General features: G+C 38.5%; 8 protein-coding genes across 12 annotated transcripts; 3 read left to right on the plus strand and 5 right to left on the minus strand.

Annotated features, from left to right (window-relative positions):
• The first annotated feature begins 4,952 nt into the window (after nucleotides 1–4,952).
• spon2b (spondin 2b, extracellular matrix protein) lies at nucleotides 4,953–9,130 on the plus strand. The gene is made up of 6 exons (XM_060884507.1): nucleotides 4,953–5,209; nucleotides 5,756–5,994; nucleotides 6,169–6,392; nucleotides 6,719–6,910; nucleotides 7,001–7,184; nucleotides 8,349–9,130. The coding sequence occupies exons 2-6, from the start codon at nucleotides 5,766–5,768 to the stop codon at nucleotides 8,534–8,536; spliced, it is 1,017 nt and encodes a 338-aa protein (XP_060740490.1). The 5' UTR covers nucleotides 4,953–5,209; nucleotides 5,756–5,765; the 3' UTR covers nucleotides 8,537–9,130.
• Nucleotides 9,131–9,289: 159 nt separating this feature from the next.
• On the plus strand, nucleotides 9,290–12,632 carry si:ch211-255i20.3 (transmembrane emp24 domain-containing protein 11). The gene is made up of 5 exons (XM_060884515.1): nucleotides 9,290–9,575; nucleotides 10,657–10,745; nucleotides 10,840–10,965; nucleotides 11,925–12,071; nucleotides 12,267–12,632. The coding sequence occupies exons 1-5, from the start codon at nucleotides 9,443–9,445 to the stop codon at nucleotides 12,414–12,416; spliced, it is 645 nt and encodes a 214-aa protein (XP_060740498.1). The 5' UTR covers nucleotides 9,290–9,442; the 3' UTR covers nucleotides 12,417–12,632.
• Nucleotides 12,633–14,046: 1,414 nt separating this feature from the next.
• On the plus strand, nucleotides 14,047–23,153 carry LOC132855521 (probable E3 SUMO-protein ligase RNF212). Its single transcript, XM_060884508.1, has 13 exons — nucleotides 14,047–14,267; nucleotides 15,309–15,420; nucleotides 15,729–15,790; nucleotides 15,885–15,959; nucleotides 16,586–16,642; nucleotides 16,732–16,790; nucleotides 16,893–16,952; nucleotides 17,193–17,251; nucleotides 18,063–18,159; nucleotides 18,998–19,040; nucleotides 19,216–19,279; nucleotides 21,824–21,893; nucleotides 22,499–23,153. The coding sequence occupies exons 2-13, from the start codon at nucleotides 15,312–15,314 to the stop codon at nucleotides 22,647–22,649; spliced, it is 906 nt and encodes a 301-aa protein (XP_060740491.1). The 5' UTR covers nucleotides 14,047–14,267; nucleotides 15,309–15,311; the 3' UTR covers nucleotides 22,650–23,153.
• Nucleotides 23,154–30,841: 7,688 nt separating this feature from the next.
• fgfrl1a (fibroblast growth factor receptor like 1a) lies at nucleotides 30,842–74,194 on the minus strand. 4 transcript variants are annotated; one of them, XM_060884496.1, is made up of 8 exons: nucleotides 73,785–74,194; nucleotides 72,521–72,601; nucleotides 71,967–72,064; nucleotides 53,300–53,572; nucleotides 36,172–36,249; nucleotides 34,659–34,943; nucleotides 33,571–33,924; nucleotides 30,842–32,826 (listed from the first exon to the last, which is right to left on the minus strand). In XM_060884496.1, exons 3-8 carry the CDS (start codon nucleotides 72,028–72,030, stop codon nucleotides 32,429–32,431), a joined length of 1,452 nt encoding a protein of 483 aa, XP_060740479.1. In that variant the 5' UTR covers nucleotides 72,031–72,064; nucleotides 72,521–72,601; nucleotides 73,785–74,194; the 3' UTR covers nucleotides 30,842–32,428. The 4 variants fall into 4 exon arrangements, with proteins under 4 accessions (XP_060740479.1, XP_060740480.1, XP_060740477.1 ...); XM_060884497.1 differs by having other exon boundaries at nucleotides 73,778–74,194; XM_060884494.1 differs by lacking the exon at nucleotides 73,785–74,194 and adding an exon at nucleotides 72,764–73,201.
• A 3,768-nt stretch (nucleotides 74,195–77,962) lies between these two features.
• rnf4 (ring finger protein 4) lies at nucleotides 77,963–82,951 on the minus strand. Of its 2 annotated transcripts, none has more exons than XM_060885670.1 (8): nucleotides 82,866–82,951; nucleotides 82,226–82,325; nucleotides 81,949–82,072; nucleotides 80,943–81,019; nucleotides 80,774–80,786; nucleotides 80,469–80,592; nucleotides 79,672–79,723; nucleotides 77,963–78,768 (listed from the first exon to the last, which is right to left on the minus strand). In XM_060885670.1, exons 2-8 carry the CDS (start codon nucleotides 82,235–82,237, stop codon nucleotides 78,619–78,621), a joined length of 552 nt encoding a protein of 183 aa, XP_060741653.1. In that variant the 5' UTR covers nucleotides 82,238–82,325; nucleotides 82,866–82,951; the 3' UTR covers nucleotides 77,963–78,618. The 2 variants fall into 2 exon arrangements, with proteins under 2 accessions (XP_060741653.1, XP_060741654.1); XM_060885671.1 differs by having other exon boundaries at nucleotides 82,776–82,899.
• A 1,019-nt stretch (nucleotides 82,952–83,970) lies between these two features.
• Nucleotides 83,971–89,579, minus strand: selenot2 (selenoprotein T, 2). The gene is made up of 6 exons (XM_060885097.1): nucleotides 89,267–89,579; nucleotides 88,569–88,679; nucleotides 87,416–87,542; nucleotides 87,098–87,185; nucleotides 85,945–86,093; nucleotides 83,971–84,908 (listed from the first exon to the last, which is right to left on the minus strand). The coding sequence occupies exons 1-5, from the start codon at nucleotides 89,476–89,478 to the stop codon at nucleotides 85,972–85,974; spliced, it is 660 nt and encodes a 219-aa protein (XP_060741080.1). The 5' UTR covers nucleotides 89,479–89,579; the 3' UTR covers nucleotides 83,971–84,908; nucleotides 85,945–85,971.
• A 910-nt stretch (nucleotides 89,580–90,489) lies between these two features.
• Nucleotides 90,490–94,641, minus strand: rab33a (RAB33A, member RAS oncogene family). The gene is made up of 2 exons (XM_060885095.1): nucleotides 94,346–94,641; nucleotides 90,490–92,929 (listed from the first exon to the last, which is right to left on the minus strand). Exons 1-2 carry the CDS (start codon nucleotides 94,592–94,594, stop codon nucleotides 92,483–92,485), a joined length of 696 nt encoding a protein of 231 aa, XP_060741078.1. The 5' UTR covers nucleotides 94,595–94,641; the 3' UTR covers nucleotides 90,490–92,482.
• A 2,420-nt stretch (nucleotides 94,642–97,061) lies between these two features.
• Nucleotides 97,062–110,833, minus strand: si:ch211-159i8.4 (matrix-remodeling-associated protein 5). The gene is made up of 7 exons (XM_060885371.1): nucleotides 110,755–110,833; nucleotides 106,244–106,461; nucleotides 105,824–105,953; nucleotides 105,142–105,532; nucleotides 101,648–104,917; nucleotides 100,071–100,974; nucleotides 97,062–99,568 (listed from the first exon to the last, which is right to left on the minus strand). Exons 2-7 carry the CDS (start codon nucleotides 106,435–106,437, stop codon nucleotides 97,660–97,662), a joined length of 6,798 nt encoding a protein of 2,265 aa, XP_060741354.1. The 5' UTR covers nucleotides 106,438–106,461; nucleotides 110,755–110,833; the 3' UTR covers nucleotides 97,062–97,659.
• Between the last annotated feature and the right edge of the window lie 33,346 nt (nucleotides 110,834–144,179).

The raw sequence follows: 144,179 nt of genomic DNA on the forward strand, positions 1-144,179 counted from the left end.
TTAATAACAATTGTTGTTGTTGATACATCATTTTATATTATAGAAATTGTCATTCAAATTGACTCCCATTAACACAAAGCAAGATTTGAAAATTTTGAATCTTTTGTGATGTATGAATTCATATCAGAGCAGAAAATGTTAATGTGATTCATGCCTTTAAAATACTGAAAATTATGGCTAAATTAGAGCACTTTGTCAAATAATTGCATTCTCTCAAATGATTTTAGTGAATAAAAGAAGAAAAAAGAGGTAATTCATGTTACACAGAGCAGATGAATATCACTTTAGGAAAGAGTAAATCTTGTTCTTTATACCTCCGGCCTGTGGGCAGACAGAGTCATGCTGGGTGATGTGAATGGGAATATCATTAGTCTCACTTTTTTGAGGATCAACACAAACCTCCCATGTTCAGTAAAAATATTCTGTCTCAAAGCCACCTGGCAAGGCAAAAGTGTGGTGAGAAGAAAACGTGTGGTGAGAGATGATTTATCGATCTATTACGTATATAAATAAATGATAAAGTAATATGCCATTAATACGCTGATGACAAGAGCTTCACATATGTTTTACAGCTAAACTGGCATGTTATTGATATGGCATTTATACATTTATTAAATTGTACATGTGTAACACTAAACAGTGTCAAATAGATTTACTGCACAGATGTTTAGACTGTTAAGACTTTCTACGAATAATTTTATTTTTGCTGCAAAAGCAGAGTTTTGGCCAACAATAATAAAAGGTTACACAGCACATCTGTAACAGCTGTATAGTTACTTCTTATGGTATATTGTCTGTTTCTGCTTTTGATGATATTTTCAAGACTCTCTATTTGAATGTCTTCTACTCGACAATAAAGAGAAATACAGATTCAGTCATCAATTTGCAAAAATTCATCTATCAAAGGTCATTGGTAAATGTCATTGGTAAATGTAAACACGAAACTAGGAAATGTGTTTGAAAAGAAAAAGCAAACATGTACAGTATTACCATTGGTGCATTAAAAGCCAGAGTCTCGTAATTATTATTAGAACTAAACAGTGAATAGATTACAATTAACTCTATCACTCATTGGTTGAAGGTTTGATGTCAAGTCAAAAATGGTTGAAAGTGGCCTTAAAGAAATAGGTAAAAATTAAGAATTCAAAAATGGTTTCTAGGCCTGTGGAGAGACCTGCACATTCTACAATGTTTATGTACTGAAGCACATTTTTATAAACCCTGAAAAATAGAAACACAGGCCTGGGAGGCTATGAGGAAGATAGGATAGAAACTAGAATTAGTTCCTAGAGAACAAGAAAATGAACTAGCGCCTGAAGAGACCTCAAACACTGGAAAACTACTGTGACCCACATCTTAGATTTGCTGTTTATGCATACACAAATCCTTGGAAACACATGATACAAATAAAGTAATATACAGTATTTAGACTGTTGTGGATTACAATGGAAAAAGGCAGAGGCAAAGCTAACTCCACACAGGTGACAGTAATCAGGAATTGTCTGAGCCAGCACTTTTATAATGAGTCTACTAGCAGCATTATTTGCACTGACGATTTAATCACAATGTAACACAAATACGCAGAGTATCACCAGGTTCAATTGAATTCAAGCTTTATATCTAGCTACAATGAGAGCTATTGCTTCAGGTTAATTTCATTTGACCTCAAACGATCCAAGTGCTTTGGCTTTTATATTACTTACAGAAATAGGAGATTCTGAGTTCCGGGTGTGTATTGTGCCTGGGAGATCTCAAAAAAACTGTTGAAACAGATGGCATTTTGGCTGAAAGCCAAACAAGAAAGTTAAGATCACAAAACATAGCAAAGAATAAAGCCTTAGCTCTGCAATAACAACATATCCATAATACATTTATTATCCACAATATATCCAAAAATGAATCTGAGATGTAAAAGGAATCTGATCAATGATAATGACTTACTTTGGAAAGATCAACATAAAATTAATAACACAACAGAATTCAGGTTTTTACAGTAATTATAAAGAAGAACAGTATTTAAAGTATTTACAGCTTCCACTCATTTACACTCAGGTGGAGGTCCATCTTCCATGTATCCGTTTTCCTATAGTTGGTCTACATGGTACCCTGCAGAACTATTGGAACCCCAGTAATGATGAGGAAACAATTTTATATAAACAAATATTTGACATTTTTATTTAATCATCCGGGAAACCATTTTCTAACAAAGAACTTATGTAAACTAGTAAAACTTGACTCTTTTAGGTCAATGACATCTTGACAGCAGATATCTTTGCAGTCGATAAGTCTAGTCCTTTTTGTCATAAATGTCATGTAGCAGTTACAGATCAGCAGTGGAATGCACAAAATCATGCTGATACAAGATTTGCTGTTCATGAGAACATTAGAATCATGGAAAATGTGAACTGAGTAATTATTTTTGGGTTGAGTATTTCAGAAACTGCTGATTTCTGATTTTATAGACTTGATAAATGAACAGTAGTCTATATTTTTTTACAGAATTGTGCAAAAAAAAAAAATAGCAGTTCAGAAATGGCTTTTTAATAAAGAATTCAGAGGAGAATGGCAGGGGAGTTAAAGCTGACAGGAAAGCTACAATTATTCAAAAAAACCTTGACATGGATGGGATTCAATAGCAGGAGACTACACTGGGTTCCATGCCTGTCAGGTAAGAACAGACTCACCAAAACTGGACAGTTATAACCTGGTTTTCTCCAATCTTCAACTTACAGTTTTGTTGAGCCTGTGCAAACATTTTTGAGTGGATCTCAATGTGGACTTCTACTGTTTTAGCTCTGAATTAGCTTGAAATGGTGAATACCAAATTACACTCACATCAATATAGTTAGATTTGTTAAGTGACGTAGGAACAACTGGGCCCAATTCCCTGAGATATAAATAAATTTCTTGCATACAAGTAAAATCTGTTTTTCACTCATCAGTAAATGTTCAACACAGAAGAGACCTGCACAATTTACAAACGGATGTTATTGTTGTCCTTCAAAACAGCGGATCATCCAATCTACATACTTGGCTCGTCCTTTTTTTAACACGATGCCCTTGATAAAGTACTGTAACCCTCCAATTTTCTTGGGACCAAATTAATTCCCTGGTGGCTGGTTTGGTTTCCTGGCAAAGGTTCGAATCCAGGCCTCAAGATCCTGCTACTGTACCACCAAAGACGGTTATAACACATGTAATCAGTTAAAAACACACTTGAGCCTAATTATACAAAAAGAAACATTGGTGGATATTTGCCAGACGCTGAGGAGGATGGTGAAGAGGGCAAAGAAGATCCAAAGAACACAAAGTTGGCAAGTTTCAAAGCCAGCTATTAACATCACTTAATAACAAGCTGTTTGGAAGCAAAATTAAGCCTCTCTTGAGAGTAACTCACATAGTGCAGCTCTGGAAAGTCACTAAGCATCATTAGAGCTATAATTAGATCACTGTGTTGTGGTCATCTGATACCAAAATCCAACTGTTGTTAAGCCTTGCTGTTTTAAAAATTTTTTGGTTTTAATCCTGCTATGATGATTTCAGCTGGTTTATTTTTGTGGTTCTTACCTCCACGTTCAATGTGCTAGCTGTGTATTCATGCTTAGTCTCACAGGGTGCTTGACATTACTCACTCTCACTCACTCATTCAACCCATCGCAGGGCGCACACACACACTCTCTCATTCACTCACGCAATCACACACTACGGACAATTTTCCAGAGATGCCAATCAACCTACCATGCATGTCTTTGGACCAGGGGAGGAAACCGGAGTACCCGGAGGAAACCCCCGAGACACGGGGAGAACATGCAAACTCCACACACACAAGGCGGAGGCGGGAATCAAACCCCTAACCCTGGAGGTGTGAGGCGAACGTGCTAACCACTAAGCCACCGTGCCCCCTGCTTGACATTACTAATTTTCTGAATTTTCAGCTTTGTTACAGATTAAACACATTGAGTTCATGCTTTTCATGAGGAGAATGAACACATTTTTAATCCACTTTTCTTGAAATTAGACATTTTCAGTACCTTTTCTTGTTTTTGAGGAAATTTAAAGTTTTTTAAAAACATTTTTTATGAATTGCTTTGTTTTTTATTCACTTTTGGAGTAAATAATGAAAAAGTACTTAGGTGTCACTGCTGTATTATATGGTGTTGTATGGGCTGTTTTAATGATTTGAGACTACTAGTCTAGATTTGTTGATCAAAAATTGGAATTCAAAGCAACAGTGAGATTTAGTTCAACGATCCTTCTTCAAGTTTTCAACTTTCTTAAAGCTTGAAGAATCATTGCTGTTCTACAATCCAGGTAAGGTTTCATTCCATATTAATTAAAAGTGTGCTAATATCCCTAGTCACATGTGATATTCTTTTCATGCCTTCATTTTTGTTTCACATCTGAAGGCAGCCAGCCAGTAATTCTGAAGGGCACCATATGTGAGTGTTCATATTATTTGCCAATTTCTGGAGTAGTTCCACATTGACCACATGGAGTGACATTTCACACAGCTTGAATGAATAATCTACTGGTAACAACTGACCTCAGAATGATACAGGCATGAAACCACATGTTCATCTCATTTTTGTTAGAAAATCCATGAAGTAAAAATGACACAAAGCAAATTGCATATTCAAGGCTCTCATATACAATTCCTTCCTCTAAAAAAGAATGATTTGAAGTACAGTGCATATGTGCACATGTCTAACTGGAAATAAAGTGTTAGGAAACTAGAAATAGTTGTTAAAAAGTTGCCAAAACGTGAGCATGTGGAAGCAATTGTGGGTGGCATGCGGGATCAGTTAGCTTAAGGGTGAGTGGCAGTGGCTGCACTGCAGAGGCAGAAACCAAGTCTATTTCCACACTCACATCAGCACACTCCACCCTTCTCACTCTTCGTCTCACTTCAACAAAAGACCTCAAGCATTTTCCCAGCAGGAGGAGTAGAAAATCTCCTGATTCCAACTATGACATGTTTAACCTCAGTTGCGTGCTCGTGAACGAATCCTTCATGGAATTGTTAGATGGAGGATGGAGCGCTCGTTTTTGGGAGGGGTCAGGAGGTTATTGATACGATTAGACTGGGGGGACTGTGGAAATGCATAAATAGCCAAAAGGAGTGATCGAGTCTTGCAGTCTCTCTCAGACAGCCCAGGCATAGGTGACCTCCACTTCTTCTGCAGAAAACTCATCTGTCTCTGCAAAGCCAGTAAGTATTGCTCATGCTCTGTTTAATCAAACTGTGAAAATCCAATTTTTACTTATACATTGAGATCAATTCACACATTTCTTCAAGATGTTGCATGATATTGGTGCATTGCTGTAGACTTACAAAGAAGACTCTTGCACCAAATCATGCTATTAAAAGTGTATGAAAATATATAACAATATTTATATACTATACAGTTTATGCACAACATTTCGTGTTTTCAAATCTCATACAATGTCTGGTTAAATATATACATACATACACATATATATATATATATATATATATATATATATATATATATATATATATATATATATATATATATATATATAACAACCAAACCATTGTTTACTTAATTCAAGCTTAAACTTCAGGACATTTGATTGTAAAGGCACACGCTGTCCTCGGTAGTAAATAAGCTTTTAAAATCCAAACTGACAACTGATATAGATGTTTCATTGTTCCTAGTTTCATAATGTATATGCTTGCCATATGTGACAGGAGCGAATAACATGCCTACGTTTAATTTCAATATTCTTTCAGAGAACCAGCAATGGAAAAGATGAAAACCGTCTGTGTAAGATGCTTGCTCTGGTGCTTCACCTTAATGGTAACCCTGCTTAGTGGAATTGCCACCATGCCTGTGAGTGTAGTGGACTCACTTTGCACTGCAACTTCAACAGCCAGGTACAGACTAACATTTACAGGCAAGTGGAGCCAGACTGCCTTCCCCAAGCAGTACCCTGTTTACAGGCCTCCTGCTCAGTGGTCTCCACTGATTGGTGAGTGAAATATTCTGAATATCAAAGGGATTATTATTATTATTGGACATATTGCAGCAATATGTGTGCAATTACTTTAACATATTTTTTTAAATCGTCTGACTACTGAACACTGGATATTTATAATTGTACTATGTTAAAAAAGGATCTCAGTGCTTCTTATACTGTTTTCAGGAGTAACTCACAGCACAGACTACCACATCTGGCAAAAAAAACAATATGCAAGTAATGGGGTGAGAGAGTTCTCTGAAAAAGGAGAGGCTTGGACTCTGATTAAGGAGGTGGAGGCAGCTGGGGAGCGCATCCAGGGTGTATATGGCCTCTTTTCCACGCCAGCTGTGCTAGGAGGGACGGGCCAGACAAGCGTGGAGTTTGAGGTGTATGCCAGGCACAACTTTGTAAGTTTAATACAAATAATGTACACACACACACACACAAACACACAAACACACACACAATTTCAGACATTTTATTAATTCTAAATAAATTTAAATTGGTTTATAATCTGTAAACTGAGTAAAACCTTAGACCATAGAAACAATTATGTTAAAGGTATAGAAATTCTCACAAATTATTCATTGAATATATTTAAAAATCCACCAAGTGGTTATCCAAGCCTTCATCCCTGTCTTTAACATCTACAACTTGTAAATTGCTAGTTTGCTGTGCTGAGTTCACATGTGCCTAAACCCAACAAAATTCTATCACTGTTCTTGTTTTACAGTTGTCTTTTATTATGCGGATTGTGCCAAGCCCGGACTGGTTTATTGGGATAGACAGTATAAATCTGTGTGATGGAGACCACTGGAAAGAAAACATTAGCCTTGATCTGTTTCCTTATGATGCTGGTACAGACAGTGGCTTTACTTTTTCTTCACCCAAATTTGAGACCATTCCCCAGGACAAAGTCACGCAGGTAAACATGAGAAAACAATCAATATTTCTAGACAATCAATACTCATAATCACTATCAGAGGTCACACTTATTTTTGCTTGTTTTCCTCAGATAACATCATCATTTCCAAGTCACCCTGCTAACTCGTTCTTCTATCCACGACTGAAACATCTTCCACCGATTGCCAAGGTCACACTCACCAAGATCAAAAGCAAACATATTTTCAGTTTGCAGATAGAGCCCACACAATCCAACCAAATTCCAACTGGCAATGAAATAGACGAGTCTCTCATAAGTAAGTTATAAAATATTATAATACATAATATATTTTTTCACAATATTCAATATGCCTCAATCCAGCTAAACAGCACAAAACAAGACATACTCAAACTCAAATACATCTATAGCCATAAAAAGAGCTTTTACTGTATCTCATACTGTCTTATACACCAGCTTAAATGTAAGTCATGTTCTTTGGAGAGAATGTATGGTAATCAAGTGTGGGCTTGTAGCAAATTGTGTCAGCAAAAAAAAAAACAACAAAAAAACCTTTCACCCATCTCCATGGTTACCAAAACAACAAACCCAAACAGGATTATGGGGGTCGGTCCATTTGGAGGTTTTCTGCATCAGTCACGAAGAATTGGTCATGGAAACAAAATCTTATGTCAAGTCCAGTCATGCTTTTATCTTCATGTGCCAACTCTCTGTTTTCCCACTTTTTCAACAACTTCAATATGTCATAGTGATCAATGTTTTACAAGGTTGTAACTTCTGGAAGGATTTTGAAAAAAAAAGGAGATTTCTAGTTTCATTATGAAGGATATCTATAACAGATTTTGTTTTCAAGAAACATTAAGATCATTGTCTATTTATCAATTGAAGGGGGCATATAGTTCATTTCTAATTATATACCTGCTAGATATCCAAACCTAATTCCCAATATACCTTATTATGAGTAGGTAAACTTCATGATCCGCATGAGAAAATCGCATGCTCCTCTATGAAATCTACTTACATTTACATTTACATTTACATTTACAGCATTTGGCAGACGCCCTTATCCAGAGCGACGTACATAAGTGCTTAAATCTCTAACATTGAATACATTAATGCTGGCTCACTAAGTTACATACTTAAGATACCATGAGTTTAAAACATTTGTTCAAATTTAAAACATTTGTTCAAAATAATACTTAATTATAATAATAATAATTAATATTATAATATTATTAATAATTAATAATTATAATAATAATTAATACTTGCGTTAATCGATTGAGTTGTGATTGAGTTACACATAGTAAAACATATAAAAGTTAGACCTTAATGAACACTTCTAAACCACTTATAAAATGCATCACATAAGACTGAAAAAGGCGCCATGTACAATTGTATGTTGTACAAATTTCATTGACTGACTTCATGATTATAATGTTTACATTGTGTTGGTCCTCAGATACTCCTCTTGACTGTGAGGTGTCTGCGTGGTCACCATGGGGTTTATGTAAAGGTCAATGTGGTGAGGACAAAAAGAAAGGCTTGAGATATCGTACCCGCTACATTCACATAAAGCCTGCTAACAACGGCTCTGTCTGTCCACCTCTCGAGGAAGAGAAAACCTGTGTGCCTGACAACTGTAAGTGACGGTCTGTTGCACAACATCCATCAGTCCATTTCATCCTTTTCTTCATTCAAAGCACAATCCTGTTTGGCCTACAGATTCCCAGTGTTTTTAAAATATATAGTGGAATTGCATAAGTTGTTCAGGGTTTTTTAAACGACACTACTGCTTTACTGGCATCATTTTTAAGGAAATATACATTGTGGATTCATGAGTATTGTGATATGGTTTTTTTTTTTTTGTCAAATTGAACACCTCTACATCAGTTATAAAGTCAAAGTGAATGTTTCATGATTAAAAAGTGGGATTTCACTGGAGAGCTAATACGTGTCATGTGAAAACGCAAAAACAGCATTTTAATAACTCTTAAATACTCTAATGTTGCTTATAATTCAATTTAAGGTGCTATAGCTATTAAAAAAATACATAATTAAAAGATTGTTGAATTTATTGTGCGTATCGGACTAATTTGACCTGGTGCCCCCTGGTGGAATGACCGAGCAAGACAAGTACTTTACTTTTGTTAAAAGTGTGGTATGGTCGATGTCTGTATATTCAGTGAAGTACTCTGTACATATCAACTGTAAATATGAAAACAATAAACTGTTTCCATTCAACATGTGTGTCAATGCTTCAGCTACAATACCAGGCCTGATGATTACAGTGATGTAGGTTGATGTATATAGTTCTCCATTAAGCAAAGAAATACAACAAGGTTAACTATTTGGTCTCTTTGTCAACTTTAATCACCAGCTGTGGTCTTATCACTCTTTTTCTTGTAACCTTGTTTGAACAGCACTAAGTCATGCAGGTGGACATTTCACACGTTCGCAGTTGTGTTCACACAAAACTACTACAAAAATCCATACTGTACATTTCTTAGTATTCCTTTAGTTGTATATCTCTTTACTGAAACCAAAAGGATATCCATGATGAATTTCATCCAGACCGGCCTTCTGATATCATGCCTGGTTATTTCGGCTCCAGCAATGTACTTTGAGCTGTCACAGCAGAAGGAAAGGTGTATAATCGAGGAGATTCCTGAGGACACCCTTGTCACAGGTAAAGAACTTTAATATATAATGTTTTTACAATATCCAACAAGATACCTTCAGCTCCAGGGTATGGCACTGTTATACTGATATAAATACATTGCTGCTGTTATGCTTTTAAAAGTATAGATAATATGAATATAAATATTTCTTTGTTATTTCTATATTTTCAGGGTATTTTTAAGCAGACTGTCTGCTTTTTAAAAGAATAAACATTCCACACAGAGATAGCAACAGTGTTAAATAGATTTAAAAGCTAAATAGCATGTTTAGACAGACATTTGGACTAAATATATATTTGTAATACTTTTTACTTTTATTATTAAAATTGCAAGCTTTTACTGTGACAGACTGTGATAAAACTGTATATTATATCTTTACTTTTCATACAATAACATTTGATTAATATAAATGATAATGTGAAAAAAATGTTTAAATTGTTCACAGTCAGTATGACAAATTCCGATAAACAGTGTAAAAAATGTGCTGATGTTTAAGAAAGCCTTGATCTGATGACCCGTTTGGAAATTTTAGGAATACAACATTATAAGGCATGGGATTATATAAAAATAATCAACAATGGGAGGTTGTTTCTGCATTATTACCCTGAAGTTAATCACATTCCTATAACAGCATTCTACTTTATTCCTCTTATTCAACAGCATTTTGCTAACAATTACAATTATTCAGCTACATTTGGTAATTAATTAGTGTTAACTATTTGGTTGAATATCCAGAACAAGGTAGTTCCTATTATCAGTTATTTCATAGCTGTCATCTATTTCTTTTCCTCTTTTGATAAAAATAATACAAAGACAGCTTGTCATGTTACTGAGAAACAGGAAATCATGAGGCACTCTGTCTGGAAACAAAAGGTTGCACTGGAGACTTCTTCTGGAAATGCTAAATCAAAAGATTTGCCATTTCAACAACTAAACACCTTTCTTTATTAAATAACAACAGTTTTTATAATCTGTTTATTATTAGCTTTAGATTGTCAAGGATCAAAATATGCAGTTTTTTCCCGTCAAATTAAACAAAAGAGCATTCTGCAAACAAAAAGTGTTGTCTGGAGTGTTGTCTTCCTCCAGGTTATATCTTATTAGAACACTGGGATAAAAAGCAGGACCATTCTCCACACCTTGGATTGACCATCACAGTTAAAGACCCTAACCTTGAGGTTGGATACTATTTAATACATGGTAAAAATCTAGATTTTTGCTACTTGCCAGCATTATTGAGTTTAACCCTTATCGTTTTCCTAATGTTTGCAGGTATTGTTGATGAAACGTTTTGGCAAATTTGGAAAATTTACCTTTACATCCCATTTCTCTGGTCAGCATTTCATCTGTGTGAAATCAAACACAACAAGATTTTCTGTCTTTGCAAATGAGCGTTTGGTAAGTCAAGGTCAAAACTTATTGTACATTAGACACAAGACACAATATTTCTGCCAGGAAGTATTTACATCTGTAAAATGTTTAGTTCCATCTAAGTTTTATATCAGTCCTTAGTGGGAAAACTTGAGCCAGTTATAACTCAGTTACATCCACTAACTACAGTTTTGGTCACAACAAGGTTAAAACTAAAGTAAATACTTAAACCTTTTTTTCAATTTGACCTTGGTATTAAATGAAATCTTGTTTTTCTAAAACGCAAAAGGTTAGGAAACTAAAGTGATTAGTTTAGTCAGACTAATCAACTTATCAAAGTTTCATTCTCATGATGTCTCAGGATGTTTTTCCCTTCCACTGTTACCTCTTGCTTGCTCATTGTAGATCTTAATATAAATCTACAAACAGATTTCTGTAATTCTGCATTGTAAGTATGTCTATTTTAAAAAAAAGGTACTCTAAAAAAACCATTTGATTTTTATTGAAATAACAAACACACAAAGATCATCTTGGTTTATATATATATATATATATAAACTTATGGACATATATATCATCTTATTCGTGATAATAACACGGATTATGTCATTGAAGATATCACCACCAGATGGCACTGTTACGGATATTTGTGTATCAGTGATAAAGATCCATGATCCCAGTATTCAACTTTAATATCCCAGACAACAAATTAAAAAACATACAACTTAGAACACATCTATGACAATGAAAAGAAAATCATACACATAATATAACAATGGTCCTTTTTTTGTATATGATAATACTGAGTGTGTTGACTACAACATTATATTGTATTACTAGTTAATGAGGGATGCATGTAATCCTATACTGATTTACTGATTTATTGTGCTGTTTTATTGTGCTGATTTATTGCGATGCTTACAATTCTTTACATCAGTTTCGGTGAAAACTCTGTATGACAGAATACTTACTGTGTCCCTGTACAGAAAGTGCATCTAGATGTGCAGATGGTCGAACACACTATCGACCCCAGTGCTGTCCAGACCAAAGACACCATTGAATCAGTGGAGTTCAAAATCCAGCACCTGATAGGCCAAATGCACTACATCAGAAAGCAGCAAGACTTCGAGAGGGTAAGGAGCAAAGTAAAGAATGAAAGAAAGCGAGGTGACTCCTGTAGTCTTAAACACACAATGCATTTGATGCATTTGACTGCTGATTACTGAGATTACTGAAAAAATGTTTTATCTTTATCCAGATTAATGAAATTATACTTCAAATAAAAGCAAGTTGTATTGACTTTTCTTTGTTTATATTGATAATTACAGGAACGTGAGGAAACATTTCGCCAAATGAGTGAAGAAACAAATGGAAATGTTTTGTGGTGGGCAATAATCCAAACCTCAATACTACTCACTGTGGGATTCTGGCAAATGAGAAGCTTGAAGAACTTTTTCATCAAAAAGAAATTGGTCTAGCAGCATTGTAGCTATGGCTAAATTTGAATCTACCTAAGCTGAGAGCTAACATAATCAGCAAAGATTAGATTTGTCATATAAAGTTAGGTAGCTAAATAACTGTTTCTTTACTATTTGACTAACTAGTCTTTGCCTTATTACATTAAGTGATGTTCTCAACTATGTCTTTGACTGTCTACCTGATTAACATAATAAAGTCTGTACTTACTGTACAAATGTTTACCAGTTTTTCTAGATTAATGCTCGATACCTACAGTGGATTCACACTCCTGTAAACTTTTTCATGTTTAATTTTTTTACTTAATGCATGAAGCCAAGATCAATCGTGTCACATATAGCACAACCAACACAAAAAAAAAAAAGAAAAATTTTAGGGAAAAGAAATTCTAATGAAATATTCATTCATTCATTCATTTTCTACCTCTTATCCGAACTACCTCGGGTCACGGGGAGCCTGTGCCTATCTCAGGCGTCATCGGGCATCAAGGCAGGATACACCCTGGACGGAGTGCCAACCCATCGCAGGGCACACACACACACACTCATTCATGAAATGTTTTGCAAAAAATAAAAAATGTAAATGTGTAAATTTACCATATGGTTTGGGGAATTTACACATAACATGCTTAACATTTATAAGATCATAAGATGTTCTATTTCTACTTTATTGTATCTAATCTGTCATATCTTTATTCTTAATTATTTATGTATTATTTATTATATTCATTACCTTATTTTATTCTTTTTTATACTAAGGACAGTTACGTCATGCTGTGTATAAAATATTAGAATTCAATTTTGACATGTAAAATTTGGATTTGATTTGATCAGTTGTGCAAATAGCAAAGAACTCTAAATGGCCTGATTTCACATATAGCCATAGAGTCTGTGTAGACCAAGTCACTGACATAAATATATTCAAAAAGTAAGCACAGAGATAATGGGAAGATTATCACAACACAAAATCAACAACAACATGACAACATTATCTCGCTCACACACACACACACACACATTTGAAAACACATTATAACACAAAGCCAAATCTAACAACATTATGGCAAAATATCTTACAACACAAAATTGCTATTATAATACAGGGGGGCACGGTGGCTTAGTGGTTAGCACGTTCGACTCACACCTCAAGGGGCGGGGTTCGATTCCTGCCTCCGTCTTGTGTGTGTGTGGTGTTTGCATGTTCTCCCTGTGCCTCGGGGGTTTCCTCCGGATTCTCCGGTTTCCTCCCCCGGTGCAAAGACATGCATGGTAGGTTGATTGGCAAATTAAAAAATCTCTGGAAAATTGTCCGTAGTGTGTTATTGCGTGAGTGAATCGAGTGTGTGTGTGCCCTGCGATGGGTTGGCACTCCGTCCAGGGTGTATCCTGCCTTGATGCCCAATGACGCCTGAGATAGGCACAGGCACAGGCTCCCCGTGACCCGAAGTAGTTCGGATAGAAAATGAATGAATGAATTCAAAACCAAATCCTAGACAACATTAACAATAAAAAAACAATCTATCAATACCACTTTATGAAGTACGTTTCAAACGGATCTGGCAACCCAGCTATACATGTTCGCGCGCTTTGATGGTACAAAACATTTCACGCGCGTCGCTCGACTTAACTAGCATAGTTAGCTGGTTTGCTAAAGTATCTGGTGAATTAGCTACTACATACAGAACAAAGCTTACAGCTGTGATATTCTGATATTTTATTTCGGAATAAATTACTGACACATTAATACTTTACTCACTAAATCGAGTCGAACAGATTGTCTTTATAAACAAACTGCTAACCAGCCGAGTCTGTGTGCTCGATTGTTAACTAGTCTTCTAACCTGGATTTATACAGGTACGTTGACGGGTAACTGATTAGCTAACTAAATATTTAGACTGAACAGGTTTTTGATGTGTATTTAGAGGTGTTTACGGATAATTATTGATATTGTTATAGCTATATTCAGTCATTTAGCTTTGTGTAAACAAACAAACGTCTCTAAACATCTCTGTAAACAAACATCTCTGTAAACAAACATCTCTGTAAACAAACATCTCTAAACAAAAAACATTTCTGTAAACATCTCTAAACAAAAAAACATCTTCTGTAAACAAACATCTCTGTAAACATCTATAAACAAACATATCTGTAAACAAACATCTCTGTAAACGTCTCTGTAAACAAACATCTTTGTAAACATCTCTGTAAACAAACAGACATCTCTAAACAAAAAATCTCTAAACAAACATCTCTGTAAACAAACAGAGGGTCACCAGAGCAGATGAAGTCGTTTTTTTTGTTCACTACTGTACAATTTTCACTGCATTACCTGCAGTGCTGTTTGGTTACCAGAGCGAATTAGCCTTTATCTAAAAGGAGCAATGCAGCAGTGCTTTAGTCCTTTATTCTGTCTCACTTTCTCATCTAGCTAAATAGCCAAGGCTTTGTATGACTGTGTTCTATAACTAACTACACTGCATTCAGGAACTTTTGTGCCCAATATTTAATACTTAACTTCAAAATATTTTCCCTCTCAGAGGACAAAGATTACAAATGCATTTATTTCTTTGTTGGAAGAATTTCTCTAAATAGCACAGTCAATATATTAGTGACATATTAGTCATAATTTACATCAACATATTACAACTTTTATATATATATATATATATATACACACACGTATATATATACATATATATATATATATATATATATACATATACGTGTGTGTATATATATATATGTGTATATATATATATATATATATATATAGTATATATATATATATATATATATATATATATATATATATATTTCTTTATATTCAGTCTGGCTATTACATTTAAGAACATTTTATATGTACAGACTATATACTGTGTAACTGTAATCTTGCAGAATATGTCCCAGTGGATATGCTGTAATTCGTGCTTTAAGTCTCCAGGACCGGATATCCACCTGGCTCTGACAAATTGTGGCCATATTGTCTGCAACATATGCTTTCAGAAAGGTAATTTATTTCCGTCAACTTAACCTAGATAGTAGTAGTTATAGTATGCATGGACTATACACTGAGTTGTCATTTTACAAGGTACATAAACCATACCCTGGTGTATAGGTCAGTTTATACGTAGGTGTATATTTACTGATTGTTTTCATTCAGTCGGAATGAGAAAGGAGCACCAATGGAGCAGTGTTGATCAGATGGTATCCAGATGGCAAATATAGAGAAATTTAATAGTGGATGTTCTATAGTTATGGAATATTTTTTTCCTTTTGCCATTAGAATGTGTATCAGTCACAGTGTTGTTACTTTAGGAAAAGAAGGCGAGTGTCTGATCTGCAAAGCAAAATGTCAGCTGTCTCTGCTCTCAGACAAAGTAAGCAGCCTCAAATGTTTATTGATCTCCTGGTGGGATTGTAATTGCTGTGGCTACAAATATTGTTTTAACATCTATGTTGATTTTATTGCAGAGCAGCTCAGAGGTCAGAGCGCTGTTCTCAGATATCAGCAGTACTGTAATCAAATACTTCTCAGAGATAAGCAAGGTGACCGTAACAGCCGTCAGCACCTGTCTGCCTCCTTTTTACCCTGAAATCTTTCCACTCAAAGACTTTGTTAGTTTGCCAATATTGATTATTTTAACAATCGACTCATTTAGTTACCTTTGAAAAATAGTCAATTCTTGTGACATGCGTATAGCATTTAAGTTTTTTTCTTTTACTAGCTAGATTAAAGCTAGCTAACTAAGCATAACTACAAATTTGCCTAGCCACGTTGTTTAAATGATCATTAAATCAATTAAAATTCTTTTCATTTTGTTTTATTCACCCTCTATTATCTTCCATCCTCTACATGCCTGCATACAGGAGCATTTATATACACGCAAATATTGCTGTATATTAAGGCATGCTGTAATACAGTACATTTCACTTTAATAATTTACTTTTTATTTTATGGAAATTTTCTTGCTTAAAATGCCTTTTGCGCTTGGCTTTCTGTCATGAAGATGAGTGGTCTTTTCTTGCTGTTGGTTATTATCGCCACTGTCTGGAGATTTATTTGCTGAAAAGTTGATTATTGGATTTATTTTTTTTAATAATCAAGTAGTAGTCTATAATTGGGTATTCCTGACAGCCGTAGACATTGTTAACACTAAGCTTTTTAACTTTAGGTGTTGCAGTTCCAGGCAAGACACCAGAAAAGGTTACTAGCCCATTATCAACAGAAGGTAGGAGTTATATGAGTTTTTTGGATTTATTCTTGTGATGTGTCAGAAATGTCTCAGAAGATGTGTCAGAAATGTCTGTTTGTTTTTAGAGTGAAAAAATGAAGGAGGCTTTAATCAAAATGCAGCAAGAAATGAAACAAATGTCAACGTAAGAATAACATGGAAGATAACACAGATAACATGGAATATTAATGTATAATGTAAATTGTTTCTATATTCATAGCTAAACATTTCTTATTTCTATTTACAGAAAAATGACAGAGCAGAAAGCCTACATATCAAAGTTAGAATTAGCTCTTCAGCAGCAAGGGTATTGCTTCCAGCTGCTCTTGAATGACATTTAATGCTCTTAAATATGACCGAAAAGAATGTGGGCATAAATAAATATAATAAAATGCCATAATATTTATTATACTTTATTATAATTTATTATATAATTTATAATTTATTTATTATATAATTTATAATATATATTTATTATACTATTGATAAAAGTTTGGTTTATCAGTATGAGAACACTTATTTATATATTTATTTATATTTTTTCCAGCTCCAGAGTGGGATTACAGTCAGTCAGGGATTTACGTGCATCCAATTGTTTCAAATCAGGTAAAGCATGGCATCAGTTCTCTGAAATTCTCTGATAATTCTCAGTTATCAGAAATCTAAAAATTATGGCACATGCAGTATGCTATTTTTGGGGCTTTTTTCTTTTGAATTATTTAACATTTATTTAAACACCTTTTTATGTAGTGCAGTTGAAAAACAAAGGAAATAAAATTCATCAGCCATTCTTAGTTTCAGCTAATTTAGTTACTGATTCAGCTAATTCATTCATTCAGCATGTTTTTTCCTCATATCACCATCGCTGATCACTTCAGTGGAAATAGATATGGCTCAAATCCCAAGATTGAGATAAACATTGTACAACATTGATTGTGTGTTTGGGTTTTTTTAATTTATTTTTGTAATTCTTTTGGTTGAATGACAAGCGTGTGTGCAACATTTATACTCTAAAGAAACAAGTTCTAGATCTAAAACAATTTAAATCTAGAATTTAAATTGTTTCTAATGTCTGTTATTCTATTTTTGTTTGTTTCTAAAGAATATTATTATTTCTGGAGAGCACCATTTTTATGATGTAAACTGGCTTTGTATTATATTGGAACATTTGGACAGGAAAAACAGATTGGTGGTAACTGAGAAGTTAAATATGCAAAAGAAGAAAAGATTGCAAAATTAAGTCACATTGTTTACATCATATTAAAGACAAATGTAAAATATAAATAGGAAAAAATAGAAGCAGGTACTACCTATTCTAATTAGCGACACAATAGAGCACTTCAGAATCACTGCCTGTGCATTTGTTTGTTCTATTGATAATTTTATTTATTCATTCATTTATTTATTTTTCATTAAGGTTACTCGACGTCTCCAACTTCATCTGCACCCATAGTGACAAAAATCCCCTATTCCTCTCCAGTGTGTCTGTCTCGCCATCCATCCAGCACAAGCCTGTGAGTACCACATATGCTTTCCTCATATGATCATGTTTTTTTATTATTTTTTTTTAGGAATAAGAACTTTGTTGATTTGGTTTGTTCCATTTACTTTACCTGGTACAGTGCTTTCCTATTTACTTACTTAAATCATGCATTTAAATGACCCACTAAATATACTTCCCGTCCCATGAAAAACTCTACTCTGAGTTGGTCATTTGTTCTGTACTTTTAGTCATCCAGTTTAATTATATACATTGTAATGCTCTTCCTGACTAGTTCACAATCTTTCCATTCACCCCCCTGTGTAAATGGTTGACACATGGGGAATCAGGGCATAGTGTTAACACAGATGATGGGGGTTGTGTCCAGAACTTTCCTTTGCTCCAAAGTCACAGCATTTTCACACAGCAATTCAGAAAGGTGATCCTCACCACGTAATTTCAGCATATCCTGCCACCGTTCATCTGAGAACCTTATTAATCTATAGTTGTTTGGATAAGCTTAGCTCTTATGAAGCCGTCGACCACCTCAGAGCTGCAGCAGAGCTATTGCTATAATGGTCTAGATGACTCAGTTCTGCTATGTCTGCTGTGGTTTCTTATTTAAACAATTTACTGTAAAGTCATGTGGTACCTATATAGAGATAAATGTACAGGGCAGTGATTTGAGTGGAGGCATGCACAGTCTGATGTTAAAACAGTCTAACTAACAACAACACTAGGGGGCACCCCTGAATAGTCTGATACAAAATGTGAATGCTACGCAAATGCACACAGCAAATGAAATGGTCAAAGTTTGTGCAGTGTAATTAACGTCAACTATTAGTGGTGCTTTTATAATTATTTTCCTTCAGAACTGAAAACATGGACATTGACAGCAGGGCTTTTTCCAGTAAAGTAAGTTGATTTCAAAATATAACTATAATCTACACATATATATATAGATATATATATATATATATATCCTGTTTCATATGCTACAATGTGTACCGCAAGTCAAAAATTATCATTATCTTGATATAACCATAATTTTTCCATAATTCTTTTAAATTCCTGCTTCTTTCCCAAATAGCCCTCAATGTCTGGAAGCGTTTCCAGACTTTGTCTCATCAGCCCACCACAAGATGGTCGGATAGGTTAGTCTGTCAAATACTGTTTTGCTGATAACATGCTTTCCTCTACAGATTTTTTTCACTGGTTTCTGTGAAGTGTTTAAGAGAATGCTAAATAAATGAACAGTGCAAAATAATGAATCTAAATTGAAATGTACACAATATACTGGGTGGATTAGTGCACAGCTAATAAAGCAAACATCAACAGACAATAGTGGGCCTTATTTAATACGATGGATGTGAAAGAATTTAATTGTAAATCATTTGCTAGAGCTTTTATTACAAGAAGGTTTATATTCATGAAAAGCAGGTTAGTTGGGAAAACATTAGTATTCAAGCAGAGCTCTTGAGTTTGTGTAAATTTACATGTAAGAGGACTCATAATGTAAGGAGGATTTATTACTCCAAATGTCTAAACAGATTACATTGACAGATCACTCGACATGTTTAATTCACTTATTTATTTCAGCTACACACATCAATCATTTGATTTATATTAATTACTTGAAAGAAAGTGAGCCAAAAAACATAAATAAAGACCAATTAGTCTAGTCATTCAGGACACGGTGCTTCTGTTTAAAAAGAGTTAGTTTAGTGCGCCCTATGCTTAGAAGGCAATCTTTTACCCTTTACTCATCATTTTGTTATTTTCATCTCTGTGAGTTTTGCCTTTTAAGGAGTCTTGTGGGAATCAGTAAAGCAGCTATGCTGTGAATGCTCATACTCGTGTGAATAAGAAGAAAATTTTGTAAATATGCTTTGTAAACTTGGCAGGAATTTAAGCTTGATTTGGCCTATTTGCAAAAGACATTATTAATAGATTGATAAATGAGGTCCAATGTCTTGGCTAACAGACCTTTTTAGGTAAGTAGAAATGTTCTGTACATCATATTTATTATTATTGTGTGCATTTTATTCAATACTCTTAAAGAATATCTTTGCAGTTTGTTTGAAACTGTACAATATCTACAATGCATGCAATCAATGTACAATTTGAACTGTTTAGTTATAATAATAATAATAATAATAATAATAATAATAATAATAATAATAAGTGTAATTTAATTCTAAGCTTGTGTGTGTACTAAACTGCTAATCCATTGGTTCTCAACTTTTTTCAGTCGAGACCCCCAGCATACACCGACTGATGCCACCTTTCTTTGCAAGGACACTCAAAAGCCTGCCATCCATGGATTCTGTCAGTGTTTTGATCTGTTCACCGTCAACATTGCGTGCAGCAGCAACCACAGCCTCCCAGACACTCTTCAGAGAGGTGTACTGTTTTCCCTCCTTGTAAATCTCACATTTGATGATGGACCACAGGTTCTCTATGGGGTTCAGATCAGGTGAACAAGGAGGCCATGTCATTAGTTTTTCTTCTTTTAGACCCTTTCTTGCCAGCCACGCTGTGGAGTACTTGGACGCGTGTGATGGAGCATTGTCCTGCATGAAAATCATGTTTTTCTTGAAGGATGCAGACTTCTTCCTGTACCACTGCTTGAAGAAGGTGTCTTCCAGAAACTGGCAGTAGGACTGGGAGTTGAGCTTGACCCCATCCTCAACCCGAAAAGGCCCCACAAGCTCATCTTTGATGATACCAGCCCAAACCAGTACTCCACCTCCACCTTGCTGGCGTCTCAGTCGGACTGGAGCTCTCTGCCCTTTACCGATCCAGCCACGAGCCCATCCATCTGGCCCATCAAGACTCACTCTCATTTCATCAGTCCATAAAACCTTAGGAAAATCAGTCTTCAGATATTTCTTGGCCCAGTCTTGACGTTTCAGCTTGTGTGTCTTGTTCAGTGGTGGTCGTTTTTCAGCCTTTCTTACCTTGGCCATGTCTCTGAGTATTGCACACCTTGTGCTTTTGGGCACTCCAGTGATGTTGCAGCTCTGAAATATGGCAAAACTGGTGGCAAGTGGCATCTTGGCAGCTGCACGCTTGACTTTTCTCAGTTCATGGGCAGTTATTTTGCGCCTTGGTTTTTCCACACGCTTCTTGCGACCCTGTTGACTATTTTGAATGAAACGATTGATTGTTCGATGATCACGCTTCAGAAGCTTGGCAATTTTAAGAGTGCTGCATCCCTCTGCAAGATATCTCACTATTTTTGACTTTTCGGAGCCTGTCAAGTCCTTCTTTTGACCCTATACAATGCTATAATATTTGTAATTACACATTAATATGCACAATTCATTTTATCAACTGTCTTGGTGGGAACAGTAAAATTTGTTTATTTAATTATACTTAACATAGATCGAGAGCACTTCAAAATGAGCTGGATAGGTTACTTTAAAAAAACATTTCTGAAATTTAATGGGACTAAAATTTTTATTAAGTTATATTTTAAAATAATAAAAACAAAAAACAAACAAAAAATGTATGTTTAGATATTTTTAGAAACAATCCCACAGACCACATTTGAGTTGAGAAACACAGCCCTAAGCAATTAAAACCAATTATCCAAGCTAAATGTATATACAGTAGCAAGAACAGAAATGGATGAAAGTGAGGAAGCAAGCAACAAGAAATGAAGGTGTTCTAAATCAAAGTATCTTCTTCTTTAGGTACCATTCCCCACAGAACAGCAAGTCAGAGCACTATGGGTAGCCACGCAATACAAAGTGCAAAAGTCAGGTATTTTCACACACACACACACACACACACACACACACACACACACACTTTATATATAAGCTTTCTGTTCTTGGCTTCCTCTGTTGCAGCTCATCAACCTCAAGGCACGATATGTGCATTCTGAGATGCTTTTCTGCTCACCACAATTAAACACAGTTGTTAAGTAATCTGTAGCATTTCTGTGACCTTGAACCAATCTGATCTTTCTCTGATCTCTTGTTGACAAGACATTTTCGTCTGCGAAGCTGCCGTAAACTGTTTTTTCTTTATTCTCATATTTTGAATAAACTCTAGAGACTGTTCTTCATGGAAATACTAGCAGATTGGCAGCTATAGAAATACTTAAACAAGCCTGTCTGACACCAACAATCATGTCACAGTCAAAATCTGTGCGATCACATTTTCCCTGTTCTGGTGGTTAATGTGAACGTGACCTGTAGCTTCTGGCCCGTATCTCATGATTTTATGCATTCCGCTGCTGCCACACGATAGGCTGATTAGATAATTGCATGAATGAGTAGTTGTACAGGTGTTCTTAATAAAATGCTCAGCGTATATTGGATGTAATATAGAATCTTTGAGATGTTTTTTGTTTCTGTTTTCAGTAGAGTACTTTCCGGTAGCCTGAAGGAACCCATGTTGACGTCCTCCAATAACATGCTGTATTGCAGAGAAAAACCGTGGGAAACACCAGTATTCAGAATGCCCCCAACTTACAAATACCCCTCCATGTCCTCTCTGGGACCTCCGCCCTGACATGTTATAGCAACGATCTTAAAATATCACCAGTGGCTAAAGAACAAGGGAGCTATTCTTGTACAGCTTTACTATGATGATACCCTGGAAACACAACAAATTAATTTGAAGAATTGAAGAACTTTTTGTCTTCCAGCATCTGCAAGAGGACAAAAATATACATTTTCATGCCTACGTATAACAACTGTAGCAATTTGTAGCTTCCCCTGTAAAACACAATATTAACTAGGGCTTCAGGGCTTCAGGGTATGATATAATAGCCTTTAAGCGTTATGCTCTTCTTCCCTTAAATGTCTGTGTTTTCTGTAATCAATCACAGATGTGGCATGAGTGGGCTGTGAATGAGGATTTTAATATGCTGTAGAATGATTCATTGCATGTCACCTGCACCTGTGAATCTGCCCAGAGAGAGTGTTTTATTCTCCAGACACATAAATACCATCACTGAATTGTTTGAACCTGGTTGTGCATTGATGACTTGGTATATTAAAATGATTGCTTTGATTCAGACACGTTTTGTTATTCATTGCTATACAAAGTACAGTCTGCATATTTTGTGCTGAACAGCTGAAAATTGGCAAATTGCGAATTTTATAGCTGTCAAATAGGCCAAGAGAAATGTCTTTGATATTGTGCTTAAAATATGAAAACAGGACCGTATGAAGCAAATCTCTGAGCCAGTGTGAGTCACTCAAGTAGTCCAGTCCAACTTCCAGTCCCTGCAAGGCATGTGGTGAATCAGACTGCTGTGTGAAGAGACATGCAAAACATAATTGTGTCATCGCTCTAAATGTCTTGTGTTACATGGCAGACACGACATATTAGCGCAACCTCGGAAGTCTTGGTTTGATCTCTGTACTGCCTCGAGGCATAAAAGTATCTCCTTACAGTGTACAGTTCAGCTTGTCACAATTGCACTTAAGATTTACAGAGTGGGATGGCAAGTGCTCAAGTGCAGCATGTAGCTGTTATTTTATTGAGGTTTTGTAATTACATAGAGACCTTTGACAGTTAAGTTGCTGGAATTGATGTAATTGGAGGGCGTTCTTGATTGGTAGGTGATCGTTTGGGAAAAAAGCACTCGGGCAAACCCTTATTCAGCCAAAGGACAGTGCTCTAAAAAATGTGAAAATCCAGCATTACAACAATTACGTTGTTAGATGAAAGAAAGGCATGCACCCCCCCCCCCCCCCTTTTTTTTTCATTCTAAATCTTAGATCAGTTTCTGAAAGAGTTCACTTACAGGAAACATTTATCTTTGTAAAGTGATGCTGATGCTGCAGAAAGATTGTGATCTTGAAGTGATCTGCTTCTGATTCTTTTCATCACACTGTATTACAAATCACTCTACACTCACTCTGCACTTAACAATGTCTTTCTGTCTTACCTCTGTGCATGTAAGGTTTACTCTGGTAATGGCACATCTGGTAGCTGTTTTCCCCTGACGTGGTGGTTTACTGTGTGTGTGTGTGTGTGTGTGTGTGTGTGCAGGTATGAGCATGTTTTTATGTATTGGTGGGGAAAAATGATAGGGATAGAAAAGAAAACCATTATTATTATTATTATTATTATTATTACTCATTTATTCTTTAAAAAAAAACTAAATGAGCCAATAGGACTCCTTTCTTTGTTCTTGAAGCATTCATTAGCTACATGAATAATTATGTCCTCATGGATGATTTCTGTGTGTATGTATGGGTGAGAGAAAGAGAGAGAATGTATGTACAATAATCACTTCCTACAATTACTACAACAGGGCAAAAAATTTGTAGGCAGTTAAATTTCCAGGCTGCTCACCTCGATGGAATGCAAAGGAAACTCACAAAATCTTGCTGGAACCCAGAGAGCAGGAATCCAGCCTCAGACTGATTCTGCTTATCAAATTGTACCATGAAGACATGAATCATAGTCATGCTGGTAAAATAATAATAATAATAATAATAATAATAATAATAATAATAATAATAAGCTGTTAGAATGTAATGTGTAATGTTAAAGAGTTTCATATGAACTTTCCAGGCCTATAGAGGGAGCTAGAAGAAGCGTTGGGCAGCAGTCATGGTTGTACGTATAGCTGAAGTATGGGCATACATACCCAAACACCCGGTGTTTATTAGCTCCATATGCAGAGGTTTGCATTGGTATGAGCCAACCTGTGTCTGGCTTTGGAGTTCAAACAGCATCTCAGGCAGTCAGTATAACTCTCTAAATATACTAAGAATAAGAGATCCAATCCAAAGACGGGCAGGAACAAAACATCTCTGCAAAAGTTGGCACAGTTCTCGAACGTGTTTTTACGGCGCCGCAACAAATCAATGGTCAAGCATTAAGTTACAAATTTCTAAACGCAGCTTGACGAGCCACTCAAATGACCGTAATTGAACATAAGGTTACATATGTTGGGCTTTTTAAGTCCACTCAGACTGAGACGAGATTGAACAATGGCTTAATTGTATTGTACAGATGGAGAGGCGTGCAATTGAGTAAGGCATAAAGCTCTTCATGACTGAGTCACAGTGAAGCAGACTGGATGTGAGAGGCAGACTCGAATAGGGTGGAACTCAGGAAAGCAGCAGGTCCAAGAATTCTAATAACAAACCCCAACACTTTATCCAAGAGGAATAAAGTAAAGCTAGAATACAACTCATAAAGTATTTCAGTTGTGAAGTAACTGCTTTAATATTGCCTGCTTTATGGAGAGCAGTTATTCTGAACTCAGTAATAAATAATTATAGTACTTGTATGTTATTGGATTTAAAAGCCAAACTTCAAAAACAAACGTAGCTAGTGTGGCTGAACATAAAATTTGTTCCATAGTCCATTTTAAAGCAAACACGACCATGTTCACGATTATTCGATAATTACTGTTTATCTTCAGAATAAAATCTTAATATTACTATATGGTTTGTTATTGAGTGATTGATGCCAAGTCGCAAAGTTCAGCGTAAATATAATAAAATACAATGACATCTGTAAATAAAACAACAACCATAAATAAAGCATCAGACATGACCACATCAGACACAGTGACCACTATAGAAAGGGAGAAAAGGAAAACCTATTCAATACCACACAAGGAAAACTATGTCACAGTAATGTAAAAACAAACATCAGACTCTGTAACCACATCAAACACAGACAATGAATCACTGAAGACAAACACACACACACTCACACACACGGCTTCTTGTGCAGTGCATGAAATCGTCCATATCACGCCGCGTTATGCTACACAGAAGACAAATGTTCAAGCAATTATGTACTTCATCAGAGAGCTCAATTCAAGATGGAAATGAGTGTAATTGTGAGTTATTTGCACCATGGTTGAGCAAACCGAAGGTAATTTAGATGAGCGGAATTGAGATGGAAGTCTGGTTTTGGCTGTCTGCAGGTACAACTTTCAAATGGAGAAAAGAAAGGACTTGCCAACAATAACATTACAAAAGGAAGTGCCAAGCTTCACTGGCACCAAATCCATCAAAGCTTGGCACAGGGATATACAATAAACATCTGATTACATTCACATTTATTCATTTTGGCAGGCACTTTCATTCAGTGTGACGCAGAATACAATCCCAGCATAGAACTGAGCAGTTGATGTTCATGCTCCATCGGTCCACCAGTGGCTCTTGAGTCTCTGAGTCTTGGAATTCTTTTTTTAAACGTTCAGGTCACAAATATGTTTGTGTACGAGAGGTTGCATGACTATTACCTTTACTAGTTGACCACTAGTTCAAATCAGTAATCAGCTAGTTGTATTTGAAGCAAAAAGGTTTTATTTATGCAGCGATGAACACACAAGCAAACCACACTTCACTTGATGCCCCCACGCAACTTTCCTGCTTCGTGCTTTTTAGGCTACGTTGTTAACAAAAGAAATAAATAAATCAGAGTAATAAACATAGTAAAATTGTAAACGTGTGTATCATATTGCAGCATTTATAGCTCTACCAGTTCTTAAAAAGGGCTTGCGTGGACGAGCTGAACGTGAGAGTGCAGCATTATATTATAGCTTAATGATGTAGTGGAGGACACGATGTTTACAGCAGCTTCTGGGAGGTTTTTCTGACATTGTCGACTAAAAACCGATTTCGTCATCCAAAAATGACTCTGGATCAGCCTCCTCGAGCTGATGTGGATGTAGTGAATTGCAACCGTGTGGCTCAAACAGCGTTCTTTCACACCGTGCTAACAATGGAACCAATTCTACACTCTTTCACAAGGAGTTTATTTTCATTTTATTTAGTTTTAACAAAATGAACTTCCTTTGATAGTATGATTTAAAAAAAAAACCTTGTACAATCTTCACTTTGAAACCATAACTTATAAGTTGCTTTAAAGCTCTTGGTTACACAATTGCAATTGACTACTGTATATAGTGTAGAATAAGTGAAAAGCAATGATTTATAATGATTTCCCTTTGAGTCTTTTGGTTCCTTCCTCATAGTCTCAGGTAGTTTTTTCTTGCCTCCGTTGCCTCTGGCCCGTTCATTAGGCATGCGTATACATTTAAATTTTAATCATTATCATTTATTAGGGGGGGCACGGTGGCTTAGAAGTTAGCATGTTTGCCTCACACCTCCAGGGTTGGGGATTCGATTCCCACCTCCGCCTTGTGTGTGTGGAGTTTGCATGTTCTCCCCGTGCCTCGGGGGTTTCCTCCGGGTACTCCGGTTTCCTCCCCCGGTCCAAAGACATGCATGGTAGGTTGATTGGCATCTCTGGAAAATTGTCCGTAGTGTGTGAGTGCATGAGTGAATGAGTGTGTGTGCCCTGCGATGGGTTGGCACTCCGTCCAGGGTGTATCCTGCCTTGATGCCCAATGACGCCTGAGATAGGCACAGGCTCCCCGTGACCCGAGGTAGTTCGGATAAGCGGTAGAAAATGAATGAATGAATGACTATCATTTATTCAGAATTTTTATACTCCTGTAAAGCTGCTTTTGTGTTAACGTTAATAGTGTTACGCACTTCTTTTAGTCTATACTGAAATATACAGACTAACAAATAAGCGTTTATCTGCCTCATTATTCTTTCCACCACCCTGAAAAGTCAACATCCACACAGCATCTACTAGTCAATTTATTAGCTAAAAGAATGTTGGGTTGTAAAAGTGTATCTACATACCTACTACCTCTCTCTCTCTCTCTCTCTCTCTCTCTCTCTCTCTCTTTGTCCCATAGAAGATTTTGTGCTCTTTGCAGTACATGACAGATAATGGATTCATGTGTATAGAAAGTAGTTATCATCACTTCACATGCCGCGATTTGCCCAAACCAGTATCTCATAGTCACATGTGTATGTTTTCATTGTGTTGCCTACAGCAACGAGGGCTGCTCCGGTAGTTCATCGAAATACACAGCACTGTGAAAAGAAACTAGGTAAGAACAGACACTATTGTACACATGAAACATGCATGAACTCTCAGGCTCGGCAGGGATTTGGGGTAATTTCCTGCACCGGGCCTATCGAGAGTGAGCGTCAGGCCCTCGGGCCAGCTGTCATTGTGTCTTTGTGGAAAAAAATCGAAATCAGACCTTTGCTTTTGTACTGCCTCGGGCTGTACAAATGAGACGTGCCACCTAGGAGAGATAAAGCAAGCACCTCCGAAAGCTATTATTCCAAAACCTTGGCTTGGGTTTTATACAACAGAGAGCCTTTGTGCAATGCTAATGTAATGATTTACACACCAAAGTTCTGACCACAACATCTTGAATCACTTATTCACATGCAGGTAGAGGTTTTTGGTTTTTTTTTTTGGGTTCCATGCAGTACTGCACTGATGATGTTGTTTTTGCTGTCAGAGAAGGGAGAAGGGTAACATTTTCTCACACGGGGTACTTTCACACTTTCATAATAAAGTACAGCAAGACCTAATCGCTCACAGGAACCTACAGTGTCAGGAAATCAGTGACAATTACACTCAGATAGATAGACAGACAGAGACAGACTGAAAGAAGTAGATAGATAGATAGATAGATAGATAGATAGATAGATAGATAGATAGATAGATAGATAGATAGCGCAAACATTTGGACTTCACACTAGATACAATATTCTGATTTTTTATCTATGTCACAGGAGTGGAAATTTCCAATATCTCAATCCTCCATGTTTTACGACAACACTGTGATATTTTCTGAAGCGTTTTTGGCGAGGACGTGCAGACGTGTAAAAGTGCAGGCAGCGCTCTGCATGTGCTCGCTCAGTGTTTCCTCGCTGCCTCTTCTGTAACCTCCGGACTGTTTTATCTCCAGCGTTGGCCTTCTAACAAAGCCTGTCAACAGATGTAATAATTTCTCCCATATCATTCACGGTACTGTACACATGACTTTCACTGCACCTGAGATCAATTAACAAAGTGCAATTACGCAAGCGAAAGACAATATACGTGGCCTTGACCTGCACTCCTATGAGTAATTACAGGAAATAAGCTAAACTAAAAGGACACTCTCGGAAGGCTGCGGTTTTAATGTGAGCAACGTGTTCTACCACCTGTTGACTAGGATACGAGCGGTTTCTCTGTGTTCCTCCAGCGCTCTGCTTTCTTTCAACACATCAATGAGTGACATTCATGAGAGGCAGAAGAAATCCAGCTCATCATCATCATCATCATCATCATCATCATCATCAACCTCACCCTGCACCTTCGAAGCACTAACACGTGACTCCAGACTTTTACGAGTCTCTAACATCATCTGGGGTGGTCTGAAGGATGGAAGGGGGAGGATGAAGGGAACAGGTATGGACACGGATAAGCAGAGGACTTGCATGCTCTCACATTTGTGCAGACGCAGATGTCCCGCATGTCCATGCCTGTGATGACCCTGTGCCTGAGTGATGTCAGTGTGGCCGCCGAGAGATTCCTTTCCTCTCAGGCAGCCTTGGCAGGATGTGTAAAGAAAGGGCCGAAAGACAACACCGAGATTAGGCTGCTTTTGTCACGGTTCTGTGGTAGACTTTAAAGGCCTTGGCTCCACTCCCATCTTGCAGATCCTCCCCCTCTCGATTCCTCTCTCTCTCTCTCTCTCTCTCTCTCTCTCTCGCACTTCCTCTGTTTCTGCATTACTCCCTTTTATACAAGCAAGGTAAACATTTAAGGGGAACTGCTTGTGCACATTATTACAAAGGGGGGGTGTTTTTATTTTTCAGCCTTTCAAACAGCCGCTTTGTTGCAGAACCATTCTGACCGTTTGAAAGAAGAGAGAAACGCAAACAGAGAGCTCATTCTTTGAAAGGATCGAGCAGGTATTCCCAGGTGTTGCCTTCACAGACGCATAGAGTTTCCGTTTCTGCGTGAATCAACGAAGGCGCTCGCTCGCACTACATGAACAGCTGTTCAATTAAAAAACAAACAAAAAGTATACTGAGGAATGTAAAGTGCCAGAGATAGTGGAACAAAAATGAACAGCTATATAACAGTTTGATGAACTGTTTTTCCATCATTTTGTGATCAACACTGTTAAAAATCAAATATCACTGAATCATTACTTCTTCCGTTTATACCCTGATTAAGCACAGGACAATACAGTGAGCATGCAGGGTGGATATATAAGGAATAAAACCAGACAGGGTGTGCTGTTCTGGGACAATAATAAATGACAGGGTTTGTTTGTGATACAGTTAGCAACCGGAAGTTCTTTTTCTATCGCAGTACATTTCCCTTTTATTCTACGTATACAACAAAAACGTACCAATGATTTCAGTGCTTTTACTTAGAAAGATTTGACGTCATGCCTTTTAACCGTGTATTTTTTTTTTACCTCTGATATTGTGGAATATTTGTGAAACAGACATTAGGAAGTTATCAGTTTCAGTAAACAAAAAACTGAAAAACGCAACGTAATCTATCCCAAAGGCTTTCTCATGTCAGAAACCACTTTATAACAATTCCAGCTGTTAGATCTTGCGTACAGATGTAATACATGCTGTTTAAACCCACTAAAGTCAAAAGGTTACTTATTAGTGGTTAGAATTAAATAATCATCTACACAATTAAATGTAATTTGTAAGATTCAGACGCAGTCTTTGTGGAAGGATGATTTGTTTCTGGAAAAAAAAGGATAAAGTGAAAAAAAGATGAATTCTCTCCGTCCTTCATCTTCTGCCCCTAAACAGTGCGCTACACAGACACCTACATAATTAACCAAGACCACATTTATACCCAAAACAAGACGATTTGAGCCACAGATAAAGATTTATCATTTTATTTGCAATGATAAAATGATTTTAAATGTTTCAATGTGACATAACATTTTTACCACATAAAAAGAGGCCTGACTGTACAAGATTGTCCATACAATGCTAACTAATTACTAACTTTTTTTAAACTGCACATATAAATATTTTACACTTTATAATATGCTACATAGCTTACACTGGAGCTATAAAAAAAATAAAAATAAAAAATAAAACCATAAACTATCTTGTTTTATTTGGTTCGAATGAAATGCCCAATTTAAGGTCACAAATATAATGCTAGCAAATAAATTAACTACACCTGTTCACTTTTCGACAGGGTTTGCATTTTTGAACGATTCCTAACATATAACATCATCCTAAACTCTCGCTAATGAACTAATGAAACTGTGGAATAAGTGCATTCATGTGGGTTTGAAACTCGGCAGTGTGTTCTGCACTTCCACGTTTTGGGGGATTTACCGAAAGAAAAAAAAAAAGCAGGGAAGATGATCTGGGATCGGGTCGTCTTTCTCAGCGGGGAAAGATATTTGAATTTGCAGTCTGATTTTAAAGCCCTAGAACCAAAAACTCAAAGGGCTGCTATTACTTAAGCAGTCAAAGGCATTTTACACAGTTTTCATATAGTGGTCAAGATGAGGAAAAATATGAACAAAAGCAAACTAGTTGAAAGGGGACACCTGAGAGAAAGGAATTTGTATCATCATCATCATCATCATCATCATCATCATCATCCCGTACCTGAACCTTTATTACGGAGATCAATAAAATCTGAAAAAACAGGCACTTGGGTTTTTTATCCATTAAGTGAAGATAACACTTAAAAGAGATATGCATTTAAATATCTATCTAAAGACTGATAACGTAACGTTCATGTACCAAAGTCTAACCGATAAAACTGTGAAAGCTCACAAAATCAGAGCAACATGTACATATACACTCTCATGCAGTCAGTTAGAAGTAAAGGGCTTATGAGCGTCCACAAATCCAAATTCGGCATATGCAGAATGAATAAAAAAAATAGCGTATAACTGCAAACTTCTACACCTTCGTGTGATTCTGTTTAGATTGCAGCAGTACAAATAGTTCTTACTGTAATTTGGTGCTAACGGAAAAACGTTCCTTTTGGCCATATCCACAAACTGCGCCTGTGAAAGAGCATTAAAGCTGACTGATAAAAGAGGTGACGGTTTACCGAGCTGAAAAAGTACATTCACTTTTTGTTTATGCTTTGTTTTCATTTACCGTGTGCATTGTCCAGAACTGACCTGAACATGTGTTTTATCTGTTTGTCTTTTTTATTTTTACTCCATTGTCATATTCTGTCATCAGGATGTTTACTCCTTAGCCGTGCCGCATGGTGAGCTTGTGGAAGTATGCTCTTGATATCCCATAAAAAAATACAGTTTCGTCTGAAGGAGTCTGGCTCATGTGTTTGTACGGTTCGTGTTCTCCAACATCAGTGATGCAGCTTGGCCCGAGCATTCGTTTTAGTTGAAGTTGCTTAAAAGTTCTGCAAGACCCAAACAATGCAAAGAGAAACTGCCACTGGTGAGGTCACTATTGCAGGACGTCAGGAGGCTAACATTGGTAGTGGATGTGCTGGTGCTGGTGCACTTTCCCGTCCACGTGCGAGTGTGTGTGTGTGTGGATGTCTGTGAAGATCTTTGGGTAGACCTTGGGGCCGAGCAGGAGCTGCTGCTGCTGCGGCTGCTGCTGACTCAGGTAGTCCTCGTAGCTCACGGAGCCCATGCAGTCCTTTTCAGCTCCTGGCAGGGGCCGCTCTCGCGGAGGCTGACGATGACCGTTGGCCGCGGCGGAGACGATGGCTCCTGAGGAACAGTGCTTTTTAGACTGGCAGAACCACAGGAGGATGGTGCCCAGGATGAAGACCACACCAGCTGGAATGCCAATGATAACGGGCCACGGTAGCCCAGGAGGCGAGACGGGAGGGGCATGAGGGAAGTGGGGCTTGGTGTCTAAAGCACAAAGAGAACATAAAACTTTACAAAAAACAACAACAACAAAAAACACGACTCAAATCTAAATTCCAATATTTAACATTACTGAGAACTTTCTGCAGTCCGTTCCACAAAAATCTTGCAATTTTAGATTAGATTAGATTAGATTCAACTTTATTGTCATTGTGCAAGGTACATGTACAGAGCCAATGAAATGCAGTTAGCATCTAACCAGAAGTGCATAGATAGCTTATTTACAGGTGGCAGTGTAATAAATAAGGGTATGAGGTTATACAGAAGGTGTAGTAATATGTACATATAACTGAATAAGGGTATATATAGTGTGGTTTTTATATAAGTATGATACAGTATGAAGTGGTATGACAGATATAGCTGTACAAAAGGAATGTCATTATGAATATATGAATATATATATATATATATATATATATATATATATATATATATATACACACACACACACACACACACAGAATAAACAGAATAAATATGGATGGACATACAGAAGTGTAATGATAGTTTTTGGGTGGAGCAAGGATGCATGGTTTTAAAGTGGTGCCAAATAGTGCAAAACAGAAGAAAAGTGACAGTGACTGGACTGACTGACTGACTGTATGTTCTAGAAAGCAAGGACTCAAAACCTCTTTACTTTACATAATGTGAGTATGAAGTTCCACTAATATTTCCTTTCTTTATTTATTTATCTTTAATTTGAGATAACAGAACAGTAGTGATACAGACCAGGCAGGACAGTGAGGAAGGCACTGCGGAAGCTGTAGCCCATAGTGTTGGCGCCCAGGCAGATGTACATGCCGGCGTCTTCTTCCTTGGCACGGGTAATGAGCAGCTTGTTGAGGTAGGAGCCGTCGGGCCGTGACCACACCTCCCCGGTGGGCAGCACTACGAAGTGGTGCTCTCCAACCTCGATGGTTGAATTGTACTTGCTCTCATCACCAGGTTCCACTCTCTTGAGCCACTGGATAACAGGTTTAACATCACTACGTACTTTGCACTGGAAGGATGTGGTGCCGCCGTAGTCTACTGTAGTGTTCACAGGATGAGTTCCAGTCAGGATGGGCTTAGAGTTGGTGCGCTCTGGAGATAAAATGAAAAATGTTAATCATAACCAAATCTAAGCAAATTTATAACCTATATTAGGTAGAATAAAGTGTGTATTTTTTTTTGTTTTTCTTCTAAAGTTCATCCATTAAGGTGGAGATGCCACGTTTTGCACAGGCAAGAGCGACTTTCGCCTCCCCCTTGCTCGGAGAAGGGCTGTGTGGAAACGTGTTTGTAAAGTCAGCAGGCACAGCTGGGATTTAATCTAGAACAGATGGTAAATGAGATGGATAGAATCTTTCGAGCTCTCTGGATTTACCACCAAACAGCAACCATGTCATAGTTCTGTACACTAAACCAGTCTAATCACTCAATGGTACCAAAGCTGTTAATAAAGCCTTAAAAGTCTCTACTAAACAGCGGCCAAATCCCAATAATTACTCAACATCTATTATTCAGCATAAACCACTACACAACAATCTAAATTCATCACACATTTATCACAAACCCCATTACACCATTCATATTCCACTCGGGCCACTTCATACTGAGCTCATTTTTATGTTCTCAATTTAGATGACAGAAAACATCAATCTGTTGTGAACTCAAACAGGCCTTTAAAAGCTCCTTTGTTTCATGGCCAAACAAACAAATGGAAAGCAGATACTGCACATTAACCAGACACCTTTTCCGTGCCAGATCTATTAAACTGACACATCATGTCCGACACGTTCAAAGACAAGCACAGACGAGAGAAGCAGACGACTTACGGATGACTTCCACTTTGTAGGTGGCGTTGATTTCTCCGGCACGATTCGAGACATGGCAAGTGTATTTACCGCTGTGCTCAGGCGTGAGGTTTTTCAGGCTTAGCGTCCATTTCTTCTTGCGGCTCTCACCGACCTCCTCCGGTGTGAGTGGCCTGCTGTCCTTCAGCCACACAATATCAGGTCTAGGGTTTCCGCTAGCCGTGCACTTCAGTCTCACCGAGCTGCCCACCGGTCGAGCGATCACACGCTTTCTCATCTTAGCCGGCTGGGTGAACCGGGGCCGCACTGTAACAGAAGAGACTAAAATTTTGAACATCAGGAAAACCAGATATCATCCATTTTTTGAGCTGCATGCATGTTAGAAATAACGGAACATAATACATGATGGGAAAAGGCTAGGGCTGCCTCTAGCAAATTACTAATCCACTCACTGAACTGAAGCTGTAATACGAGTAATATTAAACTCAACATTGGAAATGAGCTGCTTGACTATCAAAGACCAATTTAATATTCCTATAATGTGCTTTGAAAACAATGCCCATTGCCAATTCAGCACAAAAAATATCAGCTTATCCCAAGTAAGTGTTTTTGCAGGGTTTAGGGTCTGGGGTTATAGACTTTCTGTAGGCACCATGTAATTTTTCACAACACTGATAATGTTACAATCAAAATATCTCACACAAGGGCTGAAGTGAAGCTCTTGTGGAGGCCAATATTATTGAGCAAAGCGCCACCACATGAGGGCAATTTGACAAAGCAAACAGCAGCTGCTCAGAGGTTTTACCAGGCCGTTCGTCGCTGGCTGTTTATACTCACAGCAGAGTCCGAACAAACAGCAGGAAAGAACACACAATAGTGAACTCAGCCTGTCTCCCCATTGAGTGCAGCAGTGCTCAGTGGGTGCTAACAGCTCGGACTTGATATCGAATTGGACGGTGGCCGTCAAAGAGGAATGGAATGCTTCCCCCCTTGCAGGATACTTAAATAGCCTGCTCTTTGGTTTGTCAAATGCAATTGCTGAAGCAAAACCTGAGTCCATAGTTGGATAAGAGTGTGAGACCAGTATAGGGTAGGACATGAATGGCTTTGTCTTAATTGTCTTAATCAATCTATTTAGATCGGGAAGATTTGATTAAACATGAAGAAACAATTGCATCCTATCCTATTTTTTTTTTTTTTAAGCCATTCGTTTTCATATGGTTGGTGATGGATATCCTTATAATTGCTTGCATGAGAAAATGGCCTCTTGTAGTTATAATAAAATTAGAGCTCATAAGGAAAAGTATATACAAAATTTATGCTTACTTATTTCCAACAAACCACATTCTCTTTTACAATTGAAAACTGATGCGCAACCGCAAGTCATGGCGTAGGAATATAAGCCCAAAAGGGTTGCTTATGAAACTCTTTGGCAAATAGAAAAAAAAATTCCTTCTTCATCTTGGCAAGCAATTACAGCTAATACGACTAAAAAGGAGTTCAAAGGGAGGATCAGAGAGCTCTAGCACCTTACCCAGTTTTCCCGACAAATCAGTGGTGAACTCTGCGTCTCCTGCTGCTCTGGCACCGTCCTTCCCCTTGCTTGTGTCATCTGCGCGGAGAGAAGACAGTGTCTTTGAAGCTTACATATCAAAGCGCATCTCTGCATTTCAATCATTGCTGTATACACCGGTGTTTCTGCACTCGTTGGATTTCATCTTGAACAGAAACGTAAATCTGGCTCCAGATAAGTCAGCGAAGTGACAAACATGATACAGTAGCTGAGGAGCATTGCTGTGGCTGACTTGTGATTAATTTGCCTACGGCTGCCAAATGAAACTAAAATTCCATGTTAGCAAAAAACTATCCGAGATTTATTGTTCCGCAAGATGATTTATGCACCGAGCCTGAGATACTGTTTGGAGAAACATAGTACAATCTGGATTAAATGTTGCATGCTGCTGTAGGGAAGAAAACGCTAGAAAAGACAGAGAAATGATTCAAATCAACGCAATGAAAACAAAGAACATAAAGACTGTGATTAGTGTGCAGGCAATTCAGAGACCTCTGTTCTGTGGGGTACTTGCTCAATTGCTAAGAGTAAGCTTCAAGAGGCAAATGGGGAGGGATGAAGAGTGAAAAGTTCGATTGGAAAAAAAATCGAGGCCTTTCTGCTCCGGTTACATCCCCTCCTGCCAGCTCATCCATTCAACACATGACTGGCATTTTCAGAGCTGTCAGCTCTTTGAACCTGTCGGCAGGCTGGTTTGATCTGAGAGTGTATGCAGTTTAATGCTCCAAGGCTCCAACCTGGGCAGAAAAAAAGACTTGGCCCATTAAGCTTACAGCTTCATTATTGCTCTCCAAAACCCACTCTTCCCCTTTGCTGCACCTCATCAGTACATAGCTCTTTTGTTCGGGTTTTATACTCATCGGAACAATTATGCAGACATTTTGGTTGGATCGATAACAATGGATTCCGGTCTTGGCTGCGGATCCGCTCGATGCTTGTAGTATATATGTTTAATATCATTCATAAAACTTCTCCTTAAGGCCAAAACAGCAGTTTAAGGCCTTGGGTCAGAACGTGCGCCAGTTTTCAAAGTTGCAATAACATACATTCTTGCAAGAAGCCTGTAACCGCTGCCGTGCTGTAGCGGTGAAGTCGCATCTCTGAACAAAATCGAAATTTGATTCACGGAAACTCAAGAAAGAGCAGGGGTCTTCAAGTTTCTAAACAAACTTCTGTTTCCCTTTAATTAACTACAATTGACACTGTGGTGAGCTACATTTCACACGTCCACCAGCCTGCAGTTCTAACGGTTCTTAGCCGAGTGACAGAGCTGTTTGGATAACCCCTCCGTGTGTTTGCTTTTACATCTGCTGTAGAGACGACTGCAGAAAACAGGCCTTGTTCTACGGGAAACCTGAGTACACCGAGTTCTGTTTTTCTCCAAGATTATGTCTGTCAGATGTTTTAATGTTCAGGGGCCCTCAAGGTGGGGAGCAAAAGAGCTAGCTGCTAGTTAGCTAGATCGTAAACTATGCCAGTAAACTATGTCCCTCTTGAACAATCAAACAACCTGATTGGCTGTGTAGAGTTCCTGGGCTAGCAAAAACAGCCCAATATTTACGGTTCTTGCTAGATCCAGAAATCCAGTGCTGTTATGTATTACCCAAATCATTACACAACAGTGTCCTAAGATCCACCTATTATTTTTTTTTAGCGACCTACAATTAAAGTTCTATCTGAATACAGTGTGATAATTATTCTGTCTTTATGCATGTCCTGGTCAAGTCATCAATAATAAATAAGTGTTTTTTTTAGCTGAGGCCTCAAAAGGAGCGTCACTATAGTGGTCTTGTGTTAGCTGTTAGTTTGGCTTTGATTTACTGGATTACAGCATGGAGCTTATGGAAACCATTACTGATTTTGGTGCTACACAGCTTCATATTAACAGCCAGCTCCAAATGGTGAAAATTTATGAGGCACGGTCACAGTGGAGACATTGCTACATTACAGACTACAGTCATACTCCAAAATGAATAACAACTGACAAGTTGACAGATTAACTACCTGTCAAGCATATTTATGTTCAACCAGAGGAGTGGATCTGTAAATGGCTTTTTTTTATTTGAGACTAGTGAAATAATGTTGTGTTGTACCAGAAAGACAAACTGAAGTAGCCCAAATATCACATCGATCCTTTTCTGAAGCCAATGCACCTTTCATAATTCGGTTTCCCAAATACTGACAAGGTCATGACCCTTTTCTCTTCAACTTCAAAAATCTGTTAGATCCATCCTAATCCAACTATATGCTCTGCTGGTAATTCTGAAAACCGCTATTTCCTTTTTAATATTCTTTTCAATTTGACTTTAATTCCTTCAGACTGAGTCCACAACCACTCGCAAATGTAGATACAGATGTATAACATAGTACCTGGAGAGTTTCGAAAAAGTTACAAAGAGCTATTGAAATCATTCTCCAAGTCCCTACAAAGGCTCTGACTATGACTTCTTCCATAACGTCACCTTCCTACTGACGCAGAGGCGGCATGATTAGCTACAGTCCTACTCGCTTTGGCGCAATCCCTGACAGTCTGTCTCGATCTTTGCTATGCCGAGGAGCATGAGAGAGCTTTGCAGAGGCCTTACTCCGGCAAATAAGGACTGACCTTGCATTAAGCATTTCCTTTCCTATTTTAAGGATTACCGGCGCAGAGGGAGAAGATAATGACTGTAGTCTATGCAGTTTTCCGCCTCAGGCTTTTAGGAATCAAGATTGAATCTGGGGAATGGGGAAAGTCAAAAAGGCTTGGGATTTATCTCCCAAAGGTATTACAGTACACTGTTATCGTGGGGCATTGAAGAAAGAACAAAAACAGAAAGCTTTTAAGGTTCATGCAACCTCATTTCAGCCACAAATTCAGAAATCCACCATGACCGAAGATAAAAGTTTTTCTGTCAAATTTCCATCAGCAAAAAAAGTGTGCACCAATGAACGTGGTGTTCTGTCAAAAATATCAGCAAATCTTAATTTTTTTTTTAAATATCATGGTTCACATCAGAGTTCCTAAATTCAGTGGTGGGCCAAAACCACATCACTGACTGGATGCTGTCTTGACTGTCTTGCAATCCACACTTCAACTTAAAACGTCATCCACAAGATCTGCAGTGGACTGAGGCAACACAGGCTCTACTTACTGTAGTACACCCGAAGCTTTAGAAACACATATTCTTGTGATTACTTTGCAAGGAAGTAATGCTGTCTGTATGTACGGCTTTGTTCAGTGTTTGTCTCATGCTGGTAGTGGTTTGATCGCAGGCCATCAGTGGTAATTATGGCCACCTGTAAGGGAATTAAAGAGAAACCTGCATTAGGCGTTAAGGCTTGTTTCTTTGCACACAGCAGATTTGGGCACCGATTTGTCCTTGTATGACAGCACAAGTGTGCTTGTTTGTAACTCATCTGCAATATTTTGTCAAAAGGAACATGACACGGAAAATCTTTCAGATCTGACAAAAGCTTCTGGCTTTAGAAGGCAAACTGTTGTGACACTGTGCTGAGCGGTTGCGAAACTGCCCTGTCAATTACAGCAATGTCCAATTTACTGCCTCATGCATGAGGACGAGACAACAGCAACAGCTCGAAAAGATGAATTTTCACATACAGTGCACTAGGATTAAAACAAAACCTCAAAACTTCTCCTTAAAACCCTATCAAGGGAAATGCAGGACCACATGCTGATGTTCTCACAGCAGAGTTTAAGAAAGCAACATGTTATCATTAGCGGTCCACGCTGTCTGGGGCTTCGGCAAAATCCACGGCGGGATCAAATGCTAGTGAGGCACGTAACAGAGACGGCATTTTATGTTTATACCCGTCTTCCCTTGATTTCTTTAACACCATGACATCCAGTTATCTTTACCCATCAAGAATATTCTCTTTTATATGCATCTATTATTACAGAATACAGTTTTTAACAGTGTAGTCAGCGAGCATGTGGAAATCGGGTAGTAAATGTCGACTTTGATATATTTCAGAGGTTTACACTCCATGAGTTAAGTATCATGTTCTACACATATTAGTAGTAAAAGTTCTCCATTGGCTCACCTTTTGCAAAGCTCAGCACGCAGCAAGCGGTTCAGTAAGCACATTTTCTTCATGCCTTTGTTTGGCGGCTGCTTTATATCGTGTTCGCGGTTCAGTTTTACGTGGCGGGATAGTAAAGCGGAGAGATTACTAAAGATGTGTATATATGAGATATTAAACAGAAGAAAAAGCCTGGAGGCTTCAGGAGGAGTTTAGGAGAAGTGTTGTGTTAATGGTGTTTCTCCATACCAACACTTGGAGGGATTATTGAGCTTATTGCACTATTCCTTAACATAAATGTCCAATTCAAAAAATTCCATGAACTAATCTGAAGCATATTGACTTCTAAGCGGTTGGCAGAATAACACAAAAGACAAATTGGACTAATTGAGTTAAATATCAGGTGCATCACAAACACATTTGGCATGAGGCAGGAGGAGATTGGTGGCATTTCTGGGCACTGGACGCTGCCCACCTGCTTTCACTGACCCCCTCCCCTTTCACTCGCTCACCCCAGCTGCCTGCCTGTAACTCTAGCAAACATCAAGGACAGGACGGAGCTTTACCGAATTAACATATCTCAGATATTGATTGCACCAAACGTCCTTTGAAACGGACACCTCTGCTTCAGCACGCTGAACCCACGCTCCTTCTGACCAAACTGTTCAGGAATTAAATCATGTCTTAAAAGGTTTAAGACTGGAGGTGCCAGTTACTTGCCTAAAGTTCATTTCATGAAACTTAACTACATGATAAATTGTAGCCATTGTACAGTACATGCAACACACAATCCCACATAATGCTTCTTTAAGGAAATGACTCCTCCAGTCAGGTAAAAAGCAAAGAAAAGAAGTAAATCCAGTGGCTATTTTTTAAATAATGTTTATGCTATACTTTGACAAATTGAACTACTTTGCAATTTTCTATAGTTGTTTAGAGAACCTTTACTAAAACCACTAATTTCAGATCATTTCATTTCATTTCAGTTCTTGGCAAACACAAGATTGTGATTCATGGGTTATGGCCACAAAACCGTTGTAGAAATCTGTAAGGAATTTGAGCTACTCCGACAGTTTAATCAACAATACAAACACAATGCATAAAAAATTTGATTTTGCATATCAAGGTCATGCCAATGAAAACAGCTTTGCAGAAGAATCGAGAGTGTACGAGTAGTTTACTGCCCCAGGACCAGGACATTATAAAGAAGTCTGAAGCTGGTAATAACCGATACATTCCATCAACACATATTTTCATCAGTGCTGTGTGGAGTTCACCCTGTTCACGTTTGAAGATGACAGGAGGAGTTGAGAGAAGGAGAGCTGGTGCCAATTCACCGCGAGACACTTTTTGTCTGACAATCAGCAACACATGTCCAAAGACTTACTCACACTCCTGAATCATGTGCTCCTATTCCCGCGTTGTGCGCGAGATGAAATAAAGTTTGAGGTTTAAGACCACATCAAAGAAAAAAAAAAAAGAAAAACGGAAATATCTACTATGCCGGTCTCACCACAGTGCTATAACTTAATCTATCTGTTGCAATGCATCATGGAGTTGTGATGGTTATGGACTTACTACAATCCCAAAATGTGCGGAAAAATATTTTCTACCCAGTCTTGATTAAACAATTCTCACAGACGCAAAAAAACAGCAGGGTTCATTTTCAAAGTTCAGACCTTGTACCATTCATTAGATGAATATGAGATTATAATATAATTAAGATTGACCCTAATCAAAATAAAAAAGGTTTATAAAAAGTGATTTTTTTCACAATATATTTAGAAACAATGCCTCACAGCTCCGGGGTCTCAATCAACAGTGGTTCGACCTTGAGCTCGGTATAATGTACAGCCTGATGAAGATGGATGCGAGTGCATTAACTCAGCGTATTGTTTATTAACAGCAAACTGATTAGTGATGCAATCAAAAGGCAAAAATAAAACAGACAATATATCATTTAAAATCTGTTATCTGAATCAGGAGGCAGGCCAAGTCGAAAACCAGGAAAGGAGACGAGGCTCAGAATTGCATGAGTAAACGGTACGAGACTTTGTGACAGCGTAAAAGAAAAGAAGGGTATAAAAAGATGCTAAAGTAAGAACAGGTGTACACGTTAGGGAACGGACCAATTACCAGATAGAGGCGGAGAACATTAAGCAAAATAAAAATATGAAGCAAAATAAATCCCATGTTAAATCTTTCACACTCAAGCATCAATAAGGAGTCATGAGACCTGGGTTACTGTCTGTCTTCATGTTCTCACCACGATGGTGAAGGAAACCTCACACTGTCCAAAAAAACTAGAAGGTGGATTAGCAACTGTAAGTGTGAATGAGCCTTACAAGCGTGCAAGCGTGCGTATGTCCCATCCTGGGTGTAAGGTGGGTATAGGCTCCAGATCCAACACAGCCCTGACCAGGATAAACCGGTTACAGTGAATGAATGAACGAATGCTATATATTTAATATTTGCATCTGAAAAGCTTACCAAAAAAAGAAACAGTCTGTACTGCAGAGTAGCAGAGTTTCTCCCTCTGCTACCCTAACTGAAGGCACAAAACGCTAATAAAACATCGCATCTGTGTTATAGAGTTTATAATAACTGTTTTTGATTATTCTACATTAGGATCAAAGTGACTGTGCCGTTTCAGAGTTTTCAAATGGAACAAACACAGCAACAAATCAGCCAACCCCCCCAAACCAAAAAAAAAAAGTAGTGCACTCCAAAAACAGAGAAGGTCACGCTAAACAAAGCGCTGTGAGACTTCAAAGGCAGCCCTGCGATGAGGCACTGTCTTCTCCTCAAACACATCTGAACTAATTGGTGCATCTATTCTCTCTGACCACACTTCACTTGTTTCCTTTTATAAAGGTTGCACCACTGTGCCGTTAGGGCTCGATAATCAGCAGCCGGTCATAGGAAGAATAGCGAGGGAGCTGAACAAAGACCACCTCTAATGAGAGAGGATTCCTCTGCTGTACCAGTCACCCAGCACCACAGAGAAAAAGCTATTATATGTCGTTAAAAGGGTGGAAACTCGGGGTAGGTGTGTAGATGTGGGGCTCAAAAGGATATAGGCGCCACCCTCTGTGTCGGCCCCCTCGTACCTCCTTAGAGAACAATAGAGGAACAAGCTTAATCCTGGCCAGCTTATAATGAGCTATAAGCTTTCCTTTCAGAGCAAAAATGCTCTCCCTTCTTCGGCCGCTAATCAGGGACAAAATGCCCCTATGCTTTTCAGCATTGCAAATCCTCGTTCCTTTGCAGGTTCCCTCTTCTCTTGTTTTGCATTTTCAAGTGTCCAAGGTTGAAGAGGAGAAGAGCTTAAGGTCCATGAGAATGGTCTGGCATCTGAATGCATGGAAGCTTTATGTTCCAAGTGGGTCTTTTGAGGCTGTACGGAGATACACAAGTTGTTGCACCGATGCATATGGGACAAAGAAAAACAAGAAGGAAGTAGAGAGCTTTTTCTACATTTTATATATATATCTATATATATATAAACCCCCACCCCATTAGAGAGCAAACTAAAGGCACTGTCTCATCTTTCTGTGATAAACAAGCTGATGTTCAGGACTTGAATTTGTCCTACGAACAACAAACACCTTCTACCTAGATGTCCTCAGGAATCCGTTGTGCACGCTTCGGCAGCAAAATACCTCAAGTGAGCCAAAGACCAAATGGGAGAAACAACAAAGAGCTGTGAATCCATGTTGATGCATGCAATACTTTTTTCCTTCTTGTCATAGTAATCTGTTAAAGTAAAATGACATTTAACTGGCATAAAGGAGAATGTTTTGTGGCCTGGCAAAATGAAACATTTTTACAAACCAAACCCCATTTTACAGTTATGCTCCCACTGGCATGTCTAAACATCTTACAGATGAAACAAATGACTTCCCAATTTATCGTGAAGAGGCAATTAGGTGTTACAAATTAACAAAGCATTCCAAGCAGTGGGGAAGATTTTCAGCAAGCAACAGGCAATATGAAACAGGCCTTGGTGTGTGAGGAACATGTGAAGTGCATTAATAAAACTTTGAAAACCACTGTTTGTTTTTTGTCTATGCCAGATGACTAACATCTTGCACGTCGTGAACCTTTGCGTCCTTCCATTGTACCCGAGTCATCTTTAGTCAATACATTTGCAATCACTGACTCAAAGGAAACCTGACGATATTCGTATTCATCTCTGCCTTTTGAACATGAATCGTATCTGACACACCTAGTCGAGATGCATTTTGCAAATTCCTGGAATGTAGATTAGACTGCACCTCCTGTCTCCTCCATCTCTCTTACTATGATGAAGCCAAGCAGAACTGTGATATGGGTTGTGTTGAGACTCTGCCTCCCCCTATTAGAGCCTTCGTAAACAGGCAGGCGTGAAATGTAATCCTGGGCATTCTACCTTCGGCTGGTCCTAGCAGCTTGAGTGCTTTGTTTGTGCTTTCCCCCTTTTCCGGATGTTTGACTGATTCCCTTTGCCAGTGCCTTTGAAACTCAAGCTTGTCCCCACCTGTAGAGGGACGAACACCATGTTTACATTATTGTGTGCTTAAAATGGCATCTTCATTTCCTCTGCCTTGCTTCCGGATGAGTAGGTCAGTAACAATACAAAAGAGGGAGGATCTGTTTGGCTTGTGGTAATGGTGCTTTGATGAAAAAAAAAAAGAAGCCTGGATCATACCCAAGCTCATCCTGACTCACAAATGAAATGTTGATTCACCGGTGATGAATATAAGGATCAGAATACATGAAGTGTTTGGATGAACACGTTTGGCGCACATGAACGTGTTAATCCTTTTCCTGAGTTTTGTCTGTTGCATATTTTGGAGGAGTGAAAGGTCATGCAAGTTTATTTATGATAAAGTCTGTCTGGTGAGCCAGTATCAAAGAAAAAAGGATTGAGTATTACACTGTAATACTGTAACTCAATAGCCTTTGAAATCTTTATTGTAAAGTCATACATTTTTACATTTGAAGGTCAGCCAGTTCTTTCCTTGTTTTCTGTTTTCATAAGCTACTATTTCTCGCTAAGTTCCTATCCGGTAAAGTGGAGTGGAGCAAAGCCATAGTTTGCACATAAACTTGTACTTGAACAAACAGAGTTGGCGAAACAATGGGTAAAAAGTAAAAAGGGCATTCTCTGTTCTCTTCCTTTCCTGCTTTTTATTCTAAATTCCTGATCCATCTTGGCCTTGCTTTGCCAAGCGTGTCATTCAGTCTCTGACAGGCCCTGAAGCCTGGCAAGCCAGTGGACACATGACCATTGAAGCTGAGCGAGATACAAACGAAGACAAATCTACTGAGAAGCCTGCCATAACAGGTTGGTTAGCACATGAAAGGAAGGCAATAGGAGGGTTTTGTATTCTTCTTTACACCCATTTCCTCTGTTCTTCCCAATTCCGTGACTATACTTATTCTCCACTTAAACCAACAAAGCTAGCTTTCTTTCTCTAAAGTAGAACCTCGTTCTCTGCCTTGTACTGAAGCTATGTAATGGCAAAGGAACAGCAGCATAAAAGAGATACTCGAATTTTATGGCAATTAAGCCAAGTTTATTGCGTAACTCAACACTGGATATCTCACTTCTGTCTTCCGTGAATTAAATTTCTCTGATCGGCTTTGAAATTCGTTTAATATCTAATCAGAAATTTCTAAGGGGGCCTGCGAAGGTCACCAGATTGGGCTGCCATGCGATCTGTTTTCTTAGGTTCTGCCCCAAGACAGCTGTGGAATCTGACACTTGTGTCAAGGAGTGCGTGGAGAAAAGAGATTAGGGAGAGCGCAGGCGGACTTTCTCATTCTCGTCACGTTCATCGACCCAACAGTGCAGAAGGACAACTTTCTTTTAAGTTCTCCTCAAAAGATTCCAGTGATGAATGCCGTGAAACATGATCTTTCGGCATGTTTCGACTTTGTTGAGCATTCCGTGCAGAACAAGAAAAAAAAAACAGCTCTGGTGAACGTTCTCACAAAATCGCTTCCAAAGATATCATGTTTGAAATTTTGGGGTTTCCGGCAGCCCAGCACATTCAGCCTTAACAGCCAGAAGGGAAGGAGAGTGTCAGGTCTGAAAATGTCAGGTCTGTTTTTACAGTTCGTGTAAATCTCTCATTTTGTTTTGGAAGACTTGAAATAATTACATTCCAGGAAAAATATTTCCCAAACCCACTCCATTTTAAGTGAGCCAGACAAATAGATAAGGATATCCACCAAGTATAGAAGTATTGATAAAGCCCTTTGTCACAAGGTTGATAAGATCAGAATGCAGACCTTATAATATCTTATCATTTTGTGCAAGAGTCTGGCCCAAAAAAATCCATAATGAGAGAAAAAACCCTTTTAGCCAATAAGCAGACAAAATGCACAAACGCCTGCAATTTTCTAGTAAAAAAAATATAAATAAATAAATAAATAAAATATATAAATAAAAAAGAAATCTTTGGTGAGGTGCCTAGAATTTCGAAACCAGCGAACTTGCTCTGCCAACTGACCACCTCAGGGCATCTTAAAGTCTTAAGGGAAACCCTGCATACAGATCACTAGATATCTCAAGCTTCAGTTTTCCTGGATTAAGATCACTACCAGATGTTGGCTGAGCAGCAGGTTTTAAGTCCCAAACTATCTCCACAAATCACTTTAAATCACCAGGGACTTCTCTGTAGCTTCCTACATGTCTTAATTTTGCAATTACTTCAAGTCACATCTGCACAGAGTTCATAAACAAAGAGAAAAAATCTAATTTATCTTGGTTGAATTATTCTGTATTTAGTATCCAGTTTATATTAGCAGGAGCCAACAAAAGCAACATGAACCATTACTGTAACAGTGTTTTCTCAAATGCTATCATATGCTGACCCTCTCTGCTGGCCACTCTTGAGGCTACCTTTTCCCATATTAGTTTAGCCAGTGATGCAGTTTCCTGCTCTGGCATAATAACCTGAACCTTATCTCCAGTTATCCTGAACAACCAGACTATAAAAATATATGATCGGCGGACACAGGGATCAGTAAACAAACAGGGATACTTTGGTGGTGTGGGGAAAAATAAATCTGTCATCATATGTGGATAACATGAATGAGTGGGTGTAGGGAGTGAAATGGAAAAAGAAACAGATCACGCTTGGAGGACATGGAGCAGTGTATGGCTGGGACCTATAAGAGGAACGAGTCATTCCCAGAGCCAGCACTGCCACTGACGGATGGATGTTAATGTCTTTCCCATCTGGCTCGAAAGAAGGGCAAGGCTACTAATGAGTCCTATCAACACTGGTCTCCAGTCCTCACTGGGACATTTGATCACTAAGCCATAAAACCCAGGGTGAACTACACAAGCAGTCCCAGTACTTCAAAAACACAATTTTTTTTTCAAGGTAACGCTAAAGCCCTGTCCACACCTATATAGATATTTTAGAAAACACTTTTTTTCTCCTAAAACAAGTTTTAGTCTCCTGTCCATACCAAAAAAGCAAAAACACTGAAAAAAAAATTTTTTTTTCCTTCAACATAACTGTGAGAACATTCATTCATTCATTCATTTTCTACTGCTTATCCGAACTACCTCGGGTCACAGGGAGCCTGTGCCTATCTCAGGCATCATTGGGCATCAAGGCAGGATACACCCTGGACGGAGTGCCAACCCATCGCAGGGCACACACACACACACACACTCTCATTCACTCACGCAATCACACACTACGGACAATTTTCCAGAGATGCCAATCAACCTACCATGCATGTCTTTGGACCGGGGGAGGAAACCGGAGTACCCGGAGGAAACCCCCGAGGCACGGGGAGAACATGCAAACTCCACACACACAAGGCGGAGGCGGGAATCAAACCCCCAACCCTGGAGGTGTGAGGCGAACGTGCTAACCACTGTAAGCCACCGTGCCTCCACTGTGAGAACATAATTGCAATAATTTTATTTTAACCTATTTTTTTAGTACCAGCCTACAACATGCAAGTATACTCATTTCCAGTCCACATGAGTCCATCTGTTTGACATATTTGATGTTGCTGTTTATCCACATTTCAATTCAATTCAATTAAAATGTATTTGTATAGCAAACTTAACAATGGACATTGTCTCAAAGAAGCTTTACAGAACATGAGAAACATGATACAAAAGTTTAATATTATGCAAAGATTAATATAAAACAAAAATTCAAGATTAGTATTAGACTTATATTTAAATGTGTTTGTATTTATCCCCAATGAACAAACCTGAGGTGACTGAAGTGACTGTGATGAGGAAAAACTCCCTTAGATGGAAGAGGAAGAAACCTTGAGAGGAACCAGACTCAAAAGGGAACCGTGTCCTCATTTGGGTGACACATTTACCTCAACATTACTAACATTTCTCCTTAACATTAACATTAACATTACACATTAACGTTTCTCTGTTATATAATACAAACATTTGTACTATGTTTCTACTTACGTTTCATATTTGCACGATTTTTCTTTGTGGAATAAATAATAAATATAATAAATGTACCCACTGTGGAATAAAGGTATATCTTATCTTATTATTCTTGAGTTCTTGTTTTACATGACAGTTTACTTAGTATTATTGGTTCGTGTTTGGCTGGGCTTCTCATGTGAGCATTTTCAAAACATTTTTACATTCGGCAGAAATATTTGGAATAATGTACTTTTGAAAATGAAGGAAGGGTAAAGTGTTTTCAAAAAATATCCAAGAACATGTGGACAAGGTTTAAGAAAAGCCGGGGGGAAGGAAAGCTTTGGAAGCTGGGGATTATTCGATGTTGCGATGTTAGGATTTAGGTCAATATTTAAAATCTTAAATCAAGATTATCTGGTGCAGTGCTTGACTTTGTGGTTCTGAAAGGTGTCCTCCATCTGGTGGTTTGAAAAGTGGTGAGAAAGAGGTGAACACTAAAACAAACGTACTTCCCTAATAAAACAAATGAAAAAGACCACAAAATGTTGGTTGAAGAAATACAGGATTCCTTCAATATTCTTCCAGTTATGTGCAAGTGTCACTGGCTGACTTCAAAGCCTGGGCCTGATTTCAGTGCAGACGTAAACAGAGGAGCTTTTGTGTGGTAAAATATAATGAAAAGGGAAAGAAAAACGTAACAATATTTATCTGAATGAGATGAAATTTAAGAGCAGGGAGAGACAGGCAAGTCGTAATTAAAAAAAAGGTGGCAATGAGTGAAAACGTGAAAATATCAAAAGAACAAACACTTGAGGTTCAGGTGCAGTCTGAACTAATTACTGAGACCACCCACAGACCTGGAGAAAGACACGGATCAACTTCCACTGCCACATTCACGGTTTATTGCTCAAATATGGTCCAATAGTTGAAAATGTGGCAGCACTTTACTTTAAATGCCTTACTTGTAACCAAATGCAAACCTTCCATAACTGCCAAAGCGGATGTGTCACGCTAGAACAATATTATTACAAGTTGGTAAGAGCATTTCTGGAGACTGTGGAATGATCTGGATTGTTATGACTGACTCCTGAAATGTTACGCAAATCCTAATAATAAATCCTGCCTTTAATTATCTGAACAAAAGAATTATTAAGAAAATGACACCTGATAAAATGCTAACATTTGCTACCTGGTAAAAACCTCTTTTTTATTGCTTTGTGTGGCTACTAATCATGTGAGCATATGACTGATGAGGACATAATGTGACTCCTTCCTCCAAGAAAAGCTTTTTCAATTCATATCAATTTAATAAGTTGTCTCTTTTGAATGTGTTTCAGCCAAGTACTAAAATACTGAAGATTTTTTTTCCTGATAGAGTCAACTGATTTGATTAGCCCCGCTTGGCTCTTAGTCATGTTGCATAACTTCAAGTTTTAGATAACCCTGAATTTTTTGTTTCCTGAGACAACTTGGAATTTATTAGTGCCTCGGTTATTGCAGGTCCTCCAGGTCATGTTTCTGCAAATCAAACTCACATCATTATTCTTAAAACTGTACATGCATCAAAAAGATGTAGTAGTGCAACCTTGATATCTTTTTTCTTATTGTAGATGCAACACAGATGTCAACAAGAGAAAGAAATGCCTGTAGACTGAGGCTTTTACTATCTGACATTGTAAAGTGATGGACACCCAAATCTTTCCAAATCATTCTGTAATGCTTTTCGGTGTAATCAACAAATCATCTAGAACAGAATGCTGCTGTGAACCACATCTTAAACCACATCTGTTTCCTTAGTGTCAGGGCAGGTTTCTAACCAGAATGCTTTTTCTAATTGGAATTCTTCTTCGTCAGATGAAAATGACTTAATGCAAAGTATTCACAAACTTTACAGAAGATACTAAAGTTCATTAAGAACACTTGTACCCCTAAGCAATTCAACAGAATTCACCAATTGGCTTCATGCTAGAATATACACTCACTGTACACCTGCACATTCAAACAATTATCCAACAGCCAATGCGTATGTCAGCAAATCAGCGCATAACATCACACAGACACGATCAAGAACTTCAATTAGTCTTAACATCATATATCAGAATGGGGGGAGAAATGATCCCAGGTAGAGTGGATGTTGGTGACAATTATGACCGGTTTGAGTGTTCAGCGTGTGATTTTCATGCACTGTCTATCACAGAATGGTGCGGAAAACAATAAACATCTTGTGAGAGTCAGTTCTATGCATGGAAATGCTTTACTGATGAGAAAGCTCAGAGGAGTATGACCAGACTGATCTGACAGGCAACTACAGTAACTCAAATAGCCGCACAATTGTGTTTAGCAGCACAGCATAAAACGCACAACATATCAAAGCTTGAGGTGGATGGGGTACCACAGCTTCCGATAGTTTCCGATAGTTAACGAAGATTCCGATAGTTGACAGAGACATCAACTGAAGCGCTTGGCCTATATTTGCATGATTAAATGCATTGTCCTTTTTGTCTGACTCAAAAACTGCACAAATGAGCAAGTGTTTGTTCATATGTTCCTAGCAAAGTGGCCAGTGATAGTATATTCTAGCATTAAAAAATGCCTCTACCCCAACCTCGACCTGGGTGATTTTCTTTCTTCCTTTTGTTCTTTCTTTCGTTCTTTCTTTCATTCTTTCTTTCATAAAGCTGCACTTTTTTGTACAGAAGTAGTCTTCCTCATGGGATCCAGACAAATGTACCTACAAGGTCAAAACTGTCACGTATTACTATCATTATGGGACATTTGTTGCCCATAATGAGATGCCCCATCCTTCTCACACACACACACACGTACGCACGCACACACACACACAAACACACACACACACATAAAATGGAGCAACAAAGACATTATGATACAAGATGGAGTTCAAGGGCCCTGACTAACCAGCATGGCGGAGACAATAATGGTGCATCAAAGCCGCCCTGGTGCAACTTGGGCGCCCAGGCACAGCAGGTGCAGCTGCTCAGCTGAAGTCATCGTGGCAGCTGCCCCCAAAACCTCTGATACATTAGGGGCTCCTGAGGGGGGATTAAAAGCCTCAAACTTCGCAACTCATTCTATACAAGAGTTTTAGCCAGAGACTCCTTGAAATTTTCTCAGCTGATAGCTGAGGTTTCTATTACCTTCACACAGCCTTTAATTTGACTCTAATTTGTCTTTCTCCCATTTTTCTTTCTGTATAACTCTATATAAAACTGCTTCTTGTTATAATGGATACTTGTGGGAACTATTAAGCATTTTAAGTGTCTACCTGAAATAGCGTCACATATGAAAACTATTTTCTCCTGGACAACAAGCAAGACTTTTAGAAGATGAGTCAGAACGTGGGCTGCACTGCATTACACATTACCACAGACAACACTAAAAGATTGCTAATGATCTACTGTATGGAGCAATACAAGCAGGCTATTCACTAGTGAGGATGTGCTCAATACCCACAATTCAGCCCCTTTTGTCTTACATTACACGAGACTTAATTGAGAACAAAATAAAAGGATAATTAACTCAGCATGGCTAATAGAAAACTGACCCTGATAGAGGCCCTCAGCAAGGCTCTCCATTTAGACTTGGCACTGCTTTCGAAAGACATTTTCCGACCCTCAAATTAGACGTTATTCGGTCCAGGAGATAGCACAGATCACTGTAAACCCACAAAACCATAGTCCTTTTTTAAAATACTGACTGTATTCTTTGTTTTTGTGATTATTTTAAAAGGCTGAGATAGCTGTTCATTTTACTCATGTTTTGAATAAAATGGCAAGTTTCAAATCTCTCAACAGGGATCAGGGTTCATGTACTCAAGAGTTCTGAGAGAAGGCTTATAGGATCACAAGACTTTCCCTGGTTCTCTACAGGGAGCCGGGCCATATAAGGCAGGGGCATTAATTGGGCAGGGGGCCAGTTTACTCATGCAATGCTCTCTGTTTTCCAGAACAGAAAACATCATCCAGTGGATGTCACACCTGAGCGACAACAATCAAACTGCCCGTAATGATAAACAGAGAGGAGGATCAAGTAATAATAATTGTGCCGGTTAACTGGATTAAGTTAGTTCTGGTTGGCTGGAACAGTGAGCTTGTGATGAGAAATTAGAGCTCTACAAGTCTGCTGAATAATTATTGATATTGATTTTCAGCTTGGGGGCACGGTGGCTTAGTGGTTAGCACGTTCGCCTCACACCTCCAGGGTCGGGGTTCGATTCCCGCCTCCACCTTGTGTGTGTGGAGTTTGCATGTTCTCCCCGTGCTTCGGGGGTTTCCTCCGGGTACTCCGGTTTCCTCCCCCGGTCCAAAGACATGCATGGTAGGTTGATTGGCATCTCTGGAAAAAATTGTCCCTAGTGCGTGAGTGAATGAGAGTGTGTGTGTGCCCTGCGATGGGTTGGCACTCCGTCCAGGGTGTATCCTGCCTTGATGCCCAATGACACCTGAGATAGGCACAGGCTCCCCGTGACCCGAGGTAGTTCAGATAAGCGGTAGAAGATGAATGAATGAATGAATGAATGAAAGATTTTTAGCTTAAATATTCAAAATACTTCTAATCTGGTGTTAAGAAGCTCTTGTGTTATACTTTTTATACTTTTATGTCTTCGTACTGGATTTTCATCAATAGACTCACCAATCACAATGAGGGTGTAGTTGATGTTGACGCTGCCAAAGCCATTGGTGGCTTTACAGTTGAATGTACCAGCATCCTCAGCCTCCACCTCTTTTATTCGCAGTGCATGATGTGTGACCCTGAAGCGCAGCCATCCACTGTGGATATTGCGGCCATCTTTGCTCCACATGATGAGGGGCGGTGGGTCGCCCTCAACGGGACACTGGAGCTTCATGGTGCGTCCGAGCCGCACCGTCTGTCTGTGCACAACCTTCTCTGAAACACGAGGAGGACCTGAGAACAGATTTCAAAACAAATGTAATTAATCATCATAGGAGTTTCACAAAATGTCTTCTTACATTGACTGGAATCATAAGCTTGTTTTTACAGGAACACAGATAAGTCTGTAGGTACATTTATAAAGATATCAGTATTCGTTTATTAGCCGTATACTAAATATATTTCATTTAACATAAGCGTAGGAGCCAGAGTACATTACCTTGTGCATTTTATCAGCAGTAGTTAAACAGAGGAAGCATAAACAGAACAGAAATGTACTCATACTCAGGCCGAAATAAATAGTCTTTGTGCCTCACTATATAGAGAGAGGCCCGGTTTGTGTCCTTCTTAACAACTCCTAGATGTGATGCCTCTGACACATGGCATCATCTAATTTGTTGCTCTGCTGGAAACTGTACCTTCTTTTAAATCCTAACATACTGTCGAGAGATTGATGCAACATGAGAACGTCAGTGATGTGGTTAACATAAATATTCAGGACTACATCTTTTCATCTGCCTGTTTTCATCTTTAAATGCATTACATCCAGCCGTATACACCAATTGGCGTAGCAGGTCTTACGAGTGTTGAGCCAGGCTTAGATTTAAGTAGCATTGGCTCGGCTCAGTGAAAGAGGTTTCCCCTGTCCCACTCACAGCCTTGCTTACTCCCTGTTAAGAGACTCAAGGCAGGAAATTGATAGTGTCACTGTTTATGTCTGCAGGGAAATTGTAACCACAGTCCCTTGTCAGCCAGCCATGTCTCCCTGGCTTGCCGCACTATGGAGGCAGCGCTGTTTGCACACTCCTTAGCTGGTGGCTCCTTCGTGGCTATAAAGGTCAAAACCTGTAAATATCGTCTACAGACGTTGCTCTTAAGGTGGGGGAGTCACCCTCAGTGATTGTTTACACAAGGCTAATGCCTTACTCTATCTGATACAGCTGAATGTTTGACAGGAAAAGCGATTTGCACAGGCACGTTTTTTCACATAAGGCGCGATTTGGAGATTTTTTTAAAAAATGATTTGAATTCAAGACAAAACTGGGATTAATAAGCAGCATTTATATTGCATCTCAATAAAATATATTCAAAATAAACGCTTGCCAAATTACTGTTAACACACCCTAAAAAGATCTGTGCTGTGCTGAGAAAGCAATAATTTATTGATTCCATCATTCACAATCATTTCAATTCATGTCTGTTGTCAACATTAAAAAAAAAAAAAAAACAGACTGTAAGACCCACAGCAAGGTGAGTGAGGCACCGCTAAAGTTAATAAGCGTAACTGACCACATTACACTCCTGTTTCTCATAGGAGGAAGTGGGTAGCTGACATTTTGACAAATGGACGAAGTGTGAAAAAGAAATTAGTTACAGGCAGGAATCTGAGGTAACCCTCCTCTCCTCTTCTCTCTTTCACTTGGCAAATGGCTTTCTCATCAGACACAAACCTCAAGTAAACCTTCCTGGTGCGCCGTTCCCCCAGATTGAATTCTCATTCTCCTTGGAAGGCTGCACGCCCACTCTTCAGGCAGATTTACGAGCGTTTTGCTCTCGGCCTTCTGTTCGGGAACGGCCTGTGGGTCAGACCCAAGGCTTCTCCTCCGTATTGGAACCTAGGGGCTGACAGCGTGGCGCGTTTCACAGATCAGAGGTGCGCCGATGAAAACAAAAGGCCCCACACTTTCACGAGCTGCTCTCAATTCTCTTCTCCTGCCTCTGTCCCAGCACAGCAACGATTAATGGACAAACCAGTGTACAGCTGTCTGGAGCTACCCGTGGCCTTTTTTTCCCCTCGCAAATGGAATGTGAGACAGAAATATCAGGAGTGCATGACAGGATGAAGATTTTTATGGTGAGAGAGTAAATCAAGCAAATCAATGAGTCTATTGGGGATAAACAAATAAGGTTTATATATTGATAGCAGTCAAATGATGCATTGTGTGTATGTGTATGTGTGTGTGGAGAAGGAATTAAGGCTGAACAGGAAGGGGAAGAACTGAAGGACTAAGTCTTTAAAGGCAGAATCTGTTTTGTCCATTTAACCTAAACACATTCCCTTCTGCTGCAGCTGACTGCGCCACAGCCTGCAGCACAATACATTAGCAGGCGTCTCTTTCCATTCAGCCCTCTGTGCTGGGGGATCTGTCTTAAAGATGCAGCCTCCCATATCTCCTTTAGCCTTTTATGGCCTGCTGGCTTAAAGGTAGCCAAACATGCATGTCTGGAATGTCCACTAATGACAGCAAAAAAGGAAAGGCCAGGATTCAGCTAGAGGCCAATATAAGTAGCATTTCACCCTTTTAACTCGGCAAAAGGAATCAAACTGAAAGATCCTTGCCAGAAATTTCTTATATACAGTATCTGCTTTAATGAGTGTTTGTTCTCAAAAGTCTGAATGAAACATTGAGCCAGAGTGATAGAGCTATTTGTTCTTAAAGAAACCTAATGCAAAATATTTTTGTTGGCAACATCATGATCACCGGAGACACTCCGGAGCTCAAAAGTACATTTGATTAAACTTTCCGTAAAGTGCCAGTTTTTTTTTTTTTTTTTTACCTCCATGAAAAGGCCTGTGACAAAAGAGGAGATCGAGATCCTTCATCCTGGCTCAACTTCCTATGTCTTGTTTCAAAATTGCTGTTGCGATGCCAATCCAAACTTTATTATTCACCAAAATGGAAGAACAACGATATTAATAGCCACTTATTCGCACATTTATTAGTAATAGGCGCTTCAAGATTGTTCTGATTCAGGTCCAAAAAAAAAAAAAACAGTACATAAGTTCCTCAGCTAAAATCATACATAATCTTACATTAATCAGCAAATACTGAAGAAGTTCCATTGCTTGACGTTTTGCCTAAATTCTGAACCAATTAGAAAAATTTGTTAGATTTTTGTTTAGTTATTATTATTATTATTATTATTATTATTATTTATTTTTAGGGATGGTATGTGGCCACGGGAGTGTAAATGAATTCCAATGAATGATTTACATTATGCTTTCAAACCATCTGGATATAAATGCCATGATTTCCCAGACTGACACAATAGGGCTGAGATTACATGAGCACTCTCGCATATTTGAGCAACCTTGCATAAAATGAAACCCAAGCTGAAATGCGCGAGTCAGTAGGGACAAATCGCCTTTATGTTTCCTGCTATGATCGAAATTAAAGAGCGTTAAGGAAACAATGTCTGGAGAATTTGCAACCCATAAATACACTTCAGGCCCTGGTGAGTTTGAGGATCTAACTATGTCTTAAACACCCTGTTCCACAAGCTTCAACTATTCCAAATGGTTTACCGACGTGGGACAAAAATGGTGAGAAGCCAAAATTGAGTTGTTTGTAAGTATGAAAGATTGAGTAAGGGTCTCCCTCCAATAAGTGTTGGAATGAGGGGGTTTTGGGATGAGGTTTTGTGGGCCAACAATTACATGGCAAATCCCAAATAGACCACCGTGGAGAGCACAGAGCGTTTAGACTCCTCTCTTCGGAAGACTGATGGAGCCTTTCATACACACTCCATTTCAAATAAATACAATGCGCTAGAGAACAAAACTGGTCATTATAAAGAGTGGGACTAGCTATCATTTATAAAAGGATTAAGACATCTATTAATCTGACATTTGAAAAATGCACAAGTAGAACACAAAAAAAATGAAAATGATCATGTCAAGAAAGTACAAAAATAAACTAACAAGATTCAAATGGTATTTTGTGGTTTTCTCTGTTGAGTCTATATTTCCTGCCCTACTGTTATAGAGTGTTAAGAATCGTTTCCAAAATGAATTCTATGGAGCATCAGTGCAGACGGTATTCTATTAGTCATATATCTGGTCAGTGTTAACTTGTAAAATGTGGGTCAATAACATGTCAAGGAAGGTGTGTGCTCCGTCTCCAGCTCCACCAGAGTGGTCCCTTGCTCTCATTCCTTCTGTCCTGTATTGCCTTTGTTGCTGTCGTTGCCTCGGGTGACAAGTGAGAATGATAACAATAACCCATTTACACATGCCACACTCAATTCACCCAGACAGGTAAAGAGCACCCATTTCCCCAGCTGTCAATAGGTCAATTGCTACCAATTGCTAAGCATGACAGTTAACACTACCCTGAGGCTCATGGTTGCATATGTTTACACTAGTCTCGGTTCTTCAGACACCTTCCATTGTATTACTGGGCTTAATGACATGCATTATGAAATGTATATACATAATCTAACAGGTAAGTATCTCCGGCTGACCAAAACAATATGTGATTAATGATCTGATGCGAGAAAGATACAGAAGCAGCCACAGAATTACAATACATCTTCATTCAGTCAAACAAGTGAAGAGGCCACACCTCCACTGCTGATACCAACCATCATAGGCCACACCTCCAACGCTGACACCAATCATCATAGGCCACACCTCCACCGCTGACACCAACCATCATAGGCCACACCTCCACTGCTGACACCAATCATCATAGGCCACACCTCCACTGCTGACACCAAACATCATAGGCCACACCTCCACTACTGACACCAAACATCATAGGCCACACCTCCAATACTGACACCAACCATCATAGGCCACACCTCCACTGCTGACACCAACCATCATAGGCCACACCTCCACTGCTGACACCAATCATCATAGGCCACACCTCCACTGCTGACACCAAACATCATAGGCCACACCTCCACTACTGACAAAAACCATCATAGGCCAAACCTCCACTGCTGACACCAACCATCATAGGCCAAACCTCCACTACTGACACCAACCACCATAATGTTTTTTTTTAAGGCGGTTGAGTGGTGGGAAAAGTGTGGTTTTGCTTGTGGCTCTCTCTGCCACTGCTCCTCAGAGGCACACACACAAACTGTTCTGGGAACCTCGGGACCAGAAGCCAGTAGGGTGTTGGGCGCTGAGCGGATCAAGTTGCCACGCTGGCCAGTCAGCAAATTCTGCAAAGCTTTTAAAGTTCCAGTTACTTTTTTGCCTTTCAGAACGGCAGTGAAATCTACTTATATTGAGAACACAGGAGTTACCCTACAACACAACTCGTTCAATTATTATGAAAACTATAAGGGTGATGACTGAGCCAGATGTTATTGTGTTAACAGATGAAGAGGATGATTTAGTTCTAAACATCTGGCTCTGGATCTCACTTATTCCATTACAAATTTCTTAAATTTAATTATCACTAATTCAATGCCTTCCAAGAGGGTCAGTAGTAACCCAAGTTTCCCTGTAGACGTGCAAAGACAAACAATACCTCATACATGCCTGAAGGAGGCTGTTAAGTCATACATACTGGTTTCATGAAGAGACACACACTCATGATTGCATCACCCTAATCAACAGTGGGAAAGAGAAACTAGGCCACTTTTCTCAACATGATTATCATTTCTTAAACTCCAGGTTACAGATCACCTGCTCAGAAGCCTGAATCTCACCTTTCTCAGAAAATCTAATTGGACAAATACAGCTGTCTGAGATCTCAATAAGTAACATATTGTCTGTCCAAGCCAAGAAAATCCCCCTGCCCTATCAGCACTAGGGACGTAACCAAGTACAAGAACATTATTCGAAAAGAACCGACACTGTGATGGTACGGACATGAACGGGAGCATTTTTTTAAGAAAGCATACCAGAAAGATTCACCAGGCAATAAACTGATGATTCTAGAGAGGGCTAGCTTACATATAGTATACAGCATAACTATATACTCATATATCTATATACTACATGATTTATCATATAGAGAATAATTTACATCTCTGCTACAGTGAACAATATTGCAATTATTTTAAATAAGATAAAAAATCCTGATTCAAAATGGTCTTTGATGATATAATGGAACTGATTAGAAATCACTCCTACAGTATATAAGCTCTGAAATGAAAACATCATGCTAGAGGGAAAAAAAAGATCTGCTATGCCTTAGAGTAATAGGACATGTCAAGAAAATGAAAGACTAGTCCTAACATCATTAAAGCTACCAACCTGACTGAGTCCAGATTTCCTTTATCCTAAAAGACATAAACTTTTGTACTACCTTGTATAATAACCACAGGTTCACTGGAAACAAAGGGTCATCTGTCCTTCCAAATTAACCCTGGATTGCACCTGTCTTTTTCGGTACGAGTGTGAATTAAAAAAAAAAAAAAAGAGACATTGCAATAAAGTCTGAAAAGCAATGAAAAATAGTTTTAAAGGCATTGATTTTTTTTTTTTAGCTGACAAGCCAAAAACCTGAAGGAGTTTTTAATGGACAACATACTTGCAGAGGTTATAAAGATTTTATGGGAACTCAATGGATGAAAACTTGGGCCTGGATGACAATCATCCAGATGTATTGGAATTAAAATGAGAGCCTGAAAAAATATAGAGAATTCCCAGATCCATAGTCAGTGCTGGAAAATCGCTGGGAAGACGAGCTTCTTGTTGCATACGTGCAAAAAAAAGTGTTAAAGTACACATCTTGGTTTACTCATGGCTGCTGCAGGGGTTTTATGTTTCACAAAAGGGAGATAAAAATGATCTAGTCCAGGAGCAACGTTCACCTTGAGTGGACTCCGTGATAGTGGCGTCAGAGATGAAGATTTTGACTCATGATAGTAGAAATTCTGGCGTTCCTGCCTAGACGATTTGTGTATACAACCATTTACGTTCTATCTCTGGTTTGTACAAGTGAGAAAAAAAATGGACAAAGGAACTTTGTTCAGGCAGTATGTGCAAATTGCAAACTAAACGGCTTTATATCAGGCAAATATACTGTCAGTGAAACACGCATGCATGTAAGCCCTTTGGCAGTCCGGATGCTAATTCCACTCGGCCGCTCAGACAAACAGCTCACACAGGCACAGAATATCTAAGTATCTAAGAGTATCTAAGACACACACACACATGTTTGTCTTTCTATCCTTGTGAGGGCCTGTGTTTTCCTCATTGGGTTCCAAAAAATTCAGTCAAAACTATGAGATATTTCTATTCTTATGAAGATATTTGGTTCCAAATGCATATACATACATATATATATAAAACAAAGTAAGAAAAACAGAGGGCTATAAATGGTCACCAACTGCACCGCAGACTGCACACTCATCTTCAGCATCGTTGCTCTGGACCCTTTTACAATACTGCTCGTGAACCTTTTCCGTATTGTTACCGAAAACTCCGTCTGGAATCAGGAAGACGACGAATAGCATGGCTTGTGTGCTGTATAGTTGCGAAATATGTGCCTTTGGTTTAAATGATGGCTCGAGGTTAGGACAAAGGTCAAGGTGAGGATTAGGATAAATGGCAGAAAAACTGCAGCGATGACAAGAGTTTGAAGGAGCCAGAAATTGTCTTTAAGTAGATGCCATGTGCTAATGGAAAAAGAAAAGCTAAGAGTAGATGCCATGTGCTAGTGCGGTCAAATTTCAAAACGAGTACATGTCAGAGAGTAAGTGAGTGAGACAGAGAGAAAGAGAGAGAGAGAGAGAGAGAGAGAGAGAGAAAGAATGTGTGTGAGAGAGAGAGAGAGAGAGAGAGAGAGAAAGCAAGAGAGAGTGTGTGTGTGAGAGAAAGAATGTGAGACAGAGAGAGAGAGCGAGAGAGAGAGAGAGAAAGCAAGAATGTGAGACAGAGAGAGCGAGAGAGAGCGAGAGAGAAAGAGAGAGAGAGAGAAACGCTCAGACAAAATGTGTAATGAAAATTAAAATAAGATGAAGAACAAACAGTCTGCCATGCTGAATGCAGGTCATATCTCCACAGCTAATGTTTAACTACAGCTGCCTCCGGTGTGCTGATAAAAACCGATGTGCGTTCGGCTGCTCACACTCCTCCATGGCCTTATCCAGCACACAGGCCACTACCTCTCGCCCTCGTAGGTGGCCAGCACCTGCAATAGCTCTCTCTGGTAATCAACTGTCAATATTTGATTATTCGACCCCCTGCATTTGCCCTGCAGAAATTAAACACAGGTTAAGTGGAAGGCATCAGCTGCTTATACAGCTCTGCTTTACCTTTGCTTAAGAAACAACCTTGAGATAAACAGCAGTTTGTTTTTTGGCAAAGTTTGGCAAAATTAGCCTTTGCGACACTCAGGGTCTTAGGAACGGTCCTTATTTCTAAAAATTAGGAAAACAAGGTGGCTATTAAGATAATGATAAAGGTTCTATAAAATTATCCCTACTAGATTTGCCTTTGCCAGTCCAAACTCTGTTGTAAGCAAAGCATTTGCATGCATCAGCCTTTGTAGGTCTTCAATTTTACGTCAGCAAGAAGAATTGGCACAACAAGAACTTAGAAAGCTTATCGGATATCAGTTTAAATATGCAGCTAATCCTCTGCAATGGGATACTGAAGGAAAACAACTTTCTAGTAATACCTAACAATTACATTACGTTTTGTTTCATCTAATAATTACATACTTAATTAATTAATCAATGAATTAACTAATAAAACATGAATTAATATTCTTCTTATTTTCAGGGAGTGCAGTAATTGTACTCCATGACTACGCTTATGTATTATGCAAATATATTTACTTCAATATTACTGAATACTTACTTATACAGTTTGTATAACCCTGAAGTACTTCACAGACTTGCTCATGCTACATAAAGGATTGGTCTGAAGATGGAGAAGCCAATTGATTGTGGTGTTAAACTTGAAAATACCTTCAAGTTTGGGGGTTTTGCTCATTTGCTAATTTCACATAACTGACTATTTCTTTTTTCAAACTATTAATTAAAAAATATATATAAATAATTGCATTTCAGTAGCTAATGTAAATTGTCTAGGCATGTCTACAGTAAATATGAAATATTAACATGATAAATGACTTCTGATTAATTTATCAGCAAACTACAAAACAGGAGTCATTTCTATGACCAGCAAAATCTACCCGAAACGGAATAATGTTTTCAGGCAAAACGTCATAGTTGCTTATGACATCTTTTAAAAAATAATACAAGCTAATTTTCACATGAAAAAATGAACTTTTTCATACTTTTACCTACTTTTTTTTTTTTTACTTTGGCTTCCACTTTTAACTAACTCACATTTGGACACATTATCTGTACTATCACTTGTAGAATTTCTCAGTATTTTTTCCCACCTTACTCCATGCTTACTCCATGGTTCTTGAAGCAGGGTATGTGAAGCAAAGCCAGAGGCGTTTGCTATTTTCTAATTTTGTTACAGCGGTGGAACTTATGGCCCACTTTAAATAATGTGAAACTGGAATGTAATGACATTAATAAATGTGGGTGAAAAGTTCAATGGAAAACAAAAAGCACTCTTTTCCCAAATAGCCGCTAATTTAAATAACAAGCCTAATTGATCAAAATAGTTTGTTTGTATACTAAACTAGTCCTGTGAGAGTTTGGGAATATTTTTTTTTCGGTGAACGGTGTCTCTTACTGTAGAAAAGTTTGAGAAACTTTGCCGTAGTTTAATCTTGGAAAACAGTTGGGGCTAAATCTGTTGCACTGCAAACCCTGATGACTGTGGGGCATCTATTAAAAACACATTCACTCTTCACAATAGGCAGCTACTCATGACCTGACAACTTAATCCAGTACAATTAGCCTTAGCCTACAATGCTACCTCAGGATAGACTAGAGAAAGCCATTTGCTGCTGCACTCAGAACCTTCGGCTGCCATTCATGCCCTCTGTCGAAATCTTTCTTCTTTCTTTATCCTCCTCCTTTACTCCTTTTCTCTGCAGCCTCCCACATTCCATGCCGTGCCTCAGCCATGACTAACTCAATTTGCTCCTGCAGATCTCTGTCAGAAACGGTTTCGTCCACACGTTCCGCAGGCAACTGCTGGAGGCTAAAGACACGCTGTGCCGCGCTGGCCAGTGGAAACAATCTGACATCTAATACTGAGGTATAATGTTGACTGGGACATTTGGTCATACAGACTTGATGTTGTAAGTAAAGCTATTAGCCTGGTCATGGGGAGGGCCGGAGAACATTCCAGCCTAAGCGTTTGAAATCAGAAATTGGCAGCTGTGGATAGAGCAATGATGTTTTGACACTTGGATTGTGTGCAAGGTACAGGTACAGGGCTTGCATATATGTTCTGGATATATAAAACTGGAAAGGAAACAGGAAATGGCAAGATGATGCAATACGGTTTTTGAGGAAGGCATTTACAGCTCTAAGTTTTTGTAAAGGGGCCCTGGATACCTGAAGTACCTGGATAAAATTACACATGTAGCACTTCCATCAGAGCTTTGCCAGGCTCCCATCCCCCGGTTTCGCCTCATATTCATTGTGGCGCCACGGGAGAAGAATACCCTGACCCGAGAGTCGAGGCCAGGCCCTACAAAGTGTCCATTGAAAGTCGCGCCACTCACGTGGCCAGCAATCCTGGAAGATTGTCTCTAATGAATCAGTCGTCATAGCACTTGTACCTGTCAGTACATGCTGAAATGTTGCCCCTTTGCACTGCACAGATCTGCTGTCTGCCTTTACAGCTATTTCCCTTTCTGTAGCAGTCACGCCAAGGGTCACTCTTTCACCTTTCCTTCACTTTTCTGCCGCTACAAGCCGTCGTTTCACGTGTCCCTTTCTGCTCTAAGCGTGGCGATCATGAGTGAGCCAGGATACAGCTAAGCCGTTATATTTCAGTAGTGGCCTAGTAAGAAAATGGAACATGGCCATGAATCACACTTTGATGAAACTAAGAACAGCATTCTGGACTATTATAAATATTTAAATAAACAGGTAAAATTCAAGTAATTATTAGCAGTCTTATGGTTAATTGACATTTCAGAGAATATAGTTATAACATTAACCAACTACCTAAATAATATCCTTATATTTTCTTACATTTATATTTTTTATTTTTTCAAAAAAAAAAAAAAAACAACATTTGTGTTCTATGGACTCCTGGATCTTAGGTTGAATCCCCAAATCCCTTTTACTGTCTTAATTTCAAGCAAATTGGTTGATTTTGTAAGGCTAATTTACTCTGCAAGAGAGAGAAAGTTGTGTAGTGCAAGTCAATACAGTTTAGTGCACAATGAATTTGAGGTTGCATAATTGACACCGGCACGTGTTAGCAGAGAACTCATCTCATCTCAGGCCAGATCTTTCATGGGTATGAGAGACAAACTAGAGCCAACAGCAATTGAGGACTCCCACAGGTGCAAGCGCATTCATTCCAGAACTCTCTTTCCCGGGAATGGAGGAGAGAAATAGAGAAAGAGAGAAAGAAAGAGTGAGAGATAGAGAGAGAGAGAGAGAGAGAAGACTACACAATTCTGCAGATGCCATTTATGTGGTGTGTGCTTCCCATGGCCAAAGTATAAGCTCCATGTTTGTGGACTGGCAAAGCTTATCCCGTGCCAGAACTATGCGGCTCTCACACTCATGCTTGCCATCCCGTCGGATTCCCAGGGGCCCGAGCCACTCCCACAACTCTCACACACTTTACACATTCCAACTGCTGGGCTCTGACCTCAACAGCTGGCTATGCTTTTCAGTGGAGCGACAGAAGAAAAACTGAGAAGCCACTGACATTCGATGTTCGCTGTGCTCCACCGTTAATAAGTTAAATAAATAAATAAACAAATACACCTGATTCAGAACTATTACACAAACAGAAAAGGATTACAACAAAAGACACCATTAAAACAATTACAAACAGGTGGCTCGACATAATGTTACCACATGTGTACGTGCAAGGATGCAAGAAAATCACCTGCCGTGTTAAAAGCGCTTTTAATCCTTTGTTTTGAGATGCTCTGGAAATTAAAGCCAATCACAGCATCGCATGCATGCATGTACATATGAGCATGTATGGCCTTGAAAAGGAGATGCTTGGAATGGATGAATATATCATGATGCCTGTAGAACAAAAAGACAACACGCTATTAACGTGGCAGCAGGTTACGTCCCCTATAGGCTTAAAAACATTGTGCAAACAGCTGAGCGGGCATAGCACAAGCTCTCCATCTACAGTGTAACACTTTGGGGTAAATATCTCTGGTTTATGGTTCCAACTGACAGGCATTCCTATGTAGCTCCTGAGTAAGTGACTGAGGCTCCTACAAAATGCTGAAATTTCTCTTGAAGAAATGAAGCACGAGTGGGATTAAAATATAAAATGGGCTTTAATAATTTGTTCAAATTATTTGAGTATAGATTTGATGACTTTCCATTCAAAAGCTTAACTTTTGTAGTTACATTTACTACCAGAGGCCACAAAATGGATTTTGTGAAGTTTTAGGGGTGTGATTTTAAATTTCATTGTCAAGTTTCACACCAGTTACTTACAAAAGTTACTAAAAATGAATACATGTTTATATCTTTAAAGTAAATGGAGATACAGAACCTGTTTCTCCTCCCTGAGATGCTGAAGTGGTTGTTCAAAAGTACTGTATATAAAATGGAAGGGTGTCATCTTCAACAACTAAAATTTGATGAACACAGGTAAAAACATTGCACAATGAAAGCCAAAAGTGTCAGATTTATTTTAGAAACATAATCCAACTACTCAAATATTCGAGATATTATTTTAAATGTGTATAGTGACATTCTGGATGTTTACTAGACCAAAGGACCTTTTTTTTTATTAGATTTTTAAAATTATTTTATTAAATTCAAGCTTTATTTATACTTTGATTTGTTTTTGAGTTAAAGAGATTCAGATTTAATTCACTGAATTTAATTCAGATGAAGTTAATAATAAATAGTATACCTTTGATAACACAAGGTTGGGATTACCACCACTTTATCACAAACATAAATATAATAAAATTACACAGGTGCTCCTTTGCTTCGAGGACCCCTAGCTGCCAGCATCCGGCTTTGAGAAGCTCAGCTTTAAAGAAGTTATAAAGACAATAACAAAGCGCAAAGCGGTACCAAGCACCTGTGCTTAGTTTAACATACCTTTGACCCTCAGGCTTATGTAGAAGCTAGTCCAGGTATACTGCTTTGTTTAATTTGTTAATTGACTCATTTCTGACTGCATTAATCCATAAGAACACAAACAATCGTGTTTTTGATGTCATTAGTTGACTTCCTTTCCCAGAATTGTACGGCACTTGTTAAGTAAGTTATTAATATGAAACTGAAAAAGTTGATAATGTGTGAACATGTGAAAATACTCGTACGGACTGCAGCACAGACCGCAAACGCAGAGAACATTTTTCTTATAATGGCAACTCACAGCTGTGTTTGAGTCGCAAATACATGCAACCACAAGTGAAATTCTCATATAATGAACTGACATGATTTCATGATAAGTTAAAAATGTGTCAAAGTCCTTTGGGATTGTGGGAGAGTGTATAACAGTTGATGCATATATTTTGCATCAGAGGCCTGGAAGTTGTCTGGTTAAGAGTCCGAAGCCAGTAGAATTCAAAAAGTCCCCAGCGCCCTGCGTTAGAGTTTGTAGGAAACTCTTACACTGATAACTCTCCTGTCTAACCTTCAACATTTGCAACTTTTTACAAATGCCGATCTGTGTTAACTGCTGAGATGTGTAGACTGATGTGCAAAGCCCCCCCCCCCCCCCAAAAAAAAAAAAAAAAAAAAAAAAAACCTTGTGTGTCAACAGCGAGTGCATTAGGGGGGGAAGCAAGCGTAAGAGGTATAAGAGGTAAAGGCCATCAATCATGTGCGTGCCTTGTTTTGTTTGAGACTGGTGTGGCATTCACTCTCTTGCTGCTGAGAACCCCACCAACATGTGACATATACACAGCTGCTGGAAGCGAGCAGGCCCTGACACAAACTGACATGCCAAATCCCAAAGAAAACAAGAAAAGCTGTCTCCAGTTGGATGATGCCTTTTCAACAACTCATTTGTATCTCACCCAAAAGAACAGCTGGGGAAAGCGGGGGTGGGAGGGGTGTGTGAAAGAGCGAGAGAATGGCGGAAGGAACATGTCGATATATATCGAAAACCAGGACACACAGGCGTACGCCAAGGGAGATCTGACATGTTATTGTAAGACCTCTGGTGAAGGGTCAAGCATGTGACCTAACCTGGCCCATTCCCTGGTTGTCTGCTCTGACCTATGACCTCTTCTGCAGAGGACTGGCCAAACACAGACCACCAGCCCACAACAATGAGCCATTGACGCATCAGGGTTTAACAGCAATTCCTGTACACTGAACAGGAGGGAGGGCAAATAAGGGAGGAAGTGAAAGGTTTGTGAATAAGAGCTGAGAAATTGCTGTATGATTCTCAGCAGCTCAAATCTTAAATCTTTTCTTCACACTAAACGCTCCGATCTATAGAGATTTGTTTTCATTGTTTGTGGATTTATCTATTCTTTAACTTTTATTTATTCTAGTTATTTTTACTTTCATTTGCCTGTTTTTTTTTTTTTTTTTTTTAGGAATAACAGAATCTCCGTTATGGTGTGTTGCACTCATGCTCCAAAAAAAACCCCAACTAAATAGTTAAAAAAAAAAAAAAACACTAAATATTCCATAGAGTGGTCTGTCTTCCTTCTTAGAACCTCCCCCATAGAGCAACATGATCCTGTACCAGCATCATGCTTTCACAAAGCAACAAGGCCAATGGAGGAAGCCTTCATCCGTTCAAAAGAACTGACGGATCTCCGTTCGGCCATCAAAAGAGCCACCATATGTCTCTCCTCCTATTACTTCCACTCAGACTCTCTTTTAATGGTTCCTTAAAGCCCACGCCCCACATGGCCTATAATTACATTTATTCCGAATGACTTCCCAAACTCATAACCTTTAAGATTTATCTGGTTCATCTGCAGTGGTTTGGTCTTTCAGAGCGCTTCACGGGAAATGTCTGTAACTCAGTGTGAGCGAGATTTCAATCTGTTAATGTTTTTTCCGCTTCATTACTGGAGAATGTCCCTTGCAGTCTATTGCTAATGAGAGTAGGTGCCACAAACGTAGCTCTTATGTAAACAGCATTTGGCTTCTCTAATAACTGCTTTATTGGCTCCACTTAACGACAGTTCTTCCTATTGCCTTTCTTAGCGGAAGTGACTTTCACGGTTTTCTCTCAACATTCTAGTCACCGCGGGGGATCTTGACACGCTCTACTTTCACTCGCTCATTTACATTATATAGTGGTGATTTCCTTAATGCTTAGTGTTGCAAGACCGGTGAGAGCAACACAGTACTGCTATTAACACTTTTCCTTGAAAACAAAAAAAAAGAACATTTATTAAAACCTGTAGTTAACACAATGTTATTTCTAGGCCGTGTTTTCTTTGGATTTTTTAATTCATTACTAGCAAATAGGTAGTGATTTATAGTGACAAATCTCTCCTTTAATCATTACTGGTGTGTGAGGTTCTTCAGTGTATAAAGTTAACAGACTGGAATAAGTCACTACTGCATCAGAGAAGACGTGAAAAATGTTGAGCACAATCCATAACGGCCGGCTTTCTAGATCAGCTTGTTTTGACAAACCTAAGACCTTAAAGTAAAGCTCTGGAGATAAATGAGGGCTGCCAACTGTGACACAATGTTTCTTAAACACCTTTAAATGAACTTCCCCCCGGCTTTTCACTGGTGATAAACAGTCGAGGAGAGAGAAAGAGGGGAGAGGAAGAAGGAGGGAAAGCGAGAGGTTGGGTGAACAAATGCCTTGCTCTCTGTCAAGCTTTTACTTTTTTACTCTATTTATTTATTCATTTCTATTCTTTGTCTTTTGTTGTCTGTTGCGTGCTTTACATGACTGAATGTTTATTTATTTGATTGAGTGCTCTGCTAAGCCTGAGATTTGTATGTCCTTAAAATATTTGCTTCAAGGGTGGTCGAGATAAACAAAACAACTGGCGCCTTCGAACATGCTAAAATTTCTATTTCTCACCTCCGCCCTCTGCTCTTACTGTTCGGAGAGGTGAATTACTCCGTGTCAAGCCTCATATTCTGGAATGAAGCTAGGCTTTAAATGATTAAATACACACCGTGTGAGATGTCAAAACAAAAGCAAACTTAGCTTGATAAAAATTCCAAAGAAACAAACATTTCTAATCTTCTCTTGCCTTACAAACTTCAACTCAAAATGATGCTCAGTTTATTACTGTGTGAACAAATTGCTCAAATTCCATGTGGGGCTTTTAAACATGCTTTAGGCATGTTTGGCCAAAATGTGACTCAGTTGGGATTTGGATACGCACACGGCACGCATAAACTCACGCTAGCAGGAATAGCGGGTGGATGGAGTCAGAGTCTAATTTGTCTTGCTTGAAGATGCTCGAGTCCTGAGGCATTGCGTAAGCTGACCTTTTCCGTGAGGCTCTACGGAAGCTGCGAGCAAACCGCACTTCCGCAAGCGAATGGAAAATGTTAGTCATCTGAAATGATGTGTATCAATGTTCATGAAGCAGCAACAAAAATAAAATGATTTCGTAGAAAACCTTGGCAACAGCGCTTAACGGTACAAGCCTTTATTTTCACTACATCACCATGCCACCTAGTTAGTTGTTTTCTTCGATCAATTCCATATCAATGCAATTAACTAGCTAAAAAGCACTGCATGTCTTAAGGCATTATGTTAACAACCACTTTTTAGCCTAGTGAATGAGATTTTTGGGCACCCAGCCCACATGACTGGGCAGAACATTGGAGTTTTCACTTGCCTGTTGGGCTAATAAATGTAATATAAAAATAAATTTCCACTATTGCATTTTATTATGTTCTAAACAGAATTCATAATATGAGAATTATCTAGCATGCTGACATGATTAAAAAGTGGTAGATAATGTCATGTAATAACCTATGGTGAGCTAGTTGTGTATTGTGTATTAATTCAACCTGGTGTTTGAACTCAACTTCCAATCAGGATTGATGTGTGTAGTGCAACAAGTGGTGGGACTCGGAAAAAGCATCTCATGCTATAATTACAACACTGAGGTGAAGCCATATTCAGCATAACTACATACCAAATGAAGAAGCAGCATTTATTTCTATATCTTGTTGATGAACCTAAAATTAAAAAACGAATGGCCCAGACACTAAATTTGCTTAGGCTCGGTGCCCGAAGCTAGCGCTTTGTCCATGGCTACACAGATTCTATACAGGTCAAATAAAACTTCTTCACAGCGAACACACATAAAAACACCTCCTTCTGAATTCTACTGTTTGACAATGTGGGAATTTGTGCAAATTATGAAACTGAAGTATCAAATGACACCAGATTAGAAGAACATCCAGTTTCTCACAGCATCAGGGCCACCATTTTAAGGGGCTTTAAGTGATAAACAGACAGACTTTTGTCTGTTTAGTTCTTTTCCCTGGTCCATATCAAGTGCAACATATCAAATGTGCCCACAGGTACGTGCTCTGATACGATCAAATCAACAAGTCACTGCTGATTTACAAGACTATCCGTCTAAAACTTGTGGTAAACAAACAGAACTGCTTAATCTAATCGCATTGCTTGTGACATTTTTGTTTACTTTAGGAGACGCATCTCTGTGAAGACTGCGGCCCGGTGACCGTGAATGCCACATTGTTCTGGGACGCAGATGCGATCTACTCAGATTCTCTCTCTCTCTCCCCTCTGGCCTACCCCTCCTTCTTCACCCCTCCATCGCTTCTCTTCGAGTCTCGGTGACAGGCTGTTGAGACTGAGACGTATGTTAAGGGCAAAAAGAGAGAGACATGGCTGCTCACGCTTCACCTGCAGCCCTGATGGAGTGGAGTCACTGAGCTGTGCTATCTCCCCATCTGCAGCCTAGGCCTGCATTCAGCCACCACTGAATGGAAACGATGGCTCGTTCCAGGCAGGAGAGAAGAAAAAAGGAAGGCCGGAGACTGGCTAATATGAGAGGATCGCATTCTATAAAGCAAAGCCAGTGACGACCTTTGAAGGCCTCACGGCTCCAAACCTGGTCTTGAACTCAAGAGACAGGTTCAAGGAAACCTTTCAATGTAGTGAACTCAGGAAAGTAGAGGAAAGACAGGACATAAATTGCCGAGCTGGGCTGGAGCCGCTTTTTCCCTTTTCATGAAAGCCAGTTAAGACTATTAGTGACAGAATGGAGTTAAAAACAACTTTAAAAAATTACAAATTGAATCTTGCCTTTTACGAATCTTTGCCTTTTAAGAATGAAAAAATGTGAATTCTACTGAAACTACCTTCTCATATTTAAGCTGCGTGATTAGCATTTTAGTAAAATTTAGTATCAGACTTTCCAGAATTCTCAACAGTCATATTTTATAGTTGCACTGTATTATCTCTGAAACTTTAGAAACTAGAATACACAGATATTTAAATGCTGTAAGTGTGTAATTATTTATGGTGAATTACATTAACATAATCTTGGTTTGATATTTAAGAATTTGAAAAAGTTATGAAGTGTTTTATAGACAGTCGTGCTGTCAGGCTGTAAAAAAAAATCGGGACTTCTATTTCCAGATTCCTATTAATTGTTTAATGATTTAGACAAAAATGCCTTTTACTCACCTCGAGCACAATTTGTCATGTAAACGATATCAAAAAGAGCAAGAACAATCCACAGAAGCTCCATGATGTCTGCAAGAAAGACTTTGGTTTTCTCGAATCTGTGTGAAAAAAGCATGAACATATTTTTTCAGTGAGTAAAGAAAATCATGTTGTTAATACGGGTGCAAAATTAAGACCAGTTACACTTGGAGGAAATGATTTGTAACAGACTAAAAAAGTCAAAAAGACTTCTAACTACATTATAGTGTTGTTATAACAAGCTTTCAATGGATTTAAGCAACAAGGTATTAAATAATAGGGGGTGAGGGGTATCCTAGTGCTTAAGGTGCTGGGCTACTGACCAGAAGGTCATGAGTTCGAATCCCAGGCCCTTAACCTTTAATTGCTCAGTTGTATACAATTGAAATGAATTGTAAGTAACTCTGGATAAAGGTGTCTGCTGTGAATGTAAATAACAAATGGAGATTAGTCACTAGCAACACCAGTGTGAAGACTAAGCCCTAGGATAGTTTCAAGTAAGGGTTTCTAACAAAAACAATCAAAAATAGACTCACCACAATTTAATCCTCAGTGCTGATAAAATCTCAGGCTCACATTTTTCCAGGCAAATGAAGTTTGGTTTATTCAGTGTTTTACTGCCAGAAGTATCCAAAAATCCATGAAACAGAATAATCCAAAGTTACAGAGTCTTCTTTTCGCGTTAGAGCACAAAGATTATTAAAGCTTTAAGCTCTTTTTAATTGGTGATATATATATGTAAATATGTATATATATATATATGTAAATAAAGCACGCACTGATTTTGGCTGTCAGTCTCGCGCGCACGGTAACCGGAGGCTACAAGCGTGCAAATATAACGTAGAGATTCAGAGATCTGTTCTACTTTCGCTCTGCTCCAGAGAAATCTTATAACTGAGATAACCGCACTCCTGCTAACCCAAAACCCAAGCCAAATAAACAGTAAAAGTTAGCACTCGACTCCTCGAGCTGAAGTTACCGTTAACTGGTTATTTAGCCCCGCAGCAGCAGCACGAGCTCCCGTCACACTGCATTGTAAAGTCCCCACGACGCCCCGCCCCCGCTGGAACTTTTAACCAATCAGAGCGCTGTGAGTTATAAACACGTTATTTATAGTCGATAGTAGAGTATGGCCGAATCCCAAATCACTTCCTATTGGAAATATGATGCACTGCCTGGTCCAGAAGAAAAAGTTCCTCTTTATATCAAATTTTGTGCATTGTATAACCTCTTTCTTTCTATTGCATAACTTACAATCTAAAAACTGTATATAGTTTTGGTTTGTTTTCTAGCACTTCATGACGGTTGAACACTTACTGCTCATAAATAAAATAAATAAATAAATTGTACCACATAAAAATTGTGCTATAATTCAACTAAAATTCAATCATATGTTTTTGGGCACACGGAAAAAAGAAAACAAGAAAAGAAAACCACAACAAGGGAAACACGACGTTTGCTAATTGTAATCAATATAGACAGACTATTATAAGTTTCTTTCTCCTTTTCATTCCTGATAGATTTGTACAATATTAAGGTCAGGACCTGACTGGTATTAGGACTGTAATAGGTTAAAAGCAGAGGCATTGACAGAAAAAAACAGGTACAGCTAGTTTTGTACCATTATAGTTGAAGTCTAGCAGAGCAACCAGCTTAACTGTTTACTTTCTCACGGCACACAGCGCCATCTTGTGGTGCTTCCAAGCAGACAGACAGCACACACACACACACACACACACACACACACACACACACACTCACTCACTCACACACACGCACACACACACACACACCTGGTACCTGGGTGTTCACATCACACCGGACCTGTCTTTGTCCTGTCACATCAACACCCTGGTGAAGAAGGCCCGGCACCTCTGAGAGCGTCCTGACGGGTAGCATCACCTCCTGGATCGGGAACAGCACCATGCAAGACTCTCGAGCCCTCTAGAGGGTGGTGCGGTCAGCTGAACGTACCATCCACACCGAGCTCCCTGACCTGCAGGACATCTACAGCACGCGGTGCCGGACCAGAGCCAGGAAGATTGTAAAGGATCTCAGCCATCACAACAACGGACTCTTTTCTTTGTTGCGTTCAGGGAAACGCTTCCGCTCCCTGAAAGCAAACAGAGAGAATGAGGAGAAGCTTCTTCCCGCAGGCCATTCGGAGTCTAAACCAGGAAACACCCAGGATCTAGTACTGGACCTCTCTCTCCATCGTCACTGTTTTTATGCACACCTTTTTTTGCACTGACACTTTAACTCTAGACTTTCACTTTAACTCTGAACTTTGGACTGCCATTGTCACTTTAACTCTGGACTTGCACAGCACAGTGCCACTTTATACACTATATACACCATTTACACACCATACTGCACCTGGGCACTTTAAGGACAATCTTTAAAAACCATACACATTTATGTATATACATTATTTTTGCACTTATATTTTCATATTTTATATAGTTTTTTATATAGTTTATATACTTTTTATTTATCTATCTCCTTTTTTTTTTTTTTATCCTAAATTAATTCATTCATCTTCTACCGCTTATCCTTATCGGGTCACGGGGAGCCTGTGCCTATCTCAGGCGTCATTGGGCATCAAGGCAGGATACACCCTAGACGGAGTGCCAACCCATCGCAGGGCACACACACACTCTCATTCACGCAATCACACACTAGGGACAATTTTCCAGAGATGCCAATCAACCTACCATGCATGTCTTTGGACCGGAGGAAGAAACCGGAGTACCCGGAGGAAACCCCCAAGGCACGGGGAGAACATGCAAACTCCACACACACAAGGTGGAGGCGGGAATCGAACCCCGACCCTGGAGGTGTGAGGCGAACGTGCTAACCACTAAGGTTTCCTCCGGGTACTCCGGTTTCTTCCCCCGGTCCAAAGACATGCATGGTAGGTTGATTGGCATCTCTGGAAAATTGTCCCTAGTGTGTGATTGCGTGAATGAGAGTGTGTGTGTGCCCTGCGATGGGTTGGCACCCCCTTATCCTAAATTGCATTCCTTTTTTTTCTTTTTTTTTTTTTTTTAATGCTTATATACCGGAGAGATGTAAAAAGCATTTCACTGCATGTTGTACACTGCATGTATGTGTATGTGACAAATAAAATTTGATTTGATTTGATTTGACACAGACATACACACACTCACTCTCTCACACACACACACACACACACAGACATCAGAACCAGAAAGAGCTTTATTGCCAGGTATGTTTTCACATGCGAGGAATTTGTTTTAGTGACAGAAGCTCCACAGTGTAACAGAATGACATATACAATATACTGTATATACAATTTGTATGTACAAATGTGAAATGTGCAATTGAAATATAAATAGCATGTGCTTTAAGTAAATAATGTGTAAGAATAGTGTTGCGTGTTCCGCGTATGTTAAGTGTTCATCAGATGGATTGCCTGAGGGAAGAAACTGTTCCTATATCCGGTCGTTCTGGTGCTCAGGGCCCTGTAGCGTCGACCAGATGGCAACAGTGTGTGTGTGATTTGGTAGCTGAGCTGAACCAAACAGTAATTGAGGTGCAGAGGATGGATTCAATGATGGCAGTGTAGAACTGTTTCAGCAGATCCTGTGGCAGGTTGAACTTCCTCAGCTGGCGAATGAAGTACAACCTCTGCTGGGCCTTTTTCACAATGGAGTCTATGTGAATGTTCCACTTCAGGTCCTGGGAGATTGTGGTTCCCAGGAATCTGAATGACTCCACTGCTGTCACCAAGCTGTCCATGATGGTAAGTGGGGTTAGAGCAGGGGGTTTCTCCTGAAGTCCACTATCATCTCCACTGTCTTGGGCGTGTTCGGCTCCAGGTTGTTAAGACTGCACCAGACAGCCAGTTGTTCAACCTCCAGTCTGTAGGCAAACTCGTCACCGTCCTGGATGAGGCCAATCAGTGTGGTGTCGTCTGCAAACTTCAGGAGCTTGACAGAGGGGTCATTAGAGGTGCAGACATTTGTATACAGGGAGAAGAGCAGTGGGGATAGGACACAACCCTGCTGGACTTGAGTTTTCCCAGTCGCATTAGCTGCTGCCTGTCTGTCAGAAAGCTGGTGATCCACTGACAGACAGAGGAGGGCATGGAGAGCTGGGTTAATTTGGGCTGGAGGAGTCATGGGATGATACATACACACACAGCTTTCTGCAGATTTTGGTATAGGAAAAGTTCTCCCTGAAATGTACTAAATGTGTTTACTCTAAAAAAAAAAGAGGTGCCCTTTACTATTCTGGTACTATAATGTTACTTAATGCTGTGGCTTTGTTCTTGGTGTGAAAATTCTGTTATTCGTTACTGGGTGCCACAGTGACGCCACAGGAGGACATTGCTAGTGCAGTGCTAACATTTTACAGAAATACAATATATTGCCAAATGTTTTGAGACGTCTGCCTTTACACACACATTAACTTTAGGGCCCAAACTTTGTAGCTATAACAGTTTCGACTCTTATGGTAAGGCATAAAAGGTTCTACAAGGTTTAAGACTTTGTTTTTTGGAGATATTTGACCACTCACTAGAAACCCATTTGTGATGTCTGGCACTGATGTTGGACGAGAAGGCCTGGCTTAAGTCTCCTCCCTAATTCATCCCAAAGGTGTTCTAGCAGGTTGAAATCAGGGCTCTGACCAGGCCAGTCAAGTCGCTTAACCATGTCTTTATGTACCTTGCTTTGTACACTAGTGTGTGGTCATGTTGGAGAAGACCATCCCCAAACTGTTTCCATGAAGTTGGGAGCATGAAGTTATCCAAAATATCTTGGTATGCTGAAGCATTAAGAGTTCCTTTTACTGGAACAAAGGCACCAAACCCAACCCCTAAAAAACAACCCCACAGCATATTCCCCCCTCCACTAAACATTAAATGTGGCACAATGCATTCAGGCAAGTACCGTTCTTCTAGCAAGTACCGTTCTTCTCGCCAAACTCGTCCAACAGATTGCCAGACAGAGAAGCGTGGTTCTTCACTCCAGAGAGCATGTTCTAGTGTCCAGTGGTGGCATGCTTCACACCACTTGGTGATGTAAGGCTGGGATGCAGTTGCTTGGCCATGTAAACCCATTCTGTTAAGCTCTCTACACTGTTCTTGAGCTAATCTGAAGGCCACATGAAGTTTGATGGTCTGTAGCTATTGCCTGCAGAAAGTTGGTGACTTCTACACACTGTGCACCTCAGCATCATCTGACCTCACACTGTGATTTTACATGGCCTACCACTTTGTGGCCAAGTTATTGTTATTCCTAATGGCTTGAATTCACTTTTTTGAATCGGAGTTCCTAAAAGTGACCCATTCTTTCTAAAATCTTTGTAGAAGGAGTCTGTACACACAGGTGCTTGATTTTATACACCGGTTTCCATTAAAAAACAACAAAAAAAAAACAACAACCCAAAAGTTTCTCATGCATCATTTTCTACCTAATTTGTGGTCCAACATGAAAAAGATAGATATCGAACAGCTACACACTCACATTACAGCAATTTTTGTGTTCATTTAATTAGCAATCGATAACACAATAAGCAAAGTCAAGAATGATGGATGAAAACGACAGTATTTTTAAACTTTGGGGCCTAGAACACTTGAGTTAACAGTACAGATAAGAAGAGCTAAACAGACTAAAGTACTGCTGCATTGCTCTTGTTTAAACAGACATGAAGTCAAGTGGTGCCACCTTCAGAAGCTAGTGGAGTGGTGTGAGCAATGTAGAAAACCATTAACAAAAGCAAAATAGAAATTGGTATGCAAGTCAGGCAGAGAGAATTGTTCCTTCAGAAAGGTGAAATCAGATCACCTGCTAGTTGTAGTCATTCTTATCCTTAAATCACATTCATGGAAATGATTGTACAACATGCTGAATTTTTCTTTTCCCCAACACAGAAACACATTAATAAAACATAAAGCTGCAAGTTGTATCATTTCACATATTAAATTACCATAAGGAACACAGAAACAAAGCTTGTGATCTCTCCTCAGCTCACCAGTAATTTTTCTAAACAAGTGAACTGACGGCATTACGACCATTTATTGGAATAAGCTTAGAATCTACACATTCCTTACTGTTAACTTACTAGATCTTTGTACAGTCATACATACAAATATTTACAGTGAATGGATTCATGGAACAAAAAAAAAATAAAAAAAATCAATTGCACACAGCTTTTACAATAAATTGCAATCACATAACCTAAAAGCAGTTGGCAAAGTCATTCGGTCTGAAGGTGAAACTGTTGAGCTGTTACACGTCATAGGGACAATGATCTGGGCAGTAAGCAGCAGAGTGCACCGAATATTTCATTAAGCATTAATTTTACTTTGTCCTAAGAACTATACACAAGATGCACTCTGTCTAGAGATTCCTGTAAAATACAGTTAAAGCACATCACGCCACCAATATTTTAGTGTGAATGTACCATTAAAAGCAATACTTTACAAAAGGACTTAACTGCTTTCAGGTCCATGGTCAGATTTGATCTTTGTGGACATAAGCCCACAAATGCATGATGCGTAGAAGCTCAGGTGATGTACCATGCCAGCTTTAAGGAAAGAATTTGTCAGAGACGGATAAACCGTCTGGTTATGCAGGACAAAGAAACCGTGACATCCCTTTCTGTCTCAGATATAGATAGGGTGATACTGTTTATAAGTAAGTTTCTTCCTGCACGTGGGGCAGTTGTGCGCCCGGGCGAGGGAGTCACGGATGCACTGGCTGCAGAACAGGTGGCCACACTTGGTAGAGACCATAAGCCGTCCACTCTCGATGATCTGGAAAAGATTAAGACAGAGGCTCAGGTTAGAAGCACGGTTACTCTGAATCACTTGTACTTTTAATATTTCACCACAGTTGTGTGTAAATATTTGAGCTAACCAAAATCTTTCTGCCTCATTTACTAATGTTTCATATGCTGATCACCATAAAATGCAAAGCATGTTCCAGACACAGCTTATTTGCAATTTTGGTCACACACACAAAAATCCATGAGCTCAAGTGCACAGAAAGACCTTGACGAGAGAACAATTAGGTTGAAGCGGAAGGCATTTTGACACTTCTGTGCCAATAAAAAAAAAAAAAATTTAATATATAAAATACAAAATAACAGGCTAGTACCAAATCAGGCATGAAATAAATGAGGCATTTATCAATAGTCTAAGCCGTACTGCTTCTTTAGACATTAATTGGGATTTAAAATCTTGGTTAAATTAGTCACTGAACAAGGGAACTAGTATGAGGATTTTTGCTCAGGATAAAGGCATCTGCTAAATGATGTAAACTTAATAAAAACAGGCATATTAAACACATTAAAAAAGTAAATCTGACAGACAACCATAATACATCACATGACAACCAGAACAAATGCTACTGCAAGGAACACAATGTATAAGGCTGCAGTCATGAAGCATGCTTTTTAAATGCAAGCCTTAGTCCCAAACCCCTTAAGAAAATAACAGCGGATTATTTTCTCCTAGTAGTGCAAGTGATTAATGTTTACTTATATTTACTGTCATCATTTACTCAAAAAATAAAAATAACTTTACTCAGAAAGTAGTAGACAAACAACAATTATACAAATAAATAAATAAAAATAGGATAAAACAATGGCTTAAATAAAAAAAAAATAAAAATCAATCATGTGTAGTTAACATTACTGAATTTGGAATCATTTTTACCTCTGCATAAGCATCCATGCACACAGGGCAGCTAACTGCTCCAGGTGTAGACCTGCACAAGGGCACACAGAGTTTCCTTGTTGGACTTCAACTGATTAAGTGATGACCGTACATATAACAGTTTTTTGCATAACATGATTGAGTAATTTGATCTCTCCAACAAACCAAAAAAGTAGAATATACTGTGGAGGTGTGGGAGAAGCAGAGCAGTTTCTGTAACTGACAAACTATGGCGCATTAGTGGGGGTTACTAGCTTCAAGCAGTCTATCCTTCATTTATATTTCAAACATTTACTGTAGAATTAGGAGACAGTACTTAAATAAAAAAAAATAAATAAAAAACTGATCTTAAGGGTGTTAGTCTTGAGACTCATTCGTGTGAGATGGAAAATATCAGTTAATTAAATGCAGTATGCAAATCTTTGTTTCAATAATATTTACACACAAACCAAAATATAGTAAAGTATATTTATTACTTTAAAGTAATAAAGTAAAGCCCAAAAAGGGAAAAACAAACAAACAAACAAACACAGATGCACTTATTTGCATATGCTTATTTTAATGGATTCAACTCATCTTTGCTTATGTAGCAGAACAGAGGAAGAGCTACGAGGGCTACTCTTTGACATGAACTGGGAAATATGGAAAACATAGTGTGTGATGCATGTCATTTGAGATGTAGCTAGAAGCGCTAACAATTTAAATAAATAAATAAATAAAAATAAATAAAGGAGAGAAAAGGGAAAAGAACAAACACAAGAGTTCTTAAAGCCCTACCCTGATGTAACGAGGTTTACCTGGCTCTTGCACTTGCATGTAACGATGACAGAAGAGCTGGATTGAGACTCTGACTCGGCTCTTCCTCATCATCGCTACTCAGCACATAACTCTCTGTGCCCTGCATACGTCTGCTCTGTGTACCTTCCAAAGCAAGAACACTGACTAAATTTTAAAATAACATAACTGATTGAATATGCCACAAACAACAAAAATCATGGTATACTAATTAATAAATAAATGTTACATAAAAGTCAATATGAAAAAAAAAAAGCCCATGTTTCACATGTACAGGGCAAACGGTCTGAACAAGGAGGTTTATTACCATCATCCACAACCTGGGTGTCACACGGTGATCAGCATGATTAAACAGGAGAAATGGGGAGAAGACAAAAAAACAAAAAACAAATACAAGCATTCAATAAAATGAGCCATACTGGCATGTTGATGGACATCACAAAAGTAAAGCCATGAATTAGTAAGGACAAACTCACCACCACGGAATCATTGTTTGTGAGATCAACCACAGCTGGCTCAGATCCTTCACAGGTTAAGTCTACTACCTCTTCACCTAGAACAAGAAGGGAAATAAAGTGGATAAGTGAGAAGGGGCAGTTAAAATGGACACAATTCCCAATCAAGTTTAGTCCTTCTTGTTTCTAATTTGTATGCTAGAAAATGACCTTTAATGACTATTCAAGAAGTACACACACAAGAAACATCTTGATGACAAGCTTAAAGAAAGCTATTGATAAAATATATATTTCAGACATTTGACCTTGCCTGGATCAATTTCAACATGTAATCAGTTAATCTGCAATCATCACCAAGCTGAGAGGCTAAAAATGGAGAACTTCCTTTAGCTGGGTAACAACATGGAGTACACCTTTTTGTATGTAACTTGACATTTCTGACAGGATAGAGAACAAACTGAGGCAGTAGTTTGCTCAGTGGTTAGGGGATTGGATAACGGATTTAAAAAGGTACCTCCAAAAGTTCCCTTTTAGACCCCTGAGCAGAACCCTCATACTTGGTTAAAAACATATGCCATGTGAGTAAATATACAGTTTAGATAATAGATCACAATTCCTGATTAGTTAGAACCAAGCATCCTTTTGTTATCCATGTTATACTACAGTATTTATGAGCTAATGCTCTCCATCAGCTCTTGAGATCATGGTACATTTTATTTACATTTCTGTCATTTAGCAGATACCTTTATCCAGAGTGACTTACAATTTATACAACTGAGCAATTAAGGGCCTTGTTCAGGGGCCCAGCAGTGGCAGCTTGGTGGACCTGGGATTTGAACTCATGACCTTCTGGTCAGTAGGCCAACACCTTATCTATTAGTCTGTGACATCTTATGTGAAGTTTGCAGCTCAAAAAGCAGTAAGATGAAACCTAGTCACCATTTCTTTTCTAGATCTGGAAAGAATTGCTGCTTAACCCTACACCTACAAACCAGTACATGTGTACACCTGAAGAGACTCCACTTACTGCTTAATCTATCGCTTTCTAGAACGTCAATGGTCTCTACCGAGGCTTGAGACATTTGTGTCCTGCTTCTTTTGCTCTTGCGTCGTGAACCTGAAGTGGAAGTCGTCCGTCTCTTCCTCTGAGTCTACAAGGGAAGGAGGAAAAACAAAGTGTTTGAATACGTTTAGAAGACACAACAGGTAAGCAAAGTCAAACCTCAGGCCACAAACATGGCTTAAATGTAATCAGTGAGTCACGTGGTTGTCATCAGATCACTTGGGGCAAAGAAATCACTCACCGAGCTGCTCATGATAGATTTGGGAGGTTCTTAGCAGGTAGAGAGGAAATAAATGGTCATTGACGCTACTAAAGATGTCCAAAGGTTTCCAATACACCAACTATAAGGAAAACAAATGACTTACAAGTGAGATTCACAAGGTACAATCTAGTCGTGATTATTAGCCATGACATTTCTAATAGTGTTGATTTATGCATGGCTATATGAACAGATGTACTATAATAAAGCTTACTTTAGCACTGAGTTTTAGATTAGATTATAGAAAGGTTAGCTTCATGTTAGCAGGGTAGCTGAATGTGTTAGCCGAGAAAATACCCAGAATGCTAACTTTAGCAGTCGACATAACCTGGTAAGATAGATAACGTCGTATATCTTAAGATTATATTGCATTAGACATTAAATTGAATTTAAACTGAGGGGTAAAATTGACTTCCTGTTCGATAGCTAACAATAACTGACTTCCAGCAAAGCCAAATCTAAGCTAATATGTTAGCCTGCAGAGCTATGTGTTGTTTCCTGGTTTATTTTCAATCCGCAAAATTAAACTTACATTTAAAAAAAATGTTGGTGAAATCTAGCCTAAAATAATAATATGGATGAAATGAGAAAGAAGAAATTACAAGTTCTCTCGTCTACATACTTTAAAATCATCGACAAAACGAACCAGCTTCTCTAACAAAAATCAATGGTCGTGTAAATTTACTAACGCACCCTTGTCACTATGCCTTATTTTGGGGAGAATACAAGAGACTCCACACCCTATATAGTGCACTTTATCATCAATTCGGCCGCCATTTAGGACAAAACCCATATATTGAAGGCTCCATGCTGTCACCTATCGGTGTGGAGGATTATTATTTTTACTATTATTTTCTGTTGTCTTCTAATTAGAATCAGAATTTGATAATATATAATACAAGATTTCGACAATAAAGCTATAAAATTGCAAATTATTATTGATATGAGAGAATTTCAAGGATAAAGTCATAACATGTCAAGAAAAAGTGCATAATATCCGCTATTACAAGAAAAACTGAAATGTTTAAAGAAAATCATTTTTTGAAAAAAAAAAAAAAGTTAAGAAAAATGGTGTAATATCTGATACGATGGGAAAAAGTTCCAATATTTGACAAATATTTGATATTTTAAGAAAAAACACTGAAATATTTGAAGAATAAAATCATAATAACTATCGCAGAACGAGCCACGTAAACAAATAAATGGGTTACAAATAATGAAGCTCCTATTTTAGAACTTTGAAAACTACTGTGCAAGAAATTGAGTTTATTTAGATTAAAGAACCACGTGAACTTGAAGAAAGGTTCAGAAGAGTTAACAAAAGGGCAGGTACAATGATCATGTGTTGAGGATTTGTCTCTTTTGTTAAAAAGGTGAAATCACAGGCAGTGGTCACCTTCAATGTAACCTAACTATAATTCCAAATTTACTCAATCCAACAATTGAGCCCCAGACACTTTCCCATTAGGCACAAACTATACACTCACTTTACATTTTCATAGGAGCTTCTGTGCACCTGTTCATTTGTGCATCCATCTCACAGGAGGTTTTTTTCTACTACCACATGATTGAATATTTAAATTCAGGCATGAATGTGCAGGCGCAAGAATTCATATTAAGTAAGTACATAAATAAGTACATTTTTCATGTTTTTGATCTGTGAGCAACCTGAATTTAGATTTTTGGTATAGGATTGCGTCCAAGAAATTTAGAAACCAACCCACAAGTGGTGTAAATTTTTGTCCTCTTTATTCTTTTGAAACAATGGTAAAATTTCTGATCGCTCAAGATAAATTTCAATGTCACCGACATTGCAATTTCAAGAACAAGGTTGATTAAAAGAAAAGTTTCTTAGTATTTCACCTATTAAGAGAAAAATGGAAAAATATAGAGAGAGCTTTTGAAAATGATGAGTACCATTTATCTGATATGCAATGTACTGTGTTCTCATTAAGAGAGTGGTTAGTCCAACAGCCTTTTTATACAGGCAGCTAAACATTGCTAAAAAAAAAAGCCTGAAGAAATAAGAGGAAAAAGGATAAATCTGCAGACCCCAATAGATATCATGTTTCCCATCTAACAACATATCTTCCCATCTCAACTCTCAGCTAAAAGTACATGAAATTACACATTAACCAAAGTGTGGAAAAAATGAATTGCACATTACCAGTAATATTTTCCTTACCCCCGAAAAAAAACAAGCCAAAAAAAAAAAAAAAAAAAAAACAGCTGTTCAGTGCAAGTGAAATGTATATATGGGAAAGATCCTGTATACATAATTACAGTTTTACAGCAGCGCCCCACACACACACACACAAAACATATCCTTGATCAAACGTTTGCAGACAAACGTGAGACACTTTATGACACTTTCCTTATTAAGATGGGCTCTTATTTGGTCTCACATGCTCATGTATCTCTAGATTCACCATTCGAAAAATAAAGTTTAGAGTGTCCGGCTCATGAATGACTTTTACACAATGGATGCATATAGCACGCTGCCCGGTCAAGATTGAGTCAGTCTGGAGGAGTGTGTCGCTGGTCAGAGGAAGCGTGTGTGGTGACAGGAACATCCAGTCTACACCCACAGCAAGCTGTTTGCAGTGCAGGCCTTCATTAAGCCACAGTCCACGGTCTCTCTGTCCAGAGAAACAGCTCCAGAAACCTGCACAGTGAAGAAAAGAGTTAAGGCTTAGAGAACTTCTGTAATGAGGTTAACATCCACCTGTTTTATTTATATTTTTTTCCATTTTTAACACTTAAAAATAAAGCCATTAGAAAAACTGTTACTCTTGTTGAACAAACTAAAAACCTACAAAAATCAAAACACAATATTCGAGACTACATGACAAGCTATTGTTTATTGCCATTGTGCAACATTCTGACTATTTGGATGGATGCATCATTTCAAAAAATGGATTAAAATGAAGAAATAGAATGAATAAAAAAATGGAATTATTGAAAAAGGAGAAAACTTGTGTAAAAGAAAATTTTTTTAAACTGATGTGTATTTTAAAATATTGGCAAGATGTTTGCCTGTGACACTGCCCAAGTTTTTCCACATATTGGCTACTAAATACAATCCCTTTATAGCAGATTCTTTAGAATATCAAACTGTTGAGTTCTAAAGAATCGGAAGTGCGCTGAAACATGTGGTAGCCTGCAGTTTACACCCTTAGTTTTTAAGCTGTGCTTCAAGTTCAAAAAACATAGGCACCTCATCTGTACAGAGTCTATGGCACTAATGAAAAGTGGCAACATGAAGCATTTAATTGGGTTATTTACAGTCATGAACTAATCATAAACAGTTATGAAATAAATTGCAGCAAATAAACTATTTCTGAGGACATTATTTGTGCAAATAATATGCAACTTTATAGAATTTCCTTTAGTTTTTGGATAAAAAAAAAAAAAATAAAATAATAATAATAATAATAATAATAATAATAAAGTGTATAATTCTACATAACAGTGCATTCTAAATACTAAGTTTCCAGATCTTCTAGATATACAGTGTAAAAAGTTTAAAGCATGCAGTTTAAAATAGAATGTCTGGTGTTCTATGAATTAAGTAAACAATGCGAGCACATGTAGTTCAGTGTCATTTATGACGTCAGTCTATCATGATATCAGGAAAAACATTTTCAGTGGTTGCTGAGAAACAGGAAGCAGGTCTCAGTAATAATGACTTGACCACTTACCTCTCTCTCTCAGCTCAAACAGCAGCGCTACGGCGAGGGGAATTTGAGGTTGTTTGCCTGATTCATCTTGAGGTGGTTGTCCAGAATGTGAAAGAGCTCCTGAATGTTCGGTACATACCCTGACTGTAGCTTCGACCAAATGGGAACATCTACAACAAAGGCAGAGCGTACAAAGAGAAGTACAGAAACAATTGTACAGTGAGTCCTGCAGCACGAGACAAAAAAGGCATTCAAAGTACAATCTATAAGACAGAACTTTAAAAATTCAATTCTCATGAGGCATCATTTGCTGCTGAAATGATGAAGTGGCTGTTGACTTTTTTTTTATACATTTATACCAAAGCGCTGATTAATTCTCACCCTGATTGCTCTGGTGGTGTTGCGTTCTCTAGAACAGCAGCTCTAATATTAACATTGACTGCAGGTTATACATGAATGTTAAATATGTTAGAATTTCTATAGTAACAACAAATTCCCCGGGACTTATACATATAAATCACTGATGTGGCGATGATATATGTAAGAAAATATTTAGCAGTTTTGTCTAATGGGCACACGATAAGGCTCTTAGAAAGTTCAAAAAGAAACTGTAACTATAGTTTCAATAATGAGAGCGATAACAGAAACCTTCCATAAAATTACACGGAAATCCAAACATAAAAAGCATGAGGTGCGCTTTATTTAATAGAAAGCTAGAAAGGTGAGAGAGCAAGAAAACATGTTGGGATGTGTCATTACTGGAAAATAATCAACTTTAGGCTGGTAAAAGCTTTGAGTCAGTGCCTGTGGTTTATTTTCCTGTAACAGCATGTTATGGCCTTGTTTATGTAATAAATAAAGCACAAGACATCATTAGGATGCAATTAATCTAATATTTATGTCAGTTTAAAGTGCAGCAAGAGTCTATAAATATAAGTATAAACAGTGAAATTGACAAAGTTTCTTAAAAAAAAAGGCCCCCCTTACTCAATGTTCACAGAGTTTCGATGTTTAAAAAGATTAGCTCGTTTGTTAGTTAGTCCTTTTTTTAAAACTGCAAACTATTACTATTTCTGTCCACTAATGTACTTAATGGATTAGACTAATGTTCAGAGCTAGAGCATAATTTAGCATAAAACCCTTTTAAAAACATGAAAAGATACCAAAGAAATACCATTTAATGTTATCTCAAACGCTCCAGTAGACAGGAACTGTGTCTCCAGCATGTTACTGAGAAAGAACATCATGAGACATGAGAATATCTGAAAGAGAAAGAAAATGATATAATGTCTTAAAGCAGTCCAACACATTTCCTGTGGAGGAGTGTTTTACATGGCACACAAACAGGCATATCATCTCTCGGCTCACACACAGCTGCCAGTTTTGACCTCGACATTCTACACATTTCTCAGAACAGGCTTCAAGTTCAAAAACAAACATGAAAGTAGTTCCACAGATCTGGCACTCATGCTTCAACTGCTGCATTTCGTACCTTATTTTCTTGTCCCCAAGACCAAACTCTTGGTGTGTTTGTTCCAAGCATTTGGAAAGGATTTTGTCCAGTAACAATCAGAGCAATGGCAAGCAGTTTAAAGTAGGAGATGAAATTTGCAAGGTATCTGCGTAATAAAACACAAAAGGTCACTGATTTAACATTTACCTGCTTGCATGTAGAGCAAGTTCAAGGAAAAATCCACCATGAGCCTCTTACTTTTTAACATTTACAAATAACATGTAACAAAATTCCTAGATGAATAATGAAATGTCTTTCGTTGACGTGTTATACTTCAGCATAAACACGTTTAATGCTTTTTACAGGGTGGACGTTTCCTTTAACACACATGCAAAATAGAGATGTATATAGAGGATTTTTGTAGAAATTATAAAATAACATTGGTTTAAGAACAAGTATATTATAAAATGGAAAAAACCCAACAAGAAAAACACAGTCATATAGTCCAGAGTGTGTTTTTGGATTGGCATTTGTCATTTATAGGCACACGCTCAACACCCCTTCACATCTTCTTTAATCATTTTGAGGAGAATTTGCATGTTTATAACCACAGACCTTGCTTATAGAGTTTTATATATATAAAATCAAACCAAATACAACTCCACCCATTTAAACGTTAGAGACGTATCCTTCCTCAAATCTTACCTAATGCATGCTTTTTATGTTGGCATGAAAGAGTCAACATGCTGTTTAAGGTTTTTTTTTTTAAAGGTCAGTTGGGTTCGATATTTGCATTGTACCTGCCCACAAATCTGTTCACAAAGCTCCGCCTCCAGGATCTTTACTGGCTTGCACATTGTCTATAAAATGACTGAAAGGAGGTGGATCCAAACACAAACAAGCATTCAGGACAAGAGACCTGTTTCCACGTGGGGTTTCTCAGCGACTTAATTATCTTTTCCTAAGTCTGTATAGTCATAGTCTTAACCCACAGCTTTTTGTTTTTAAATCATGTTCTAAATATGTTACAGGTTATTTGTAAACAAAATAAATAAATAAATAAATTGTGTGTGTGTGTATGCATACACACACACATATATACACACACACACACACACACACATATATATATATATATATATCGTAGGACAAATTTAATTCAACAAAGTGAGCTATGAGCTAATGAACTGACTTGTTGATGAGTTTGGGAGGATAATTTTCTCCCTCGATTTTGATGTCAGGATACAGCTGGCTGATAGACCTGGAGTATTCCTGGAACACCTTACTGTACCCTCAGGAAATACTGACAAACAAACAAACATTAAGATGTCAACATTACCTTATTTACAAAGCACCTTTAAAAACATTACATTCACTAGTTTGTGTCTTTTTTATTGCATTACATTTTAGGACACGCCTGACACATATGATTAGCGTGCTAATTTAGCATTAGCATAGCAGTTAGCATAGTTAGCATACTAATACAGAATCATACAATAATATAGAAAACACAATCTAAAGACTAAATGACACGAGACTGTTGGTCCAACTTATAAGACAATATTTACAAATTAAAATATTTCTAACATATTACTTTAGGACACAAAATCGAACAGGGTCAACGAGCTAGCTAGCCTGTGCGCGAGCCGTATCTATGGCTCGGTCCCAAATGCATCCCTACTTGCTCTAATAGCGCACTACAAAGGGTAGAAAACAACGGCGTCTTATAGACTACGAAGGGCGTTATAGTGTCATTAGGGACACAACCTCGATTCCTGCTGACAAATAGAGCACGATAGCTAGCTTAGCCTTATAAGACTACGTTTATATTGATAATATTTAGCTATTTAAAAAGAACGGGCTAATATTAGTATGTTAAAATGCTCTCACCAGTACTGAAACTTCAGCACCGGTCCTGTGTAGAATTTCGGCTTGTTCTGCCTCTGTGTGCTGCTCTGCGCCTCCGGGAAGCCGCCGGAGGCCACGCTGCTCTGAGCGTCCTGCTGCTCTGTCGCAGTGCGGCCCAGGTAAATATCTCTCACCGTCACGGCCGTAAACAACAACAAAGCCGTTAATATACCCGTGTGGCTATATTCGGCCATTTCTATGTAGAAAACGCGAGGGGACCTGCATGAACTGCAACGCCCCGGTCACTAACAAGAGTGACAGGTTCACTGCACACTCTGCAGACTCTCACAGGGTTGCCAGATATGCAGAACCAAACTCAACGGTACTACCTATAATAATAGTTATAAAATAAGGATGAAATATATTATCTAAGGAATAACACACCATGAAGTGCATTATTTTTCACTTACTACAGCATGGCCTGGAGTGTGGTGTTATTCTGCTTAAACCAGTGTCTGGCCAACGTTAATATTTAACTTATTAATGTTTAAAACACCTCACAGTTGAATGGTTTATTATTATATTTAATGATATGTAAGTCTTAGACTATGTGGAGCATCCGCTGTTTTATATATATATATAGCTGTATGTATATATATATGGATGAAGACATCAGTTTAATATTTATAGATGCATGAATGGTTTTCAATTCTCATTTTGCATGGAAATGGCGGAAACGGCAACCCTGCTCCTTAACATCAGGCGAAAGTTCCGGATAAAGTAGTTTCAAAATAAGAGCCATGTTACAGCGCCCCCTGCTGGTGACAAGGTAATAGCTGCCTGGGATTAATACCCAAGTTTTATTCCTGAATTGTATCCTTTCATATAACTGATTTAGCGTTCAGATCTAAAGCTTGCATCTTTACCTGCAGTGGAAATATTGGTAAACTGTGGCAATGAAGAGATCCATATCAGCAACCACAAGTGTTTTAAATAAAATGGTATTGTAACAAGTTTGTTGGATTGTATTTTAACAAAGTGTAATACCACCACCTGGTGGTCAATAGCTCTTACTGCACTATTCGCTCCTCTTCCTTCTAGATGACTACTAAAGGAAAAATGTAATTGTTTTTACATTGATTTAAATCTAATTTTAAAAAATGTAATCTTTAATAACAGTGTATTCACTCTTGAATAAATCTTTCGATCCATATATTTTCTCTCAGCTCTGTCAAAAGAATTCAACAGCACATCATACATTTGTTTGGAGGTTTAATTTTGAGCTCAGAACCTGACAGAGGAACACAAACACATCTCTTTGCAAATGCTTTTGTCTGAAAAATAGACAAATCATAAAGACAAACACACTGCCTCATAGAGGACGCAAAAGAAACACTTCAACTCAAGGTACGGACAAGTTCATGAAGGGGAATACGGTAAAACTGGAACTGTGCTTGTGAACTTACATAATCATTAGTGCAACACTTTTTTAGCGTCTATGCTAACAGTACCTTCATCCAGGACCATTTATTTCACCAAGAAACACTCAATCTTTGTTTAAGAAACTTCTAATTTGTTTAATATAGAGATGTGGTAGCCTATTGGTTAAGGTGTTGGACTACTGACCGGAAGGTCATGAGTTCAAATCCCAGGTCCACCAAGCTACCACTGCTGGGCCCCTGAGTAAGGCCCTTAACCCTCAGTTGTATACATTAAAATAAAAATTGTAAGTCACTCTGGATAAGGGTGTCTGCTAAATGCGGTAAATTATGTAAATGTAATATTGATAGGTTAAAGAGAATAATATTCAGTAAAAGCATGGCTTGGAAAGTCTATCTGGTTGCAATGTTTATATGAATGTGATTCTTTTAATATCATCGACTACATGGTGGAAGCTCCATATAAATGTCCTTAACTTTGGTGTGGTAACATATCACACCACCCCTTAATGTTTTAATCCTTACACACCACCAAGAATTTTATAACACTGTATATCCCAAAAACTAGTGTTTTACAAGTAATGGCCACTGAGTTGCTTGGTCAGCAGGCATAAATGATGCATCACAAATAGATGCTGGAAGAGAGATTCTGCTTATTGGTCCACGAATAACACACACAGCTATGCAGAAGGCACAATAACTATGACCTCAAGCTGTATGTTACACATAACACATTTAACTTTACTTTCAGTGAACAATTAGTTTAACACACAACACATTTGTACACAATTGTTTCATGTGTAAAGAAAAATATTTTTCAGCCTTAAAACTGACGAATGCTGACAATTACACACGGTCACTTTAAAGGTTTTCTTGAAAAAAATAAATAAGTAAATTATATAACTGTCTTGTTAGCATGGATTCAATGAGTGCCTGCATCTGGGATGTTTTCTAAAATGACTGCTGTTCTAGTAATTAACTGGATGCATTTGAGCATTTGGATAGATTGAGTTATTTTTTTAGGCCTTTCATAAAAGGTTGAATGTTGGACTTAATTTTGCAAAATGTTAATAGGATGTGACATAACACACTGATGGTTAGCTTGTATCTTGCTCATATTGCTCATATCTCCACATATTATCCAGTCACAGCGCTGATGTGCTATGGCAGCTTCTCATTCCTTAGCATTAGCTATCCTATCACTAGCTTTTACTCTCCTAATTTACTTTCAGCATGCAGGATAATCATCCGTTAACACAACATGCAACTATCAAGGATGACTACTATTCCACTATTGTGTGGCGTGAACGCAAAGACTTTTTAGACTTTATCAGTAAGAGTCCTAGAACTGCAATCAAATACACAGCTTACAATCTGTTTATATGCAACTCTTGTCTTCAAACAGATAAATAAACAATCAAATGGTACGTACTCCTTATTGCACTCAATCTTTCAAGCTGATTGTACGCTGGGAGATGAATCCATATGAATTATACAACACATTACTACAACAGGATTATTTGGCTGACTGGATATATGAACTGAAATATCTATTTCCGTATATTAGCTGAAATGTTACAGTTAAAAATGCATGTACAACAAATCAAACACCAAATGATGCTGTGGCCTGTGGATAACAATGATTTCTAGGTGACAATGTGACTGGCAAGATAAAACAGAGAAGGTGCACAGAGACAAACAAGCAAACCAAAGCCTCAATGTGAATCATTTGTTGCAGGCACGTTTTTTTTGCAGTCATCAACGTCAGTCACAGTTGGTGTGGAAAACAAGATAAGATTATTCTAGGCTGCAAAGGTCTTCAGCATGGACAGCTAGTCTTAGGATTAGGTTCTTGGTTAAGCCTCACTCTCCCATCCTCCCTCTCCACATTCCTATAGATGAGGGATTTTTGGGCCTTCAAACGACATGCCAGGCACATAAAAATGGAGTCCACATTCTGGCTCTCCTTGGGGTCTTTGGCAGACGTCTCAAACAGCAGCATGTTGTGTGCATCAGCAAACTTGAGTGCCATGTTGGACGGAACTTGGATTTGGTTCACTAGGTCGCACTTGTTACCGACCAGGACACGGGGCACTGAGGCTGACACACGGTGCCCGTTGCACTCCTGGATCCATGTCTTCAGGTTCTCAAATGAGGCCATTTTGGTGACATCATAGACAAAAACAACAGCATGGACGTTGCGGTAGTAGTGCTCCACCATGCTTTTGCGGAAGCGTTCCTGGCCGGCCGTATCCCATACCTGTACCTGTGCACACAAATATGATGAAAGAAAGCAAAACAGAGTAGATTCAGCTGTGAGGAGGGTTGGTCATAAGAATTCATGCATTCATCCATCTTTATTAACTGCTTCATCACAGAAAATTTAGCAGTTGAGCTAAAGCCTATCTCAGTGGACTTGAAGTGAGAATACATCCTAGATGTATCCAAAATCACTCTCTTTACATGAATATCACCAAAGCACCTCACAGCCGTGATCAAAAAGCATTTTAATGTTCACAAAATAATGTACATATTTTATATTACCTTATATTATGAAACTACACTTTTTCCATATTTAATGTCAGTTCTCAAGCTGACTCCAACTCTGACACACCAAGTCAATTGCAAATATCTAGCACTTAACAAAATGAATGGGTGTCATCTGTGAAATATTGCACTAGACCTAGTATGATGAAAAGAGAGAATTTTACAAATTAAAGCATAGAATATACAAATTACTGAGGTGGGGGAATAGTGATACAGCAGGTAGTGTTGGCTCCAGGGTTCCTGGTTTGTTCCGTAGCTTGAGTTACCATTTTTTTCAGGACTTCTATTATTCTCCCAGTTTCAGTGTGGGTTTTCTCTGGGTTCTCTGGTTTTCTCTAAGCTCCCAATACCTGCTGGGTAAACTGGCTACTCTATTACCACAAGAGGTGAATAAGTGTGTGTGTGTGTGTTGGAGTCCAGTCCCTTCCGTGGTGTATTAGCTCATTACACCTACGGATTGACTCTGGATCCATCACATCCATGAATGTTTACTGAAGATACTGTAAGTGAATGAATCGATGAAGGTTATTTCCCAAGATGACTCAAACCATGACACTGCTGATGATCTGAAAGCAACAACACCACGTGTTCTGTGAAATGTCCCAGTGCACCAGCATCAGTGCCTACAGCGGCTTAAGGAAAGTATTTTGATGTACAGTTTAGTTAGATATGCGGTTTGTAACATAAGAAAGATGACCATTGTGTGGCAAAAAAAAAAATGTCCTTTAATTCAGCAGAGTAACAGAAATTCTCCTTGGCTGTAATATAGAAGTAAAACTCCATATTCTGAATACATTACTATCTACTGTGTTTGTGATAACAATAGTGACTCCCTCCATACTGTGGAGTGGCTTAAGGTATATATTTACATGTGTGTGTATATATATATATATTTATTGTGTGCACTCAAAAAACCGCTTTCAATCCGAATGCATTATGAAAGCGGTTTTTTGAGTGCACACAACAATGAATTATTCAACAGTGCGACATGAATCTCAGTGTAAACACGAAGGGAAGAAAATCTCGAGACATTTACTAGAAAAACACTTTCAGTTCATTGCGTTCATATGAAAACATGACACGGTTTAAACTGTGTGTTTGGCTTATTGTTGTATGTGTATAATTACAGACCCACCTTTATCCTTTCGCCCTCGATTTCGACCGCCTTCTCCCTGAAATCCACTCCGATCGTGGCCTCCGTCTTGGCCGGAAAAGCGCCGCCGGTGAAGCGGAACGTAAGGCACGTTTTACCCACGTTCGAGTCGCCGATTACGATAATTTTAAAAATGCGCGTTTGCACGCTGCGCTCGAGAGACGTGCTCAGCTCCAAGGAGCTAGACGCGAAACCGGCTCCTTCTCCGCGCCCTTGCGCTTCGTTCGCCATCGCGGCGAAGTGATGCTCGCACACACACGCGCGCACGCGCACACTGCCGTGCTCGTGCACGGCTGTTCAGCCGGTAGACATGAGTGTAATGCTACAAAGCTGACAATGTTCAGTGGCGTGTCTCCTATGTATAGGACACAGGTTCCCAACCCTGCTTCTGGAGGAATTAGGGAGCAGGGATAACATTTTGAACAGTAGGGATAACATTATTGACAGTAGGATAACACTACAGTATGGACAGTAGGGATAACATTATGGACAGTAGAATAACATTATGGACAGTAGGATTACACTATGGACAGTAGGGATAACACTATGGACAGTAGGATAACATTATGGACAGTAAGAGAACACTATGGACAGTAGGGATAACACTATGGACAGTAGGATAACACTATGGACAGTAGGGATAACACTATGGACAGTAGGATTACACTATGGACAGTAGGGATAACACTATGGACAGTAGGATAACACTATGGACAGTAGGGATAACACTATGGACAGTAGGATAACATTATGGACAGTAGGATAACACTATGGACAGTAGGATAACATTATGGACAGTAGGAGAACACTATGGACAGTAGGGATAACATTATGGACAGTAGGGATAACAATAAGGACAGTATGGACAGCACTATGGACAGTAGGGATAACATTATGGACAGTAGGGATAACATTATGGACAGTAGGGATAACATTATGGACAGTAGGATAAGACTATGGACAGTAGGGATAACATTATGGACAGTAGGATAACATTATGGACAGTAGGATAACACTATGGACAGTAGGGATAACATTTTGGACAGTAGGGATAACACTATGGACAGTAGGATAACATTATGGACAGTAGGATAACATTATGGACAGTAGGGATAACACTAAGGACAGCATGGATAACACTATGGACAGTAGGGATAACATTATGGACAGTAGGATAACATTATGGACAGTAAGAGAACACTATGGACAGTAGGGATAACACTATGGACAGTAGGATAACACTATGGACAGTAGGGATAACACTATGGACAGTAGGATTACACTATGGACAGTAGGGATAACACTATGGACAGTAGGATAACACTATGGACAGTAGGGATAACACTATGGACAGTAGAATAACATTATGGACAGTAGGATTACACTATGGACAGTAGGATAACACTATGGACAGTAGGATAACACTATGGACAGTAGGGATAACACTATGGACAGTAGGGATAACACTAAGGACAGCATGGATAACACTATGGACAGTAGGGATAACATTATGGACAGTAGGGATAACACTAAGGACAGCATGGACAGAACTATGGACAGTAGGGATAACACTCTGGACAGTAGGATAACATTATGGACAGTAGGATTACACTATGGACAGTAGGGATAACACTATGGACAGTAGGATAACATTATGGACAGTAGGAGAACACTATGGACAGCAGGGATAACATTGTGGACAGTAGGGATAACAATAAGGACAGCATGGACAGCACTATGGACAGTAGGGATAACATTATGGACAGTAGGGATAACATTATGGACAGTAGGGATAACATTATGGACAGTAGGATAACATTATGGACAGTAGGATAACATTATGGACAGTAGGATAACACTATGGACAGTAGGATAACATTATGGACAGTAGGATAACACTATGGACAGTAGGATAACATTATGGACAGTAGGGATAACACTAAGGACAGCATGGATAACACTATGGACAGTAGGGATAACATTATGGACAGTAGGATAACATTATGGACAGTAGGGATAACACTAAGGACAGCATGGATAACACTATGGACAGTAGGGATAACATTATGGACAGTAGGGATAACACTAAGGACAGTAGGGATAACACTCTGGACAGTAGGATAACATTATGGACAGTAGGATAAAACTATGGACAGTAGGGATAACATTATGGACAGTAGGATAACACTATGGTCAGTAGGATAACATTATGAACAGTAGGGATAACACCAAGGACAGCATGGACAGCACTATGGACAGTAGGGATAACACTATGGACAGTAGGATAACACTAAGGACAGTAGGGATAACACTAAGGACAGTAGGGATAACACTATGGACAGTAGGGAAATTTCAATTTCATAGGAATAAGTCACATTTGAAGAGGCCTCTGGTTATGATCAATTATTCCTGCATCACTTTATATATTTTATATAAATCAAATAGGCAATGTCTGACACAAACTGTGAAAGTTCATTTTTGTTTCTTCTTGGAAACAGAAAAAAATATTACTCGTGCTCTCAATGATGATCAATTAAATAGGCAGTTTAGGTTTATCTAACAAAATTGTACAACGTTTAAATCACAATAAGAGTAGCAATAAAACGTAAAGTTTCACAAAAAGTGGAACATCAACACAATTTCTGGATTTAAGCTACACTTCAATTTATTACTTAATAGTTTTTCAAAAATGTGCCTGTGCAAAAACATTTCTCAGATAGTACCAGTAATTCTTGTACAATTGCAGAATTGACTGCTTGTATGTCATTGTTGGTAAAACTGTAGGAACAATGCTAACATTTGTGCTTACAAGGCTGCCTTTCTACTCCAACAGTGAATGGCTTTGTTGTTGTAGATGATTTACATCTTGGGGCTGTTTGTTAGACATATATTTACACTGCATATAAACATCAGAAAAGATTAAAATGAAATGTATTGTGGTATATAAAAATATACATTTATATATATTTTTGTAATTTTCAAAAAATTGATGAATAAGTATCTAAGAGGTGGATGTATAATTTTATGTACAAACCAATTTTCCATAAATTAAGTACAAAAACATTTTAAAAAATGCAATGGGTTCTATAAAACATTACTGTATTGGTTCCAAACCCAAGGCTGCAACAATACTTGTTAGTCTTTTGAAGAAGAAAGAAAGATAATGCCCGTTTGTATATTGCTGAAAAATTTCCATGAACATTAAATTCTGCTTTCTATTTACACTGGTTTACAAGAATATAGCGTCCATGTTAAAAAAAATAGCTTCGGTTTAACACAGTTTTTCCTTCACATTTTCAGTTCACTTGAAGGTATGTTGCTTTGAAGTCCATTCCCAAAGCATTCTTGGCATTACACTTATAAATACCAGAGTTCATAAGGCTGGGATCCTGTATGACCAAACTACCCTCCTCTGTCATGTAAATTCCACCCAGTGAGGTGAAGCGATTATTGGGCACAAGTGTGGTTCGTCCAGGCAGTGTCCATGAAATATCTGGTTTAGGAGTGCCAGTAGCAATGCATTTTAGTGTCACTGGAGACCCCTTAGTAACCCTTATTATAGATGGGGGTGCATTAGTTATCTGTGGTGGTAGTACCATAATAGTCACAGGATAAGACAGTGTTGATGATCCAAATGTGTTTGTGGCTTTGCAAATGTAAGTACCTCTATCAGATTTTGCAGCTTCTCTAAGCTGAAGGGTTCCATTTGATACAAAGGCGACTCGCCCAATAACCTGAGGCCTGTCCAGTACCATACCATTTGGAAGAGTCCATGTTATGGTTGCTTGCGGCCAGCCTTCCACTGTGCATGGCATGTTTAGTGTCTGCCCAAATGAAATCTTCATAGTTGTAGGTGTACCCCGGATTTGAGGCTTCCTTCCAGGTTCTAAAGCATAGCGTTTTTCTGCTTGTCCTGCAATATTTTTAGCCAAGCAACGATAAACACCTTTGTCGCTGGGCACTGGCTGAATAATATGCAAACTGCCATTTTCTAAGGAGTGAATAAATCTTTTTAGTTTCATACCTGGAACCAGCATTGTGCTGTTGGGCAGAATCCAGACAAACTCTGGCTTCGGTTTTCCCATAGCCTGACACTGTAAAATGATGTCATCTCCATCAGGTTTGAGGGATAACACCTCAATATTCGGAACAAGGAAACTTGGTTTTTCAGCAAGTGATGCAACTTCAAGGTCAATTGCTAGGCTGGCCTCTCCCAGGTAATTTCTTGCCAAACATAGAAACTTACCCTCATCAGTTTTCCGGGTTCCTCGCAATTCAAGAGTCCCATTCTTATGGACTTGGAATCTGCCTCCAACATAAGGTGTAGGCAGGGACATGCCAAAAGATGTCTTCCATATTATCTGGGGTTCAGGCATGCCCTCAGCTTTGCAGTGCATCAGCACTGTCTGATAGGACACTGCTAAAACTTTACTGTCAGATTGCCCATTTTTCCCATTTATATATGGCTCACTGACCTCTATTTGGAGCTTCACATTCTTAATGTCATCACCAGCTGAGTTCCTTGCGACACAAGTGTACTTTCCCTGGTCTGCCAACGTGACCTTATTAATGATCAGTGTTCCATCTTTGAGAATTTGATATTTGACTGAAGATAAATTTATCATTTCATTGTTTGGTGAAATCCAGATAATTGTAGGTGGAGGTTCACCAGCAGCATCACACTTTAGCTGGGCTGATTGGCCAAGTGGAAAATGGAGAGACACTTGGTCTTTGGATGAAATTCGGGGTGAATTTTGAACAACTTGTACGTTCACTTTCATTGCATCTTCTCCTAGTGTATTCTTTGCATAGCATGTGTAATCGCCCTCATCACTTTTTCCCATTTGCGGCATCAAGAGTGTACCATTGTCAAATATGATATAGCGACGACTCCGAGTTCCACTGTCATCTGATTGGAGAGCATTGTTTATCATTGTGCCATCAGGGAGACTCCAAGTCACTTCAGGATCTGGAAGACCTGAAGCTACACAATCCACAAGGAAGTTCTCTCCATTTGTAACTCTCTTTTGTTGACTGCCCATGTTCTCTATTTTAGGCGGCTTCATCAGGACCTCAAGTTCAAATAGTTCCATATCCTCTCCATTGGGCCGTTGATACATGCACAAGTAGCTTCCTTGTTCTTTTTCAGTCAGTTGCAGTATCCTGAGTGTCCCATTAGGGAAAGCATTGATGTGTCTGTGAGGACTAGAGACAAACCAGAAATCAGAACATTAACTGTGTTAAATGTCTGTTATTATTTCTATGACCATTGTTATTTTATTAATCTATTATTTTAATAACATGATGTAAATCTGAAGCATGGATTGTTACAAATTATGTAATGTGAAGTGTAACTGAAGTTCAGTAAATACGGAAATTTCTGTATGCCACATCATTATTGTTTTGTCTGGATCAGCAAAAATATTTGGGCTTTCTGTCTGACACCACAGATTGTTTAACGGTTTTCAGACGCTGTTTGAATTACAATAATGATTAATATATTGTTCAGTATAGAAAAGTCAGATGTTTATAATTATCTCACACCAGCTGTTTTGTACAGAGCTGTGTCTCCTTCACATTTGTGGGCCTGTGGCTTTTAAAGTGTTTATGTATAAAATCATCTATTCTTTTTGCTGAAGAATCACAGAATAATTTAAATTTAATGCCATCCTAAACTTGTTTACTTATGTTTACAACGCATTCATACCTGTAATGATGTTCCAACAGTGTTCTTGATGGCAGCCTCCAAACTGTACCTTTGTGGTAGTCAGCTGACTCAGGGCAGTGTAGGAACACTGTGGAGCCATACAAGGCTGAAACTCTATGCTGGTGAGATGGACCTTTCCAAGGACCTGGGGACTCTTGCTTGATATCCAGCTTTACCACTCTCTGAGCAAACCCAACCATGTTTGTGGCTGAACACTCATATCTTCCAGCATCAGCTGGAATGATACTCTTGATGTAGAGTGTGCCATTGGGGAAAACAAAGAGACGCCTCCCAATATACTGTGTAGGTTTCAGTTGTGAACCATCAGGCAGAACCCACTTAAGAAAAGGCTCAGGCTCTCCTTTAGCTGTGCAGTGTACATAGATACTTTTTCCAGTGTTAATATTTATACCCTCAAAGGGCTCTTCTTTGATTGTTGGTGGCAATGCAGCAACGTGTAGCTGATAGGTCAGAGTGTCAGCACCTGCTGCATTACTAGCAATACACTTGTAGTTGCCCTTAATGGAAAAGTTTGCCGAATGAATGCTGAGTGTTCCATTAGAAAAAAGTGACATAGGTCTATCAAGGGGCATCAGCTCCCGTACAATGGTTCTGTCTGGAAGAATCCAGGAGATCTGAGCTTGAGGTTTGCCTGATGCGATGCAGTCCAAGCTGATTGGTTTTCCCAAATAGACAGAAACATCTCTGTATTTGGGGCCCTCTATTTTTGGAGATTCTGTCTGTATAGTTAGAGTGACCACCATGCGATCTGAGCCGAACATGTTCTGTGCAGTACAAAGGTACTGACCCCTGTCCTGTAGCTGTACATTCTTTATAATAAAGGAACCATTTGGAAGAACCTCAAACCGTTGTCCATGTTTGGTGCTGGCTTGAATTGTAGCACCTGTATGGGAAATATAAAAAGGGTATATCTTTTGCTGTATTTGCTGAACCAAGCAGACACAAAAAATTCATTTTGTTTGTCTCAAGCATCTAAATTTTAGTTTGTTTCTTAGTCAGTCAAAAGTGTAGGTGTTTCTGGCTGTATATCATGTATTGTTTTAAAGTATGCACAGCTCGCAACATGGAGCTTATGAGTTTATTATGTCAGCAGTGACATAGGTAATCTGTATGAATATATACAGTATAATGACTCTATACATTCACACAATATATAAACACTTTATTGTGTATAAGCCAAATATTGTGAATATACATTTTCTTAATTTTGTATAAAAAAAATGTCTAATATATACAAAAAATATGTCATATACAAATAAATTTTTGTATGGTGTATATACGTTATATGGCCAAAGGTGTATGGATATCTGACCATCACACACATATGTGGGCCTTCCTTATGGTTTTCCAATGTTGGTGTAGAATATATTTCATGGCATGAACAAGGCCTATACTTCAACCCCACCTTTGTGCTTGTGCTTTAGCTTGTAGCTAAATGGGCAAATCCCACAGTCACATTCCAAAATTCAATAGAGAGCATTCTGAGAAGAATGGAGGTGTCCACAAACCTTTGGTCATATAATGTACTGTATAAAATATTCATGCTGGTCACCTACCTGTTGAGACTTTTGTCCAGGAAATAACAGGCTTGGGGTCTCCTGATGCCTGACAACGCAGAAGAACATTAGTCTCTGCCAGTGCAGACACAGTAGCTGAGTCAAGTGTCATTATTCTTGGTTTCATTCCACTCCCCATCAAGTTTGGAAAGGGCAGAGCAGTGCTTAGTATCTTTGGTCCAAAATTACTGTAGTGCCAGCGACTGCCATATAGTATGCTGGCTGTGGTGTGTGGCTTGCTAGTAGCTGCTACAATAGAAGGGGATGTTTCAGGCTTGTAGATGCTTGGAAATGGATGTAGTTTTGGGGTGGGCTGGTAAATTCTTGGTTTGGGAGTAACTAGCTTTCCTGGCTGGGCTAAGCGATGGGAATTAAGCTGGGATTGACGGTATCTGTTTCGAAGTCTGTTGAAGAGCAAGTAGTCCCTTACTTGGGATGAGCTATCATGTGGTGCTACTAATTTGGGAAAGGGGGTTGCTGCTGACCACCGGATGTAAGGTGTGGGGTTTGCTGTTTCTGCTGTGATTTCAGGTCGATTAGTCAACCCTGCATTCCTTCCGCTTGTGTGCAATAATTGCAAGGTTTTGTCAAGTGAAGAGTGGTGCTTTGATCCAAGAACTTTGGGCCAGACTGGGATGCGATCGGTATATGTCCCTAATGTAGAAGTGATATAAGGCCTTGGTGTAACTGAAATTTGTTTATTTCTATGAACTAACCAGGGGTGTACAGGCAAACCAGGACTTTCATGTCTGTTTACTGAGTTATCCACCTTGTGTTTAATGTTATTAGATAGGGCTGGTTTCTCTGTGGTCAGTGGTTCTTGGTGAAGTATGGGAGGATTCATGTTAATGATTTGAATTGTAGGAGAAATTGTAGTTGTAGTCTTATGTCTATCATTTTCTGTGTCACTTCTCCACTTAATAACCTCAATATTTTTGTGTCCATGCCATGTATCGGGTGCTAGAATGACTGGAGCACGAGGAGTCGTAACTGTAAGTTTTCCATCTTTTGCAGATGTAGCTTTTTTGTTAGCTTGAGATTTCTCTGTTATGTGTACATTTAAAGTATCTTTGATTTTAGGGTCATGTTCACTCAAAATATCTGAACCTGTGAGTGGCTTTCTTAATCTCTTATTTAGAGTTTCTAAGCCAGAGTCTGTGGTGATGAAAGTTTCAGATACTTTTGTAGTTAATAATGTTGTGAATGCTACTTCTGTTGTGGGTTGTGGGGGATGTGTAGGCCTCTGTGTACGTAACCTTCTTGATTGAGGTTTTCTTCTGTATGGTGGTTTTCTTCTTGGCTTGGCGATGTGATTATTTACCCTTCTTTTCTCTTCTAACATTTGCCTTTCAGTCTGATTCTCAGTTTGTGTCACAGGTTGCAAGTTTGAGCGAATAGGAGATAATGTGGTTATGAAAAGATTTATGGAAGCCATTTTTGTAATGTTTGAATCATCATACTTTTGATGCAGATGTTGTGTTCTCCGCTGTGAACTGTGGTCTATGGGCTTTCTATTATGGCTATGTACCAGCTGCTTAGAATTGAAATCATTTATAAGCCTACTAGTAGTAGTGCTGGTAGTAAAAGCGAAAGTGACAGGAGCAGAAGTGGTGGTAGTCGTAGTGATTGTAGTTGTGGTGGCTGTACTTGTAGTGGTTGTAGTTGTTTTCCCTTCTGTTGTGGGTACAACTGTTGTCAAAATTTTTACTGGCTGCATAGTTGACAATTTAGCATTTGCTTTTGCTAACATTCGTGCCCAGTGGCCTGGATCAACTTGTTTGACAGATTTATTTAGTTTCCTCCCTTTCTCGTTGATCTTTTTTCCTCTAAAGCCATGTCGATAAAGTCCACCTTTACTTCTATCTTTTCCAAGCACCATGTGTGGTGTTTGAGTAACAGCCAACGGTTTGATTTCTTGGTATCCTGAACCTTCTGCATCCTCCTTGTCATACATTGATTCACCCTTGATCACACTATCGTCTTCCTCTTTTTCACCTGTTACAACTACCAAATGAGACAACATATCTGCCCCATGAAGGTTAGCTGCTAAGCAACTGTATTCCCCAGCATCTTCATTCTTCACTTGTTTTATGATCAGTGTGTTATTTTCTGACACATAGATCCGTCCCAATGCACTTGATGTCTTTAGAAACTGATAATTTGGTAGAAGCCATCTCATTTCAATTGGCTTTGGTGAAGTAACTGAACAGGGAAGACTGAGGGATTCTCCATTCTCCAAAGACATTTTCTTTCCATTTAAGTCACTAGGACTGAAGAGACGCTCCCTAACTATAAGCCTATATGAAACCATATCTACTTCTGTCTCAGTACGCACAAAGCAGTGATAGAGCCCAGTGTCTGACAGGCTTGAGTTTTTGATGACTAATCTGTTATTATCTGATGTAATTCTTTGGGAATCGGTTTTGTCTAAAGTAGTTAGGTCTGGAAGCATCCACTCAACAGAGAGTTGACCTGAACTAAGTACAATACAGTTAAGAATGGCCTCAGAATGCTCCAACACTATTTGTATCCTCCCTGGTGTTCCTCTTGGAATCAAAGCCCATGAAGAGACTATATTTTCTTGTTCTCCTCTTCCACTAATTTGCTTTGATATAAATGTTGAGAAGTTCATTACCAGTTTTTTTGTTGTTGTTTTGCGTCTGTTCAACTGAATAGTAACCTTGGGCTGCAGCAACCAGGCTGGCTCAGCCATTAAATGTCCTTTGAGTTCAGTAAAGTAAGGGGAATTCTCACTTGTGACCTGCGAATACTGAAAGGTCATCTTTGAAGTATTCTCATGCCTTGCTCCTCTCTCCAAGATGGCTGGGCTTTCATAGTAGTATGCAACAAGTCTCCACAGGTTCTGGAGAGCATCCCTGTCAATCTCACACTCAAGCAGGGTTAGTAAGGTCACATTAACTGCCACCTCGTCTGACCCTTTTATCTTTTCCCATACAATGGAGGATTCATCAACAGGACGGTTTACATCACATGCCACATGGGCCCTGTTACCATGGCTGTCAGACAACATGAAGGCCAAATGACCCAGTGGATGCTCCAAGTCCTTGGTGTAGGGGACGTCTGGCTCCTGGTTCTCCAATGCACCATACTCACCCACCTTCAGTGGGGATTGTAGGGAAGGCCTGTCACAGGACAGCTGCTGCACTGAGAGCTGGAAAATCTGGCTGTTGTTGAGAGGTGGCGGTGAGGCACAAACAGCACAGTTCTCACTGGATACAGAGTCTCTGTCCTTCTTGCACTTTATCACTCCTGTAGAGAGACAAGGTACTGTTAAAATTAGTCATTATGCTTGTTAAGCTGTTGATTATGCTTGTTAAGCTGTGGAATTATTATTAGTACAACTGTCCAAGTATTTGTTTTAAAACGTTTTGTGCTTTGATCAAATTACTTCAAAATTAAATTATTATATAATAATTCAATTATTAAAACTACTTTATCAGGTAGGTGTAGGGTAGGTGTCACAAAAATCTCACCCTCATGTTTCTTGTCCCATTCTAACAGCCAGTGGAGTTGACAGTCACAAGTCCAAGGATTATTATGCAGAGAGAGGACTTCTAGTCTGTTCAGGTGCCTAAAAGTACCAGGCAGCAAGTACTCTAGCTGGTTGTCTGCTAGGTGAAGATGTCGAAGGCCTGATCCCCAGAATGTCCCCAGAATAGAGAGGGTGGTGAATGTGTGTGGGTGAAGGTCCTGCAACTTGTTGCTCTCCAGCTGAAGTAGCTTCAGGGATGTTAATCCATTAAACGAGAAAGGCTCAATAAAATGTATTAAGTTGTGGTCTAGGTGAAGGCGGACCAGGCTCGACAGGCCCTCAAACATACTGGGATCTACTCTTGTTAGCTTGTTGTAGCTCAGCTTCAATATCTGTGAGAGAAAAAATACACCTTATATGACCTTTTCTGTGGTACTACCTTAGGCAGAGGCATCCAATCTTATTCACAAAGGGCTGGTGTGGGTACAGGCTTTCATTCCAAACAAGCAGAAACCACACCTGAAGAGGTTTGTGGTTTAGATTGAACACCACTAACCTAAGGCATTATAAATTATGTATCTTACTGCACATTAACACATATTAATGACAAAGTTGTGTATCACGTCTGCATGCATAGACATATACATAACTGCTTACATGTACACACACACACCCACACACACCTGGAGGGAACGTAATTGGTAAAAAGATCCTGAAGCCACAGTGTTGATCTCATTCCCATGCAACATAAGCATCTCAAGATGGCGCAGATGTCCAAAATTTGAAGTCCCCACAGCCGCAATGCTATTATAGCTTCATGAGAAATTAAGATTAATTAATGAATAAATTAAGATTCCTTTCTAAGCAAATAATTCTGATCTGTTAAAATAAGATGGCTTATTGTGCAAATGCAATATTAAAGAACTATCACTTATATAAACAGATAAAGCAGAAAGCAATCACTTTTAACATTAACTAGAACTACAGTAATCTCTCTCTCTCTCTCTCTCTCTCTCTCTCTCTCTCTCTCTCTCTTTCTCTATCTCACTCTCTCTCTGTCTTTCTCTCGCTCATAGATTGTGTATGCAAGCAAAGCTGCCTACCCCAGATTGAATCTCTCTGTGTCCTTGGGCACATTGCGTGGGGGAGATTGGAGATGGCGAAAGGTACAGTGCACCTCTTTGGAATTGGGGCAACTGCAAAACCTCGGGCACACACACACACAAGCAGGCAAAATGAGGAGCAGCAGATACAATGCTGCCTTCAGCCAGGGAGGAAAGACACCCAAAGGAGCCATGTCTCTTTCATGCCATCCTCCAAACTGTGGACGAGAAATCTATGTAAGTATACATCCAAGCACAGTTTCAAAGATCTAGTGGTAACAGTGCTTTTATGATGCTAACTTGGTTAGACAAAATTTTTTTTCTTTGTTTTTGTTTTTGCTAGCACCGTGGCCAGAAATTAACATGTGCTAATGAGAGTGAAGAATCATAACAGTAAGGGTGTCATTCGAAATGTCAATATCACACAACATAGATAGGGTATTTCATCCAATTACTAAGCAAATACAGAAGACAAAAAATGGAAATTGACATGTTACTACAAAATGCAAAGTCTTCTGTCCTGAAAACTATTGTGTTGACACTACGGCTTAACATCTAATAACTAAAAATTTCTGACAGTGGATATTCTTTCCACAAATGCTAAATAAACTTTACTACAGGGAGTGCAGAATTATTAGGGAAGTTGTATTTTTGAGGATTAATTTTATTATTGAACAACAACCATGTTCTCAATGAACCCAAAAAACTCATTAATAGCAAAGCTGAATATTTTTGGAAGTAGTTTTTAGTTTGTTTGTAGTTTTAGCTATTTTAGGAGGATATCTGTGTGTGCAGGTGACTAATACTGTGCATAATTATTAGGCAACTTAACAAAAAACAAATATATACCCATTTCAATTATTTATTTTCACCAGTGAAACCAATATTACATCTCAACATTCACTAATATACATTTCTGACATTCAAAAACAAAACAAAAACAAATCAGTGACCAATATAGCCACCTTTCTTTGCAAGGACACTCAAAAGCCTGCCATCCATGGATTCTGTCAGTGTTTTGATCTGTTCACCGTCAACATTGCGTGCAGCAGCAACCACAGCCTCCCAGACACTCTTCAGAGAGGTGTACTGTTTTCCCTCCTTGTAAATCTCACATTTGATGATGGACCACAGGTTCTCTATGGGGTTCAGATCAGGTGAACAAGGAGGCCATGTCATTAGTTTTTCTTCTTTTAGACCCTTTCTTGCCAGCCACGCTGTGGAGTACTTGGACGCGTGTGATGGAGCATTGTCCTGCATGAAAATCATGTTTTTCTTGAAGGATGCAGACTTCTTCCTGTACCACTGCTTGAAGAAGGTGTCTTCCAGAAACTGGCAGTAGGACTGGGAGTTGAGCTTGACCCCATCCTCAACCCGAAAAGGCCCCACAAGCTCATCTTTGATGATACCAGCCCAAACCAGTACTCCACCTCCACCTTGCTGGCGTCTCAGTCGGACTGGAGCTCTCTGCCCTTTACCGATCCAGCCACGAGCCCATCCATCTGGCCCATCAAGACTCACTCTCATTTCATCAGTCCATAAAACCTTAGAAAAATCAGTCTTCAGATATTTCTTGGCCCAGTCTTGACGTTTCAGCTTGTGTGTCTTGTTCAGTGGTGGTCGTTTTTCAGCCTTTCTTACCTTGGCCATGTCTCTGAGTATTGCACACCTTGTGCTTTTGGGCACTCCAGTGATGTTGCAGCTCTGAAATATGGCAAAACTGGTGGCAAGTGGCATCTTGGCAGCTGCACGCTTGACTTTTCTCAGTTCATGGGCAGTTATTTTGCGCCTTGGTTTTTCCACACGCTTCTTGCGACCCTGTTGACTATTTTGAATGAAACGCTTGATTGTTCGATGATCACGCTTCAGAAGCTTGGCAATTTTAAGAGTGCTGCATCCCTCTGCAAGATATCTCACTATTTTTGACTTTTCGGAGCCTGTCAAGTCCTTCTTTTGACCCATTTTGCCAAAGGAAAGGAAGTTGCCTAATAATTATGCACACCTGATATAGGGTGTAGATGTCATTAGACCACACCCCTTCTCATTACAGAGATGCACATCACCTAATATGCTTAATTGGTTGTAGGCTTTCGAGCCTATACAGCTTGGAGTAAGACAACATGCATAAAGAGGATGATGTGGTCAAAATACTCATTTGCCTAATAATTCTGCACTCCCTGTATTTCAAGGACTACATATTTTTAAAATCTGGTTTTTTTTTTTGTGCAGCATCTGCCAAACAGGTTCATTTATAAGTTGTTGCTACAGAAAAGATAACATATTACAACAAGCAAATTAATATAAAACTTTGTGAATAACAGCCAGCACTGCTGTCAGTGTTGTCGCCATATAAAAATTATTCAGAATTGAACAATCAGAACTGAACATTCAACATGGTATAAATATATTTAATAGAGTCATTAAAATGTCTAACAAACAATTCCAGACTTGACAAATTTATTGACATCGTAAAGACACGGAATTATTGTCTTAGAGTGTGCAAGAAGCCAACAAAAGCATTTGTTTTAATTTATCTTCTTTGTGGCTGTAGGCCTTATTTTAGACCCTGCAGTTTAAATCAGAAAAATTGGCAATACTAACAATACGTCTGGTGTCTTTGCCTACTGTTTTGTGCAAGAGCTAGTAACATCCTTATTACAACATGACTCACTAACCACAAACCTCTCATGACACGGTTGGCTAATTTCCATGGTGTCACACTCCAAAGTCCTGATTATTTACATTTCAAAATAAAGTGCTTAGAAGTCTTTAAAAGGTTTGCTTTATTTAACCATGCTAATAATTGGTAATCAAGTCAGCAAGTTCAAGTAAAGTAATACCCCTTTCAATCTCCTTCACATTTAGCCTGTGCATTACACAATTACAGCGAATGAGGGGGGTGTATTACATCTTTCCACCCCCACAGAACTGCTGAGTCCTTAAGAAATAAGTCATTGCTCAAGTGTTTTCCTCTGCAAGCAAACTCTCGACAGCCCAATTACACCATCAATTTCTTGAAGGATATTTTAAGGCAAGATATTTAGACTGCAGGGCAAAGACTGCCAGTTAGGTCTATGTTCTCTGCTTTTATTGCTTATTCACCAGCTTTTAGTTACTCCAGATTCTTCTTGTTTCATGTTGTGCGGGAAAATAGCCAAATATGAGGCATGATTTATATGTCTGTCAGTAATATGATAATAACCCATGACGGGTTTTAATGAAAAGGGATCCTGCAGCTATCCTGGTCAGATGGTAATGGGATTACCTTGTGTAACCACAAGACAGGAACAGTTCCTTGAGTTTGTTAAATCACTCTAACATTTTTTCCCCCAACATCTGGAGTGAATAATTTCATCAGTACTTCTTACAAAATACGGCAGTGGTATATCATTTCTATTATCTTGCAACTACTGTTTTATACTGTGCTTGACCCTGTTAGATAAAATGGGCTAAAAGTCAAAGTTCACATAACACATTAAATATTTGATTGATTTGTAAGATATATCAAATATGCAGATATATCAAATATGCAGTTGCTTTAAGTTATGACAGAGACTTGACTTCACTACTTAGCAATCTATGGGATGACAAGCATGAATATGGTATTAAGTGACGTGACATACAGCTAAGTATGGTGACCTAAGTATGGGGGGCCTTGCTCAAGGGCATCTTAGTCGTGGTGTTGCCGACCCGAGACTCGAACCCACAACCTTAGGGTTAGGAGTCAAACTCTCTAACCATTAGGCCACGACTTCCCGTGGCCTTATTAGCATAAAGTTTTGGAAGCTGATCTGTTTGAAAAGAGTGTACACATAAAGGGCTGAGAGAACTGAAAATACTTAAAGACTAAAGTGCTGCTGCACTGCTCACTTTAGCTAGAGTTGAAAGCACTGAAGATTAATATGCAAGTTGTTTGAGCTGGATTTTAATTTAAAAAGAATTCTTTACAATCAAGATGAAACAGGGAACTGATGAAATATTGCTGCTTTCTTTTAGATGAGGTTTATGGTCAGCATATGTAATAGAATTCAGTCATATGCTTCTAATATTTAGCACATGTAATGGTCTAATATTATACAAATATTCCACACAAACTCCATTGAACTTTTTGGTGTTGATGAAGTCAGAAGTTCAACTTTTTCATCTTTGCATAATATAGAATGCTGTCCATAATTTAAGAATGAATCATCACCACTTCATTTCACACAAACCAATTCCATATGAATTCATAGCAGTGACATTAAATAGATAAACCAAGAAGTGCTTAAGAAGTGATGAAAGGTTTATATAACACTCATATTCTTATTAAATAGTCTTATTATATATTTTATGAAAAAAATACTTCAATGTGCAAACCGAATTAACATTTTATCTCAAGATAGAGTTACAAAAGCAACTCTCACATAAAATGACATAAGTACTAATCTCAGTACAGTAAAGTATGAAGTAAGTTTAAACAAATCAGAGCATAAATTAAAAAGATAATCAAATCTGTGCCAAATATGACTTACCCTGAGATTTGTGGTTGAGAATACAATTGACTGCTAGCGTGTACAAAGTGAGAGGCCACGTTGTTCTCCTTGTTTCTCCTTGTTCTTAACCAAGCAGGACGTGCTTTCTGTATCTGTCTGTGTGTGCATGTGTGTGCATGTGTGTGTGTAAGTGTGTGTGTTTGATGTGATGTGTTAGCTGAAGACTTTCGGACCCTGCCTCCTGAAGTCCAAGCCTTCCACATCTGGATAAATGCTTAACTCCCCCCCACTCTCGCTTTGAGTCGGCCTGCGCAGAGGAGGAATGTGGTGCTGACTTGGCTTCTTTCCACCTCTTTTCTGTTTTTCAGTCTCTCTTTTTCCCTCTTCTTTTCCCCTTTCTCCTTTTTTCATCCTCTCTCTCAGGCGCTCTCACTCTCCCACTATTACCTGTGGCTCCGGAACAGTCACGCTGTTTTTTTTTTTCTTCTCCCTCCTTCGAACATACACACAAATGTCTTAAAGTTTGCATGTTCTCTCATCTCTTCCAGCACCTGGTTTTCTCTTTCTATGGAAGGAGTACTTTGCTCAAGTTCAGGGCATAACTGAAAGCCCACCATGGCATTTGTAGTATATTATTATTCATAGTGCATGGATTAAAGATGGAATAATTATTAATAACAAAAGCACTAAAATTAAATATTTCTACAAAATAGCAATGAAAGTAATGACAAATGATGCAAAGTTCACTTAGATGAATCTGCCATGGTAATTTCAGCTCAGTCTCTTCAAATGCAAAAAACATGCACAGATTTAAACTGCTTTGTGAATATCACCATTGTCTCGAATGGAATTTTAAAATGGACATTTATAATGTACCAGGAAGACAAATAACATGTCTTTACAATCTAAAATGTCAAGATGTGGCCCACTGCTTACAAGTTTTAAACACCTCCTCCTTATATGGCTCTGAATCCACATTTCATAGGAAGTCTGCAAATTAAATTTGCTTTCAGTGCTGTTTCCTCTTTTTTCACCTTTTTGTTATATCTTCATTCATTTTGGTGCTTAGACTCTCCACTCTTCTCATTTTTCATGCTTGGGACTTGCGTGTCTTCTGGCAGGGCAGGAAATGCACACTTTAACATTCCAGCCTGGTGTTTTGGCCGCAGCTGGCAAATTAATTTGAGCACTTTCTGCCCTGTTGTTCAGTGCTGTGAGTTTGAGTCCAAACCCTGGGGCCAAAAAAAGTCATACACCTTAGGAAGACTTGAAGAAACCTTAAGGTACCTTTGGATATTTTATAAATCCCTCATTCCTCAATAGAAAAGCAGACCAATGTGTAAAATAAAATGGAGTGCAAACAAAGAATTTTTTTTCTTTTCTACATTAAGTTGAAAAAAAACAAACAAAAAAACCCCCAAAGAATGCTATTCAGTTGGTTAGGCTTTTGTAGTCCATGCTTCTATATAGCATTTTAACAATGTCATTTACTTTTCCTACTTCATTCACATACAGTAATGGGCTCTGTGTTTTGTCTCGGTTGTTAAACATGTTAAACACACACAAAAAAGGAGAGTGCATATGGAGACAGGAGCTCACAAATACTTCCATGCCTGAAGCACTGCTGTCATCACTGGCAAATAAATCCCAGATTGCAATAGTAACACTGTACGCTGATACAGAGACAGTCTGAGAAACTTTCTGTATCTATACCCAGTATACATTTATGAGAATTCCTCTGGTGCTTTGGCTGTTTGTGGGAAGCCGAGAACAGGCTAATTTCAGTGATTACAAATTCATCGCTAGTTTTAGATATTTTTTCCCAAAGCGAGGCAGTGTTTATGTAGTGTAATCTGTTGATAATGCATAAAGAGATGTAGCATAAGCTTTGCAATCCTAATATACTCTAAGGGGGTTTTCTCACTGGCAGTTTATTTTGAAACAGTGTAGCGTTTGCATGGGAAATGGTCATGTGGCTCATGAAGTGCACCGTGGTACCAAACCAAATACTACCTGTATGAGGTGGCCTGCACTCGGTTGCACTGGAACTGTGATGACATTCCAGTGAGTGTGAACAACCAGTCTGGCTTTAAAGCAGCTCATTCCACAGACACAGCCCTTTTGGATGTCTCTGAGAAACTACATGTTGCTAGATCAACCAAACTGTCATCCTCCTTGACCTTTCAGCAGCATTTGATGCGGTAAAACACAAGACTCTCTTGTCCAAAGCCTTCGGATTTGCAGATTAGCATGGGCAGCGTTAGCATTTGCTTCCTACCTGGAAAGACGCTCATATCAGGTAACATGGAGGGGAGTGACATCTGCTCCATGCAGACTCTCCACTGGTGTCCTTCAGGGCTCAGTACATGGTCCTCATCTTTTCTCCCTGTATACTCACGCTCTTGGTGAAGTTATTTCCTCACATGGGTTCTCTTACCACTGCTATGCTGATGATACACAAATTATCTTCTCTTTCCCACCCTCAGATACCACAGCTTCTGATCGGATCTCAGCATGTCTAGTAGACATATAATCGTTATAATGTCTTATTAGTTGAAGATCAATCCTAGCAAAACTGAACTGCTGATCATACCAGGTGATTCATCCCCAGGTCATGATCTTGCAATATCCCTGCATAACGATCTGATCTCCCCTTCAGTAACAGCTTGCAACCTTGGGGTAACCATGGACAATCAACTGTTGTTTTTCTCTCATGTTGCTAATGGGACACGCTCCTGTGTTCCTTCTCTACAACATTAGAAGGATTCGGCCAATTTTGCCCACACAGGCTGCTCAGGTACTGGATCAATCTCTTGTCATTTTAAGACTGGATTACTGTAACGCACTGCTGGCAGGTCTACCTATGAACGGAATTCGTCCTCTGCAAATTATCCAAAATGCAGCTGCACTGCTTGTTTTCAACCTGCCTAAGTTCTCACATACCACCCCACTGCTGCAATCCCTTCACTGGCTTCCGGTAGCTGAACGCATCAGATTCAAAACACTGATGCTTGCCTACAAAGCCAAAAATGGACCAGCTTCCTCTTACCTCAAAGCCCTCATCACTCATCGCACTTCACCTTGCACCCTCAGATCTACCAGCACTGCTTGACTGGTTCCACCATATCTCAGGGTAAGAGGTAAGCTTGATACAAGACTCTTTTCTGTTCTGGCACTGAAGTGGTGGAATGAACTTCTTTCCCACTTTTTAGAAAGTATAGTAACCTGTGCATGTTAGCCCATGACTTCAGTAATTTCCATAACACACGTGTACCATGAGTGGATGATCCAAATGTAGAAAGATGTATTACTGTACATAATAGCAATAAAACAAATCTTAATAAATATATATATATATATATATATATATATATATATATATATATATATATATATATATATATATATATATATATATAGACACACACACTGTACATGATGAGTCACATTGTGTTCTTTATATACATTTGTGATGAGGTAGGATGTATACTGGGGTTTGAGAGACTCAATCGAGTCTGAAACCTGACCAATCTGGAAACAATCACACTCGGATTTGGGATTTGGACCACAGCAAACGTGCCCACTTTGAAAACCACCTAAAATTCATTAGTCACTGTGGCAAAAATAGTTCTGGAGAGACTTAATTTTATAATTCATTACTTCTAGGAAAGCAATTTATACCTATATTAGTTGTAATAATCCAATTAAATTCTCAGCAATGGTGTGTCTTGCTCTGCAGTGGCAGCTTATTATCAGCAAAAGTATTGGTTATATTAGAAGCGCTTTTTACAGCAGTGCTTTACCAACATAAAACATTAGTTCAATGCTAGAATTGAATATGAGCCTACAACTCAAATGCATCCCTGTCAGCACTGTTGATTTTCGACCTTGGCTCAAACCTGTATGTGGCATCTGATTCTCTGGATATCGTCCTTCTTAAAATGGACAGGAGTGGTGTTAGTGCGTTAGTGAAAGCCAACTGCTTAAGATGATTCATACACATGTGTGTCAGTGACTTAAGAGAGAATAACTCTGACCATGCTGTATGAAATATGAATGTGATTCTGGCTCTTGGATGCACTGCATGTTCTATGCATCTAAAATGGATGTTCATGAGTGGGAAAACATGAAGGGCAAAGGCAATGGGACACAATTGAATTTTGTATTAAAAAGATTTCTTGACAGTTGGAATTTCAATACATTTATATTTTCTAGCAAAGGTGATCTTTCGATCCTGCAAAATGTAAACAGATCATTGGTAACAAAATGTACTTAGATACACATTTCTTTAACATAAGCCAACACTGGCAGCATTCTGACAGTTCCTCAACCTCAGCTCACATCATTTAGTTACTAATTAATCTCAATGTTTCTTTAATCTCATCTTCACTGGTATTTTTTTCTGGACCTGCCCACAATATATTTTTTAAATACTTCCCGTGGTGACCAGGCAATTAATAAAGATGAATGAATAAAAGCTAATTGTTTGTCCATATCTGACTGTCTACAGTACATTACAGTGAAAACCTCTCATCTGCTCACACATTTTGGTTGTGTTCCCATGGATCCCAGGATTGATGCAAATCTCAACCAGATGCCCTGTGAACATATCTGTTGTGGCAAAACCAGTTTAAATCCCTATTAGCTGCATACCACCTGTGTACACAAAAAAGCCATCAAAAGCCCCATAAGATTAGACTTTTCAAGAAATCAGTGCTTAGTTCTTTCTACAAAATAAACATGTATATGCAGTTGAAAAAAATGCTAGTAAGCAGATAAAAACCAAAACAATGACAAAATCAGAATTTAACATGAACTAGCCGTGAATAATTTGGTCAATGCCAACAGCATCTCCAAGCAGAGACCATAGCCCTGCCCTCATCTTTTTTGTTGGCTCTAAGAACCAACGCTTATTATTTCACTGTCAAAGTGTTTTTCACGTCCCACAAACATTCCCTTTCAGACACTTGGAATTTCCATTTGGTTTCACTGCTGCTTTAGCTGGAAAAAGCAAAAAAATATCTTGTCTCACTGTAGAGATAAATTAAATGCCGGAGAAGATTAGCTGTTGAAGTCGCTTTATGAAATTAATGAAATAACTCTGAACTTAATTTGCACTAAATCTTTACCTTTACTAAATCTAAGTCTTTACCATAGTCTTCATCTTCTCTACTGCTTAAAAAGTACTCATCAAATCTGTGGATATTGAATTTTTAATGTAATCTCAGGATTGTTCTTCCTTACGTCACGGTCAAAAAAGAAAAATCAGATAAAAAACGGATGCACCATCTTACGGTCCTTCCACATTTTAGCCCGAGCAGCAACACTACAAAATGAATATGGGTTTTAGACTTTAGTAATTTCATCAAATGGCCAGTTGATCACTGGAACGGTTTTAAACATTCACTTTTGTCTATCCCATTCATTCATTCATTCATTCATCTTCTACCGCTTATCCGAACTACCTCGGGTCACGGGGAGCCTGTGCCTATCTCAGGCGTCATGGCAGGATACACCCTGGACGGAATGCCAACCCATCGCAGGGCACACACACTCATTCACTAACACAATCACACACTAGGGACAATTTTCCAGAGATGCCAATCAACCTACCACGCATGCCTTTGGAGGAAACCGGAGTACCCAGAGGAAACCCTCGAGGCATGGGGAGAACATGCAAACTCCACACACACAAGGTGGAGGCGGGAATCGAACCCCGACCCTGGAAGTGTGAGGCGAACGTGCTAACCACTAAGCCACCGTGCCCCCTTTGTCTATCCCATCTCTGGCGAAATTGTATATAAGCTTTTTTTTTTCTCCTGGAAATGATTTGTGGATCATAATGGAAAAATTATCTTGTTTTCTCCTTGCTTGCCAAGCTACAGGACATCTTAGATGTATATAAGTGCTGTGCTATACTTCCTACCATGACTGAATCTTGTACAATGATTATTTAACATGGAGATCCCTACTGCTTCTCCCTGGAGCACACTTTGTCTTTTATTCTCATTTCCTACGGTCTAATTACTGCCGATCATTACAAATTCGATTAGTGTATATGAGGGCAGCATGTTGCCTTTGCCACCAACATCCCCCCAGACTGCACTTTGTAACTAGTGAGGAGTGTGTTGAGGTTGAAGACTGTTGAAACTTTCTTAGAGCATATTTAAGCATGTGAGACACGCAGGGGGCAGATGGTGTGGGCTTGTGGGCTGCCTGCCAAGCCTCCTCTGACTGTCACCATGCACTGAGAACCCTCGGTGCTCATTAGGCCTGATTGTTGGTGCTGATCTTCACCAGCATCCTCTCCTGCACCGCTGAGCTGAATTCTAATATCACAGGAAGTTCAGCTGATCGGGGGCCAGATGGGCGAACCAGAATAACACCCTGATCGCAAACCAGATGGGCAAATCAGAATAACATCTGGCCAAAGATGCTCTCTGTGTCTGGGTTGTGCTAAGCTTATTCCGTGGTGTCGTTATGGATATGCATGTTTGTTCTGCATGGGTACTTTTGGACACAGATTCAATTTTGGCATCAGTGGTATCATTGAGATTTTCTTCCATTTTGCCCTTTAGATTATGTGCTGAAAACAGGGCTTTAGGGCAATGGAATGGAGCTCTGTGTTACGGTTAATGACATTAATGTGCCGCAGACCTCATGTCCTCATGTCAAGATAACCATGAGTTTGAAAGACTGAAAGCATTAAAGAGAAGCCATTTTAAAGATTAGCGAATAGCAGGGTTCCTCAATGGTTTCATTCTGATCATCATTAGAAAATGGCTCTTGGCAGAACCAGGCTGTTTTGCTTGCCTTGGAACGTCTGGTATTGCTGGGAGGCGAATTCTTCTGAAAAATAACATTTAAATGCATGCATCTGAGATTGTACATGTAGGATTTGATGAAAGTATTATTCTCCAGCCCTTTTCAGCCCATAGCATTGACTAGGCTTTAGTTCATGTTATTTCACCCTAATACTCTTATTGCAGCAACAAAAGGAATTGATCATATCATATAATGTTTGGGTCTTATTTATTAACCGGAATATGTATGAATTTATTCATAAATAATTTGCAGGAGCATTAACCCAAGAAATATAATATAATTTAAATTGACGTATAAGGAATCTTGTTAATATAAATGTCCACTGATGGTACACTTAAATTACAATTCATTAATTTTATGAATTAATCTCATGAATTAGGTGACAATATTGTCAAACGCATACTAATATCCTGAAAACAAACAATCTAAAACAAATACACAAAAATAAGACATTCATTTATGGCCAAAAGATTTCACACCATCAAAAGAATGAAGAATTTGTGTATCTGTGGTAGATGATGTGCTGCGATGGCTGAGCTGCTTTATTGGAAGATTTAGCACACACCACACTTTCATTGTTAAGAGGTTCAGTTCTTCCAGTCTTTTCTTCATTAACACATTTTAGTTTCTTCATATTACATAAGCAGGATGAAGGTCAATATAAATGTTTCAGGATTATTTTAGTTTGGTTTTACGTTGTTTACAAGGTACAATTACACAAAGCTTTTCTTCAAGGGTTGATAAATAGCATCTATTGTAAAAGAGTTAACACACCCACAGCGTATAAGCCTTTAAATGGTTTTGCTTTCCATTGTTAAGGCTGAGCACCTAGAGTTATTTTTCATATTATAAAAACATCAATGTATACGAAGCATCTATTAGTCACAGCGATAAAACAATAGTAAACGTTTATGAGATGATTTTACTTTTATGAAGGTCCTCTGCTGTTTTACATTACATCCTGAATTCTCACCTATCTCCAGTCACAGTGACTAAAGAGTTTAATTAGCCTTTTAGACACGAGGCACATAGTCGGTTAAGCTGGAGGAAACAAATTCAGAGCCCAAGCAGGAGTGCTACACTTGACAGCTACAGAGTGACTTAGAAACTGTGATAATTCATGACTTACCTATCAAAGTACATCTATTATACACTTACCAGGCTCTTCATTTGTTTCCAAAGACTGTAGGCTTCATCAGTTTCCTATTCTTTCAAGTGTGTGGCATGTTGATTTATAACCTGTAGGAGCATGCAGTGGGCCACAAAGTTCTGACTAGTTTTCACTCTTTTTTATTCCATGATTAATGTTTGCACTGTTTGTGATCTTTTGTAAGAAAAAAAGTATGGACAGGAGTGAGAATAGTTCAGGGGCTCAGGATTTACAATGTTTATAAAGACACATTAATGAATTGGTTTCTTTGTCTTGCTTTGTCTAGCAGATTTCCTGTGCAAAAGAACATACGTTTTCTTTTACACAGCATATCCAGTGTAAAGTAGTACTGTTTTCCAGAATAACTTTCTCATTATTCTCTTATTCTGTATTCATGGCTCAATTCAAAATTCTAATTCATTAGATTAAATAGTTTCAGGTGAGAATTATTTGGTTGATTCTGCAGTAAAAGGCTGATGGTGGTATGGAGAAGAATGCATCTATTCATTTATATATATATATATATATATATATATATATATATATATATATATATATATATATATATATTAAATTCAAATATGCTGACTTTAACTGACTTTATGCTGACTTTATGCTGACAAATAAACTCTTTATGCACTGGTCCAATTCAAGTCACAAAAATCCACTTAAAATGATATGTTTTTATGATGATTTCATAGTCACACATAACTAAATATCATAGTATGATAAGTCCTACATTTTCCAACATTTTCAATTACATTATATGACGTTAAAAGATGTCAGAAGCAGATTTTTTAAGCAAATTATGATATAGGACAATAAAAGATGAAGTTCCCTCTAAGACTCATTTATATTTTAATTAAGTTACAATATTCAAATAACAGATTTCTTTGAAATAAGTACAACACTTATTTCCTTATTTACATAGGGATATATAGCTGCTTAAGTGGATATTCTGAGTAACCCATTCTGAATTTTACTCCTCTGTGGTTGCCTGATTTTTCTTCAGTAGAATCATCTGAGACTGGGTTTTCAATAGCATTAGACCACAACCATGACTTCAAGACTAAAAAGACAGAAAGTAAATCCAAACTAAAGAAATAGTTTTTTTTATTTGTTCTCAAATATATTATGTAACGTAGAAGCAAGAGTCAGTTTAGAAGCAAGTAACATTTTTAATACAAGAAACTTTATTTCTTTATTGAATATTCTCCTTATATAAGTTACTACTTTGTCAAAACCACTCTTTTATAGAATTGGGAGGGTTGAAATGTGCTTCACAGATGCCAGTTGCTTTTGATGACTTATGGAGCCCAGGCAAGCTGTATATATCTGGACAAATCATCAACCTGGAGAGTCTGACAGGCTGTTCCAGGCTTTCCACACTAACTAAACTGATCTCAGACCCTTGAGCCATTGAATGTGAATGCATCTCCTGTGCTGCTTTAGTGTAAAAGAGTCTTCATCCATATCTACATCTAAAAAACTTGCCAAGTTTACTCCATTCCATGCATTTTCTGGAAATTGACCATATGCTGATTTCATAGCTCATACATCTAGGAAGTTGACTTCAATAGCTGTATTGAACTGGAGAAAGAGATTAGGAAAATGTGGGGTTAGTTGTACATGATTAGTACATGGTCCAGGTCATGATGTTCTTGGTAAATTATTGACAATTGACCTAGGGATGAAAAAAACAGAAGAAAAACAGGGCAACAAGATTAGGATTCTTATGTAGAATTTCATGCCATCTAAAGAAAAGGTGTTCTTGAGGGGATAATTCTGCTCTCAGGGCATAGTGTCTGTGCTAGCAGGTATTAGCTGCATGGCTTTTCATCATTCACAAATAAAAACTGTGAAGATGTTTGGCACCATACAGAATACATTTTCAAAATCTCTCAACTGCCAGTCAGGGTCACAGCTCTTTTCTCAACCCCTTCAATTTTAGCCACCGTTTAGAGCCGAGTTTCGATCAAGTCCTATAGTGTGTCATGCAAGGCAGAAGAAGCAAACCTGAAGATGAGTTGCTGAGAAAGTGGGAGGCATGTACTCTGGCAACTCTCTAGATCTGGGCATCCCATGAGTCTCGAAATTGAATATGATTCTCATTGAGTTGGACAACTCAGAGAATGGCCTCGTGCTGTTTTATGGCCAGTGATGCTGTGTTATGAACAACAGCACTAGGCAGGGCCCTCGTATTTCACACAGCAGATTATGGGATTTAGCATAATGGTCCCATGATGGGATGTGGACTAAATAAAATAACATTGCCTTAGGTGGAGCTGCATAATAGGTGCTGTCAGGGGGTCACTGCAGCAGAATAATGTTTTGTAGATTTTTTTTAGAAATCTAGAGATCATATCTATAGAATAATACAATATTATGTGTAAGAACCAGACCATATTTGAAACCCATACTGTCTTACAGTTTATACCACAATGTTGTTTAAATCTCAACTCCGAAGGTATGAATTAATTTTCTGTTATTTTGTATATTAATGCGCTTGTTCTACTACATTTTCATTTCTATAGTAACTGCTCATTTACAGGAACTTTTGTTTCAGATTCTTCACAATATCTAAGGATAATATTTAAATGTATTTACAGCCCTTAATGCTCATAATGAAATGACCTAATTGTTGATATGGTGCGGTTTACTGTAAGGAGATGCTTATTTATGCTCATTAAGGGAAGAAGTCTCTGGTGTGACTGGTGTGTAACAGTCTCATTAACTTAAAGAAAGTATGAAAAACAGGCCAACTGCTATAATGTCATTTAGAACAAGAATGAACATGTTTCATGGAGGTTTTATAGCATTTAATGTGATTAGAAACAGTAAAAGAAGAACATTCATTCATTCATTCATTCATTCATTCATTCATCTTCTACCGCTTATCCGAACTACCTCGGGTCACGGTGAGCCTGTGCCTATCTCAGGCGTCATCGGGCATCAAGGCAGGATACACCCTGGACGGAGTGCCAACCCATCGCAGGGCACATACACACACACTCATTCACTCACACAATCACACACTACGGACAATTTTCCAGAGATTAAAAGAAGAACATGTTTTAATTAATTAATTTAAATTTGTCATTTGTGGTGTAGGATTAATAACACAGTTTTTATAGGAAAGTAATTGACTTCATTACACCTGGATATAACCTGATCATCCTGGCATGGATTTTATTTTAAAATAACAGTCCATCATGTGCTATTCCTTATGCATTCTGGTCTCACTACACTACAGTGTTAATCTTGAAGTGATCTTGATTCAGTAGTAGAGTCATGATCATGACATGGCATGCTTATAATCAGTTGTTGAAAGGACTAGCTGACATTTGCTGTAGACTGGCCAAACATTGATTCCAGCTCAGAGCTACACTTCGTTGGAGCATGAGGATAGATCTTAGAAAGCTTTGAAATCCATGTAATCAAAGTTTTCTGAGACCTGCTGACAGAAATAGAATGCCAGCACTGTGAGGACATCAAACACATGGAAAAGGCTTCATTAGAACAGCTAGGTCAGTGCAGGTACCCAACATTCTTCAGTGGGGTAGTGGAAGATGGCCAAAAGCTTGAAGGGACATCATAGAAAACTGAAGCAGCTGCTTAATACATGGTCAAGAGAGATGGAGAGAACAGAGCAATAGAGAAAGAAAGGGCAAGACAGAAAGCAAGAAGAGAATCTGTCATGTTTGGAACCAGGCATGTGTCAGAATGCTTTGTTGACGTTTAGCTGAGCGATTAGTGATCTGAAGAGGGAGTGTAGAGTAAGGTATATACATATTTGAAATGAAACATTATTGCCAAGAAAAACGTACAGGATAGAACACGTGTGCTCCATTTTCCTTGTTACCAAAGACCCCTGATTTGTTCAGGAGACATGAAGAGGAAACATTCATGTTGTGCTTTTATTGTAGGTTACTTCCTAAAATGTTCAGAAGAAAGTATAGGCACGGTTAAAAAACTAAACATAAATATTAGCCAGCCATTTTGGTAATACATATTTAAGGTTAAGGTGTTAACGTTACAGGCATGAAATTGTTTTTAGCAAAACATAATTTTGCCTTTTTTAAATAATATCCAAAATATAAAATTTACAATTTTCCAGATTTCTCAAGACTTACATGCTGTATTTGACAATACAGTTTTCCATAGGATGCAGAAAATTCCATGTTGCAGTAAAATCCAGTACAAAGAACTGTTTAGTTACAACATTGAACACACATTTACACACTTATTCACACCTGTAGAGTTTTAAATAACAAACATGTCTGTATGCATGTTTATGGGCAGTTCGAGGAGACCAGAAAACCCAAGGAAATCCCTGTGAAAACAGAGAGGATATGTTTAAAATACAAACACAGAAACCTAAGCTTAGGATGGAATACCAGACCCCACAGTACCAGTTGACATAATTTGGAGTACCTAAAATCAGATTTGTACAACCTGAATAAGGCAAGAATGCATTACAGTCCAATGAGGTGCTCACGTGTTGCTAATAGCCGTGTCTACCATATATCACAGGGTCATTGCTAAATGTTACAGATACCCTTGAAGTGTATGCACTGAAAAAAGACCATAATCTTGACACTATGACAAACAAGCAGTGGACAGAAGTCATTTGGTTGCTCTTATTAGGAAACAGGGACCACAACCAGCATTTTCCAAAATCATTTTCTGCAAAAAAAATTGAACATTTTTCAGGCTATGGTTCAGATTAAAAATAACTTCAGTACTCTTGGTTCAATGCCATCAGATGCTGCAGCTGTTCTCTGCCTGGATTTCATCAGTTTTTTCTTCTAACTTGGTCTGATGTTACAGGATAACAGAATAAAACAATACATAGAGACCACAGTGGATTCTATGATTATTCAGAGACAAACTTAACTTGCTGGTATATCTATATATAGGTGTATCGCTTAATTCGATTGTATGTAAAGCAATTTGATTCTAATTTGCTTGTTGCTGGAGCACAAAATCAGTAGTATTTCTGAGCTATCTTTTACCCAAAATGCTAGCCACTTCTGGACAAAGCACTTTGTCCAGTTTTCCAGTTTACTTCTGAGCCTTCTGTGGTCAAATAGACACATATTTTGAGTTTGGTTTTGATAAAATCAAAAATTTTAAAGTTTAACAATGTACAATCTTTTATTTTATTTATGAAAACAACCACAAATATTTTTAATTGTGAATTTTCACTAAAGATAAGCTAATGTGGCCAGGCATTAAATCTTATAGCAGCAAGACTGATCCAGAGGGATGTGATCTGGCAATCATCTGTTCAGGATCTCCTCAGTGGACCCACATGTTCCGATCATGGAAAAACATCCGCACATGCTTCCTGCTGTCGGTTTTTCCGTGTTTCCAGATGCTATTTGCTCGCTCTGAAGATGCACTAGGTGTATTTTACCCAACTATAAAACTGCTGAATATTTCTAACAGACTGAATGGAAATGTGATCAAGAGTCCCACAATTAAGACAAGCATTCTTGGGACCTTAAATGCAACTTACATAGTTGCTGACTTGCTTTAGTTAGAATCACCACATTTAAGCACAGATTGACTAAGCAATCAGAGTGCATCAACGTGGAATAAATCATTATTATTACGGATTGATTTGTATCTACAAAATTGATCGTTGATTATGTATGTATGAAAATCAACCCAAAATAAAGAAACAGAAAGAAATCTAAGCATTATTAAAATCATTTTCGCTCATTCTATGATTAAATTGTTCCTTAAAACTGGTAATACAAATGATTAGCAAAAATTGTATAGCATATATTTACATATACAGATCAATTAATTATCTATCAGCTAATATGTCATACTCGAGCATGTCATGCCATCATTCATTTTGGATACGTCTGAAGTTTAACAGGGAAACACCAAGCAGTTTATTATAACTGCTATCTCATTGACTTTTGCAGGTTCACACACACACAAACACACACACACACACACACACACACACACACACACACACACACACACACACACACACACAAGGCCATATTACAAGCATGTACATGCATATGTAAATGTCATTCCCTCTTCAACAGGCAAGCGCTGTGTACACAAATAAATTGTGCTCATTTGATCAGCGATGTTATACATGCAGACACGACCCATGCTGAGGCATGACATTACAACACCCGTGCTCAGACATCTGATGGCTCTAAGTAGCTTTGTCCCCATCTTCAACTCATGCAACAAACACACTCAGGCAGCCTCATAAGCTTCTGTAATTATGCTGATAGACCAACAAGCATTAAATTCATATGGAAGACTTTAAAGCTTATTCGTATCATTGCTTATTTGTTGTATTGCTTCTTTTTTGGGGTTTTCCTTTCAGCCTAACTTGAGGTTATTATCACCCAGGATGGCTTGGATTTAATTTCAGGGTCATTATTGAATGATACAGACACTCCCTTCAGCTCTTTTGAGAAAAATGATTATTCTTTTTTTTTCTTTTTTTCTTTTTTCTTTTTTTTTTTTACCATTTGGCTCATAAAGCAAGCAAGCGGTGTATATACATTCCAATGCAAAATGGCCTACAAGCCAGTTCTTGCACACAGATGTGCTAATATCCACCAAATCTGACTGTCACAGAAAGGTCAGTAAGCTCCATGTTCAATGTAGAAGCCTCATACATTAATTTCATCAACTATCATTTGGTATGACTGAAAAGGGGTATTTTTTTTCAATACTGAAGTGTCATGTGCTCTGTGTCATGGCCCCTTTTGACCCATTTTTCATTGCATATGTTATGGATGATAAGATTGCACAAGATTGCAGGTGTCTAAGAGCTGACCTGATAATGTATGTGGCTGTAGGGAACTGTAATATTTCTTCAAATTTACAGCTGCGTGTTCATGTATGGATAAAATCAGATGCACACACATATGTAAGTAATCTATGATGCTCAAACAGACATCTGAGAATGTTTTTTTTCTTGCTAGAGCTTTTTCCCTGAGTTTTGTTTCACATGCAAGACTTGATACTTGGCCTTGATGCTTGAATTAAATCTTTTAAAAGGTTATCCTGCTTTGCTCTCTTAGAGTCACTAAGAATTAAAGGTTTCTAACATAATTATTCAAGGACCACATGTTTGGTGCATGTAAGTAAGGTGATAAAATTAATGAATTCATTAAAATGTAAAAAAAAAAAAATATATATATATATATATATATATATATATATATATATATATATATATATATATATATGTATGTATATATTTCTCAGGCACATTTATATCCAAAGTGAGCTACAGGTACTGGCATCCCATGCAGAGTGTATGATCATGTCATGCCTAGTTTCCCCTTTCCATTTGAGTTTCCTGTTGGTTCTTTCCAAAAAAAATAAATAATTCTCACAATGAGGGTGTGAAGGTTTGTCTTATACCCTGAAATGGACTGACATGACATCCAGTGTATATTCTTATCTCAAACTCAGTTTTCCCAGAATCTCCCGTTACCAGGGATGAAGTGTTTAATGAAAATGAATGAGTGAGAGATTCATGACCAAGGTGGAGGCATGGCAGTAAAGTGGGTAGCATTGGTATCTCACAGCTCCAGGGTCTCTGATTTGATCCTGAGTTTAGGTTACTGTCTTTTGAGTTTTGCGTATTTCCCATGTCTGCATGGGAAATGTCTGTTTGTGAGATGTCCTGCGGTGGACTAAGATACACCTAAACCTGAATAGGATAAAGTAGTTACTGCACATGAATAAATGAAATAAATTAGCTTCTGTCTAGGTTCCTAGGTTTGAAGATGGTAACAGCCCCAGGTCATTTGAATGTTTGGATGGAATAGTAAACAAATTGAACCCATCTTGAACTTTTCCACTGAAACATTCCTAAGCATATGCTTACAGTAACTAATCAGACATGGAAAAGCTGTGGAAAAGCCATCTCACTTGCTCCCTCATCGTGAAACAGGAGGCTTTTTAGAAATGTAGGCCACAGACAAAGATCTTCACAGTACGTTAGCCAAGCCTCCAGAGAGGTAGGTCAAGCTCCAGTTACAGAAACTCCATGGTTGGGGCATATAAGATGAGATGTAGAGGTCACCTGGAGGATCTAACCGTGCTAAGATTTCTCTGTTTGATGGGGTGTCCAGATGCTGGGAAGATTTTTGCACACAAACATTCACACACTGACAGTACAATCCTTTGGGAGAGCAGAAGATGATTCATGGTCCAGTTAACCCTGTACCAGGGATGTCTTGGGGAGCATCTTTGAAAGCCATCAGATGGTGTATGGAGGGTTTTTTTAAGCTCATACAATAAAAAAGCAGGAGTAGTAAAAGTATTATTACTGCTGCTTAACTAGATAAGAATAATATCTTAATTGCTCATTCTACAATGTATATATTAGCCTTTATTAATCTGTCTTGTTGCATCCCAACACTATTTACTTTGTTGTAGCACCATATGACCCCACTGGAATTATTACAGTATTCTTTTTACAGGTCACTAAAAATTTTAGCTAGTACAGACAACAAGCCTCAAGTCCTAGTCATAAAGTGCGGATGAAGTGAACAATAGCATAAAACCCTGATAAATCTTACTGAGATTTAGAGGTTGTCTGACTACTGTTCACTTGTGGGCCATTTTAAATTGGTCTGAGTTCGTTAGTTGTGCTCACATATGCCCAAATGCCCAAATATTGTCTATCTGAGACTACCTTAAATGCAAAATAGGACTAAGTGATGGTAAATGAAAGAATGGACAAATCATTCCAGAACGTGTGCAGTGTTATGTTTGAATTTATCCCAGTGCTCATGTTCATAACCACAAGATGGCTCTCTTGTACACTTGTTTGGAACAGGATATAAATTGCTGGTGTCAAGGAAATGGCTCAGATTTATAGCTTCTAAGAGACTGCCATTTGCCCTATGGGCTCTTTTTGCAGACACAGATTATTCCTAGTTCGGTCTAAATTGCACTGTCAATGAGGTTTCTGCAGTAAAATCCGCAATTAAATTTTAGCCTAGGATTTGTCTGCGTCTAAGAATGGGAGGGCTACATTATGCAATTTTATGCTTGGGATATATAATAAGTGATAAAAGTCTTTATAGTATTTTGATCTAGGTTAGATCAGTGATACAACTCTTCAAAGCAGACTAGACATAAACCTTTGAGTCATCCACAGTTTTTTTTCTCTTTCAGAATCAGTTTTGCTTCTGTACAGAGTATAAACTTTAAACGGTAGATCAACAAGCCAGGACTTCCTTCCCCAAGGGAACAAAATCACACTCACACCTTGTCATACACACATGCACACATACACATACAAACACTTGATCCTTGGAGCGTAGTGTGTCAATAAATTCAAATTATCCAGCCAGTGGCAGTGGGTGAGGGCAGTAAGCAGGCTGGACAGTGGCAATGATTGAGTAGTAGTGATTGTATTTGTGCAGTCTCCTGCTCCTCTGAGATGAGCCAGCGATGCTATCTCACACTGGCTGACCACGACCCGATTTATAGTGGTGCTTTCTCTGTGTTTACCCAAGGATCAGCACTATATGAGCTCCGTGTCAATGCATCATGCTCTCTGTCTGCTTTTTCTACTGGATATGCCTCGGCTAAAACCCAAACAGGACTCTTCTGTTCCTCCTCATTAATTTTTTTACGTTTTCCATCACTTTCTATTCTCTCTCATTCTTATTCACTCACACTCAGTCAATTTCATCCTCATTTTCATCTTTCTCGTTTCTCATTTCTCTTCTTTTGCATTGAATTTCCTGTTTTTTCCCCCCTGTTGTTATTGCATAAGACCATTTTTACACCATATTGAAATTTCATGGGCTCCTTCTACATATATAAATATCTAATTGTTAGCCATATTATTTTAAAATGTGTAATGTGTTATTTTAGGCTATTACTAGATAAAAGTTACTAGCGTTTTCATTCCTTAATGGTATTATTGATATTGTTATTTAGTACAAATTGAAATTATTTGTAATGCCTTCTCATTTTTGACTTATTCCAGTTTGGATTAAACCCATTTAATTCAAGTGACCACTCAAATTGACTGATAAGGGTAGGTAAAGGTAAGGGTTACTGTTACAACGCTACTATACTTCATCGATTTCTGGGCTCTCCACCAACCCCAACTTGAGAACCATGGGCCTTATCAGCATCTTTACCTTAGATAAGTGTTTTGTGACATTATTTTATTGCCAATACCTCCATTTTTAATGTACTTCTTTCTGGTGAAATTTGTAATAAAAATGCTGGAGCTGATTCATCTCCATGGTTTGAATTCAGTACCACTTACAGTGAGATAATAAATGCTGGTACATTTTAATGAGAGGAAAAAAAAACACAAATATAGAAACCTAGTTTTTCATTACACCCCCAGTATTAAGTGTGAATCAAATACTTTGTGTGATCCTGTGTTGAAAATGTTGGACATTTAATCTTATCAATGCTTGGTTGCATGGTCTGCTTTGTTGTTTAATCAGACGACTCAACTTAAGTTACTCTAGACTGCATGGGCTCCGAGGTATCTTGGTCTTCATGTCTTTCTTTTTCCTTCCACTAGATGTTGCTGTGACTCCCTGTTGGACTTGAGATTAAAACATGATTTCCTTCTTTTTTGTCCAGTAAAAAAAAAAAAAAATCAAACTTCTATGCCACAATGGACATGAACGGGGGATACCACAGCACAGCTCTCCTTTTCCATTTATTACCTTCTCTGGAAGGAAAGTTTGGTTTAATTCTCTTTACGTGTTCCCAGTGAGGAACACAGCTATGAGTCTGACTGTCTATAAAAGGCTGAATATATTGCTTTCCATCACTCAGTAAAGGACTTAGAAAGGCATTGCTGCTCCTATTCCCTTCCTCTGATTAAGTGGCATTAAAATTTGAGTGAGCTTCTAATAAGTGTCAAGTGATCACACACTCCCACATCTATCTGATGCTGTATCATTAACCTTGATCATGGCTGTGGTGATGGAAGAAAAAAGAAACAGAGTCGGGAAGAAAGATCCAATTTGGCCCAGGGAGGATGGGATTAGCAGGCAGAGGGGAGTATCTTGGATCAGTGTGTGATGGTGAGAGGCGGTTTGGTTTGCAGGTCGAGGAACCGTGCTTGACGTTGTTGCTGTTGCGGCTCAGCTGGAGGTCAGACCTGAATAGCACTGAGTCATCACATGTGGGTAGATGTTGTGCTTTAGTCAGTGGCAGGGAGGGGACGATGGAGGCGGCCACTGAGAGGCCATGCTAAACGACATTAATAATCTGGCAGGTTTAAGGTCCTGTTGCATTTTAACAGGTGCTCTTTCTCTCTCTCTCTTTCTCTCTCTCCCTATTTTTGTCTCTCCCCCTCTCTCTCTATCTATCTCACTCTCTCACATCTTTTTCTCTTATGCAGTCTCTCTTTCTCCCACTCCATCCACTCAGGTTTATAGCATGCAGCCATGATCAGAGAGAAAATGAAAGAACTGCACTTCTGCTTGCCAACTGGTTACCATGGTGCCTGTTCTCATTTTGATCTTGAAGTACAGATAATTAAATAAGAGAGAGAGAGACAGACAGACAGACAGGGAGAAAGAGAGAGAGAGAGCGAGAGAGAGAGAGAGAGAGAGAGAGAGAGAGAGAGAGAGAGAGAGAGATATGGACAAAGAGATAGAAGCGGTTGAGAGGTAGAAGGTTTTATCTTTGGCTGACTCAACTAACATAACTAGATTCCATAAAGAAGGCTGAACTTGAATCTACTGAATATAAAACCTTAGATATGTAAATGATTGTAAGAGCAAACAGCTATTCTTCACGATGTGATTGCCTACCTGATCCATTTCTCCTTTTACATGTGCATTATTATTTACCTTATGTACAGACACAGACTGGCAGTATATTAATAAATATGACTTAAAATCGATATTAAAAAAATTATATCTGTTACCCTGGTAACAAGGTTGTGTGTGTATATTCTCGAGGTCCCAGAAAAAGATTGTCTGCAATTTATAAGCAAAGTGCGTATTAGAAAGAAGCTGGGAAGGGAAGTAGAAAGAGTTTAGTATTTATAGATTTTTGAGTAGAACGTGTTTAGTATTTATGGATTTTTTATTACCTAAAACACCTTCATTTTTCATTTATTTTTCCCCAGTATTAGACTCTAAGATAACCTCTCTCAAGTGTATTCATGATTTTTTTTCAGTGCTTTTACAAAAACACACACTATTTCTGCCTATGTTTGTGAATGTGTCCCCTGAGTTATAGTACAGAGAAGAACAGACCCAGTGCCAATTATCGAACCTTGGGCATGGTGGATTTTGGCTGAGGTGGCTGCTGAAGCAATCGATCACCATGACTGAGTACAGAGAAGGGAAGAAGAAAAAAGTAGTGAGCTACTTTTAATGAGTGAAGGACTTTGAGGAAGGGGCAAAAGGATATTCACTGGGTTAAACACAGCAGCATTTTGGTCTCTTCTGAGATTCCACAATTGCTGTGATTATTGGCATATGTAAAGAAATATGTTGCAGACCGATTGATTAGTAACTTAGTGTCCCATAGCATACTGGCTTAATGGGATGCAAGGGCAACTTCTGGCACAGATTCAGGATGTACAAAGCACAGTAAAGGGATCAAGGGGATTATAAGGGATCCACCTTTAAGGGGATAGAATAATAAAACTTCACACAGAAGTGTTCTGTAAGTGCCAACAAGTTATTTAGGCATCTAAGCTCCTTGGAGTGAGACTCTGTTCGGCACGATGCACTTCACCACATTCATCACAAATTTAGTCTCACAGAAAAGGGGGAGGGTTAAAAATGAAGCAGACACTAAAAAACTTCCCAATACATTATTAACACAGCCCTATTACATATTTCTGCTTTATTTTTTCTCATGAAAAATTGTGAAACACTTCCACATGACTGACATTTTCACTACTGATCTGCTGCTTTTCAAACTGAATGTCTGTGCTGACTGGTGAAGGACGGAAAACAAAGATTTTAATCTCATTGAAGTTATTAATATTACATTTAAAATGATTGGTAAAGTGTTAGATTTGGCACTTCGTTATAGGCCTAGTTTTTTTTTAATCAAAATATTTTGGCTGTCTCTCTCGGTTGGCTGAAAAAAAACCCAAACAAACAAGGACACGCTTTTAGCCAAAATGATTTAAGGAATCACAGTGTTAGCCAATAATGTAACAGAGAAAGCATGAGGTACTTATTATAAAGCTAAATTGTAGCTTCCTAAACTTAGGTAACTCAGTGTTGACTGTAAATATGATTATACAAAAAAAAAGACAAAAAAAAAAAAAATGCTAATTAGTTTATTATTTATTATAAGAGCAACTTAGCTTCAAGTTATATTCTTACCTCAGGCAATGTTATGTACTATACTTTTTTGCTAGCAGGCTAACACTGGTTACTACATGTTAAAAAAACAATACACATTAACTACATGATAGAAAAAGTGCATGATAAAAGCCTACATAATGGCTATTTAACAAATCAAATAGTTAATAAATCACAATTAATAACAAACCTTTTTGGTTTTGGTTTTCTCTTGACAGATATAGTGAAAATTCATTAAGCCTGTTTTTGCTTATTTCAACTATATGCATTTCTTATGCTAGAAATGTGAAACTTTACATATTGACAAATTTTATTTTACATTAATAAACTTGAAGCATTGTCTTTTACACAAAGCGAGTGTGCTGTATGTTTTGAGTGTGACGATTAAGTTGCATTTACTAACAGGTGAAACCCAGATATCTACGGTAGTCTAGATCACCCGCATTACAGAGAATTAGACCTATATGCAGAATGAAACTGATGTGCTGCTTTATTAACTTCAAACTAAACAAACACTACAACGTGACTTGAGCAAGGTACAAAACAAACAGAGAATGAGTAACAAAAAAATTACTACCACATGGACACCTGGATACACAAAACAATGACTGACAAATCATCAGGGCCCATATCTCAAAGAGCTACTAATTCAGCTTAAAAAATTCTAACTGGTTATATTAGCTTAAGAGAGATTCAGGACCAATCTCAGAGCAACTCTGAGCAAGGAAAAAACAAAAACTTGAATCTTAGAGAGAAGGCGGGGCTAAACCCTGTTGCTAGGTATGACACATTCTTTTGAAGTCTGTGATTGGTTGTCCAATAAAAAAAAGGTGTGCTTTTATAAACTGGCCTTCACTTTGTCTCTATGTTAAGATATTTGAGACTATATCGTGTAGAGATTACATTTGTGACCAATCATATTAGAGATGTGCTAACATCTGTATGTTACAAATGTAATAAATATAATGTAAATGTAAACATCTCCGACACACCTCAGAAATGCCATAGCTCCAAATTATATCATTTCTGCGGAGATGTTATAATACATAATACATTAGGGGACATTTCCGGCTTGTTGTGTCACGTGTCCCGCGTCTGGACTCACCTGTTCCTAATGGTCTGTTAATCATCTTGTCTATTTATTTCCTCTGCATTGCATCTAGTTTGTAGAGTCCTCTTCTTTTCTTTGTCTGTGTTGGGTGGTCACCTATTTGTTTAGCCGTGTTTCCAGTTTTTGTTGATTTTTTTCCCCCATATATGTTTTTTCTCTTAAAATATGTTTTTTTCTTTTTTTTGTTATCCCTGCATTTGGGTCGGGGTTTTATTCTTGCTGTGGAAACTATATATACACACATATATATAGGAGCAACTCTTTGCACTAGAATTTTCATGAATAAGGGCCCCGGTATATATAGGGCAGACCATAAGGGGAAATGTAAAACAGGTGACAAGACGAGAAAGCGGAACAATAGTAAGGGTGTGGCACAACACGTGGGAATAACACATAAACAGCAAGCCTTTATGAAACACCTGCCGGCACCCCCTCTGGTGGTCTGGCAGGGAACTGTCCCAGTAGATTGTGATAGTAAGATGTAGGAAGGAGTGGGGCTTTCAGGAGGTCAGCTAATATTTGAGAGTTTAAAACACCTTCATGATTGTTAATGCATGATTCCAGATTGGGGGTCAAAACAGACATGTTTTTGAGTGATAACTTAATCTACTTAAAGCACTAGCATACTCCAGTGTTATAATATGGAGCTTCTACACAAAGTGCATGAAGGTTGGCAGCTTAATATGTTTTTCTGATTTATGTTGAGGAGCCAGGGAATCCAGGAAAGCTGCAGCCCTCTGACTCCAAAGGTTGCAGGAGAAATTGTCATTACACATAGATCTGGCTTTTCAAAGTGGAATGTTCACTCAATCAGAGATGAGCATGCAGGAATGCTGAGTGCACCTAAGCTAAGGATAGGAAGCTGAGATAACATAATCCACTCAGCATGCAATTCGCAGCAATATCAAGCTGCACTGCGTTCACTGCATCAGCATTAAGGTGTGAACCATTGAGCAGGAAAAACAAAATAAAATAACATCAGGGATTGCCCCAGCACCCATCCTCTTCCCCAAGGATTGTGCTTAAGACATTATGAATGTTATGAATTCTGCACATAGCAGGAAATGGTCAGCAGGGACAGAGAGGGAGATTCACCCTAATCAGTTTTGTTCTTTTTGGCCATTCTTAAGGATTACATTGAAGACTCTTTGGCTTTGCTTCCTCTCTTTTCTATCTGTTGGATTAATGGGCTATTAGGTCATAGTATGGAAGGCTGTTCTACTTCGATAACCATTTGGGTTTAGGATTATGCAAGAAGGAATACTGGGAGAGATAGAGAGGTAAAGAGGTAGGTTCTTTGGGGTTCATTGCTCAGCCAGTAATGACACCACTGTCTGTTTGAATCGAATTAGTGTGTTCTTCCTCTTGCATTAGGATGTTGCTCTTTCTCATTACTAGTCTTGCCTTACTCCCTCCAGAGGGTTTTGTGCTTTTGTATGATTACTTCAGCCAGTGGAGCGATTAGCAGGAAGATTTAAAGTTATTTCTACTGTAGTGGGAGCTTCAAAGAGCTCTCCCATCAACGTAGTACTCTAGCTACATGCATTAGGGTCTACTGAGCCTGCTAAAAATGGAATAAGATTTCATTTGATGTCTCAATCAAAGCTCTCAAATCAGCTAAGCGGACGCTCTTTTAAAACTAAGTTTACCGCATTCATTCATAAACGTGAAAATAAACATTAATAAACAATGAACAATTAACAAATTGAAAAGAAGCTTAACCATTCTTTCATCATGTGATGTAGTCTGTTAACATGAGGCTTATGCTGTAACAATTGGGTACTGTATGTGTGTATCAAGGATTTCACAACAGCTTCAAACATAGTACAATTATTTCTATTTTAGAACAAAACTATTGTGTAATAAAGAATGTTCAATTAATTTGAAACATAAATTCCAGATTATTTATAAATATTGATAATTTACTGAAGTCCAGGTGTAAATATTACAGCATGTTTTTCAGTCTCAGCTCTAATTTTTTGTCAATAACCAGAAATATGTTGGTTCCAATTCATTGATTATTCATTGGGTATTCACTGATGGAAAGAGCACTGCATAGAGTGTTGGTTCATGTGTGTTGCATATTTGTTTTGTTAATAAAAAAGAAACAAGTATAACAAGTGTTTGTTTGTTAAAATTAAATTTGGTGCATTATATATTTTAATAATATTTAATTAAATCTTAATTGTTAATATCCTTTGACATAGTTTTTAAGACACCAGATCATTTCTAAAAAAGCTTGTATTTGCTTTGGGAAAGTGGACAATTGCACCAGGCAGTTTCTGTTCAGTTCACACTATATCAAAAGCCTGTCGCTTCCTTACTGGGTGCTACATACTGAGCTGTCGATTCCCCTGTGGAGCAGATTTCTCAGTTTTGCTCCTTGATGGCTTAAGACCTGGACTAGAGAATAGTCCAACCCATTCAGGTCTCCCAGGCATCAGGGTATGGCCCACCTGGCAAGTGGATGAGCTTCATAATAAGAAATACTCCAGGTACTAACCCTCCTGGCATCGAAGTAATTGGTCAGCAAACCAGAAATCCATTTTTCCTTTTTTTTTATCCCCATCCCATTCAAGCCGTACATAATAAATGTGCGGTAGTCAGTGGAAGGGGTGGGTGGTCTTCTCAGTAATTGGTCAGTTTTCAACTGGAGGTCAGCTTCCGTGTTGTGCCTACACATACCCAGGGGGTGTCTGCTGGCGATTCAACTAATCACCATGTCTGAACCGATTTCAAATAAAACTGCCAAGCCACATGTGTCATTTCAATAGTTATTAGCCACATATGTTCTATGTTCTATTTTAGACCTAGTAATATAGCTGCTGAAGCAAGTCAGTGTAAATTGCTACTTTTGGTTTGCTTGCTAATTGGTTTGGTTTCACACATAATTTAACAACCCAAAAAAAAAAAAAAAAAAAATGAGGAATGGTGTGTAGAACTGAAAACGTATTATAAAACACTTTAATTTATTGGTCAGAAAGACGCTTACCCTCAGGGTGCTCTCCCATAAGCAGTGTTTTTACTTCGTTTTAATCAATCCCTGGAGCAATTTCCTATTTGGCAGAAATGTCTAAAATTTATTTAAATAGGTAATTACAAGCTTCAGTTGGGTGCAAACCAAAATATCTGGTTCGAGATCATCTGACCTCTGTGACCTCAGTTTGGTTCCACTGAATTCTTGTGACAAAGTGATTCGACCCCGAATGGACACATCTGCACAAAGGTAACCAAACCTGTCCTGAGGGACCAAACTGACCCAAAGGTATCTATACCAAAGAACAAAAACAGAGTGGATATAACACAAAATGTTTGTATATGTATATAATTATCTCATAACTTTTTGTGTGTTGGCTGTATGTGCTTGGGTGATTTGTCTGATTTTATTTCACGCTCAGGAAAGCTTTTTTTTTTTTAATCTTTTTCTTCGCCATAATTTTGACAAAATAATGAAGTTTTATCCGTGATTTTTCAGCCTTACATGCCCCTCAGTCAGTGTTTTTTTTATTAAATAGGTGTGAAACAAACCATTCCCCTCATATGGCCTTCAACCTGAATAAAGCACAAAAAGATGGTGTCTGGTGGTACAAAAGGATGGGCATAAATAATCTTACCTACTACTACTTGGACACATTAATTCCCTTATTACCTAAAGGATCTTATGACACAGGCACCTTTGATTTTTGTTAAGCATATTTTTGGAAGTAGCCTGCTTTTATCACTCCAGTGCCCTCCTGCTCGAGGTGGATGCTGTGAAGTCAGGCTTCATACCTGTGCCAGTTAAAAACGGCTCTACAAAATTAGGGCCCTCTTGGCCTTGTAATGATTCCCTAAGCAGATGAGTAATGTATTGGCCTGTCTGTCGCTTGGCTAACAGAGCTTTGTCTCCTTTAGCTGTGGCCAGGCGACAAATGGCTGACAAATGAGCTGTGTTCAGTGGCAGAGCGTGTGTACAGACCTTGGGTTTGGGGCTTGGTTTTGCGACAGCAGCCCTGGCAGTCACCATGTGGTATCCAGTCCTCACAAATGTGTTGGGCTTTAACTGAAACTTGATCCCCTCATTAAATGGCAGAAAAGTCAGCTCATGGGGATGCCACCGTTTCATTCATGTCCTGGGCTCAGTACTAACTATAGCTTCGGTTATCATATGATCAGGAAGCTGCGTTTGTTTGTTTACCATTCCATAGCTCTGTCAGTTGGAAATAGATAGAAATAGACACTTTTCTTTAGGACACCCCAGGCTCTAAATTGAAATTTCAAATACTCTTTGTGGGATTTTGCACACCGTTACAGTCAAAAGTGCTTTTTAATGGAGGCCTGCACAGGTGCACTCCATAATCCATTTTTCACAAGCAATAAACTCTTCCATATTTGCCACTATCTACCTGAGCCCTCCATCTGGACTCTTTAGTGTCCCCATCCACAGGAGACCTGCCCAGAGCACGGCTTCTGTCCTTTGTCAATACGGCAACAGCCATCACAATTAGTGCTCTTAATTACACAGCAGCCCACAAGGCATGCTGTTTTCACCCTCCTCCTTCCAACACTTGTGCTAACACTGTTTAGGGGTCTTTGCATGAATGCATGAAATGTTTCTCTCTGCACCTTATGAGAGGAGCCACAGCTGTGTCTCAACTGATTAGATAGGAGGGAAGGAGGGCTTATTTAAAATTATTGGGATTCATAAATGAATGCATGCAGCTTTGGCAGTTACCATTATTAGACTGAGAGAAAGCAAAGAAAGCAGAGTGGGACCATAAAGACAGGCTTACATGGCTCCTCTAGGAGGCTGCTCTAATTAAAAGACATGAAGCTGTAGGTGAATGACTGTAATGTGATCTTCTGCAAAACAACAATGTGGTGTAATTAAGCAAGGGTCATGTGTATGAGAGCTTCTGTAACTAGATGCTCCTGTGGTCAAATTAATCACCTCAACAGTGGTGTACCTAAAGAGCAATTTCCTTTTGACGACTCATTAATCCATGACTCAGGATAATGTGACAGCATGTTTTTTGGTTGTAATCATAGCAAGTCAGTGTTGAAAATGTAGTATTACAGACACTCTAAGCTGATTAATCCGCTGTCCTTTACACACGTCAAACTTTTAATGAGGGAAAGCCCAGGAAAGGTTTCCAGGGACTGTGACAGAAAGGTCAACTGACTTGAGGTATTATAACATTATCTACATAGCATGTACAATGGAAATAAAAAGTCTACACTCCCCTGTGAATAAATGGCAGGTTTTTGTGATGTAATTTAAATCAAGATTAAATATGTCACAAATCGTCCCACCCTCAATATGATTTTTATATTCTAAATTGTATTTTATAATAATTTAATACGTTTTGTGTTTTAATTGAAAACAATCAAAAACCTTAAGGGGAAACAGGAAAAATTTATCCCACTCTTTCTTGTAAAAACATTTAGCCACTTCAGCCCACTTCAGATCGCACCAAATATTTTTAGTGTGATTCAACTGCGGTCTCTAGCTAGCTCATTCAAAACCTTTGATCTTTGTTCGGTTCAGCCATTCCTTTGTTGATTTGGATGTATGCTTTAGGTCACGGTTATGGAGAGAATTCCTATTTATCTTCAACTTACTAATAGATACATGAAGGTTTTGCACTAAATTTGTCTGGTATTTTTTAGCTATTTATGATTCCCTGCACCTCTATTTTGTTTCTTTTGGTGATGTCCTTCTTAGCAATTTTTATCTCACAATTTCATATATTTGGGGAGTTGTTTGACTTTTCATGGTCATGTACAGTACACTACATACAGTATGACCTGAGTAGATCATCACTAACTCACTAGATCATCACATCACTAACATTTACATCACTAACTGCTTTTTCATCTGACACTGAAAAATCAAGTAAGTTTTTATGACATATTTTTTCAGAACATGGAGTATACAATTCTTGCTGCAATGTCATTAGAATCAAAATCCAGGTTTATTACTATGTATTTGCACACGCATATTTATTGCTATGTATTTGCACACAGATATTTGGTTCCAGCTATTGGTGAACTTAAAGCATCAAAAGACATTTACAGGCAATGCTATACAGATTAAATAAAAACCACAATATATAGAAAATGAGATAGATCAGCAATGTATACAGCAATAATGTGTATAACATATGGGGATGAAGTAATGAAGGACTGTTCTTACAATACATTATTTGTAGATGTAAATTATAACAAGTTGGTAAAAAGCATGTTAGCGCTCCTGCAGCTAACCTAAATTGCATCTGACAAAATGTATGGAAAAAATATTACGGTGGCTTAGTGGTTAGCACATTCGCCTCACACCTCCAGGGTCGGGGTTCGATTCCCACCTCCATCTTGTGTGTGTGGAGTTTGCATGTTCTCCCCGTGCCTCGGGGGTTTCCTTCGGGTACTCCGGTTTCCTCCCCCGGTCCAAAGACATGCATGGTAGGTTGTTTGGCATCTCTGGAAAATTGTCCGTAGTGTGTGATTGCGTGAGTGAATGAGTGTGTGTGTGTGTCCCTTGTGATGGGTTGGCACTCCGTCCCGGGTGTATCCTGCCTTGATGCCCACTGACGCCTGAGATCACCAGGCTCCCCGTGACCCGAGGTAGTTCGGATAAGCGGTAGAAGATGAATGAATGAATGAATCATATTAGTTAAACTTAATTAAGAAAGAATATGTCTTTCGGCATAGATAGAATAAACTTGGCAAATAAGGCAGCAAAAGACATGAAAACAAGTAAAGACGTAAAAAACCCTAACCCTCCCCAAGAGAAAAAAAAAATAAATGGAAACGTATAGTAATATATAAATAAATATCACAGAAAAAACTTTTAAAAGTTGTGCTATACTCAAAAGTTAATTAAAATTCAGAAATTCAACCATTGAAGGAGCACAATTAGCGACTTCCTGTAATTTGTTCTACATTGATGAGGCATTAAGTTAAAACCTGTTTTTCTTTAACTACAATCTAACAAGTTGCAATATTACCGCATGACTGGTATCACCATCATTTGCCATGTCCACTGATTATGTTGCTAACACTACTTTCCATTCAAATTAGGAAGTGAAATCTTATGTGGTGAACACAGACATGCGGAGTGATACACATAGGGAAATTTTCCAATGTAGTTATAGGAAATGTAAGCACTCTTGGAACGCTGCTCGACCAGTCAAATTAGTGGACTGGAACTAACAGTCGTATAAAAATATAATGTACAAGTTTAGAAATGTAAATGTAAATGAACAGTGCTTTTGCAGTTACATTGAGAGGTTCAGTGTAATGATGCAGAGAGATAGCAGCTGCTTTTGAGGATCTTTATGAAGGAAGATCTAATCTAATATTCCAGATCTAAGAATAAAATCTAATGACAAGGAGAGAGCTGTGGGCCCTGCAGGAACTACTTTATACACAAGATCTAAATATTGTCTATTGCATTAATTAGCACTGTGATGCAACAGACAGAATATTATTAATAATTAGTAAATATAAACCCATTGTAACAAACCTGTTGCTGTATAAAAGGGTGGATAAGAATAAAAGACAGAAAAAATAACTTTTTAATATGCATCATAAAATTTGACATAAATGCTTAGAAGCATTAATAACATGCCCAGGGTTAACACTGCAAATACCACTAATATCCCCTCTGTAAAGTGTGCCAAATGTGTAGAGTGTTAAGGGCTGGAAAAATCCTTTTAAGCAGTGGGAAGCATAAGGTCAACCCCCCCCTTTTTATATATAATAAACAGTGCCATGAACTGTAATAGACTGAAAAAATCAATTCTTATCATCTTTGCTGTGGCCTTTTGTAATACTTAACAATTATAATAAATCTGTGACAGCAATCCAAACCTTATGAAGGATGGCTTTTTTGCTACTGCTCTGTTATATTTAATTTTACACGGACTGAACTGATCAGTGTGCATTGCACTTTCACTTCAGTTTAAGATTTAAGAAAAGGCCACTGGTGTGAAATCAGCAGGAAATCAATTTCAGCCTGGCCAACTCTCTCTCCAGCCTTACTGCCTGATTATTCGCATTCATACATTCGTGGGGGAGTTATGGAAATCAGCCGCTGATATCACAGATCTGCTAATGTGGGTGAAAACAAGCTAGAAACTCAATATAAATAGCCATATATTTAGGAAGGTTTAGCTTCGTAAGCATTTTTAGACTCACAACAGAAAGTAAACAAGAGCTATTAGGAGTGAAGTGTTTAGCACAAAGGCACAGTGTCGATTAATGAAAGGCATAACAAGCCTAACCACTTATTTTGCGAAAGAAATGCAGGCGTAATCTTTTTATCAAGACATAGTTCAGAGAAGTTGTGATTTGCAGTTTCAGGGTTTCATGCCACATCATGTGGTGTCAATATCACTCACTAGGCTTATCATCACATATGTGTTTCTTTTGTGTTATTTTTCTCAATATCAATTCTTTACATGAAATTACACTTAATGAGGCAACCATACATTGAACTTTAAACATATTAATGAATGAATTGTGGTATATAAACTTTTATTACCGCCACGTACTGTATAGATTGCAGAGGAATAGTTTTCTAGAGTATAAACATTAAAGTGATTAGCTGGTTAATAACTTTCCCACAGTGTGATATCAAGAGTATGATATTAAGTATAGGCAAAACATTTTCCAAATAGGCCTAAATTCCTTGTCTAGAATTTGCAGCCTTAGACGTCTGTTAAAACCAGGTTTTCTAAGATGCAGACAAAATATTTTGTCTATTTCAAAGATGTAGACTAAATATTTATGATAATGTTAATATTAAACATAGTTTGCATATGGACTGATGAAAGGCAGAGACATAAAATGTAGCTTCTACTCAGAAAGAACCAAAAAATAATAGTTTGGTTTAAAAATTGCAAAGATCAAGCTAAGTGACATTTTGGAAAATTGTTATGATGTTTAGCTTATTGTTTAATATTAGGATTGATTGTTGGGATGTAGGATTTAGTGTGAAAACAGCACACACTCATGCGTAGCAGACATTATTATTTGCAATATTAATTAATTCATGCAATTAATTAATGTGATTATTTGATTGCAAACTGCTCAGTTAAGGACCTTCTGTTTACAGTATTAACAAACTATAGGTTATTACAGAAACCTATTTTTAAATACAATGAATGCATATTGAAAGAGTAACTAAGTGTTTACCTCCTTTCGATGCTGCTGTGCAGAAGAGTGTCTTGCTGCCTTTCCTCAGTCCCTCTATGGCTCTGCACCACTGCAAAGCTGGGGAAAGTACAGTCGGATACTGTACATTTTATGAGAAGGTTAAGCACGCAATGATGTGTTTTATGTCGACAGGAATCCAGGAAGTACCCTGGAGGCAAGCTTTCTGTGGCTCTGTATGAAGGATACACTTGTGAGGTAGCATCAAAGCATTTGCTCATACCTGGTTCTGGCAGCAAGAATAAGAGATAAGAACAGATTCTACACAAACATAAAGAGAATTATTTTATTATACAGTATTTTACAGTCGCACATGGAAGGTCGGTGAGAAGTAGTGAGTTATGGGTACACACTTTACCGGATTCTTAATCTTTAAAGAGATTACACATAACACTACAGTATGTTCTAAATATGTGATTTACCTTTTCTTGAATACAACAAAATAGAACAACAAACTACAAAGCAACACTACCTACTAACTACTACTATCACTCTTCTGATACTACTGCAACATCTACTGTTATAGCTGCTACTGCTACTACAACTGCTAATAGTACTAATATTAATAACAATATTGTAGCTAATATTTTTGTATATTTGCTTGTGGTGTTATAAAGAAGTCTGATGTAGCTGGTTCTCCTGGGGACTCATCAGTTCAGTGGCTGTACCATTTGTGATTTAATCTCGCTGTTTTCTATTACCTGTAGTACCTCCTGATTGTGTGGCATATGCATTAGAGCCAGCATTCATCCGAAAGGCTGCTGGAGTTAAGGCTCCTTAATTGTTGTATACACTGCATGACTGTATATGCATTAGCATTTAAATGAGTCAGTGATCCTGAGGAGCATGCAATGTTAACCGAGAGGGCAAACAGCAAGATGTTGCCAGATTGACCTGTCCATTATTATACTTCTTTTGTCCTCTCTAGCTACATCAATATGAGAACTGGTGCTCTATGAAAGGTGGCTCATGCTGTAGTCTGGCAATGCCACAGGGGGTCACAGACATGAAGGAAAAGTGTGTTTATGTAAGGACGTTGTGACGAGGTAATGAATGCACAGCTGGGCCATTATCATTTCCAGCCACAATGGCATTATGGCCTGGATTGTCCAAGTCACTGCTGCAGGGCACTAATGGCGGCCAGCTGATGGGCATCGCATCATGGCTTTCTGTCTCTGAGTGCCACATGCCTGCTGGAGACATGGCTGTCACTTTTCCATGCAGTGAGGGGCTTTAATGACACATTTGTTGTGCCAGTGTTGCTTCTGTATGCCATGATGACAGTTTTTTCCCCACTGATCCAAGACACATCAGCTTTATGTCCATGCCAGGGTGAATGTGGGAGTATTAATTTGATAAGGGAAGGTGAAAAGGGCTGAAAGAAAGAAGGGTGATGGGGTGGAAAAAATGGAAAAGCATAGTACATGGAAAGGGTAGCTAGTAGTGGTTAACTTGCAATTAAAATAATACAGAAAATCAAGGTGTATTTACTACACTGTTGAAATAATATGAAAGGAAAAGAGAGAGTGAATAAGTTCGTAACTTTTGGACATAAAACGCTGAACCATCCCATAATCATTAAACAATAAATTATTCAATTTATTGTAAATATATAATACATTTTTATATGTTAAATATTGATTGTTTTATTAAAAATGTAGGCAGTATGTGTTACAGTTCTAGCATCTGTATTGCTCCTCACTCAGGAGTTTGCCCCTGAGCTTGAGTTATTGTCTATGTGCCATTTTATCTTGTTTTGTGTCTTTTTGGACTTTGTCTTGTTCTACATTTGTCTCTTGCTTTCCGGTAGGTGGATTGGTGACACTGGTTGTGAATGTGTGTGCATGGTGCCTTGTGATAG

Source organism: Tachysurus vachellii, chromosome 13 (assembly GCF_030014155.1).
Source record: "Tachysurus vachellii isolate PV-2020 chromosome 13, HZAU_Pvac_v1, whole genome shotgun sequence".
Taxonomy (NCBI): domain Eukaryota; kingdom Metazoa; phylum Chordata; class Actinopteri; order Siluriformes; family Bagridae; genus Tachysurus; species Tachysurus vachellii.

Excerpts from the sequence above, each read along its gene's own strand:
- spon2b (XM_060884507.1), top strand. The coding sequence starts at position 5,766 with ATGGAAAAGATGAAAACCGTCTGTGTAAGATGCTTGCTCTGGTGCTTC. Across the intron at positions 5,995-6,168 it reads TCAGTGGTCTCCACTGATTG|GAGTAACTCACAGCACAGAC; the intron begins GTGAGTGAAATA and ends TACTGTTTTCAG. Across the intron at positions 6,911-7,000 it reads CCCAGGACAAAGTCACGCAG|ATAACATCATCATTTCCAAG; the intron begins GTAAACATGAGA and ends TGTTTTCCTCAG.
- LOC132855521 (XM_060884508.1), top strand. The coding sequence starts at position 15,312 with ATGTCCCAGTGGATATGCTGTAATTCGTGCTTTAAGTCTCCAGGACCG. Across the intron at positions 16,791-16,892 it reads GAAATGAAACAAATGTCAAC|AAAAATGACAGAGCAGAAAG; the intron begins GTAAGAATAACA and ends TTCTATTTACAG. Across the intron at positions 19,041-19,215 it reads GCAGGGCTTTTTCCAGTAAA|CCCTCAATGTCTGGAAGCGT; the intron begins GTAAGTTGATTT and ends TTTCCCAAATAG.
- rab33a (XM_060885095.1), bottom strand. The coding sequence starts at position 94,594 with ATGGCGAACGAAGCGCAAGGGCGCGGAGAAGGAGCCGGTTTCGCGTCT. Across the intron at positions 92,930-94,345 it reads TCGAGGGCGAAAGGATAAAG|GTACAGGTATGGGATACGGC; the intron begins GTGGGTCTGTAA and ends TTGTGTGCACAG.
- fgfrl1a (XM_060884496.1), bottom strand. The coding sequence starts at position 72,030 with ATGGAGCTTCTGTGGATTGTTCTTGCTCTTTTTGATATCGTTTACATG. Across the intron at positions 33,925-34,658 it reads CTACAAAGTGGAAGTCATCC|AGCGCACCAACTCTAAGCCC; the intron begins GTAAGTCGTCTG and ends TTTTATCTCCAG. Across the intron at positions 32,827-33,570 it reads CTTCCTCACTGTCCTGCCTG|ACACCAAGCCCCACTTCCCT; the intron begins GTCTGTATCACT and ends TTTGTGCTTTAG.
- si:ch211-255i20.3 (XM_060884515.1), top strand. The coding sequence starts at position 9,443 with ATGATGAATTTCATCCAGACCGGCCTTCTGATATCATGCCTGGTTATT. Across the intron at positions 9,576-10,656 it reads TGAGGACACCCTTGTCACAG|GTTATATCTTATTAGAACAC; the intron begins GTAAAGAACTTT and ends GTCTTCCTCCAG. Across the intron at positions 10,746-10,839 it reads TTAAAGACCCTAACCTTGAG|GTATTGTTGATGAAACGTTT; the intron begins GTTGGATACTAT and ends TAATGTTTGCAG.
- rnf4 (XM_060885670.1), bottom strand. Across the intron at positions 79,724-80,468 it reads CATGCAAGTGCAAGAGCCAG|GTCTACACCTGGAGCAGTTA; the intron begins GTAAACCTCGTT and ends GCCCTTGTGCAG. Across the intron at positions 78,769-79,671 it reads GCATGGATGCTTATGCAGAG|ATCATCGAGAGTGGACGGCT; the intron begins GTAAAAATGATT and ends AATCTTTTCCAG.
- si:ch211-159i8.4 (XM_060885371.1), bottom strand. The coding sequence starts at position 106,437 with ATGGCTCCTTTGGGTGTCTTTCCTCCCTGGCTGAAGGCAGCATTGTAT. Across the intron at positions 104,918-105,141 it reads ATGGGACAAGAAACATGAGG|GAGTGATAAAGTGCAAGAAG; the intron begins GTGAGATTTTTG and ends GTCTCTCTACAG. Across the intron at positions 99,569-100,070 it reads CTGTTGGAACATCATTACAG|TCCTCACAGACACATCAATG; the intron begins GTATGAATGCGT and ends GTTTGTCTCTAG.